This window comes from Astatotilapia calliptera, chromosome 18, assembly GCF_964374335.1.
Source record: "Astatotilapia calliptera chromosome 18, fAstCal68.1, whole genome shotgun sequence".
Taxonomy (NCBI): Eukaryota; Metazoa; Chordata; class Actinopteri; order Cichliformes; family Cichlidae; genus Astatotilapia; species Astatotilapia calliptera.
The window spans coordinates 1,655,745-1,773,635 of record NC_137439.1 but is presented as its reverse complement, the minus strand read 5'-3'; the positions used below and the strand labels follow the sequence as shown (position 1 = coordinate 1,773,635).

Below are 117,891 nucleotides of genomic sequence, written 5' to 3'. Positions count from 1 at the left end.
CAATCCAGATCCAGACTTTGTGTAAGCTGAGCTCAACAAAGCCTAAACCCCACTCAGAGAAGTTAATCCAGACTTCCTGCTTCAGGCTCTGAGCGAGCTCCAATAAAAGGTCGTTTTTGACTCTTCTGCATGTTTCTGGATGTTTGAGGTGATGTCTAACGCAGTCACAGTCATCACCACAGAAACAGAAACACAGAGAGCTTCTCCCAGCTGCTGTGGCACATTTCCACAGCAGACCCTCTCAGGGACCTGCGCCCCGTCCTTGTCTCAGACAGGACCTTTTGCACATTTAGTTCACGTGTTCAGCACAGAGCCACGTCTAAAGGAAAACCACCGAACCTTAAACTGCGACTTGTATCAGTGGAGTTGGTGCAGCATGACTGGCACTCTGAGATTAGAGGAACTTTGAGATTTGCGTTAAATCCTCAGAAAAATACAGAGTCTGGTTTGTGGGGTTTTCTCTGAGGCGCCTTCAGACTCTCTTGACTTGAAAATGTAAATTTTTTTCTTGAGCTTCTCCTGCAGAGAATCCACGACAGCAGCTCTGCAGGACTCGGCTGTTTTCACTCACAGCACATTCAAAATGATCGTTAACTGAGTAAAACACAGAGGACACAGATAAACACCAGCCCAGAAAATAAGATAAAGAAAAACATGTTAAATTAATATATTTAAAAAAAAAATGAATAAGTAAGAAAGTAAGTAAAGTTCATTTAGCGCTTTTCACAGACAGTCACAAAGATTAAAATAAACAGTACAATCAATGGACATTATACACAATGTAAAAGGTTTAGATGTAAATTAAAAATGTGAAGAATATAAAACACGTAGATCAGCAAAAGGCTTGTTTAAACAGAAACGTTTTAACTGCTTTTTCAAAGAATCCACGGAGTCAACCAAACGTAGAGTGATGGTAAACTGTTCCACAGCCGTGGTGCACAGACTGAAAGGCTCTGCCCGCTTCGCTCGTGTTCGAGGAACAACCAACAGACTCTGCGTCTGTGCGCGTGGACGACGAGCAGCGTATTTTGTAAGAAGCTCGGATGAATAATCTGGGGCCGTTTAGTGCTCTGCATGTTAAAAGAAGAATTTTAAAACGAATTCTAGAATCTATTGGGAGCCAAAGTAAAGAATATAAGACGGGAGCTAGAACGAGTTCGTGGGCTGGCTGCTGCGTTTTGTATCACCTGGAGGCGAGACAGAGATGACTGATCCAAGCTGGTGAACAGGGAATTACAGGAATCTAAATGCACGAATGAGTTTTTCCAGTTCAGCTGCAGAGACCATAAGTCATACAACACACAACACTTGTGTGTTGTTCAAACAGCGCTGTGTTTACTGCAGTCTGTGGTGTCATAATCATTTGTGGATTATTCTACATAAAAAATGTGGAATTTTCTGAAAGTTTAATCCTGGATTTTTTAAACTATCCTGGGATGAATATTTTCTAATGAACATTTTTATTGGTGGTCCTGATATGACGTCATAGTGCCAGTAAATTCATAAATAAAGCAGAAAAAATGAAAATATATATACAGGTGAAATAAACTGACTAAAGACAAATATATAAATTATTTGCCAAAAATAAAGTCGCTGGCCACTTTATTAGGCACACCTGCAGATATCTAATCAGCCAATCACGTGGCAGCTCAGTGCATTTAGGCACGTAGAGACCTTCTGAAGCACAAACCGAGCATCTGGATGGGAAGACAAAGCTGCAGCAGCTGCGTGATGATGTCATGATTACGTCATATCAGACCAGAATCAGAGGAATGTTTGCAGCTCCACGTTGAGTCAGAGCCGTGAAGACTCTGAAGGTAAACGAGGTCCAATCAGGCAACAGCAGGGTGGCGTTAGTAAACCGCCCGTGAGTGAACGAATTTATTTATACATTTAATTTTAATCAGCATTTATTTTACCTCAACATCTGTCCCCATGCCTCTCGCTCTTTTTTAAAACTCTCTTTTTTTGGTCCAAGTATATAAAAACCCAGACGATGTAAGTGAGACAGCGCCCTCTGCTGGTGATTCATGCGACTCAACAGATTAAAAAACACTCCGTTCAAACATTTCCAACATTTTTCTCACTTGTCCAAATCTGCTGAACCTGTCAGTTTTCTGTATTAAGCTGTGAAGTTACCTTTTCAAACTATTCATTTGTGCTTAGCTTTCAAGGCACCAACACGCTGCGTGATTTCCAGTATTGGTCAAGTTACTTGAAAAAAGTAATCAGTAACTAATTACTGATTACTTCCCCAACAAAGTAATCCCGTTACTTTACTGATTACTTATTTTCAAAAGTAATTAATTACTTAGTTACTTTTTAAAAACACGATTTACAACCTGAACAGGTGATAAAGTGATAGATCTTTCAGCCCAATTCTACTTTTTCTACATAATCATCATACAAAATGTAATCAAATGGAAAAGTCTCTTTTTAAAACTTGTTTATTAGTTTTAATCTTTTAACTTTATGCATCAAGTAAACATTTAATTATATGCAACATTCTCTGACTGGAAGAAATTAGTTTAACATTGAAACCTATTTTCTGCACATTCCAGCACATAAAATAAAATATTTTGTGTTTACACTCAGTCTTTCAAATAGATGCAAGTAAAACACAGCAGAAAATAAATAAAGTCAAACACTAGCGGTCCTGTTGCTCTATTTTCACCTGTAAAAGCATGAGTGGGGTAGGCGGAGGTTTACCCTGGTGCAGGTTGCCGCGGTCAGTGGAAGAATCCGCGAGTTTCTCTGTGAGTTTCCCATTACGTCGTAGCTACTCGGTGCTTGTTGGAAGTTTAGGGGTTTTTTTCGCTGTAAAAAGAAGTTTTCTTCCCACACACAGCGGACACTAATGTTTTTGTCACTTTTTATGGAATCAAACTCAAAGTAAGGTCAGTACAGTGGGGCAAAAAAGTATTTAGTCAGCCACCGATTGTGCAAGTTCCCCCACTTAAAATGATGACAGAGGTCAGTAATTTGCACCAGAGGTACACTTCAACTGTGAGAGACAGAATGTGAAAAAAAAAAATCCATGAATCCACATGGTAGGATTTGTAAAGAATTTATTCGTAAATCAGGGTGGAAAATAAGTATTTGGTCACCTCAAACAAGGAAAATCTCTGGCTCTCACAGACCTGTAACGTCTTCTGTAAAAAGCTTTTCTGTCCCCCACTCGTTACCTGTATGAATGGCACCTGTTTGAACTCATCATCTGTATAAAAGACACCTGTCCACAGCCTCAAACAGTCAGACTCCAAACTCCGCCATGGCCAAGACCAAAGAGCTTTCGAAGGACACCAGGAAAAGTATTGTAGACCTGCACCAGACTGGGAAGAGTGAATCTACAATAGGCAAGCAGCTTGGTGTGAAAAAATCAACTGTGGGAGCAATCATCAGAAAATGGAAGACATACAAGACCACTGATAATCTCCCTCGATCTGGGGCTCCACGCAAGATCTCATCCCGTGGGGTCAAAATGATCATGAGAACGGTGAGCAAAGATCCCAGAACCACACGGGGGGACCTGGTGAATGACCTGCAGAGAGCTGGGACCAAAGTAACAAAGGTCACCATCAGTAACACACTACAACGGCAGGGAATCAAATCCCGCAGTGCCAGACGTGTTCCGCTGCTGAAGCCAGTGCATGTCCAGGCCCGTCTGAAGTTTGCCAGAGAGCACATGGATGATACAGCAGAGGATTGGGAGAATGTCATGTGGTCAGATGAAACCAAAGTAGAACTTTTTGGTATAAACTCAACTCGTCGTGTTTGGAGGAAGAAGAATACTGAGTTGCATCCCAAGAACACCATACCTACTGTGAAGCATGGGGGTGGAAACATCATGCTATGGGGCTGTTTTTCTGCCAAGGGGACAGGACGACTGATCCGTGTTAAGGACAGAATGAATGGGGCCATGTATCGTGAGATTTTGAGCCAAAACCTCCTTCCATCAGTGAGAACTTTGAAGATGAAACGAGGCTGGGTCTTCCAACATGACAATGATCCAAAACACACCGCCCGGGCAACAAAGGAGTGGCTCCGTAAGAAGCATTTGAAAGTCCTGGAGTGGCCTAGCCAGTCTCCAGACCTCAACCCCATAGAAAATCTGTGGCGTGAGTTGAAAGTCCGTGTTGCTTGGCGACAGCCCCAAAACATCACTGCTCTCGAGAAGATCTGCATGGAGGAATGGGCCAAAATACCAGCTACTGTGTGTGCAAACCTGGTAAAGACCTATAGTAAACGTTTGACCTCTGTTATTGCCACCAAAGGTTATGTTACAAAGCATTGAGTTGTATTTTTGTTATTGACCAAATACTTATTTTCCACCCTGATTTACCAATAAATTCTTTACAAATCCTACCATGTGGATTCATGGATTTTTTTTTCACATTCTGTCTCTCACAGTTGAAGTGTACCTCTGGTGCAAATTACTGACCTCTGTCATCATTTTAGGTGGGGGAACTTGCACAATCGGTGGCTGGCTAAATACTTTTTTGCCCCACTGTAGGTTCCTCTTCGCTGCCACAACAGTGCCTCTTCACGACCGCCATTCCTCCCCAGGTGAGTGAGCTACTCAAACATGTAGAGAAGTTATGGCAGGTAGATGTTGTCCCGGTGCCAGAAGGCAAGGTGGTTACCCTTTCAAGAGAAGACAACTATGCAGTTAGCCTGCTAGAGCAGAAGACAGTTCGTGTAGAAGTCGAGGGCATCCAACGTTATGCCACCCCCCTCCTTCGCCGCCAGAACATGCCACACCTTAAAGCTAGCCCTAACACTGTCGTTCCCAGTTTGACAAGTGTGGAGAGAAGGCTCCAGAAAGATCCAGAACGAGTTAAGATCTACCGGGCGGAGATAGAGAAGTTGGTCGACTTCAAGGTCTTCGTCGGTACCCACGTGGCTGAGATCCACGAAGTAACTCACTCGCACACCTGGTGTTATGTGGATTCAGCCCAGAACCCTGCGGATGATATAACCCGTGGGAAGTCCCTTCCCGAGCTGACCAGACCCAACAGATGGAGTCAAGGGCCTCCTTTCCTGCTCCTAGGTCCAGAACAGTGGCCTCCAGAGCCAAGTGGCACCCTGGCTGAGCCTCCAGGCCCATCTGAGCTCCGTAAAGAGACCTTTCGTGGAGTTTCTACCACCTTTGACCCCACCACCTCGAACTTCAGCAAATATGACACCTGGACACAGCTGCTGGAAGCTGCTATTACGCAGTTGCATGGGGCGGCCAAAGGCGGTGGAACTTCATCGGCTTATGACTATATTCGAGCAGAGATGCACATCCTGAGAGAAGCTCAACAGGAGAGCTTCCCTGAGAATTATCGACTCCTTAAGCAGGGGAAATCTATCAGTCGCAGCAGTCGTTTCCTTGCACTATCCCCTGAGTTCGACCACGAGAATGAGGTCATCCGTGTAGGTGGACGTCTTCGCCGCTCTGAAGATCTCGCCTTTACCAGCTCCCATCCTTTAGTTTGGGATCCAACACATCCAGTCACCCGCCTGTTCATCCAGGACGTCGACAGTCGCCTGCGTCATCCAGGGCCAGAGAACTCCAAGCAGCTTTTGCAGCCATGACCTCTGACCTGCAGAAGCTCCTGGCTCCCCATAAGATTGTCTTCCACTTCAATCCACCAGCGGCTCCTCATTTCGGGGGAGTGTGGGAGCGGGAGATTAGGTCTGTCAAGACGGCACTCTACACTACAGTAGGATCCCAACCCCTTCTGGAAGAGGTCCTCCGCACGGTCCTTGTGGAGGTGGAGGGCATCTTGAACTCCAAACCACTAGGTTATGTCCCGTCTGACATCAGTGATCCTGATCCAGTGACCCCCAACTGCTTTCTGATGGGGCGGCCTGATGGAGCACTTCCTCAAGTGGCTTGCCCCAAAGAAGAGCTCCTGAGTCGCCGGAGGTGGAAGCACTCCCAGGTGCTGGCTGACCACTTCTGGTCTCGATTCATCCGGCTGTACCTTCCAAACCTGCAGCTTCAGCAGAAATGGCGGTCATCCCCCGCAGATGTCACAGAAGGTTTGGTGGTGATGATCGTAGATCCTCAGCTGCCTCGCGCTTCCTGGCTCGTGGGTCGCATCTCCAAAGTCCACCCCAGTCCCGAAGGGCACATCACGTCTGCTGACATCAAGGTGAAGGACTGGACCTTCACCCGACCTGTGGCGAGGCTGGTGGTACTGCCTGCCCTCCCGGACGAAGACAAAGGACAATCACCGCAGGGGCGGATCTAGAGAAATTTTCTTAGGGTGGCAAAGAAATCAAATGGGGTGGCAAAATCGAAGCCCTTTTTTTCTTACACATATGCAGGTGGTTATATATGGTTAAAATAATCCAAATACAGTAAGCATACACGTCATATAACTTAATTATTGTCTGTAGCCCACATAATTAAACACTTTAGTTACATAAAACATGTGAGTTTTGATGCTACGTACTGTACAGCCTGTATAATAAATAAATATGTAGCCCAATAAGTATAAAATCCAGAAAGCTACACAACATGGGGCGGTTCATTTACAAATGCAAGTCTGTTTTTTGTCAGAAAACAGTCACATTGTTACAGCTTAAATTACACAAAATGTCAGAAATCTGCACTGTCATGAACAAAAATTTAAACCTAATTTTTTCATGATTTGTTGGATCAACCCACTGAGGTCTGAAATACAACCGGCCATTTTTGACTCCTTTTGAGTTTACGTTTGTATTTCACCCTCAAATTGTTAAATTTCCCCCCCCGTTGCCTTGTTTGGTATCTTTTCAGCTCAACTGAATTTAGTTGTTTTGACTGACATACTGCATTAGTATTACTGATCTGAAATCACACAAAGAACTTAAAATCCTAGTAGTATCTTTTTTTACTCTAAACAAAAACCCACAGACATGTTGAGCAAATGTTTATAACTTGAAATGCAAATATAAAATGTACATTTTGTAAACATATACAGCTATTTATCTAAAAATGCAGCCAATACACCTGCCGTTTTTTTTTTCATTTTGTATAAGAATTTAAAAATATTACTAAAACTAAAGTGAGAGAACAATCAGGTTTCGCAATAAGATGCCCCACAAATGATGTGTGCCTGTAAAACAAGCTTGTCCACCAAAAGACAGAACAGCTCAGGGATAAACCTGCAGGCCTGACAACAGCAGCTGTATCACTCCGCTGGTTTTCTACTCAGTGACAGTGTTTATATTGCAAATGTGCCTTTGTGACACAAAACAAAACAACGACTACACAACACAACACACTAAGTATACACTCCACACTAAACGTCACAAATCTGCCACATCTAAACTCTCTCTCTCTCGCTCGCTCTGTCTCGCTGCCGTTACCGTCACCCCCAAAAGTTTTCCCTCTTCCTAAACAACCAAATCCCACATGTTGACTTTTGTTTTTTAAATTGGGCGACATGGTGCATTTTTCCACCGATAGGAAAGAGGGTTTTCGCGCTGTCCTTAGAAAACGCTTAAAACACAAACACACACACAAACGTGACGACAGTATTTAGAACGAAGCGTGGCTTCTATATATGATCATAACTCTGGATTTACTGGCCTGTAATTAAAATTTAAAAACTTTGAAGTCCGAACTTTCAATGTGGCTGAAACAGAGACTCAGCGTGGCTGCAGCTTGTTGCTGTGTCAGCTTACATCAGTCATGTGATCTGGAGGTGCAGCGTGTCCGTGGACCACAGAGGGTTAATAACACTCACCTTCCTTCCATTTCCAGAGTGTAACATCCACCCACCTGTGTAAAAAGCGAAATTCCCATGGTGTTGTTCAGAATGTGCTCTGGCACGATCATAAGCATCGCTTGCTACTGAAAACAAGAAAAAAGCCGGTCCTGCTATGGGCTGAACCATTTGTTACTGGTGCAGGGGGGGGACACTATGCAATATATTCAGTTTTAGCATTTATATTCACTGCTGACTGTAACTACACTCAAAATGTTAATGCTGTCTTATTTTAATAAACAACACTGTCATATGCAAAACTGGGGTGGCAAGGGATCATTTTAGGGTGGCACTTGCCACCCCATGCCACCCTTCTAGATCCGCCCCTGTGCAGCTCTACTTCAATATATCAAATATTTGTGTCATTCTCAAAACTTTTGGCCATGACTGTACTGAGAAGCTACGAGAGGTGGCCAAAGAAAAGGACGGGTCTTATCCATCAGAGAAAAACCCAACATACACCCACCCCTGCCCAGCTCCTCTCAGGAGACTGAGATGAGTATGAAGATGTCTAGCACATATCAACAGCCGAGGGTCCCTGCCCACGGGGAGCTGAGGGTCCCTGCCCACGGGGAGGTGATGCCACCCCATCCAGGTCAGTCCTCCTGCAGGTGGATGGGTCTGTGGTGGGGTGATTTAATTGTGGTCAATTTTAATCTATCCTCATGTTTATTTAACAAAAAAGTATTTTTAAAATCTGTATTTTACTTTTGTACCTTCATGTATTTAAAAAAACAGAAGTATTTAGAAAAAAGAAAGCGTGAGACAGCGCCTCCTGCTGGGCCCTCACAGCCAGAACCTTTTTAAGTTAACCTGCATTATTTAAAATAGTTTCTGCTTTTATTTTGTGGACACTCTTTAAGCAATAACTTCTGTTTGACACGAGTCCAAACTTGTGGGATTTTTAATTTTAAGTTTAAACTCAAACTAATCCTGATGAGTTGGATCTTCAGACTTTCAATGTGTGAAGAGGAAGAATGAGCCAACGCGATGAAGGAACAGGACAGATTTATTGAGACGTTTTCATTCACAGACCATAAAAACCAACATCAGCAGGTTCCAGTCAAACATCATTTTAACTGCGGCGCTCGATTTCACATTAATCGTTTACAAAATAAACGAAAGAAGAAGACGAGGCGACTGATTTTTAAGGTTAGTATCCTCCTCTGTACCCGCCGCCGCCTCTGTATCCTCCACCTCCTCCTCTGTAACCACCTCCTCCTCCACCTCCGCCTCCCCTATAACCACCTCCTCCTCCACCATAACCACCGCCTCCTCTGTATCCTCCATATCCTCCACCACCCCTGTATCCTCCTCCTCCTCCATATCCTCCACCTCCTCTGTATCCCCCTCCTCCTCCTCCATATCCTCCCCTGTAGCCTCCTCCTCCTTGGTAACCTCTGCCGCCGCCGCCTCCTCCATCAAAACGCGGCATCTTCGGAGGTCGTGGACCGTCTCCCATCCTGCACAGACACACAAACAGAGGAGATGAGATGTTTGAAGGTCTAAAGTTTGTTTTCAGAGGCGATGTGAGTAATAACAGGATGAAGCAGAGACCCAAAGAAGATCAAAACATCAAAGTTTCATCATAGAGGGAGAAAAATCTGCGATTTGAAAGGATGAACTAAAACGTTCCTTCATTCATGTGGAAAAAGGAAACAGGCAGGCTGCGTTTCCTGTCTGAGGACGTCCGTTACCTCTGGTTGGTGGCCATCATGTTGAGCCCGGCCGCCGACGGTTTGGAGACGTGTCTGATGACGTTCAGGAGCCGCTCGTTGGTTTGGTCCATCTGTCTGATGTACTCCGGGTCTTTGGTCACCTCCACCACCACCGCCTCCAGGGCGGCCCGCAGAGCCAGGATGTTCCCCGCCACCTCGTGAGCAATCGTCAGTTTGATCCTGCCATCATTAAAGTGAAAGGTCACTGAGAGGAGAGCGAATCGCAGTGCCTCAGAGGAAACAGGAAGTGAGTGAGAGTGCTGACGAGCTGCAGGTCGGTCGGTCACTCACCAGTCGTCGAGCTCCACGATCTCTCCGTTAGAGGTCACCTTCTTGCAGGCGAACAGCAGCAGCTGCAGAGGACTGACCAGAGTCATCCCTTTAGCCGAGATCGCTCTGGTTCGGATCTGAAAACAGAAACGTCCCCACCCGAGAGAAATGTTGGCTGTGATGCTGCGAGGGCCGTAAATTCATCTAAAAATTTATTTAGTGAGAAAACCTACAGAAAAAACCACCTGCTGTTGTTAATTTACACAAAAGCAATAATATTCATGTTAAAAGGTGAACGTGGCAGTTTTGGGTTTCACCTTCTCGCCGAAGACGAAGAACGGCGACGGGTAGATCATGTCGTGGCTGCTGAAGGGACAGTTGACGGAGGATTTGTGGATGAGGGCGTTGCGCCCCTCGGTGGTCAGGATCTTCCTCTTCTCTTTGTGGTAGCAGACGTTGGGGTACGAGCCGAAGGTCAGCAGAGAGACCACCACGTCCAGGTTGTTGTCCGGCCCCACCGTGTTGAACATCTGCGTCATGAGACACTCTGAGGGAAACGAAAGTGCAGGTGAGCTCCCGGCCGGTTCAATCAGCTTTGTGTGTCAGGATGGTGCGTTCGGGTACCTTCAGGAAATCCAGAGTTCACCAGGATCTCCTTCAGCTGGACTTTGGCCTCCCAGGTCATCCTCAGAGTCGACATGTTGAGACGTTTGTGGTCACAGAAGCGACTCTCCGCCTCCTCTCCGTTAATCCTGAGCAGAACAACAAGTGTTCACAAACGAGACGTTTCAGGGAGAAAACGACACCTCCTGTCACTCGTGTTGCAGAGGTCTTTTGTAACTTTACCGCTCTACATGTGAAGTTTACCATTTTTCTGATTTAGCTATTCATTTGTAAGAGCACGCGGCACAGACCTGACGTCGTCCCAGGCCTGGAACACGGACAGCAGCGCCACGTGATCCGAGAAACGACTGCCAGCAAAGTTTCTGTGCACGAAGCCGAGACGCTTCCCCTCGTTGATGAAAGGCTCTGGGAAACAGGAGGCGGCCGAGATGGTGCACATCGCATCGCCGACGCTGGAGGGAAACACGAAAATGAGAATTTCATTTAAAGACGGGACGCTGAGAGAATCAGAAAATCAGCAGAGAGACGAAAAACTGACTGGAAGATGCAGCCCATGATCATCATCTTCCCCAGCCGAGGTTCGATCGGCAGCCGAGCCAGAATCCGCCCCAGAGGGGTCAGCTCGTCGTTGGAGTCCAGAGCGTCCAGCTCTGCAACAAACACGGAGATTACAGTGAAAATAATTCATGTGGAAACTGACGGCAAAAAAAGGATCTTCAAAAACAAAACATAACATGTCAACTTTATGAAGTACAGACAAGAATCAGACCAAAGGGCATAGAACCCCAACACAGGCATAAAAACAGGCCACAGCAGGGCTGATCATTTAAAATCTATAAATCAGAGCGTCAGATCTGTGAGAGGACAAACCAAGACACACAGAACTAAGTTCCCAGCAGCCCCGATAGTCCGTTTCCCTTCAGACCAGGCCTTTCGTACCTTTCAAGGTGTGTTCGGCCTCAATGACGGCGTCCAGTGGCGGTGGCTCGATAGCCTTAGACAGGAAGTGGCCGATGCCTCCGAGTCTCAGCAGTTTGATGCTCAGGGCGATTTCATGCAGCGGAGTTCTGAAGATCTCTGGAGTCATGTGAGTCTCCAACCTGCACAGCCACACAGAGACATGTTAACACCCAAACGCTGCAGCCCGCGGCGTGCCGGAGGATCAACGCGCCTTACTTGTCGAATCGAGCGCGGCTGCAGAGGTGGAAGCAGAACCCCGGTCGGACTCTGCCGGCTCGACCTTTCCTCTGCTCCAGGTTGGTCTTGGAGGCCCAGACGGTGGCGTAGTTGGTCATATTGTTGTGGGAGGTGAACAGCTTCACTTTCTGCCTGTTAGCACAGCAAACAGTGCGACCTTTAACCCCTAACCCGCTCAGACGCTGACCTCAGGAAGAGAAACTACACCTGTGAGCGCAGCGACACTTACTTGCAGGAGTCGATGACGTAGACGACATCGTTGATGGTGATGCTCGTCTCGGCGATGTTGGTGGACAGGATGACCTGAAACGTCAGCGTGTGGTTCAGACATGCTCAGTGCATGTAGCACATATCAGACACACTTCATCTCATCCACGTCGGTCATCGTTGAAACGGTTTGAATTCCACAAGTTAAATTTAGGATGAAGCTTTTATGTATTCCTGTCACTGACCTTTCTGATGTCATCAGGAACCGGTTCAAACACCCTCCTCTGCTCCTCTCGAGGTATCTGAGAGTGCAGCGGCAGGATTCGGTACCGGTTGCTTCCTGAAAAGCACAGCATACCAGATTTTTCACAGTGCTCTCGCACGATGAGCAACAACGCTACACAACACCAGCTAAAAACCAAGATCCAAGAAGTCTCTTGCTTTCCACTGCAGTGTCAGGGGGAGTGTTTCGGTCAACAGTCCCCACAGCAGTGACTCTCCACTTAAGGCGTTATTGGTGTTGTGTGGTGTGACGCGTACCGAAGTGTGGGTTGCTCTCCAGGTGTCTCTGCATGGAGTAGATGAGGTTCCAGCCGGGCAGGAAGACGAGCACGGCGCCGGCCACCTGCAGCGTCTCGATGTACTTCAGAAGCGCCTCCACCAGCTCGAAGGACGTTTCCTTCTCATTGATCTGAGACATCGAATGCTTCGTCTCCGGCGTATACTCCGGCCCGCAGATCACATTACAGTTAGTCTGGGGAGAAACGTTTTACAATCACATGTAATTCTGACGTTCGTCACAGTGCAGAAGAATTTTAAAAACGTTTCTCACGTCGTCGTCTCCTCCCTCCTCGTCTTTGTCTTTCTTCTTTCGGTCCATCGGTGGAGGCACAAACTTTGTCATCTGGATGGAGTCCTCCAGGAAATACTCTGAAAACAAGGAAGAGGTTTTTTCAAACCCGCTGATATAACAATAACTGTTTACTACACTGATTATTGGCTTAAACAGTTTAGGGCAGGGGACCTCCAGGCCTCGAGGGCCGGTGTCCTGCAGGTTTAAGATGTCCTTCATCCAACACAGCTGATTTAAATGGCTAAATGACCTCCTCAACATGTCCTGAAGTTCTCTAGAGGCCTGGTCATCAACTCATCATTTGATTCAGGTGTGTTGACCCAGGGTGAGATCTAAAACCTGCAGGACGCACCACGCTCACCATTACACCCAAACCTCCCGGCTAACGGGTCACCAAACACTTGTATGAGTGCTTATCCTCAGTTTATATTACAGGAAAGTCCACAGACAATCATCATTTTAATGTTTCCACACACAGGTGAGGTCGGTGAGTCGGAGGTACCTTGGACAGGGAAGGTGCGTCCAAACACCTCAATGACGGGGCAGCTGAAGAAGTACTCTCTGAACATGGTGGTGTCGATGGTGGCCGACATGAGGATGATGCGCACGTCCGGGTATGCCTGGACCACGTCTCTGAGGACCACCATGAGGAAGTCCGTCTGCACGGACACACAGAGGGTCAGACACATGGACAGAAGCCCCCGGGGTGTTTTTGGCTCAGTGAGTCCCTAAAAATCAGCGAACAAACAAACTCACGTTGATGTCTCTCTCGTGGATCTCATCGACGATGACGTGACTGATGCCTCTGATTCCTGCTTCCAGCTTCCGCAGAAGAACACCTGAAACACAGAAAACACTCAGATCTACACGGCCGGACCGCCAAATCGCTTCCCCCGCCCAGCGAAGTAACCACGGCTTCGCTGCTTAGTTGCTGAGGCAGCAGCACAGTGGTTTCCATACCGACGGTGCAGAAGAGGATGCTGGCGTGGGGTCGAGGCAGGACGGACTCAAATCGGACACTGTAGCCACAGCTTTTCCCAAGATCCTCTGCTCTCTCAAAGGCGACCCTCTCAGCCACGGACACGGCGCTGATCCTTCTGGGCTGCAGAGAAGAAGAAGGTCAGGGCTGCTGTGCGGAGGTTTACGGAGCACACGGAGCTCAAACACGGATCAGACCTCAAACTGCAATGAAGTGAGCTTAAAGCCGCTTAATGTTTGCTTGATCAACAATACAGAAGACAGGCTGTAAGCTCTCAGGTAAACGAGGCGGGTGAAAGGACGCCTCGGCGTTACCTGCGTGACCACGATGTTGCAGTCCGATGCTCGGCCCCCCTTGATGAAGCGGTCCAGGATGTACTGAGGGACCTGAGTGGTTTTACCGCAGCCCGTCGCTCCTCTGATGATCACCACAGGGCTTTTGTCGATGGCCGCCATGATCTCTTCCTCAAACTGTTTGACGGGCAGCTGCTCGCGCTCCATCAGGATCTGAACGACAGCATCGTTAAGTCTCACGGCACGCTTTCATCAACGCAGACGTAAAGGTAAAGGAGACTGACCTTCTGCAGGTTTTCATCATGCTCCAGCTGGTACTGCAGCTCGTCGTGCAGGTCGCCGCTGATCTGCTCCGGAGGGCACTGAAGGGGTTAGAACGGGGTCTTTACGGAAGGCTTTCACCACGACTCGCTCCGATTTAGAAATCAGAGTTTTGTCAGGAAAACAAAGCACAGAGGGAAGAGCTGCACGACTCTGATGACTGTAAGACACCGAGTGTCTGCACAGCCTGTGGGACTCGAATTAATAACATGATTTCTGAATACCTGCTAATAAAGATCAACGAGCCACAAACTGATCCTACTTTAGGGTTTCAGGGTTCGTGAGACTCACGTAGGCCAGCGGCCCCTCGTCGATGTTGCTGCTGGTCCAGGGGTTCCAGTTGACCTGAGGCGGCGACCAGGGGACGACTCCGGCTCCGGTCTGCCTCTGTGACGGCTCGAAGTACGCCAGCTTCCCCTGAACCAGAGACACCGGGCTGCTGGGGTCTGCAGGCTGGAACATAAAAACCTTCATGTTACTGAATCGAATGTAAACGCTCCGTTTATTCTGACGATGACAGTTTGCTTTGAAGAGCATCACCACATCACATCTGCAGTCCGGTGCACTGAAGAGTGTTTCACTGGTTTCATGCGTACGTCCACGAACATCAGCGCGACAGACTTCAGATTCGTCACAGCACACTGCTTTATTTGCTACGTGCTGCCTTTGAAGGGTGGGTTCGATTGACAGACACTGAACAGCAAGTGCGAACGCTTTCATGCGACTCACCGGTGGGGGGACGCTGACTCCGAGCTCCTGGACCACACAGGCCAGCTGCTGCTGTAGGTCTGGGGACACGTTGACCTCAAACGCCTCCAACTGTGCCAAAATAACAAAATCCTGTTTTAAAAACGAGCTGCGTGATGTGTCGTTCAGTCTCTGCCTGTTTTTAAACGTACAGTTTCTCCCTCCTTCTTCTTGGTGACCCCGGAGTACGCCTCGATGACTCCCAGGTGATACAGCTGTCGCACCAGAGACAGAGCGCACGATTGAGCCGCCAGCTTCTTGTTGGAGCCGTGCTCTCGAGCAGTGATCCCTGCAGAGCAAACCCGGCAACGTTTGACTCACACGAACAACAGAAAGCAACTGGTGTTTCATGGTTTCTGATCACATTTATCACAATTTCTGTAACTTTTCCATCCAGTGTTAATCCGAGAACAGACTAATAAAAATCGAATTCTTCTCGGGCACGCTCGCACAGAGTCCGGTGTGGTTGCCATTTTGGTTTGTAGCGCTCTCTCTGCGTCCTGTTCTGACCTCTTTCACTGCTGATCATCTAAAACAACTTCAGCATTTAATAGGAAATGTTCTGGAGTCTTACTTCTGCCGAGCTGCTTCACAAAAAGCTGCATCTCTGCTATGAAGCTCCTGCAGACACAAAGACAAACGTCACGGCTTCACTCCTTGTTTCTAGAACAAAAGCATCAAACTGCACGTAGACTTAGGAGCTGAACTCACCTGCAGCACTCTCAGGAGGAAGCCTGCATGTTTTTCTGCCAGACTTTGGGATTTTTAAAGACCAATCAACAGCTTTGATTCTCCTGGCTGCGCTCTGCCCTGCGGTGAACAGCGACACCAGAAATCACAACCAGACTCCACCAAGCCCTGAGCTGCACCCATGGGACAGCTTTAGTGCACCTAAACACTGTCCCATGTCTTCCTTTGGTGTGGTTGTGAGTTCTGGCATCACCTCGGTGTTCTTTGATGGAGCAGGAAACTCACTCCAGCCTCTGAAAGTAACCTCCTGCCCAATTCACCAGCTGACATTTATCACAGCTCATTTCTCACATTACAACAATTCATCAACTCAAACCAGTCTGGGTTTGTCGGGCTCAGGTTCTAGTTATTCTAGTTGTTCTTGTTTCAGTGCGAGTTAGCTGGTGTCTGCGCTCAGTTCGAACAGTGAGAGCTCTCTGGTGTAGCCGACACACTCTGGAGGTCTCTGGGTTTACAGCAAGTCCAGCAGAAAAACACACAGGAACGTCCTGAACATCAACCACCAACCAACACACGTCAGCTCTGCAGCGCGACACACACCAGCTGGGTCGTATTCAGGCTACTGTCACACATTTATGTGCACGAGGACAAAGAAGACGTGTTTACAGGTGTCTGGGAATACGATGACGGCTGAGCTGAGACCCAGCTGGTGCGTGCTGAAAGAGAATATAACCTTTAAGAATTTCATTCAACAAGGAAAATAACAGGAGAACTGAGACGGCAGCAGGAATAAAGAGAAAGATGTAAAAAGATCAAAAGGAAGCAGGAGATGAAAACAAGAGGAAACAGCAGGAGAAGAAGGGGAGGACATAAAATCAACACGTCCTGTAAAACCCTCGCGCTGCTCTTTGGAGGAAATTATTTTAGAATAATCAGAAATTCCAAGTCTCGTTTTACATAAACTGGCAATTTTTTTATTTTTTTACAAAGAAGATTCAATTAAATTTTATTTATAAAGCGCCAAATGACAACAACAGTCGGCTCAAGGCGCTTCTGAGCGTTACCACCCGTCACTTCAAGGACAGCGCTCGCTCTCCGGGCGGAGCTTCGATTATTTGTGCCGAAGCCCCGCCCCCACCCTGTTGATCAACACTTTCAGCTTACACCCTCACACGTCTCCTGCACATGCACAAAGTTCCACAACAGCTCAGTCTAGAGATGCCACCATCTCTGACTCCTCCCACAACACTGAAGAAACGCCATGTTAAGTTCATTCGTCGCCATCTTTACTGAGAAAACAACTAAAGCTGTTGTAAAGCTTTGCTGTAGCTCAGGCCAAAAATATGATTAGTTCGTGTTTCCCAGTCTGGTTGCCGAGCGGCTCTTTGGGGGCGGGGCCAATCTTTGCCATTATTGTATTTTCCAATGGATTTGATACATTTATGTAGAATCTGTGAGCTGAATGACTAAAATAAGCAGCGTTTATCAGAACGTATCAGTACAATCAGAAACTGAATGTCTGAACATGCAAGATAAAACAGGTGTGTGGCTGAAGGTCGGCTGTGAACTCCAAACCAAATCCAAACTGAAGGGAAACAAAAGACAAACACTTCCAGCAGAGATTCAATCAATTCTCTTCAAATGGAGAAATCAAGTCCTTTGGTCAAAATCACAGTTGCTTTTAGGAAATACTTCTGATTTTTCTTCAGCTAAAGAGAATTATTAAGCAGCTGAAGCTCATTAAAATCACAGTCACACCATCAGCGTTTGTTTCGGCTCCAGCTGTGACCCCTCAGACTGGATCTGGTTTAGAATTTCCAGCCGGTCTAAAAAGCTCTGAGATTCCAGACCTGTTGTGGTCCGGTCCCACTTGGCTGTATTTATACTCAGCACTGGTTTTCTCCTTCTGGAAGAACTGGTTCAGACGGGCCTTGGCATTCTCCAGAGTCCAGTTTCCGTGAAGGTTAGCGTTCAGATCCACTTCCTCCGACTCCAGAGTCTGCAAACAAAAACACAGGCGGGAGTTTGTTTAGCGAGGGAGAGAAATCAAACCTGAAGAACAAATAAGGGAACTCATTCTGGTTCTAATGATGCATCTGCATATTATTAATGGCCAAAGTTTAAAAATAAAAGTAGAAACGTATTCCCCGAGTGCCAGTTTTCTTCATGAAAGCAGAGTCCTCGGAGTGTAAACTTGGCTGGTTGTTCCAAGTTTAGTAAATCTGTCCAAGGTTCTGGTTCAGATTTGAGCTTTAGGGGGACGACTGTAACTTAGGAGCAGCTTACTTCCTGTTAAGGAGCTTAATGTTAACATCACCAATGCTTTTCACTGCACTGTAATTTGGAATTATCTTGTACCGCCTGCGCTTCCTGTTCGTCTCTCTTGGCGTAATACTCCTTCAGGTTGGCTCCTCGGTCCCACTGAGCTCCTCCGTCACTTCCTCCTCTGCCCCAACCCGAGTTTCCTGCTCCTGCGTAACCCAGTCCGGTCACTCCTGGAACCGGCCCACTGACGCTGCTGTCCCCTGAGAACAATAAAGAAGGAGAAGCAGAAAGAAGCCGGCTGAATATCTGAACCCGTTTAATCCGACCCGCCTCACCACATTAAAGTAAGAACTTGTGATGTTTGGAGTCGTTAAAGCCACCATGCTGCCGGTACCTTGCTCAGCTTTCACTACCAGGTGAGGTGGTAGAGGACCGCTAGAAGGGAGGTTTCCAAAGCCAGCATCTGCAGCTGCATCAGGTTGATCTGCGATGGGAGCGCTCGCCTGATGGCAGAAAACGTACTTACTCATTTAAAAAAAGACAAAGTGAGAGAAACAATCAGTTTTTATCTCTACAGAAAAAAACAGAAGGAAAAACAGGAACGGCTTCCTGACCCCGAGGGCCGGGACCTCTGCTGCGTTCATCTCTCCGATTCGGACCAGATAGTTGACAAAATCGCGGGCGGCGTTGGTCTGCGCGTCCTTCTTATTGGTGGAGTTTCCCATCCCAATGTAGTTGAAGCTATCGACTCGGACCTGCAGGGAGTACGGTGTAAGGTTAACAAAAACCTCACCGAGTGAAACCCCCTGATGTCAGAATGAACGCTCACCTCACACATAAACTTCTGCCTGTTTTTGTTGCCCGCTGCTCGGATGTCGTAGTTTGGAGTCAGCTTCTTTTTCCCACACCAGGCGTACAGGAAGTTCTTGATGTCTGCCATGGTGGACTGACAGGAGGGTCCTTCTCTTCCGTGGACCAGTTAATCTGAGAAACAAACTGCTGTCAAACTCCTTGATATTTAGCTTAGATCTGGCACTTACTGTGAATCATTTGGTTTGGAGTCACAGAGGGATGAAAGTCAGTAAATGTTGCTGAACTGAGGACGGATAATATTACATCTAAGAAATTACTGCAATAACTAACTGGCCAAACTCTGGTAGAAGCCTTGCTGCTGTCTGCTTACCACCTTTTAAGATGAACTTTGGTCTTGCCTGAACACAAACGGATCTTTGATAGTGACTCACTTATGTAAACATGGCTGTACGGATCACTTTACTCAACATAAATATGCAAATTAAATGAAGTAACTCAAACCCAGTCTTGATGGATGCATTTACTGCCCACCGCTAGGATAAATCCCGCTGTCTGCGGTGATTCTGGATACAAACGATAACAGCGTCATTAGCACAGCGGATTGTTTTTACTGTGGGCTGGATTTCATAAAACACTGTTAGCATTCATTAGATTCAACTCTGTAATGTTTGGCTAGCATTTAACATTAGCCTCAAAGTGTAAAATTAAATTGATGACTTATAATCACGAATTTAAGTCACTTATCTTTAAACTTTCAGTACAATTTATATAAAAAATTGTTTCTGATAAATGCGTGACTGCAGGCTAACGTTAGGCCCCTGCTAGCTACTTATCACCGGAAGTTCAACTCACATCGCGTCGCAAAAAAATATGATTAAATTAAGAAGAAATGCGGGGGAAAATAATCCGAAGTATTTGTACTTACAGCCAGGGCAGAAAATTGCAAAAGCTGCTCCACACTTCAGCAGCTAAGCGCCGGCAGACTATCAGCGTTGGCTTCCTCCGGTTACGCTTCACTTTCGGTTAAAAATAAACGTAACTCCCGGTGCTTCAGCGCCCCCTCAGGCCGGAGGGAGAATCGGCCTCCATCAAGTTCTGTTTCTTCTTCTTCTTTTTTTACTATCTTTTTTTGCCTTTATTGTTCTAACACAGTGGAGAGAATACATGAAAGCTGTGCTCCATGTTCCTCTTTTCATGAACACTTTGGTCAGTCATCTTTACACCAGCAAAACAGATTTGAGCTCCATAGTTATAAATGCCTGTTAAGTATAAATGATCAAAACAGTGAAAGTTTTAAAGCCAGGCCATTATAAACCTTTAGTTTATATTTAGTATAAGTATTAGAAAAGTATAAAAGAACAGAATAGAATAAAAAATAGAACAGAATAGATAAAATATACCGAATTGATATTTTTTTGTATTCAGGCATTAACTCCCGTGAAACCAGCTGATCTGGAGTGTTTTAAAGATGATGTTTCTCGTACATGACAGACTTTAAATAAAACTTCTGTCACCCATCAGTCTGTGTTAACCTGAGCTCCTCTCCTGAAGGCACCAGATATTTAACCTGAAGCACCTGAAGGACCGAGCTCAATAAGATTTATAGATCACCTGAAAACAATAGTAGAAAATGATCTAACAGCCCTACCTGCATCTCTTAGAGTGTTTTATGTTCTTTTTTTGAGGAAACAAATGGATTTTCAGTGGGAACTTGATTTAATTTAGGGCATCTGAGGCAGAAAAAGAGGAAACTAAAATAGTATTTTCACATCGTAAAGACAAAACTGAGTCATTTGGTTCAGGACATTGAAACTTTCTGCATTTAACTACAGAAATTGTAGCTGTTCAAACATTAACAGCAAAGCAACAAACTGCGTGATCACATCTGATGATTAATTTGTTCCAACAGAAGAGACTTCACAGTTTATAATAATAATATTTAGAGTATTTGCTTTAAACCAGGAGATTCTTTAACTGAGTTCAGCTTCTTGTTTAGATTTTTTAACCAGCGCTGAAATCAAACCAGAAAGTTTTGCAATTTCTTCACAAACTTGGCGATAAAATCTGCACTGAAGATTTATTATGACTCAATAAACTAAATGTGTGTGTGTGTTAAGGTGTGTTGGTACGGCAACACAGTCAAACTGGGTGCGACTCTGTGTGTAAGCAGGCAGGGTGTGTGTGATGGATCATAATGTGTGTGTGTGAGTAAGTGTGTGTCTGAGGCTCAGGGTGTGTCTGCTGGCTCACCTGCAGCCTCAGGACACATCTTACACATGGAAACTACCTGAGCAGCAGGAGGAGGAGAAAACGTGCCTGCAGGCGAGAGTCAGGGCTCCACAACACAAAACACAAACACTGTGTTTGCTCCAAACTCAGCAGGAGGTGAAATGTGCTTTCATCTGTGGCGACTGCAAATAAACGTCTGTGGCTGTCTTTGGTTTTTGAATAAAACTCTAACCCCGAGCACATCCTGAACCTTTTATATCTCCCTGAACGCACCACGGCGATAATAACTACAGTAAACAGTTTAATTAAAAGGAAAGAACAAAAAATATTTTTCCTCTTGGAAAAATCTCGATTCCTCATCAGAACTATTCCACAACTTTGATAGATGACCTCATATTTACTGTTTCAAACATACTTTAAACAGTAAATATTTAATATTAGTACTCAGATTTTCTTTAATGTGATATCTTTCATATATTATATAGAATTAATTTCATACATATTTGTATGTGCTTTATGTAAGCTTCCCACATGGTTTAACATGAATTATCACATTTAAGTTATGCTAAGCTTTAACATAAACTTTGTTAAGTTGTATTAAAAATATTCAAATTCCTTATATAATCCCAACTAGTCTTTTAACTAACTGATCACAATGATTATAGTAATAAAGAGATGTTACAAACTGGATCTGCTGGATCCACTCGACTGCACCGAGTGCTCCGATTACCACGGGGACCACCCTTACCTTCACCCTCCACATCCTCTCGAGCTCTTCTCTGAGCCCTTGGTATTTCTCCAGCTTCTCGTGTTCCTTCTTCCTGATATTGCTGTCATTCGGAACTGCTACATCGATCACTACGGCCGTCTTCTTCTGTTTGTCTACCACCACTATGTCCGGTTGGTTAGCCACCACCATTTTGTCCGTCTGTATCTGGAAGTCCCACAGGATCTTAGCTCGGTCATTCTCCACCACCCTTGGGGGCGTCTCCCATTTTGACCTCGGGACTTCCAGGTTATACTCGCCACAGATGTTCCTGTACACTATGCCGGCCACTTGGTTATGGCGTTCCATGTATGCCTTGCCTGCTAGCATCTTGCACCCTGCTGTTATGTGCTGGATAGTCTCTGGGGCATCTTTACACAGCCTGCACCTGGGGTCTTGCCTGGTGTGATAGACCCCAGCCTCTATGGATCTGTGCTCAGAGCTTGTTCTTGTGCTGCCATGATTAGTGCCTCTGTGCTGTCTTTCAGTCCAGCTTTGTCCAGCCACTGGTAGGATTTCTGGATATCAGCCACCTCCGCTACATACCGTAAAACGCGCATTAATCCAAGCACAATGGAACGATTTATTTTAAGTTCAGAAACTAAAGGTCAAAATTCAATAAATGATCCTTGAAATAAATAAAAGAAAGTCCAGAGAGGAATCAACCAAAATAAGAAACACTGGTCAAAGCTGGTGTCTGCGTTTCACTCCCTGGTTATTTAAAAGTTAATAATAATAATTATAGGATCGATGTAATAATGCAGTGTTAAATGTAATGATAACAGGAATATTGCTGACTGGTGAAATCAAAAACATAAACCGGGCCTAAAACTGAGCCGTGGGGGACGCCACCTGTCTATTTTCTTCTGCTTCTGCCAGTCAGGGTCCATCCCAGCCGCAGTAGGCCGAGGTGGGGCACACCTGGACAGGTCAGTCACAGGGCTTTGTGTTTTCTCTAAGGTCCACACATTAGATTGTAAAACCCTCTGACATGACTGCTGCTGTGAATGGTCAGCCTCTGCACTGTTGCTGGTTTAATCTGAACTCTCAGCAGCTGCATGCAGAGTTCACGTTCAGGAAACATCTGTCATGTTTTCCACATCTGGAACAGAGCGCAGATTCACTTCATTCACAGAAATCTGATTTTTAATTCTCCGTCCTGTGAGACGTCTTTGTGTTGTACAAATGCAAATGTGAAGCTCCAGGACAACGGCTCACACTGTTACAACACACACACACACACACACACACACACACACACACACACACACACACACACACACACTGGAGCCGTCATATCCTCTGACTGACGGTGTGTGTTTTGTGAATCACACGTGAATAAGTGTGGCCTGTACGTGCAGCGTGTACGGACCTGCAGCAGGAGAGGAGTTAAAAAGCGTCACTCTGAGGAGCTGTGCAGGAGTTTTTCCATCAGCTGCAGCTTTCGGATCTGATTTCAGGATTCACACAACATGAGGAACGGATGGATTTCACTCTGCGGGCTTCTGTTTGTTGTCTGCGCCGTCCGGGCGACCTACAGATACTACTGTAAGTGGCTCGGCTTCTTCTGTTACTGCTATCAGCAAGATGCTGAAAGACATTAAGATCCTTTAACTCTCTTCTTTAAACTCTAACCAACATACCTGAGCTCAGCCTGCTAATAGCTGTGGTAATGTTTAGGAGAGGCAACAACAACGTCATGAAATCAAGACGACAAACATAGGTCGGTAAGATGGGACGTTAAAAAACGACGTATTGATCCTCATTTTATAATAACAATAATCATTAAATACTGATTTCAGAGGTAGTACAGTATTTATTGCTGTGGATTTAATATGTTTGTTTTAAAGGCTCAGTCTGGTGATTTTGTTAATTATTGAAAAATGTGTTCAGCGCACAAACAAAGGAATCAAAGAAAATCACAGAGGGGAGGCAGCTGTGATATTAATGAAGTGTGTGAAGATAATATGAGATAAGACTGTGAGTTATTCATATTCATGTCACTCGTGTCTGAAAGTCTGCCGGTGCAGACACGAAGCTGCTGGGACAGCTGCAGATCAGATAAAGCTTCAGCGATGAGTCAGAGGAAACACAGCAGAGCCCAGAAGTACGATTCCTGAATCATTTTAAGTAAACTGCTCCTCAGATTTGATTAACAATAAGACACAAACAGCTGAATTAAGAAATCTCACTAAAGAAGTTTAAATAGACACGAAGGCTGATCCTTAAATTACGAGAAAGCTGGGACTATAAAGCTGTGACTATAAAGCTGTGACTTCAGGACAAAATAAAACGTTTAAAGAAAGTAAAAGAACAACAACATGCAGCTTAACAAACCCGTTCACACAGACGAGTCAGAACAGGAAGGCTTTCTATAACTTTTCATTAGGATCATTTCATTTTTCAAATTTGTCTTAAAAGATAACAAAGACTAGCTGGTGGAAAAAGGGAGACACCCATGGGTGAGGCTCACGAGAACCTGAGCTGTCAGAGGAGAACCGCCTGCCCCTCAGGGAGAGAAATTATTATCTGCTGAACTTTTACTGATGTGCTGAAGAAAAGAATCCAGCCTCATACGCTGAGACGATAGATAGATAGATAGATAGATAGATAGATAGATAGATAGATAGATAGATAGATAGATAGATAGATAGATAGATAGATAGATAGATAGATAGATAGATAGATAGATAGATAGATAGATAGATAGATAGATAGATAGATAGATAGATAGATAGATAGATAAAGTAGCCGGGTTAAGGAAACATGGAAATATCTCAGTTTTACCGGCTTTGCTGTAAAAATACTGCGTTTTGTGGCGTTTTATTTACCCAAAATGAGAGAAATGTAAAAACTGCATTGTTCATCAAGATACATGCAGCTCTTTATTTTCTGATTTATTGATAAGCAGTGATTATTTTTATTATATTGGGCTGTTTGGCCTTTACTGCTGCTGAGTCAGTGCTCAATACAGGACAGACTGCGAGTGACTGTCAAATCATGAAGGTGATGAAAACCACGTCATCACCCGCAGGAGCAAAAACGCAGTTAAATTATTCCCCAAAAAACAACTTAAAGGTGGGAGGCAGTGCACTTTTCTACAAACTGGTTCAAAGCTTAAAAAAGCATCACCAAGTGCAGACGTTTGACATGTGCAGTGTTTTATCAGCTGAATCATGACATGAGTCAGTGCTCACAGCACAGACGGTGCTTTAGTCTTTTATTTGTTAAAGCATTAACCTCAGATTAAAGATGAAACCAGATTCGGAGTTGACACTGTGATGTAAGAAGAACCGTCTCTAGGTGTGTCTTTGTTGTTTTTCATTCCTCCGGGGAAAAGAAAGCAGAGTTATGAAACAGTGAACACGTTCCCTTTGGAGAGAAAATGTTTCTTTAGGCTGAATATTTAGAGGCGCACAAGTTGGAAACTGTCCGATGAGAGACACAACACCTAAGCTCACCGCTGCCGGAGGCAATCAGGTGAACAATAAGTGTTATAAGAGAGTGAGTCAGTGTGATGCACTCTGAACTGTAGAGAACGAGCAGTTCACGTCTGCTGAATCTGACAGTCAGACAAACACACCTCAGCCTCCCTCTGAGCGCTTACATCAAAGAAGAAATTGATTACAGTCACTGTCGAGGTATTCAGATTCATACGGGGAGAAAAAACATCACAGTGAGGTTAAAATGTTCCTGCCAGGACAGGACGTGTTCAAGAAAACCCCCAAAGTCAGACACACCCTATGAGCAGCACTTGGTGACGCTGGGAAGGAACAAGAGGAGACGTCCAACAGAACCTGGGAGGGGGCAGCCCTCTGCCACCGATCGCTGGGGGATATTTTCTCAACACACTTTCAAAAAACCCCAAAACCCTGTTTAAAATGAGTTTTTCCTCATCAGCTGTGTGAGGTTCACGTTGAGCTCAGGACAGTAACACAGGGACATGAAACATTTCCTCTGCCTCCAAACTTCATGCTGATTAAGTCCAGCGGCTCGAGATGTTTGTGACTGAGGTCACCTCACCTGAGTAAACAGCTGGTGCCACAGTTGCATCAGCTCGGATTCTCCTGGCAGAACAACAGAGAGAAGCGTGGCTTATTGACGCTGACACACGGGAGATAGTCTGCGAGTCCGAGTTGAAGTTTGAGGGAAATCTCTGGCCTTCATGGTCACTTGGTAAACCTGGTTTCTGTAACTTGATCCCAGCTGTCGGTCAGACTCCCGATCGCCCTGATGTCGGTCAGGGGCGAACGTTCGCACGTGTGTTGTGCAAATATTGATGCAATAATGCTTCAGTGGCACAGCTTAACACACAAACACCAAACAGACCCAAAACACACAGAAAAAGATCTGCGGCAGCTTATTAGCTGCAGTGACATCATATCCTGTGGCTGCAGTGACATCATATCCTCCTGGATGAGAACAGTTTGGTGGTCGTCCCCTTTCTGCTGCATTGCCAGGATGGTCACTGCAAAGGGTGCAATAATAAAATCATGAAATGTTTCTCTGTACCAGGCTGCCCCTGCAGGCTGCAGGCTGCCTTGTGATTCACTTTTTTCATCATTGCTCTGGTTTACCACAAACTGCTGTTGCTGCATTCACTGCGGGGGAGATCGGCCCTCTCTGCCAACAGCAGGAACAAGCAGCAGCCTGTTGAAACTCTCCCTCAGTTTCAATCAAAGCTTTAAAGGAGCGGGTGCAAGTCTTTTCAGGGCTGCTTTTCTGAGCCGTGATCCCGGTGAGCTCGCTGCACACAGAAGGGGCTGAGGTGCTGGCTTTTTGGGCGGGGCTGGTCAGATTGTGATGATTTGTGTGCAGGCTCTTGCTGGGATTTCAGAACAAACCACAAACCATATGAAACGCTTCACACTCTGTAAACATCTCTAATGCTGCTGTTTGTTAGATTAAAGCTCAGGAAGCTTGTGGATGTGCCTTCTTTTCTTTCACCATCACAATACGAACAAAACAAGTAATTCACATGCAAGCTGGAGGGAAAGTGGAGAACAGAAGAAAGTGCACAACTGAAATGTAAACAGCCAGCTTCCTCCCACAGTCCTCACAATAATGCAAGCACTTCCTGTGGTCAGACTGGAAAAGCACCAGTCCAACACCTGTGAAGCCACAAAAATACATGGAAGTGCATCTACAAACAGTTATTGTACAAAAAATCATTTAAAAGAAATCAAAATAAACTTGACCTTTGACCTCTTACTTTCTCATGCAGCGATAATGCGTTGTGAGTGCAATGGGAGATCTCAGTACTGCCTGCACGACGCGTTGGGTTTGCACTGCGTCGACTGTCAGGGAAACACGGAAGGCCGCAACTGCGAGCGCTGCAAGGATGGCTTCTACCTGCAGGGGGCGGGACAGAGCTGCTCGCCCTGCCGCTGCAACCCTACAGGTGAGTGCAAGTCTCACAAAACCCTTATGTGTGGAAAATGTTAGACGTACAAACCAGAGAGCAGAGGTGGGAGGATCAATTCAAATATCCATAGTATCAGTACCAACGCTGGCACCAGATCAGATCGATACAATCCTCCACATATCCTGTAAGTTCATTATGTTTTTATTGGAAACGAAAACTACACCTCAAACATGCCTCATCAAAACTGTCTGAACCTTTCTGTGTTCCTGGCATGTCTTTAGAGGCGACACATTTACTTTCCCGGTCTCATAAAACAGTTTCCAAACATGAGAGGCTGAACGTTTTTGCTTCAATGTGTTAACTCATTGCTGTGGAAAAATGAAGCTGCAGTTCCTTTAATAGCCACTTGGGGCTGACGACGAACCGATGTCATCGTTTACTTGAGTTGTTCTGCCCGGGCTTGTTTTTCCTCAGGTTCTGTCAGCAAGTCATGTGACAGCACGGGGCGCTGCAGCTGTAAAGAAGGCGTCACAGGAGACAAATGTGACCGCTGCCCCAGCGGACCAATCGGAGCTGACGGCTGCCCCCAAAGGTGAGAGACAAATGTTACCTCATATGCTTCAATTCTCAACACCTTCAGTGCACTTTAATGCATGTCATTGCTTACATTTGGTGTCTTTTATTTGATGAATGGTTTTGTAACTGCAGTTAAAAAATGTTTACATTGAATTCTGTCTTCAGTCACTTTACAGTTTTCAGTCCTTAACTTCAGCCCACAGCTCTTTTCTATTGATTTCAGTGCTTGCCTTCCATCTTTCCATTACAGGTTTTTAAGTAGCTTTAAGTACTTTATGTGCTTCAGATGAATACAAACACATCTGAGCAGTTTTAAACAGCCCACTTCTTCCACAGCCTTCTTTGCATTATTTTTCAGTTTTTAGTTCACAGAAATATTCTCCTGTCTTATTTTGATAGTACATGGCTCACTTCCTGTTGTTTCTTGCGTTTTCAGCCGTCAGCCCAGGCAGGAATCTGAGAGTCTGACTCTGCCGTGTTTCTGTTACGGCCACAGCAGCCGATGTTCAGCACGATCCGGTTACTCGGTCCACAAAATCACCTCCACCTTCACCACCGGTAAACCTTTCTCCTTCGTTACCTTCATAATAAAAGAACCCTAACATTTCCTACATTTCAAAGTAAAAGTGCACAATAAGTGAGGTGACAGACTCTGGTGTGCTTCAGGTGTGGAGGACTGGAAGGTGGGGACGATGCAAGGTGAGACTCCAGCCGATACTCACTTCCGCTGGTCACCGAAACACCAGGACGTGGAGGTGATCTCCAAAAACAGCCTGCCGGTTTACCTGTATGCCCCAGGTGAGTCAAGCCCCACCTCTTCTAACAGCATAGCCCCACCCACACTTCTTTGTCTTTCTTTTCATTCCTGTCATGACTGATGTTCTCCTTTCTCACAGACTCTTACCTCGGGAACCAGCTGCTGAGTTACGGCCAGAACCTCTCCTTCTCGCTGCGTTTGGACCGCGGCGTCCGATACCCGTCCGTCAACGACGTGATCCTGGAAGGTGGCGGCTTAAGAGTCGCTGCCTCTCTGGGTGACCTGCGATCTGTGGTCCCCTGTGGTCAGAAGATCACCTACAGCTTCAGGTCAGAAAATCCACGGTGTGAAGTCGCTGAAAGTTTGATGGTTTTGTCTGAAGCGCTAAACATGACGTGGAGAACAGATTTGATTGGTCGGGTGTTATTATTGGTCAGATAATTGGAGTAAAAAGGCTCAGAGGTCCAGCTAGCAGCTACAGCCACCTGTGTCACCATCCACCTGTCAGTCAAAGAGGCCACGCCCACAATAATGCAAACTTTAAAACTTAAGTCTTAACTCCCACGGGAGTCTGTGGGAGCCCTGCGACCTGTCCAGGGTGTACCCCGCCTCTCGCCCTATGACAGCTGGGATAGGCTCCAGCACCCCCAGCGACTCTGAAAAGGATCAGCGGAAGCGAATGGATGGATGGGAGTCTGTGGGGACTCACTGCTGGAGCCCCTGGTGGGCATTAGTGGGACTGTCACTGCTGCTTTCTCCTCAGTTTCTGCTATAAATGAATGTTAGTGAAAGTCATTGAACTTTAATGCATTGTTCCAGCCGCCTGCAGCAGCTCTGCAGTTTGAGAACACTGGCCTGAAATATCAGGTGTCGTGTTTTGATGAGGCAGAATAGCTCCCACTTACACTGTGACTGGCATCTCTGTGTGACATCATTTGTCCAGCTGGAATGTGAAAACGTTTCCAGCCCAGCTATCAAAGGTTCAGACAGCCAGGCTTCTCTGAGGCGTGAACATTCCTGAGGCGAGGCTGTTAATCACAACAAGTAGAGACGCAGCAAGAATCTCAGGCACTCCGTTAGTACCTGGCTGTGTTTACGAGGGATTTACTGCATGAGCGATGTGGAGAAAGTGGGTGGAACAACACTGCTCCAATAAACGTGGAGTCTGACCTGCAGATGTTCTTCATGCCTCTCTCCTCATGCACACGTGGGTGAAACTATGATGGACCTTCGGAGCTGAATGCAATGAGCCGAATCAGAATTTCTCTCAGACTCTGATACATTTAATGAGATTTAATGTCATCGTGATACCAAATTCTTTCTTGTTTGCACATCTGGCTACACATCTGGATTGATTTAGTCAAGAAGTCACTTGCAGTCCAAATATTAGCAAAGCAATAAGAAGAAACACATCAAAATGATTCCTGTTTTCTCGGAGGTTCATGAGGTTCCATGTTGAAGGACAGTGCAGGGAGAAGACGTCGTCTTCCTGAAACATTGTTTGAACTTCTGTCTTTTTCTGAACAGACTGGACGAGCGGCCCGGCAGCAAGTGGAGGCCTCAGCTCTCCGCCCTGCAGTTCCAGACGCTCCTGCAGAACCTCACAGCCATCAAGATCCGAGCCACGTTTGGAGACACCGGTGAGCCCTTTTCCTTCTCTTCCACAGAGAAGAAAGAGATAAAATCCAAGAAAAGAACAACAAAGAGTGAAGGATGAGCGGCTCTCGCACACAGTTTCATGAGCTGTTGTTTCTTTTTTCAGGACGTGGCTACCTCGATAGCGTGCAGCTGGTGACTGCGCAACGTGGAGACGGCGTCCCGGCCCGCTGGGTGCACACCTGCAGCTGCCCGCCGGGTCATGAGGGCGAGTTCTGTCAGCGGTGTGCGCCCGGTTTCAAACGCAGAGACCCCGCAGATGGAGCCTTCAGCCCCTGTGAGCCCTGCAGCTGCAGAGGAGGCAGCTGTGACCCGCAAACTGGAGACTGTTACTCTGCCGATGAGACGCCCGCGGATCAGAGCTGTTCCCAGGGCTTCTACAGAGACCCGAGGCGGCCGGAGACCTGCGTGAGGTGTCCCTGCGCGGATGGCGTGTCCTGCTCACTGGGTCCTGGTTCTCTGGAGCCTCGCTGTGAGAGGTGCCCATCAGGAACCTCTGGTGAGACGACATCAACAACATGATGTTTAGTTGATGTTTTGTTTCAGCTCTTAAACGTCTTTAGTTGAATTTGAATAATTCTAGAATATTCTAACCTGACTGTGTGTCTCTGTCCTCAGGTCCTCGCTGTGACGTTTGTCAGGAAGGTTATTATGGCGACCCCCTGGGTACCGGAGGTGTGCAGCGTCCCTGCATACCCTGCCACTGTAATGGTCACATTGACGTCAGAGTGCTGGGAAGCTGCGACCGCAACAGCGGCGAATGCCTGAAGTGCGTGAACAACACGAAGGGACGGCACTGTGAGGACTGTGTGAGAGGTTTCTACCACAGGCAGCCCACCGACGCCTGCAAACGTAAGAACGACGCACAGTCAGAGGAGTTTCTGATGTAGACCTCTGGGTTTCATCTGCAGGGAAATCTTTGTGTTCTTTACTGTAAAATTGAATCTTAGATGTCAGAAAGCAGTAAAACAGTTTTTTACAAACAGAACTGACATGTTTCAGTTTCATGAGCTGCTCAGAGAGAAGCTGTTTAATAATCTTTTAAGCTCACAGCAAAGAAAATCATCAGAATTGTGGTTTTTGATGGTGGTGTTGGGTTGCAAAGCAGCATGCAGCTGCCCAGCAACTGTGTGCAGCTAAAACAGCTTAAACATGGCTGCGGTTACCTCGATGTGTTAAAGTGTATCAGCTGATCAACGCTAAGCTCAATCTTGTTTTTCTTTGGTGCTGTATTGATCATTTACTTAATGAATATGCAGAATAAGCATCAGTTACAGAAAACAGTGAAGTGAAAATTGAATTTAAATTTGAACCAAGTTTAAAAAACAACATGATCATTAATTTGAGCAAAGCTAGTTTATATTAAAGTTTCAAAGACCTTTAAAGCACAAAACATTGGCCCACATCTGGAAACTTCTCAACACCCCCACAGGTGGAATGCTGCCCCCTGCTGGTGCACCTTTTAATTACACTTTTTGTGCTGTGACGGTTTTCCCAGATGTGATCCAGCAGTAACATCTTTTCCTGTTTTCCCGTCAGCGTGTAACTGTGACGTCCAGCGCTCGGAGTCCGATCAATGCGATGCTTCCGGGCAGTGTCGGTACAGACCGGGCTTCGAGGGTCTGAGGTGCCAACGATCCAGCTGCCCCGCCTGTTTCACCCCCATCAAAGCAAAGGTGGGGTACCTGTAACAGGCGCCTGCTGTCATACACAGAAAGTGTTACGTTTATTTTACAGAGCGCCCCCTGCTGTGTGGATGCTATATTTTCCATATCATACCACCTGAGGCTTTGAGATATTACATTTGCAGTTTATGATCATCATAATAAAACAATATTATCACAATATCACCCTATAGAAACTCTGAAGTTTCATCTGCTTATTAAGACACTGTGGCATCTAAACGTATTCCTTTTGGCTCAGATGGCTGCTTATGCTGCCAAACTGAGGGACCTGGAGTCTTTGTTCTCTGACACGGACGGAGGATTGAAACCAGCTAATAACAAGGAGATAGAGGCCGCTCTGACAGATGCTATGGAGCAGGTGGACGACATGATGGAAGACGCCAAGCAACTCACAAGTAAGACAGCATGTTATCTGTGCCATCACCGGAAGGCTTTTAGGACCCAGTACCAATTTGCCAAACACTAAACTAAACCTGTGACTGCTGAACATGTTGTGACTTCTTGTATGTTAAAAGTAAAATATGTGAGTATAATGGGAAAATGTACTAATTCCTATGTTTATAAGTGATCAGTCAGCTGCTGTTTGTTACAGTTACAGTTGGTAAAAATAAAAATCCACATTGTAGAAGCTTTAATAAGAAATTTTTACTCAATAACTTGGTTAAGTGAACTTGCAGTTTTTAGAAGAACTTAGTAGACCTGCAGCCGAATGGTTTCGCTCAGGTTTCCATAGCAGATGTACTGGAGAAGGTTTCATTGGTTAAAATAAAGTCGATTTCTTATTGTTTGTCTGTAACAGAAGTGGAGAAGAGGCTGCAGGACCGCCTGTCGTTCATCAGCAAGCAGCAGCTGGACGAGGAGGAGAATCTCCTAAACATCAAGGACGCAGCCGCTGACATCAAACTGCAGCAACAGACGTACAAGACGAAGGTGGGGGAGGTCCAGAAGCTGATCGAGGAGATGAAAGTCCAGCTGGAGAAGGCCAAATCTGACCTCGAGTTCGCTGTAAGGCTCCACGCTGACAGACGCAGAGATGAACACGTCGTGTTTGACAGAATCATTATTTTATTTTAGAGGGGTTGTGTTGTATTTGGGTGTGCGTGTATTTAGAGGCAACAGGCAAAGGTTTAGAGAAGACAAGAAATTTTGGGAAAACAGAAGCTGACAAATTGGCAACGATGTTTTCTTGTCTAACCTCTGTTTATTTTTCAGGATGTACCTCAGAGCGACTCTCCGCTGGGTTCAAACGACCTGTCTTCGCTGGTGACGACGGCTACCAACCTGGCTAACAAGTAAGTGCTGATTTCACAAATTAGTAAGACGTTTTTTGGCTACCACGCAGACCGGTCCACGTTACCCACCGTCTCTAACGCCGACGCCTTTGCCTTCCAGTCATCAGACGTTCGCAGACGCTGTGGAAAGAAACGCTAACAAGGCTCTGAGTGACTCGCAGCAGAGTCTGACTCTGGTCAGAAACCTCATGAACAGAGAGAACAAAGTGAAAGAGCTGATTGGAGACCTGAAAACCATGTAAGTATCTCCTCTGAGCTTCAGAGACAAAGACTCTTTTAGACTCTGAATCAACCACTTTGTTGATTTACGTGCACTTTGCATGTAAACGCTTCAGATTTGTTAATGACAGCAGAATCTAAACCCGGTGCCTAAAGACTAAACTGGAGCCACCTGTGTGTGTCCAGGTATGAACAGACTTCAGCTCAGGTGAAGGGTTTTGAGAACCAAGCCAAACGTCTAAGCAGCGATGCCATAGAGGAGAGCAAAATGGCGGACGGCATGTTGAAAGACATCGCCAACATGGAGCAAAACCTCCCCCCATCTCTGCAGGTAATGGCTGGAGAGGACAGATTCTTCTTTTTATTATCATCTACTTGTTCAGTGTCTCTAACCTCCTTTGTTCTCCCATGATGCACAGGGGGCGACTGATGCGATGCGTTCCAGGGTGGATGGAGTGACAGAGGCGATGGATGAGAACCTCGCAGGCATTGATGCGCTGCAGCAAGACATACTGAGAGACAAGGCTGTCGCTGAGGACCTGCTGGCCAACGGCAAAGCTGCCCAGCAGGTACGAAAGTGTCACAGATTCACCTCTGGTGAGCAGGAGATGTCCAGTTAAAGGAGGAAATGGCTAAATGACCAAAATCGTTTGAGTATCAGTAAACATGTTTATTTCTGCTGTAACGTTGGACGTTTTAACAATCAACACCTCTGTTCTCAATCCCTCGCTGCAGGAGTACAACGGCCTCGTGGACAGAGTCAATGTTGCCAAAGCTGACACCGAAGGAGCCATCAAACTCATCAACAGCAAAAGTGATGAGCTAGAAGATGCCCTGAAAACCCTGAAAGGTAGGCTCACCGAGCGATGGGGCGGCACTCACCGAGCGATGGGGCGGCACTCACCACCATAACTCTAGCGGCAGGCTGATGCCACTCTTCTTTCTTCTCAGGCTTCGACCAGCAGATCGCAGGCAGCAAAACAAAGGCAGACGCTGCCATCAAGCGTCTGCCTGACATCAAGACCACCATCCAGCAGGCTGCTGGCAATAATAATGCAACGCTGTCCATCCTGGGAGATGTTCAGGACAGTTATGATAACGCCCTGGAAAACATCAACAAGCTCGGGGACGTGGTCACTGGTCTGGAGGTAGCATGAATACTGTGGCGTTACTTTATGACGCATTCTTTATGTTGGAAATGATAAAACAGGCGAGACGTCAGGGACAAGTTTACGTTTGTTGAAGAAAGCAGCTGTAGAATTGACTCTGTGAAATTTCTTTAAACAAATGTGTTTGATTGGTTATTTTTTAAGTTGAACGGAGACTTTTGTCTTTACCCTTCAGGGAGAATTTGCATCTTTGCCGGCTCATGACAATATACTGGAAGAAGCTACCAAACTGAACAGAGAGGCGACTAACCTGAAAACAACGGCGGGAGGCGTTGTTGGAGATCTGGCCTCCGAGCTGGAGAAAGCTGAAAACCTGCATGCTGACGCCCAGGAGGTAAACTGACCACACTGAAGTAACCTGTCACAGATGCACAGACGCACTCGTATAAAACGATGGACACGGGGTTAAAGATGTAAATGTTTCCCCTGCAGGCGTCTTTGGGAGCGGGTGGAGCTTACAACAACGCCAGGCTGGTCAGCGAGGAAGTGCAGAAAACTCTGCGAGAGGTCCAGGGTCTGCTGGCTAAAACCAGTACGTACACTTTTATCTGACTCACACTTTGGGAGTTTAACCTGAAGTCCTGTTTTATTTATGAAGTTGCAACGCGTTGCTTTTTATCTCCAAAAGTTGATTCTGTTCATCTGGACGTAGCGTTTGTGGGAAACAGAATCAACTGTTGGAGATTTCTTTTCCTGGAGACGTTGCTTTTTAACGGGGTCAGCTTCACAATCTCCAGAAAGGCCTGAGTGCCCTTCTGAGGCAGCACGAGCTGCTTCCTCACCGCGTCTACTCTCTTTTCTCAGACCAGTCCAGTGCTGTGGATTTAAAGAAGGTGAAGCAGCTGGAGGACTCATTGGCTGGTGCTAAGAAGGCTGTGGAGGGCAATCTGAGCCCCCGACTCAGAAACATGGAGGAGCAGGAGGCCGCGCACATGCGCCAGCTCAACTCGATCAACCGCGACATCGACACCATCCTGGCAGACATCGCTAACCTCAGGGAGATCCTGGCATCCATCCCCAACGGCTGCTACAACAGCCCACCCATCGAGGAGGCCTAAAGCGTGACCTGACTTACTGCCATCACTTTGTGTTTTTGCACTTTTCAACTACTGACAACCTTCTTTTTGTCTGTAATACATAAAAATATTGAATTATTTAGAATCCGTATCTAACGTGCTAACTCGTTTCTAAACCTCTGAGTTTGAATCTTGCTTTTTAAAATTTAAAGACAAATCACCTCCGATGTTTTCATTCATTTGTCCCTAAATCTAAACTGTACGACACCTTAAACTCATCACGTAGGCATAAGACATGTGCTCCTTACACATTATTTTTCTCTATTGAATGATTTTGTCTAAATCATTCAGTTTTTAGTAAAAGGATCTTTTGGAGCAGATTAATGCACTGCTGTTTCCTTCTACGCTCAGCGGGGAGTATCTGCTGTTTTTATAAAAATATATTCTGTGTGTTTGCATTCTGTGAATATATGTTAGAGTATTTATAACTGTACATACACCATCGTTTTTAAACCTTCATGCATTCAGTGTTTTTGTTCTACCGAGTCTGACCACCAAGAATATTTATATGAAAATAAAAGATAAAAGTTCTGACATTTAAACCATGTTTCACTTCATTATTCATCACTTCTTAGATTCATGTAACTGGTATTTCTGTGTGTGGGTCAAACATCCGACGCAACAGACCGGACGCTGAAGACGAGCAGGATGAAATGAGCCCATCTGAGTCAGAGAGGCTGAGGTGCTTTAGTCAAAGAAATATTTTATTTTGGCAGCAGCGAGGTGTGAATGTAACCACAGCTTCAAATGAGTTCAGAAGCAGAGCGGTGACGTGGACACGAACACAGCGAAACAAACAAACAGCTGAAAACGGTCAAACTCACGTTTCCTTACATCCTCTTTGGAGAGTGACACTGATGACTGTAATTAAACCTCTGTCCTGATCTGTAAACACACATTTGTGCTCATAAATCACACACACACACCTAAAATGCCATCACAGATTACATGTAGAAGAAGTGAGTGCAACAGAAAAGGCAGATTAATTAAAAAAATACAAATTTTCAGCTACATGATACAAAAAAAGTGACTGAAAGCAACGAATCCTTTAAACACACACACACACACACACACACACACACACACACACACACACACACACACACACACACACACACACACACACACACACACACACACACACACACACACACACACACACACACGCCTGACCGCGTGTAGAAATCGTACGTGTCCCGGGGATGCCTTCTGTACAGAGCGAATAGAAATGGCCGGACGTGGGAGACGATGATCCCCGCTGCAGCGATGTTTTATTTTTTTCATATAGATATTTGATCTTTTTTTAACTTCTTTCTTTTGTTTTTCTTTTTTTGCAAACACGTTCACAACAGATTATAATCTACCAAGTGATAAACACTCATGCCAGAACCAAACTGTCTAAGCATGCAGTCTAAGAACGGGAGCAAACGAGGAGGAAGGATGCTGAACACTGCTGCCGCCGAGGACATCATCTTCATCACTGCAGAGCTTAAGCTTGGCTACAGCCTGATGGTTACCTGCAGTATGTGCCGAGCTCTGGTTCCTGGTGCATCTACGTGTGGAAGAGAGAGCCGGATTATGTGGCAGCAGCGTCGCGGTGTTACATTTTTGCAGAAGAGCTGCAGGAAACGACGGGCCTCATGCAAGAACGCCACAGACTGTAAATAAAGATGGACACAATGAAGCATAACGCCACCTGCTGGTGCTGCTGAGTCATCACGCTCGGACACTTGGTGTGAGCTCTTTCTAACTTTAGTTTTGAATGACGACTGAAGCTTCTAGACCCTTTCGCCCTGCGCTGCTCCGACCCTGGAGCTCCTTCCTCGGACACCGTGCGAGTGTGACGCCTGGGAAAAGCCTGGGAAGGATTTGGGGTTGGTGTTTCACAGCTTACTGGAAACACGGGTCAGTGTTAGCTACTGTAGCTGCACCGTGCACAGACTGAGCCTGGTGCTCTGGGTCCTTAAAGTATTTCTGGTGTGTGTGGAGAAAAGCAGTTTAGAGCCGGAGGTGGTGGCGAGACTTCCTGCACGCCATCATTACACATTTAGGTCATCCAACAAGAAGGTTTTGAACTGGAGTCAGCAACTAGTGGCCGTTACATGGTACTGCAACCTGAGTGACCCACGCACTGATCCAGCCTAGAGGTTTTGACTGGTCCACGTGGTCTAAGGAAATAAGGAGTGTCGATTCAGGGAGGCTCTGATCTTACCGCTGCAGCTCTCCGTCATCTTCAGTCAGCCGGAGGCGCTTCTTGGTTGAAGTGTGGTTAAAGGTGGAACCTGGTGGAACATCAGGTGTTTGGTGACGGGGTTAATTGTGCCGAAATCTTTAACAGCTCAAACAAATTCATGGGGATCATCCTGCTCTGCTGCAGCTGTCTGTCTCTTTCAGTGGACCATATTTCAGATTGGGACTAAGCATCTGTGGATGTGTAAGCCGGGCCGGCATCCTGAGCTCATGAATGGTTCTTGCATGAAGCCCCGCCCAGCACGATCCTGCGCACACTGAGCATGCCCGACTGTGTCATGCATTCGCAGACCTTAATAAAGAACGAGAAAGAGAAAACACCGCCGTCGCCGCCACAGCCCTGAGGAGTTACCTCTGTGCATCGTCCCCAAGACCTCCCAAAATACCCCCCTCCCCCTCCCCTGATGTAAAGTCACATGACACAGACAGAAGGAGGAGCACTAACGCTCCTGTTGGAAAGCAACAGCTCAAAGAAGAGTATATGTTTGACACAGAAGACAGACAAGTTTTCGATTGAGGAGGAGGAGGGCTCGTGTTTTAAATAGATGATGGTAGTAGGTAGGACCCCCCCTCCCCCTCCTCCTCCAGTCTCCCTGTTTTCATGCGGGCAGGTTGTTGTCGTCTCTATCCCGAGGCGTTGATGTACAGCTGACTCTGCAGGATGTAGTCGATGACGGGCTGACTCAGGTAGTCCACAACATGGCCGTCGCCATGCTGCAGCGCCAGTCTGTGGGCGGAGAAACAGACGGCGTAAAGGTCACGCTTTCAACAGTTTGGATCCAGAGTGAATTCATTTTAATGAACCTCTTTGAATGTTAAAACTTTGAAAACCATGAAACTGAAACGTGGACGCTGGTGCGAAAGCGTTTTCTAAATATCTGAGTTCCCACCTGCTCTTGGTGGAGCTGACGATGGCCATCGCGTGGCTTATCGCGTCCTTCACCACGATGATGTTGTCCTGAAACAGAACAGAAATGAGCTGAGACGCTGGAGGATGTTTCTCTGGGTCAAAGGTCATGTGATCTGGAGGTGAGCTCTGACCTTGAACTTGCGCAGAACGGAGGAGTGATTAATGATCCTCTCTGTGTCGGCGCCATCACGAGGAACCACCACGATCCCAAAATCTCCCACAATCACCTCCATCTGAAAGCAGAGGAAGACGAGCTTCAGGCTGAGATCGGTTTGAACGACGGGACGACGACTTCAGCTTCATCAGAGCAAAAGAAAAGCTGACTGAGCTGCTCTCTTTATGTCCTGTTCTGATGGCTGATGCTCATCTCCAGTTAACATGAATCTAAATCCTGTGAGCTGCTCTAAACTCTCCGTTTTGTTCCACTGTTGGCTACGTATGATGTCACAGAGAGGGTTTGTCCTTACATGGTCACCTCAGGCACACAGACTTGAAACCTTCTGTTTGTGAGGGATTAGCCAACCAGAAGAAGGATGGCTCAAAGGGGGAGGAGCTTAAAAAGCACATTTCAGACAGAGCATGAACTGAGGGGCTGCGTTGAGGCCCAGTATAAGACACAGTAGGATTATTTTAAACTGTAAATCATGTAAAGCTGCTCTAGAAGAATCCAAGAATAACACGTTAATGTGATGGAATCACCTGAATGATCTGATAAAATAAGACATTTCTGTCAGTTTAAGCGTTCACATGAGGAAGGTTACCGTTTCCTCGCCGCTTCAATCACAGCTGATGACTTCGCTTCAGCAGTTCTGGTCTCTCCGGTGGACGATCAAGTCACATTACTTCAGATTTATTTGATTTTTGGCGTTTCCATCGCGTTTTTATCTCAGACTGAAAATGTGAGTAAAAACAGGTGGATGGAAACACACCTGCAGTCAAATAAATTCCTCCTAGCTCTGACACACACACCAGGTGAGTGAACCACTGACGCTTTCTTTGACAAGCGGTCGATCGATCGCCTCCTGTTCACTTCACCTCGGTTGTTGACGCAGGAAAGTTTGCTGCAACTTTTCAGTCCTCGCGAGTTTATAACGAACGTTAAAACTGGATCACAGCGTTTATGAGTCTTCATTTAGTGAGACTCATTTCTCCATGAAAACACAGAAAGTGACGTTTCTGCAAAACCTGAAGCTGCCTTTAGTGATGTCAGCAGCAGCACTCTCACCCCACCGGCATCATAAATCAGCCGTCTGTGCAGCTCAGGCCCGTCACGCCTTGAAACACTGCTATCAGGAAAACTGCAGCCAATCAGAACGGGACCATTCTGTGTCCTCCAGTTCGAAAGACTTCAAAATAAAAGTAACTAGCCTCATGTGTGAAGTGTTACGGTTTCACTGAAGTCGTACAAACAGACCGACACGAGGTGTCCCCGTTTATCTTCCATAGAAACGTTTCTTAAAGTCTTTCTGTTTCTCCAAATAAACATTCGACAGGAAGTGAGAAATCTGGATTTCTTGTTATTGCTCAGGCTGTTTAGTAACTTTACATCTTCTAATGCAGCCGAAGGCTGAAGAGACAGCGCGGACACTTCCAGCCGGCCTCTAAAAACACCTCGCTGCGTTTCTGGTGAATTTCACTGCATAAATCTCATTTATGGATCGTCTGCTCTGCGTGCAGTGCCGCTTTGGAGAGAATAATGCTGGAAAATTTTCCCTTGTCAACAACATTCATCGTTACAGCCGAGTCCTGGGATTAAACTGTATATTGAAAATGGACATAGCCCCTGAAGTCCACTTTTGAAGCCTTGAGTTAAGCTTCTGAGAGCTTTAGCTGTGAAAGCTGCTCTCCGGGTTACTGCCTGCATTACTTTGATGGAGACATTATTTCCAAAATGAACATCAAATAGTTTTCGAGGCACCGGCTTCACTTCGCACACCCAAAAGCTACGTCCATCTTTTATATCCAGCCTACAGTTTGGGAAAAGAGCTGAGGAGCTGGGCTACATGTGAGTGGGGCGGGGCTACATGTAAGTGGGAGGGGCTATGGTATGCTTACATCACTGTCCTTCCACAGGCCAGGGATGCAGAAGGACTCCAGGAGATCACTGCCACACAGGAGCAAGATGCGCAACTCTACAGACGGCAAACAGGCAGGAGGAAAGAGACACGCCCTCAGTAAACATCATGTTTACCGGATCCAAACAAACAAACACAGCAGGAAGGAAAACTGGAGGACACGACACACGAGTCCGCTCAGGTCCACACACTGAAGACCCCACTCACCGATCTCCTCGTATCTCATCGCAGTCCCCAGGTTGGCGTTTTCATCTGACACAGAGAGACAAACACATGTGATTACACGGCGGTGAAGCAAAACACGGGCACACGCAGGCTCCTCGTGATAGTGCCGCCTTGTCTTCAGACAGCTCTTACTGACACACTGAGCTGTGAAGTGGAACCAAATGTTTTGTGACGCCGCTCATACAAAAACCCCAATTTGAATTTAGCTGATTGACACTTTAAGGGCCTCTCGTTCTGCACCTCTGGACTTCTGCCACACCTGCTAGTTCTGACCAATCAGGCATCACCTTCTGTTCCACTGATCATCACAGGTGAGAAGAGCTGAGTCTGCAGATCTCACCATGCAGCACGCTCATCAGGTATCAGGTCAGGAGCATCAGGAGGAGCATGTTTCATCCTTTACTTCTTCTTCTTCTTTCAGGCGCTCCCTCCAGGGCTCACTACAGTGGATCTCCTCACATCCTCCTCGGTCACACAGACCTTCTCTACCTTCATCAATCTTATTTGAGGTCTTCCTCTTTTTCCTCCAGCCTGGCAGCTCCATCTATGTCCCCGCTCTGCACATGTCAATGTTTGGTTTCTCCCCCCACTAGAAAACGTGCAGGCTTAATGCAGTCACATGAGCAGACTGCGCCGCGGCACGCTTGAAGAGGTGAGGGTGGCACCTGTGCTGTGAGCTTATCTACACCCGAGCACAAACTCCAAGGCTTCCTCAATTTGAAAATCGCTTTGTTAAGTAATTAGCACAAAGTTCACATCACCATTTCCAAAAAAATCCCCCAACTGAGGTTCAAACACTAAAAACAGCAGCTGTGCTGGAGGAAGTCCAGAGCAGCACGAGGAGGGAATCGTCCAGATCAGCTGTGTTTTTGTTGCTTTTATAGAGAAATAGCAAAACTTTATGTTAGACAGTAATGAGAAAGAAAGAAAGAATGAACAGCACAGAAGAACATATTCATGTATCCACATAAAAACACTTGTTTATTGGTTATTTTCATTATGTGTGAATGTTGTGGTCGTGTGTGTAAAGTCAAGACATCAAATTCTGATTGCTTCTCCATCTCGTCCTCGATCCGAACTGGCATTTATAAGGGATCGAGCTTTTATTTTGTAACTTCAGCTTTTATTTTGTAATGTTCTTATTTGTAAATTCTTACCAACGAAGGTGAAGCGTTCGATGTGCGGGCGCGCGCAGCAGATTTTGCCCAAACTCTCGCTGATCTTCCCCCACAGCTTGACTGAGAGGCAGAGAGGACGTTTAGAGCCCAGCACCACACATCAGCTCATTAACACTCATTAAGAACCTGAAATATGACTCACTGGCTGTGGGCGTGTGGTTCATGTTGTTGTTGTTCTGGTAGATGGGCGTGGTCTGGTTCTGTGGCTGACCAATCACAGGAGTGGTTGACGGCGTGTTGACGTTGGATAGAATGCAGCCGGTGACTCTCTGAGGACGCAAACATCGTTAGAAACTCTTCTGTAACTTCATCTCGGAGTTGTTACAGGTGCTTTCTGTAACTCTTTCCCCAGCAGGGGGCAGCATTTCACTAGTGGGAATGTTTGTTGCTGTTGAGCCTCATTTCAGTGACGGGTGTAGAGCAGTTTAGAGCAGTTTTTTGTCACCTTCTGATGATGCTTTTTCATTTTGGAAGGTTTGAAATAATATTGAATACAGAAATTTAAAATACGCGTCTTTAAACTTTGAATTGATCCTGAGACCTTTAGCAGCTCAACCAGTTAAAGTGAGACCAAAGAAGAGTCATGGAAATGAGTCAACAAAGGGCTCGACGATGTCTTTCCAGCCGCTGTTACTACAATGACCGATTCTAATGGAAATGAAAAGACTGAGGGGCGTTGCAGATACACAGAGTCAGAAACGCCCACCTTCATCAGGTCGCGGTGATGCTCCAGCACGCTGCAGGTGGTCTGCCAGGTGTCCTGGTAACACTCCCAGGGGTCCACCCTTCACCAAACAAACAGGTAAAGAATGATGAGGACACAAATGCTAGTTTCAGTCTCAGCTGCCAATAAAACGTCCTGCAGATGTTTCACATTAAGAGCCTGCGGGGAACGACGGGGTTCTTTACAATCGTCTGGTTTTGACCAGTGTTTCACGGCTTCTCTCTGGACACGAATCACCTGTGGCTTCACTCAAATTCAGCAACCTGAACCTAGTGTCCTGTTCTCAGTTTCAGCCACCCAAACCCCAAACCTCGTGGGCGTTACTTGTTGTTACAGTGACCTCACAGCAGCCATATTATCGTTCAGATAAATGCATTAAAAAGGCTCCAACAGCACAAACACGGTTATGTGGACATTACAGGAGCACTTCATGTTCCGGCTCTGGCCACTGAGCACCAGCACAGCTGCTTTGTCTCTCTGAGGGGACATTTGTTCACTTCTTCTGTGGTTTTATTTGACGTTGGCTGTTTTTTCAACAAAAACGTGAAAACCACCGAGCTGATGACAGCATATAATAAACAATAAACACAAAGTGTTGATATCAGGGTTATTTCTATTAAATAATAATAATAACTCTCATGTTTCTACCTGCATGACGTCCACAACTCTGCAACTTATCTACCAAAAGTTTTGCTGCTTTTATGATTTACGGCCCCAAAATAAACAAATAAACAACGAGCCACATACTGGCATTTCAGAGCTTTTAATGTGAAACTCCTTGCAGGAAGTCCTGTCTCTAACATGGCTCAAACGTGTTTATTTCCAGAGTAAAAGCCTCTAAAGGGGGTAGAGTCTCACCTGATCCAGTCAGAGCTCTGCACGGCCAGCTGACACATGGTGAGGCGATGTCTGCTGGACACGAGACCCTGCAGACACAGAGCAGCGCCGTCAGCCACGTTTAAAAAACATGAAAAACAAGCATGAAAGGAAACTCATCCTAAACTCACTGAGAAGATGTTAAAAGTGAGCTTTTCCTTCCTGTTGCCAAAGCTCCTGCTCACAGTGGCCCATCTGCTTGTTGGGCTTTTCTGAGATTCCTCTGTGTTACTGTGGGATCTTTACCTGACAGTGTAAACTGTTGTGATTTGGCGCTGTATAAATCAAACTAAATTGAATTAAACAGAGTCCTGTAGTTCATGTGCACTATTCACATCTTTAACCAGCAAATTAGGTTGAATTTAAGTCCTTCTCTTCTTCTTCATGTCCTCCTTCACTACATCCATGAAGCTCCTCTGCGGTCTTCCTCTTTTCCTGCTGCCTGGCAGCTTTGTCTGATATATCCACCCTCCCTCCTGCACGTGTGCAAACCAGGCTCTGTGACTCTGATCCCGCCCATGCTGCTGACTCCCAGTGAACATCTGAACCATTCAGCTCGGCCTCCACAGTCTCCAAACCATCACAGCAGGTCTCACTGCCATCTTGTAAACATTCCCTTTCACCCCTGACACTCGTCCTCCACCCACTCCACCCTGCCTCGGACGGTTCAGCTCAGGTGTTTAATTAAACTCAGAACTAATATCCAGGTAACAGAAAGATGAGTTTTCCAACCAAAATAAGATCTAGATCAAAACAAATCTTCAGCTCTGACTGATTATCCTCGTTAGATTTGAGATTCATCCATCGATCAGGCTCTTATCTTTTCTTAAGCCACAGTTTTCTGTGTCGTCTCATGTGTTTCACCCCTGCGAGGTCCTCCTCCCACCAAAAGGATTAAAAAACTTCAAAGTAATTAAGAGTCTTTCTGGTAGCTCATTAAAGAAAATGTGTGCCGTTCAGAGGGGATGGTGGGAAATCCAGATCAATGAAATATGAAAGCAGGAGTCGTTTGGATAAAACAGACGGAGAGCAGGTGGGAAATGTTCTGCTTTCACGGTGGCTCTAAAGCCGGCCACGTCGCGTTTTCCACCTGTGAATAAAGCCTGACGCACTGCTTTCTGAGGACAGAGAGGTTTGTGAGTCATCGGGCCTGACACACTAATAAGATGAGCGATGTGAATAATCTCCATCGTTAACAATCCATCATTGGGATCGTTCAGCTGCAGGTGACGATGCTGGAAAACAAACATAACTGGAACGAACAGCAAAGTGGATGAAACTGGATTTCTGTAGCATCTATTATTCATGTTGTGTGTTTCTGTAGAGGCAGAGCAAAAGTAGGACGAGACCTTCATTAATTCCTGCAGGAAGCAGAGTGGAAAGCTGCAGCTGCAGACAGCGTGATCTGTGCTCGACTCTAACATACGAAACACAGTCTGCACTCTGCAGGAGGATGAAGCCGCATGTTAAAGGCATCTGTCCGCAATACTAACAATAACCAAGATGTAACATCTGTTTTTCAACCTTATTACCATTCGTGCGGAGCAGAAATTGTTTGGTTCTAACTGGATGATTTATATTTCTGCGCATGCCTGGCTGGCCTCATTCCAATCTGGTCCTCCTGGCGTTCTGTTTCACAGCACTGCGTACGTGTTACCGTCATTTTCAACGTGCAGTTTTATTTACTGAGGTTGGTTGCACTTCTGGGAAAAACTGTACCTAGATTTCAAGATTTAAATTATTTATTGCAGAAAAGTCCAATGATCACAAACTGTATATAAATGATGGAAGTAGCCACGTCACAAGGACATTTTCTTGTTTGTTGGTTTTTAAGCTTCACGTCAACATTTTGGCCATTTATGTTGTTTTTATGGTGCCAGCAGTGACGGGTTATTAGCTAATGCTAGTTAGCAAGCTACATCCAAGCACAGGATTTCACTGTGCACCCAAACTGCAGCTTAGCCGTCTTGATAGGTCTGTGAGTACAACAACCTCACAGCAGCCAACGGCACAAACGCCGTCCAGAGCGCCATTTCAGAGGCTACAGTTGGCTCAGATGAAGCCTAGCATAGCCTAGCAGCAGCTACAGCCGCCCGTGTCACCATCCACCTGTTAGTCAAAGAGGCCACGCCCCTAACAATGCAAACATGTGTTTTTGGTTAATTCTAGCTGAAGGAGCTATACGGGTTTTATCCTGAACAGGGCTGAACTCTCACGATGTTGACTTGAATCATTTTTGTCACTTTTCAGAAAAACTCCTCCTCATCATCAGCGACCTTCATCAACTAATAACGCCAGCCTATAAGGAAAACACAGCTCTGCACTGAAGCTACCACACAACACTGCAACAACAACGTGAACAGACAAGTCCTGCATCATTGTATCTGGTTTATGCATAGAAACAATGAGGCATGAGGTCAAACTGAGAATTACAAAATGATCCTTTATCATCTTCATGAAGGAAAGTTTAGAAAAACAGAACGAACTGCCACCGACCCCATGAAACGATTCAAGGCTCACTCACAGCTTTCCCGTAGGAGTCGTGCACCGGTGAGATGATCCCTCCGATCACAATGAAGCGTCCCGTTTTGTGCAGATATTCTCTGGCTTTTTCTGCAAACAAAGGAACAAACATAAAAAGATTTTTTTTAATGTTTTATTGTCCAAGATTTTGTCAGCCATGGTTCAATGTTTGCAGCAGGTTGGTTTACTTACAAACAAATACCAAATCTATGGCAAAGTTACGCTGAGCTAAGCCTAAAAACAGGGATGGAGAAACATTCAAGTTAAATAAAAACTACAAAAAATGAAGTGAATTGAAGTTGGTGGTTTGATGAGATCTTTACATGACGTGAGTTCAGTGTCCGTGCTGTAATACCAGCGCTGAATCCCTTCATCATAATTAGCTCCAAAGTTATAAAACACTAAACCTAGCTTAATCTAATTGAACCTAGCCTAGCGCCCTCTGTGCTTCCTGCTTCTACCTGGGTGAAGCAGTGAGTGGCTGCACCTGAAGGGTGGATGTGGTGAAGAGTATAAAGCCGGCTCTCTCAGGCCGTTCAGCCTCTCTGGGCAGCTTCCACTGGTCTGTTGGGTTATTTAGGTTTTTGCACACTTTTTAACACACTGCATACATTAAACAGCATCCATCACTGACACTTTCACACTGCTACACGCTTCGCTACATAAACAGAGGGACTGGATTCAGTTTGTCTGTTGCCAGTTTGAGTCACAGTCAAAGCAATAAAAATGAAAGTGAAACAAAAGAAGTCACTCTGGAAAACACCTGAGACTAAACTGAAATGAAAACAAGAAAACAAAAATGAATCGAATAAACAAACAAACTAAAATAAAACACAAAAACTAGAAAAACTCTTTAACGACGGTCAGCGGGGGCACAGCTGGGTTTAGTTCCTTTGCTTGTTACATTCAAGCCCCAAGTCCAAATCATTTTTTCCTGTTTTTCTGTCCCACTTTAGGTTCTTGAAATATTTTGGCTGTGGTCTCTGCAGCGACTCACGGCCGTATCAAACTGAACACACAGGCGTCTCCACTGGAGCTCCAAGCTAACAAAAGAAAAAGGTGGATAATATAATGAGAGATGGAGGACAGAAGAGCCTACATCTTCACCGAGTGTAGAAGGAGCCTCGTTTATCCTCTAAGAACATCATTTTTTCACAGAGAGCTGCTTCCATGTTTGAACCCACACATCAAGAAAGATGTGCAGTCGCAGGCCGAGAGCAGAGACGATGGCACGACGTTTCTCAGCCCAGTCGTGAAGCCTTTAACTTTTATTTACTTGAAGCGTCTTCAGGATCAAAGATCATTAACTTCCTTTTGTTTAATCAATGAGGATAAAACCTTTAGAAAGCTCAACAGTAAAGACTCATCGCTTTCTATCCAGCTGTATTTGCTCCACACTGTCAAAAGCTTACATTTGTATTTGTATCTGATTAAAACAAAGGCGTGGGAACCACGTTAGAGTTTATGTGACCCTCTGATCCAGAACTCGTCGCCTGTCCCATCAGGGGGTGACAGCTGTTAATGAAGAATCAGCCTCAACAAGCAAACTGTGAGCGGATGAAAAAGAAGCTCTGACCACATGAAGGCAGAAAACTTCAGATTAAAGAGTTTCAGAGTTCAGACATTCAGCGGGAGGAAGAACAACAAGCAGGACGTGGAGAAGAGTTCAGCAAGAAAACAGGAAGTCCACGAAACAAGGAGAGAGAAGCAAAGCCAGGCGCTGAAGAACAGGAAACAGGAAACAGAAGCAACAGGAACAGAAGAAAATCTTTTCTCATTTTAATGTTTTATTGTTTAAAGTTTGAACATTTTAACAGTGTGATCGTGAATATGCCTCAAACTCAGTGTGCAGTAACACAAACTAACAGCCTTCTTATAGATTTATATTTTAAATGTCATTTTGTGGGACGTAGTTGTGTGTAAATGGTGGGTGTCATATTTAAAGATCTCTTCGGTTCACAGTGATACAGAAACGTTCGCATCACATTTGCAGGACATCGTTTCAGGTTTTTTCCACATTTAGTTTTAATTCGGTGCCACAAACCTGGTTTTAGGTGACCTACATACACAGGGACACAAGTTCACCAGCAGGGAACTGCGTTTGGAGAAGAGCTGAGTTCACAATGACTTGATGTTTGTTTTAATGGATAAATTGCAGTTCAGAAGGATTTAAAGGACAAACAGCGATGACTCTTATCGATCTTTGCACTTCAAAGAGATCGTTGCTCGTTGAAAGGTCACGTGACACAGCCCAGTGAATGACATCAGCTGAACGTTAAACTCTGTTACGTTTTTCCATCTCTGTGAATTATTCATCTTCCAGAAATGAATCACGAGAATGTCTCCAGCTGAGAACAGACCGTTTCTGTTTGTGCCTCCTGATATTACAGTAAACCTGTTTATTAATTTGACTGTATTCGTGACGCGGTTCTTCGTGGGAGACTGATCGCTGACCGTCGTGTTTTCCGCTGTGACGCGATGAAAGGCCTCTGAACGTCCAGCAGAACAGTCACACTAACAGTCGCATCATTGATCCTGCAGTCGTTTTGATTCTATGATGAAAACATGTTCTGACCACACTCCGACCTGTAACCTCCGCTAACGCGCAGGGAAAGGCGGCCGAGCAAGGCACTAACACCCCCGGTCTGCTCCCCGCACGCTGACGGCCTCCTTACACCAGTGTGCGTGTTTTTGTCACGGTTTGGCTCGGAGGGTTGAGGGGCAGCTCCGTGTTTTTCCTGAACGTGGGCCCGGGCTGCTCCGTACTGCGTTTGTTTGAGTCGTCGGGATTTTACCGGAGCCGTCGCCCGTTTCAGCACCACCCTCCCGGACAGCGGCCGGAGTCCGGCTCGGAGCTTTAGCGCGGATATTCAGCACCGGGGTTCCGGTGATCTTTATCCCCAAACACACCCAGACCTGCCACCACCCCATCCCCCACCTCCTTACCGAACATATGGATGTGTCCTTTGGTGATGGGGTTGAAGCTGCCGCAGGACAGCAGGATGACGTGGGTCTTCGTGCTCTCCGTCATGGTTCTCCTCGCTCTTCTTTAGTCCCGGTCCCGGTCTTGGTCCCGGTCCTGTCGGTTCTGTGGAGCTCGCCTATAGAGGAGCAGCCGCAGCAGAGAGAGAGGGAGGGGGAGAGGAGGAGAGGGGGGGAGGGAGGGATGGGGAGATAGAGAGAGGGAGGGAGGGGGAGAAAAGGGAGGGAGGGAGGGAGGGAGAGAGAGAGAGACGGGGCGGGGGGGGGGGGGGGGGGGCTGCGGCAGCGTCAGTGCGTTACAGACACCGCACCGCGTTCAGGGCACGCGCGCGGCGCGCGGGCTCAGTCGTTCCCTTAACGACCAGCAGCGCATCAGTCTGACCGGAGCCCTGACCGTCTACTGCGCATGCTCAGGAAGGGTCAAATTCCTTTGTCCTTGTTATCGTCCCACGTTCAGGATCTTTGGTCCAAACCAGCGACGGACAAACGAAGCTTTGAATCGTAATTAAAAACAGTTCATTGCTATTTTAAACACAGGCCTCTGGTGACACCTGGTGGACAAACATATGAAGAGCAGCTTGAATCTGCCTCAGTGTGACTCTGTTCTCTCTGCCCACTGTTATGTCTATTTTTGTAATAAATCATTTTGATGATTAAACCTTCCTTCGTTAAACGTGTGTCATGGTTCTCCTTTCGCTGGTGACTTCTTGTTACTACTAACACCAGGCTGGGAGTATGTCTGTGCTGTGAGGTCCCTGCTTCCACGTCATTATGCAATTAACCAGCGGACACATATGTTTATATAAAATACACTAAAACTTCTATAACTGTGCATTTCTTTTGTGCATTTTACACCTGGGAGCAGAATTGCTGATGAACTGGTTTTTATTTAGGAACAGGCAGAGCGTCTGGCTCCATGTCTCTGATCACTGATTCACTATCTCTCGCACAGAATCACCAAAACACAGCAAAACCCCACCAATGACTCACTTCCTTACAAACCATTAAATCAGGCACTGAAGCAGCCACGTGCTGAATGTCACTGATCACGTGACTCTGTTCAGATGAACCACGCCTCGGCCATGTTTCTGAAGCAGCGCTTTGATGTTTTTAAACTTCAGCTTCAAACATTTATTTATCAACACGTTCAGTTCCAAATATTAAAAACATTGTTTTTAACACTCAGAGTTCAGACCTGAATGGGCTGAAACAAAAGTTTTTCCACAGCAGTCCAGAAAATTCTGAATACCTCAGCTGGAAATCCCAGAAATGCTTCCCATCAGGAGAGGACCAGAACATCTGTGCTGGGAGGAAGTGTCTGTGAGGCAGCTCTTTATTTTAAGCCCCTCAGGTGACATGTTCTCTGGATGAGAAGCCTGTGTGTCTGTGTGTGTGTGTGTGTGTGTGTGGGCTGAGGCCAAACCTGTTTGTGGAACTGTGTCCACATCTGAGAGAAAATCCACCCACGGACTCATCAGGTGTTTGCTCCTCCTTCCACTCCTGGTTTTTCTTGGACTGTCATAACATAGTGCATTATGGGACATAAAGTGGTCGCCATGGTGGCCTGCTGCATTATAAACTGTCACAACCGCACACTTGACCAGAAGGGGACCCTCAGGGAAATGACGTCAGGTTTTTCCAGTTTCCCATGTGGAAGCAGCAACAGGGACCCGAGATCTCTGAGCTCACGAGGAGGTGGCGTACGGCCTGGGTGGAGCTGTGAGGTGGAGAAGCCTCACCTTCAGAGACATCTTCATAAACACGTTGGTGCGCTCGCAGCACTTTCACGCCGGTGAGGCAGATTAAAATTAGTCTAGAATCTAGTAATCATCCGGGCCGCAGCCCGCCTATTGGTGACCTCAGCTAAAATGCATTTACGACTCCCTGATAGGTCAGCAGGCGATATCCTTCACTTCCATTGGTAGTTATTTGCTTTACTCACCTGAGACTTGAGAGCGGTTTAACTCTGCACTCGTACACCTGCTGCTGCTTCAGTCATGAATTTGACCAACGGTCTGTAGTCGTTGCGTGGCTTCAGATCGCAGCTCTGGGATGACTGATGGATGCCTCATGGTCCTCGCACTTCTCACCTGATGCGCTCCCTTTGGAAACTCTTCATCTGAAAACTGGGTGGTAGCCCGAGACCCGACCATCATCAGCTCTCATCGCTGGATGAGCCACTGCAGGAAGTTTAGCTGGTCTGATGACACCCATATTACCCCCCCCCCACACACACACACACACACACACACACACTCTAAGGAGCAGTGAAAGAAATGTTATCAGGTTTCTTTGACAAAAGGAATTTTATTTCTACAGGTTCATTTACAGCCGTGAGTGAAACAGTGAAAAGACTGTAATCATAAAATAGACGAAAATATAAACTAAGCAAAAGAAAATTCTACTAAAACTGACCAAACTCAGGAAGTGTTTTCATGGAGAAACACTGATGTAAAAAAAAAAAAAAAAGACTCTTTGGAAACATATACTTAAAATAATGAGAAAACTATTGTAATATTAGACACTACACTAATGGTGCGGGAGCTGGAACACTTCCTGTAAATCCAGCCGCACAAAGAAAGAGAAACGTGACGCATAAACATGCAAACAAAGACAAAGTAAGATGGAACCTCTGCTCAGCTCAAGCCAGTTTTATCAATAGAGCAAGTTCCAGTGTTGGGGAGTAATGGAAGACATTTAAAATACAAAAATGTGAGTAACTGTATTCTGTTACAGTTACCGTTTAAAAAGGTGATAATTACATACGATACATACATATGTTTCATATGTTCGGCTGTCCCCTCTCTAATTTTTAAACGCATTGTCAGAAACCCAAACAAACACACAATAAAGGCTCTGAAGCAAGCGTCCTGTTAATGTTGGTGGCATCAGTTACACAATGGACCTGGAGCCAGCACAACAGAACCAACAGTGCACAGGTAGGAATACATTTATTACTTGGAATTTCCAACAATACTTCATATTTAAAGAAGAAAGGGATGAAAACTGTTTGTCAGCAACCAAGCTGCTCTCAGCGTCAAAAGACTCCAACGTAAAGAAACATCTGGAAGTAAGCTCTTTTTTAAAACTAACATTAGCCGACTGCAGCTACCTTGTTTTAGTTGTGGTAGCTACCTGGGTTATGTGCCACTTCAGTATCTTCGATTTTACTACTGCTGTGTGATTTATTACTATTAGAGTGCAGACTGCTAAACTTGGTGGAAAGCATTAACAGCCTGCTAGGTGCAAATAATCATGTGCAGTTCCTAAAGCAGTCTATGAACTAACCTCAGCTAACGCCAGCTAACAATATTAGCTCAGTGGCAAGTAGCCTTCAGTAATAGTAACAAATCACACAGTACATCCATGTAGTTGTAAAAACCATGACAATATATCAAGTAATCTAAAGTATTCAGAACATGTTACTGACATTAAGTAATTTAATGAAATATGTTACAAACTACATTTTGGGACATGTATTATGTAATCTGTAGTGGAATACATTCTAAAAGTAACCTTCCAACACTGCCAAGTTCACAAGAACAGTCATCTCAAAGAGCTTTATGGGTAAGGTTCACATCCCAGAATGAGGTCTGCAGATTTTTGCTTTCAATGATGAAAAAAATTATTAGGATTAAACCACTTTTTATTTTAACTATAAGGGTTGTGTGTGTGTGTATACAGTCAGTAAAAAGACATTTTAAGTTCAATAACTGGCCAATAATGATCTAAGTAATTGTGACTATGATTATCTCTATAACAGTAGCCTTAACTACACTCTTGAAGAGAACCAATCAGACACATGGAGCACTGTGGGGAGGAAGAACTCCCTTCTAACAGGAAGAAACCTCCAACAGGACCAGGCCCAGCGAGGGGTAGCCTGCACAACTGCCATGGGGGGGTGACGAGAAAAAGAAGAGAGATAAGAAAAAGTAAAAGCCTTAACATGTTGTAACATTAACTTTTTTTTCTCATGTTTACATCATGAGAACAGCACAAAAGTGAACAAAACAGGAGACGAAAGGCAGCATTTTTCAAAATATGCAACGTGTTTCTGTAAAAATCAAAACTTACAGACCGGACAAATCTGACAGCCTCACTGTCGGCTCTGAAAGATCAAATCATGATTCATTTGATCCATCGAGTACTTTGTCACATGCAATAAACTACAGAGCTCTGAGATCTGAAAGTTCCTCTGTTAACCTCTTATTTTCCTAAGCGTCACTTGAAGATAATCCCACAGAGATGTTTCAGGACGACGATGTCTCGCCTGTGTGAGTTCGCATGTGGCGCCACAAATGACTGCTTTGAACAAAGCTTTTCTCACACATTTGGCAAGAATACCGCTTCTCACCTGTGTGAGATCTCATGTGGGAAGTCAAATGATGCCTTTGACTGAAAGTTTTGTCACATGTTTTACACGAGTATGGCTTCTCACCCGTGTGAGTTCTTACGTGTACAGTCAAGTGACCACTGCGACTGAATGTTTTCCCACATATTTCACAGGAATACGGTTTCTCACCTGTATGAACCGAGGTGTGACTTTTAAAGGTCGATAAGACAGAAAATGCTTTCCCACAGATGTTACAAACATACGGTTTTTCACCTGTGTGAGTTCTCATGTGACACTTCAACGTTGACGCGTCAATAAATCTTTTCTCACATACCTCGCAGGGATAAGGTTTCTCACCTGTGTGAATTCTCACGTGGGTGGTTAAGTGCACTTTTCGAATGAAACGCTTCCCACATGTTTCACAAGAATAGGGTTTCTTACCGGTGTGAATTATCATGTGAAATTTGAGCCTTGATGCATTTATAAATGTTTTCCCACACGTGTAACAGGGATAAGGTTTCTCACCTGTGTGCGTTTTCAGGTGGGCATTAAAGTGGCCCCTTCTATTGAAACCTTTCCCGCAGGTTTCACAAGAAAACATCTTCTTACTTGCATGAGTTCTCATGTGGGCATTAAAATTACCAACTCGATTGAAACTTTTCCCACATGTTTCACATGTGTATGGTTTCTCTCCTGTGTGAATTCTCACGTGGTCCACCAAATTGCATCGATGATTAAAACCTTTCCCACACGTTTCACAAGCATAGGGCTTCTTACCCGTGTGGTTTCTCATGTGGGCATTAAAATTACCAACTCTGTTGAAACTTTTCCCGCATGTTTCACATGTGTATGGCTTTTCACCAGTGTGAATTCTCATGTGGTCCACCAAATTACACCTGTGAGCGAAACCTTTCCCACATATTTTGCAACAGTATCTTTTGTCAACTGTCTGAATTCTTTCAAGATATTTCATTGTGTAAATACGATAGTACTTCTTCCCATTCTCAGTGTCAGGAGGGCTCAGAGGAGAGAGCAGAACATTGTTTGGTCCTGCTTCACTGCAGCCATCTTCCTCGTGAACAGGAGTCACCGTAAAGGTATCAGTCTCCTCCTTCAGCACGACCTGCTCTCCATCCTGACTGGTGCAGGGTTCCTTCCCTTCTTCTTTAATCTGTGAAGATTCTGGGTCCTCTGGACTGGTGCTAACTTCTTCCTCCTCCTCTTTTATCTGTGGAGGTTGGGGGTTCTCCTGACTGGTGCAGAGTTCCTCCTGTTCCTCTTTAATCCGTGGTTGCTGTGGTTCATCCTGGTCCACACCTGAGGGTCTCTCCTGGTCAGTAAGAATCTCCTCCTCTCCATTTTCACGTTGCTGTGGGAGGTCTGGAGGAACAAAGGCAATACGTTACTACACAAATGAAATCTGAAGTGTGCCAAATAATTTGGGCGACACATTTTCAGTCAGAGCAGACCTCAAAGCGGCTAACGGCAGATCAAACGTTAGCTCACTTCCTAACTTCATTACAGAGCATAAACCATCAGAGAGGAGTGTTTTATCTCGCTGATCTTTTGGAGAGAAAAAGGCTGAAGCAGCATGAGTCTGTTACACTGCCATAAATTCAACGTGCAGTTAGTCATCACTATTGCTTACAGGCAAACACTCTGTCACTTTACTCATAGATGCCCGTTTGTTTCCTGTCATTTTTGTCCATAGGACAAACAACAATGTATTTTAAGCATCAGTAAGCGAAACCTTTGTGGTGGTGAGAATAAGGAACGGCGGGACCACGGAATATCATTTTGAGCCATTTTTATTCACACTCACCACAACAACAACCACACACACCTGAGTCCCCGTGTTTTAACCCGGCGGGCGTGATTATGGGTGCCGTGCAGGTGCGTCTGCCCTCCCTGCACGGCACCGCAGACCACGTCCCACCACACCTTATTTTACCAAACTGTGCAACAATGTTTTTATCAGAAATCTGGTGAGTTTTCTTCGGTGGAAGGCCAAAACCAGCATTTCTGAAGTTCTCCCTTACAGTGAGACGTCCTCTCTAATAAAACCATCATCTCACAGTGACATATCAATTCCAGATCCGAATCTCCAAGTTAATTAATTGTGCTGATGCAACAGCTCACTTCTAAATTTTGAAGCAAAACGCCTCGCAGCCTGTTATATTATTGTGTGAGGCTTGATGGGGAATAGTGTGCTATGACTTTCGGTGGTGATTCGTCACATGATTTTCACAAAATCCAAAAAACAGAATTTTTCCCGATTCATTTGAATTTGAGAGTGTCTGAAAAAAAAAAGGGGCACCAATTTTTATCTAGAATTTGACTTTTCAAGGAATTTTGTTGCCACTGGATGATGTCATCACCTGCTCTAAAAACTGAGTCTGGAGAACAAAGTGGAAGAAATGTCTTTCTCTTTATTTCACGCCCAAAACTTTTGCCCTACACGGACCATATGTGCAGGTCCTTCTCAAAAAATTAGCATATTGTGATAAAGTTCATTATTTTTTGTAATGTACTGATAAACATTAGACTTTCATATATTTTAGATTCATTACACACAACTGAAGTAGTTCAAGCCTTTCATCATTTTAATATTGATGATTCTGGTATACAGCTCATGAAAACCCAAAATTCCTATCTCAAAAAATGAGCATATCATGAAAAGGTTCTCTAAACGAGCTATTAACCTAATCACCTGAATCAACAAAAACTCTAAACACCTGCAAAAGATCCCTGAGGCTTTTAAAAACTCCCAGCCTGGTTCATTACTCAAAACCGCAATCATGGGTAAGACTGCCGACCTGACTGCTGTCCAGAAGGCCATCATTGACACCCTCAAGCAAGAGGGTAAGACACAGAAAGAAATTGCTGTTCCTAGAGTGCTGTATCAAGGCACCTCAGTGGGAAGTCTGTGGGAAGGAAAAAGTGTGGCAGAAAAGGCTGCACAACGAGAAGAGGTGACCCTGAGGAAGATTGTGGAGAAGGACCGATTCCAGCAAGTCCCGACACTCTGGATGAGCTTAAGGCCGCTATCGAAGCATCCTGGGCCTCCATAACACCTCAGCAGTGCCACAGGCTGGTTGCCTCCATGCCACGCCGCGCCGCATTGAAGCAGTCATCTCTGCAAAAGGATTCCCGACCAAGTATTGAGTGTATAACTGAACATAATTATTTGAAGGTTGACTTTTTTTGTATTAAAAACACTTTTCTTTTATTGGTCGGGTGAAATATGCTAATTTTTTGAGATAGGACTTTTGGGTTTTCATGAGCTGTATGCCAAAACCATCAATATTAAAACAATGAAAGGCTTGAACTACTTCAGTTGTGTGTAATGAATCTAAAATATATGAAAGTCTAATGTTTATCAGTACATTACAGAAAATAAGGAACTTTATCACAATATGCTAATTTTTTGAGAAGGACCTGTACATCACAGGATAGCCACTGTATTCCTCTTTCAAGTCATTCTCATTGAGATGGGAAGTTGCTGCTGCTCACAGTGAAAATATTTTTCCAATAAAATTTGTTGCAGAGCCACATTTCTGTTTGCCAGGCTCATTCTAGGTCTGACGCTGAGGTACAGCTGTGTGTGTCTTATGTTCTAGGTTTAGTCATATAACTCATATCAATATCAGCACCTTTGATGTTTTTAAGTAGCTACATATAAAGAGACTTTGTGTTAATTACAGATGTTCAGAGGATCCGTTTGCCATCAACCAAGACAGGAAACTTCTTAGGAAAATTAAAATTGAACTTGCTTATTATTTAAATGATTATTTATGTTTTGTTTGTTTTTATAAATAATGAATAAATACGAATTTTTGCCTGGGGGCCCAACAGACTCTACAATCACCACTGGAGGTTTTTGGTTTTAAATAACTACTCTCGCCACAAGGGGGCAGTGATGCAAAATTCCTTTTACTTTTAAAGCCCTTCAGGCCCTCAGAATAACAAATATTAACCTGGAAATTAGCATTTTAATACCTGGGGGAATTTTTCCTGTCACTGCTAGGGCTGAACGATTATGGAAAATAATCTAATTGCGATTTTTTGCCCCAATATTGCGATTGCGATGCGATATGCGATTATTTTTTAAGGTCTTTGTTTTCTGTATTATTAAACAAAGACAAGCAATACATCATATAGTATGGCCAATACTATATTACATTAATTTTAAACTGTTCTTTCCTGGAAGACAGACCTCTGTTATGATGACATGAGGTGATGCATGAATTGATGACTGACATTTTTATTTAACTTCTTCAATCACAACAGTATATTTGAACATACACAATAGTTTATTTTTAGCTTACAAACATCTGAGCATAAAGTGCTGACAAGGAACCCTGGTGTAAACATTAAAATGAAAGTCAGTACAATGTGCAGATTGCAGAAATATACATAAACAAAATCAGTGGCTTTACCACACTCAGTTTTTCGACATCTGTGAACTACTAGACAGTCATTCAATTAAAAAATAATATTAAATAAATAAAACTAATAAATAAAAAATACACACATCTTACTGATCTCTGCAGTCAGTAACATTACACATAAAGTGCAAACATAATAGCAATTATATAAACACACACACAAACACGCCTTTAAAGTTTAAAGGCGTGAAATTGGACGGTCTAGTTCTGATTAGCGTCACCGCTGTCTCGGTGGAGTTTAATAAACTCGGCCGTCTGCTTCTTGCTATCTAAAATATAACCAGACACTGGTGTAAATTCTCGACTGTCTCATACTTCTGTTTAATAAGTTTTCTGTTTGACGTTTAGTCAGCTGTGTGAAAACCAAGGAGGAACCCACCCGGGGGATTAATAAAGTTTTATTTTATCTAATCTAATAACTTTAATCTCAGCCAAACCGATTTACTCACGAACAAACAAAACACTGAAAAAAGCCCAACAATAACATTTTTAGGTTGTCTAAGTGACTTATATATTACGTTTAACCCGAGCAGCGAAACTCCGCGGTGATCTGAAAATGATGTGCCGGGAGTTGTGCCGTTCTCGGCCGCATCAGTAACCCTCGAGCTCCCGGCTAGCTGTCGAGCTGGTGGGTAGCAGACGCCTCTGAAAACGTCGAAGCACTTTTGCAAATATGGGATATCTTGATAAACCGAGCAGATATTTGATGTTTACACAACTACTTTCTCGCCTGAAAATATGTTAAAAGTTTATTTTGTGACCCTGAAAGATTAGTATGAGTAATTTTAAAACTTAGTAGCGGCCGCCATTGCTGGAAACTGGAGTTTGGCTGGGCCGCGCTATGAATTCTGGGATATGGTAGTAATTTGGACAGCCTTCGGCGCGTCGCTGTGACGTAATCGGTCTACAAATGCGGCCTCAGGAGGATGCAGCCCATGAATTGTATAATATAATCGCAGTATAATCGCAGCCTTTGCGGTTAGAAAATTGCACTTGATCATGTCGCGATATTATCGCAAATGCGATATATCGTTCAGCCCTAGTCACTGCTTACAGATCTCTACTGAAACTCAAACACCTATTACTGGTTCCACCTATTTCCTGACCAGGCTCCGGATCACGGGGGCCTCCCTCTTCCCAGCCAGCTTCTCCAACTCATTCCAAGCCATCTGAGACGTAATCTCTCCAGTGTGCCCCAAGTCTGCCCTGGAGGCTTCTCCTGGTAGGACATGCCTGGAACACCTCACCCAGGAGCCATCCTGGCCAGATGCCCGAATATCTCAACTTGCTCCTTGAGGAGCTCTGAGACGCTCCTGAATAACCAAGCTCCTCACCCTCCCTCTGACGCAGAGTCCAGACACCGTTTGGACGACGCTTGTTTTCTCCGCCTTCATCTGTGATCTCACTCACTCAGTTTCTGCCCACAGCTCATGAATATCAAACAATAAGAGATGTACCAAGCTGTGGTCTACACTCACTCATTAACACTAATCTCTAATCAGCCAATGACATGGCAGCAGCTCAGTGTATTTATGCATGTAGAGATGGTGACGACAATCAGCCGGGGGTCAAACTGAGCATCAGAAAATTGAGGAAGAAAAGTGATTTAAGAAACTTTTAGTGTCCTATTTCAGAAACTGCTGATTGGCTGGTTTTTCCCACACAGACATCTCAGAGTTTACAAAGAAGTAGAGCAGGGCGATATGACCAAAAATACTTACAACGATGTACATTTGAAAATTTGCGATAACGATATAACGGACGATATAATTGATGCGAGACAAAATACTGTACAACTCCACAACTTTACTAGTGCAAAAAAACCCCATGAATGTATTTTCACGTAAACAAGCAGCTGTTTTTATGTGTATATATAACATTTTAACAGTTCAAATGCAAATTCCTTGCTGACAGTTTAACCAAAAGGCAAATGGGCTGACATATGCTGAGCATAACCATGTATAATAACCACCAAAGGTAAAAAGAGGAGCTTTGAAACATGGAAGTGCAGTAAAAAACAGTCAGATACGTCTAACTTGACTCAACTCATTCTTCACTTTTGTACCATTGACTCATAATGCTGAATTCTCTCACAGCTGCTCTGTTCCCATGTTCTACTGCATGACCGATAGCCTTGAGTTTAAAATCCGCTTCATGCGCACGTCTCTTAACAGCTGCCATTTTGGGTCCTTATACACAAACAATACGGTAACGTCATGTTGAAGCACGGTACGCATCACTCCGCGAGGCTCAGCCTACGATAGCCGTAATGCTCCGACAGTCCATCAAGCGGTGCAGCTTCGCAGCTTAGCAAAGTCGTACTGAAACATTTTTTGACAGACTTTTGAGTGCCGGACGAAAGCTAAACCAGCTCCACCACTGAAGTTGCAGCATTTTTACAAACCAGTTCTGGTTCATCCATTTCATTCAGAGATCTGCTTTCACTCTTCTCATTCTCCGTCACCGCCATGCTTTTTCTGCCATGTGTTTATGAAAACACTGCAAATGCGCCTTTTCCTCATATTCTATCACAATATTTCATTTTCTTATCATTGCCTAACATTATACCGGTGTTACCGTGAATGGTATGATACGGCCCAGCCCTACAAAGGAGGTCTGAAAAAGAGAAACTATCCGGAGAGCAACAGTTCTCTGAGAGGAAGTACCTTCTTTGTGTCAGAGGAGAACGGCAGAACTCTGAGACAGGACGACAGCAGTAACTAAAATCGCTGCTCGTCACATCCAAAGTGATCAGAAGAGCATCTCTGAATGGGCGGCATGCTAAAGCCTGAAGCAGAAGACCACAGCGGGTACCACCGCTGTCAGAACGGACAAGACACCGAGGCTACAGTTTTCAGTCTCACTAAAACTAAAACACAAGAAGGAAAAACGTTTCCGGGTATGATCAGTCTCGAGGTCAGAGCAACCATGGAAACATGGATCCATCCTGCCGGCATCGGCAGCTCAGCCTGCCGCTGGTGTAACGCTGCTGGGAAATCGTCTCAGGTGACTATTACTGTTCTGCATCTCTGTGTCAGTGAGAGGACGAATAGAAACATTCGCTGACACGAATCAGGAGCAAACATGTGACCTCAAATCGCTTTCTGACTTTAAAGCCACAATTTTAGACAAGTGGAGGCTCCACCAGCTGTTCAGATACCACATCACCGTCATCTTCCATTAGTACCATTCTCACACTGCTTTAATACAAACATGTGATGGCACAGACATGATGCAGCACCGATATCGATCCATGAAACGCAGATAAGGAAACAGAATGATTCCTTTGACTTTTGATTGGCCAACAGTAAATACTTTAACTGGTAGTTTATTAGTTTTATATTTTAAGTAACACATTTCAGGTTCAGGCAGGGAGGAGTGCAGCGTGCTGTCAGCATACTTATCAGAATAAAACAGCAGCATGTTCTAATCTGGTTTATCTTGTTCGACGTGGAAGATGGTTTTCTCCTCTGTAACAGTCACTGCATTACACTGATATGATATCAGAGCGACAATGAGCGAGAACAGCGTCACACAGTTTGGATATAATAGTAACAGGAACAACTTTCAGCTTTAATGTGTGACATCATCCAGCTTTTAGATTCTTAAAGAGCCGGATGTGCCTCGTGTCTGAGACGCTGTTACACCAGGACAGGTCTGGTTTCTACTGACCTCCCAACCTGCTGTCAGACTCGCGACATCCTTCACGAGCTCCGTGTTCAGAGATTTACCCTCAAACTGAAGAATCGAGCTCAGTGAAGCCGTTTACATTTCACAGCTTCGTGGACCCTTAAAGTAAACCACTGACAGCAGGCAAACTTACATCAGTACAGCCAACGCATAGCCCAGAGGCGCAGGTTTGACACCAAAGGGGGGCGAAAGCTGAGGATGACGCCGGAAGTGACCCCGTGACTCTCGGCCATGTTGGCTCAGGCTGTCCGCGCGGACACCCGCGTGCAAGACCGCTGTGGCACAACTCCTCGCTAGCTTTTCGGCACGTGCAGGTTTTACACACCTGTGAGGAGCAGCTTCCGCTGCAGCTGCCGGTGACGGTCGAGCTCCTCCTCGTACTGCACGAAGGTTTTCTCCACCTCGCTGAAGATTTCCTCCGCGGCTGCCGTCAGCCTCCGCTGGATAAAGTCCTTCAGATACTCAAGAGTACACATGACTACTGCAGTAACCCGAGTACTGAGCGGGGGAATACTACACCGTGCTCCGGCTCGGTCCGCGCCTCAGGAGAGCCGCTGCTGCAAACCTGCTTCTTCTACGCATGCGCCCAAAGGGTTCTTCCTCTCCCGGAGTTTCACAATAAAAGCCCTGTACAGACGAAAAGCAACTTAGTGAAATGTCACAGAGACACAGAAGAAAATCGAAAAAAGGAAAAATGAGGATTTCTGCACAAAATAATAATAAATAAAGAACCATATTTTCATGTTTGTTCTTGTGTATTTCTTTTATTTGTAGGTCACCACAAGAAAGAGGAAGGATGTACCCGACTGGAGTCTCAACACACATTAAATACATAAAAGTTTAATATAAGTGTAGTGTCCATTTGAACTCCTTACAGTTCTCATGTTATTTATATTTAAAAGGAGCGCACCCAGGACACAAGAGTCAAACCACTTTGTTCACTCCTTTATTTTCCACACAAACCTTCACAATAAATTTCATGAAATAATCACAAATAAATTATTCTCAAATATCAAAATTCAGAATATGTATTAAAGTATGTCACCTCAGTAAAAATGTGACTGTAAAGGACACTTACAGGAGTATAAAGTTACAGATGTGTAAAGTTGTCTGGAGCTCGCTCTTCTTCACAGCGTCGTGTCACTCGTTCCACTTCCACCACAGCTCTTCTGCTGGGTTCAGCTGTGGACTCGGCCTGTGCCGTCGCAGACCTGAGTTGTGCTGCGTGCTCTTTCTATAGAGAGGAGGCTTTCTCCTGCAATTGTGATGTCATGAACTTTAACCTTTGACATGCTAACTGAAGCCTGTAGAGACTGAGATGGAGCTTTTGTTCCAGTTTCTCTGAGAGCTGGATGGATTGAATCTGCTGGGATTCTCCAGCAGAGAAGGACTGGGTGAGAGAGGGAGGTCGGGGTGAGAGAGGGAGGTCGAAGTGAGAGAGGGAGGTCGGGGTGAGAGAGGGAGGTCTGGGGGAGAGGTGGGCTCCTTTAGGTTAAGGGAAGAGAAACTTGAGCTTTTTAAAAACACCTCAGTGTTTCTGCTGGATTCTAATGTTGTTATTTACACACAGACCAAGAAAACGTCCAAACACATGAGCCGCTCGCACTGCTCAGTCTTTACACTCATTTATTTCCCAGAACACTAACTCTAACTCAGTGACAGATGTCGGTGATCCCGCTCGGAGAACTAAAGAGAAACAAACAGGCTAAAAGACGGGGCTCACACCGAGCCACCGAGACTTCATGAAAACATGAAAGATTCACGTTTTTCTGCCTTGAACTGTTGGTGCTGTTTCCCTCAGACTGAAAACAGATAGTAACAGACTCGTTTCACACGAGGCTGCTGCTGCAGCGCGGTCCAGTCGATGTGTCCACACGTTTTCTGCCCATCGGTGCTTCAGGACGACCACGTCTCAGCTGCGTGGTTCTCACGTGGATTTTAAGGACATGCTGTAACTTTTCTTCCACATATTGCAGCTCTGTGCAAAATGTGCTTTGTGCCTTTTAAGTGATGAGAACTCAGAGAACCTGGTCCCACAGCTCTTGCAAACATAAGGCTTCTCCCCTGTGTGAGACCTCATGTGGCGTAACAGATTACTGCCTCGATTGAAAGACTTCCCGCACGTTTCGCAGGAATAGGGCTTCTCACTCGTGTGGATTTTTGTGTGGGATAATAAATTACTGCGCCGATTGAAAGACTTGCCGCACGTTGGGCAACAAAACTGCTTCCTTCCTTCCTCACTTTCCTCATATGTAGCAGTCACCATGAAGGCATCAGGCCCCCGAGAGAAGAGCTGCTCCATGTCTGGTTCACTGTGCTCTCCTTCCTCAGCAACAGTCACCATGAAGGTATCCGTCTCCTCCTTCAGTCCCAGCTGCTCTCCCTCCTGACTGCTGCACAGTTCCTCCTCTTCCTCTTTAATCTGTGGAGCTTCTGGTTCCTCCTGCTCCACACTGGAGCTCCTCTCCTGGTTCCAGAGCTGCTGCTCAGGGAGAACCTCCTCCTCCTTACCTACAGGCTGCTGTGGGACATCTAAACAAAGTTGCACAAGAAATAAGTTAACAGTATGATGATAGTAAAACCCACAGAGATCCTGGTGAGGGTTAGTGAACTCTGTGGTTCACTCACACACACACAAAGGTCAGGAGCATCAGATTTAACATCCAGTTTTTAAATATGAGACATAAAAAAAGAAAGAATGGCTTCAAGAGGTTCATAACTAAAAACAAAGATTTCCTGTTGGGGAGAAGTTTCAGCTTTATAGGTGTATAACAAATCCAGCCATCCATTAAGTTCCTCTGACTCATCCAAGCCTGGGTCAGAGGGGTCTCAGCAGACGTGCCCTCCCTGCAGAAGGTGAGGAGGAAACAAAGGCTGATGATCTGACAGCTCTGTCTCCCAGCAGGCCGTGGACAGAGTTTCATTCCTGCTTATTGGATTCTACAACTAACTTCTCATAACTGGAGGAGTCGGTTTTGTTGTGTGGAGGCAAAAACAAAGTGATGTTATGTGGTGTGTATATTATGTTAGAAATATGTTCGTTATCATTATGACTGCAGATTATATCAACAAGGACGCTGATTGAATATTGACCGATAACTGTGGTGAAGGGGCGGGACATGCGCACTTCTTCCCACTCCTTTCCTTGTATGTTATTTTGTAAAGCTGTTTGTTTGTCTTTGCTAAATGAACTTCGGTATATTGTTTACATGTTTGGAATAAAGCGGATCCAGCCAACCACCGATCGGCTCCAGAGCTCGTGCATCAGCCAGGTGTGTTCAGGTGAGCTGATGCGCAGCCTCCCTGTTGTTGCTGAGCTCAGCTCATCAGACAGTTTCTGGCACCTGTGCAGCACATTCATGGGTGGAGCAGGTCAGTGGCTGTATCCCAATCCAGGGTCTGCAGCCTTAAAGGCCGCATTTTAAGGCCGATTACGTCACAGCGGCGCGCCGAAGGCTGTCCCAATTCAAAGGCTGCTCGAAATGCGGCCCTCAAATGCGTCCTTCATTTCCCTGAATTTTAAGGATGTGGCGGTGTAGACTTCGTGGCCCAACATATCCCAGAATGCATAGCGCGGCGGTGGGGGTGGATAATTTTGCCGAAAAAAAAGAAGAGTAAACTTTAAGTAGTGAATATTATGTCACTTATTTATGTGCAAATATTTAATAACGAAGAACATTAAACATTGCTGTTGGCCACATGTCGGCAAAGTCATGTGACATCAGTGACGTTTGTACTAACTTGGTTTTAAAGCCTTTACTTTGAAATATACGCCGTCCAATAGCTGAGCTTAATCTCACAGAGAATGATCAAAGCTCATGTAGAAACAAACAAATGCACAAAAGATTTTCTCCTTCATTTCTGTCAAACACAGCTGTATGACACGTTTCCAGCTGTTAGTATCATGGTTGCTAGGCAACCTGGGCAGCGCGACGGAGGCTAGACCGTCCCACCTCACAAGCCTCGCACTTCCGGCCTTAGCGGCCTTTGAGCACGCGGCCCTTGAGGATCGTTGAGGCTGCAGACCCTGAATTGGGACACAGCCAGTGAGTCACGGGTACACAGCTGTGCTGCACACATTCCAAGTTTTACCACAGTTTACGTTCACTGCCGCCATCTTGGATGTGGGCTCGTTGGCTACGTTTCATAATAAAATTCCGACTCCCAGTTTGACCTCGAACGCAGCACCGCTGGCTGGATTTCCGGCACGTGCAGGTTTTACACACCTGTGAGGAGCAGCTTCCGCTGCAGCTGCCGGTGACGGTCGAGCTCCTCCTCGTACTGCACGAAGGTTTTCTCCACCTCGCTGAAGATTTCCTCCGCGGCTGCCGTCAGCCTCCGCTGGATAAAGTCCTTCAGATACTCAAGAGTACACATGACTACTGCAGTAACCCGAGTACTGAGCGGGGGAATACTACACCGTGCTCCGGCTCGGTCCGCGCCTCAGGAGAGCCGCTGCTGCAAACCTGCTTCTTCTACGCATGCGCCCAAAGGGCTTACTCGTGTTCCAGAGTTTCATAATAAAAGCCCTGTACAGACGAAAAGCAAATGTAAAATGTCTAAAATGGAGAGATTTGTGGCAGGTTGCAGGATTAAGATGAAAAACTTGCTTCATGAGTCAGAATCATCCAAAGTTTTAAAGCTAAACCAAATAAACCCGCAGAAGAAATCATTTTTGTTTTTCCGAGTTATTTAATAAAAGCTTTACACTTCACACTTTACTCATCAGATAAGCTTTGTTTTTATAAAGTACATCCATCCACGAAGCAAAGAAATTATTTGAAAAATGCATTATTGCACAAAGTAGCAGTAAAAACAACAAAGACACATTTTCATATTTGTTCTTTATTCTCTTCATCTGTAGGGTACCATGCTGAAAAACACCTGATATTTATACACCTGATGAAAATGCGTTTAATCTTTCTGCCGTCTGGTTTAAACCCTGTGTGGTCTGGAGCTGTCGAGTCCAATAACACAGCATCCGCCCCATGATTCAGCTGAGAACACTTGCATATCCACTCCACGGACGAGCAGGTGGATAGAGAGAGAGAGGTCTGTAAGTGGGAGAAAACTGATGGGCTACAAATGAGCTCGTGGCACAGCCACACTAAAGTTCAGGAGCACGTGAGCCACAGCGACGAATGTAAGGGTGAAAAGGTTCGTCGGACTCTGGAAGGAAAGAGAACTTATAGAAGCTGCTTGTTGAAAACTTCAGACTCCCAGTAGCTTCCCCTCCACTTCCCCACTGTTGTGACAAAATTCCACAGAGGCTGTTGTGGAAATTGACATTACCACAGTGAGCACATACAGGTACACAGACTGAATAACCAAGATTTTCTCAAAACATATCTTTAGACTCAAAAACACACGCCCACTCCCACTGCTAGTGCCACTCGATTAATTCAGTGGCGGATGTCATGGTGCACAGCAAGAGGACGTCTCCGCTGCGTGGTGCAGTAACGCTGATACAGTCACGGCCTCTCAGCTGTGTGGTTTCTCAGGAGGATTTTAAAGAAGCTTTTCTTCCACATTCAGCAGCTCCTCCTCTGTGCCTTTTAAGTGACGACGAGTCAGCGAACCTGGTCCCACAGCTCTTACAAACATAAGGCTTCTCCCCTGTGTGAGACCTCATGTGGCGTAACAGATTACTGCCTCGATTGAAAGACTTCCCGCACGTTTCGCAGGAATAGGGCTTCTCACTCGTGTGGATTTTTGTGTGGGATAATAAATTACTGCGCCGATTGAAAGACTTGCCACACGTTGGGCAACAAAACGGTTTCTCACCTCTGTGAATTCTGCTGTGGACGTACAAATCAGTTCTTCGATTAAAACCTTTCCCACATGTTTGGCAAGAATACGGCTTTTCATCTGCGTGGATAAACATGTGCATGTTAAACGTTGACAATTTAAAAAATCTCTTCCCACAGATGTTGCACAGATAGGGCTTCTCGCCGGTGTGCACTCTCGTGTGGACCAGCAAAATGGACTTTTGAGCAAAACCTTTCCCACACGTTTTGCAGGAATAGGGCTTCTGGCACGTGTGGACCGCGGCGTGCCGGGTAAGGGTCGATGAGGTCAAGCATCTTTTCCCACAGGTGTTACAAACATAGGGCTTATCACCTGTGTGTGTTCTCATGTGCACAGTCAGAGCATCCTTCTGAGAAAAACCTTTCCCACACATCTCACAGGGATACGGCTTCTCGCCTGTGTGGATTCTCTGATGTCTTTGCATCCGGGATCTGTACTTGAAGCCTTTTCCACAAACGTCACATGTTACAGATTTGCTGGCCGTGTCAGAGCGACGCTGGCTCGGAGCGTCGTCTGCACCGAGACGTCTGCGATTTCTCATTTTTGGCTTTAAACCGAAACTCACAGTTAATCCTGAGTCAGCATTCTTGCTTCCTTTCTCACTTTCTTCCACCATGAAGGTCTCAGTCTCCTGGCTCACCTCCTGACAGAACTCCTCCTGTTCCTCTTTAATCTGTGGAGCTTCTGGTTCCTCCTGGTCCACACTGGAGCTCCTCTCCTGGTTCCAGAGCTGCTGCTCAGTGAGAACCTCCTCCTCCTCCTCACAGACATGCTGCTGTGGGACGTCTAAACAAAGGTGCACAAGAAATAAGTTATTATTTCCACTTTTGCATAGAAGAAATAAAAATGACCGATTAGTGAAGCTGAGAAGGAGATGAAGGTAAACTAATATTCTGTTGGTATGTTTGCATTTAGTCCTATTAAGTCTGGTACAAACACCGGGGGATAAATTAGGCTCAGAACATTAATGGGATGACTTGTGCCCGGTGGCTCCACTGACAGAGATCACAGGTTTGAGACCAGGAGGAGACACAGGCCTGTCTGTGCTTCCCAATGATCCCAAGCCTGGATAAATGTGCGGGCAGCATCAGGAGGAACAGCTGGTAACATGTCACTGAATGAAAACGTGGACTCTTCTGCTGAGACTGAATCCTGACTCAGATCCACAGGAGTCACACTCGGCTGTGGTTCACTGAAATGGTTTCATGCTACACACCTGTCCTTTGTGTCTTCATCTGTGGGCTGCAGGTGACGTCCTCGTGTTCCTGCTGAGGACTGCTCTCGTTCCAGATGATGACGTCTACACTCTCCTCCTTCACTACATGCTGCTCTCCCTCCTGTTCCTTTTTAATCTGTGGAGGTTCTGGATCCTCTTGGCCACAGAGCTGCTGCTCGGGGAGAACCTCCTCCTCCCTGCTGACATGTTGCTGTGGGTCGTCTGCACATGTTTAAAGCACAAGGCGAGCAAAGGTCGAGTGCTTTATTGAAAACACCACATTAAAACATACGACTACTGCTGATTATTTTTATTTGGCCAAAGCTTCAGAGATCCATGAAGAAACCGTGGATCCGACTTGACTCTTTAAACGTGAACATTTAAAACGTGAACATTTAAAATAAGCTGACAAAGAAATGCTCATTTTTTCTCACTTTAAACGATTTGTTTTCTGTTCTTTTGTGAATACAGTCCAGATTTATGAGATCAGCGCATCACTGGATTCATTTTCATGTGTCTGTATTTCACACAGCATCCAGTCTCTACTGCAACTACCAGGACGGACACGTGACAGAAACACCGGAAGTACTGAATGAACATTAAAAGTAAAAAACGTTCTCATGAAATCAGAGAAAAAATGTGCGCGTGCCCTGTCCACCGTGACCTCCCCACAGGCTGATTCTGTTCACCGGGACAAACTTCTCATCATCATCAGGTGACTTCCTCAGTCTCAGCTGACTGCAGGTTTCCAAACAAACAGCACGTGTGCACGATGACTGAAACCGTGACGTCACTTTATGATCACTAATATGCAAATTATCACGACCATCGATCAACAACCACTGATCAAAAACGTGACGTCAGTAATCTGTTAACGCCGTTTGCGTTCGCTGCTGTGTAGCGTGACGCGTTTCTTCTGCTGGTTCTTTTACCCTCAGTGTTTCTGTCACGAAGCCCGTGGAAATGATTCTAGCTTTCCCACAGAGCTCCACGTCACAGACTCACCTGTCCTGTGCAGCTTGATTTGGGGTTTCCAGGTGATATCCAGCAGTCTGCGCTGACGGTCGATCTCTTCCTCGTACTGGACGATCGTTTTTTCAAACTCCAAGAATATTTGTTCAGCAGCAGCAGTTAGTCGCTCGTTGATGAACTCTCTCAGATACTGAACTGAAGGCATCGTTGCTGCCGCAGCTCACACACTCAGCTCACACACTCAGCTCACACAACAACAACAGTTTTCATTGATTACTTCCGCCGAATTTCTTCTTCGTCTGATGAATTTCCAGCAGCTTGCGGACTGTGAAATGTCGTGCTGCCCTCTACAGACAGGAGTCTGTTGGACAGCCGGACTCGATCACAGCCGATCTGCGATCTGCTTAGACGTTTGAGACTGAAGATTAAAATAAATAATAAGTAAAAATGAAGAAATTCAAAGAAAACTTTCACCAGTTTACAACAAAACAAACTAAGAAGCAAGAAAAATTAACAAAAAAGGGCAAGAAGCACAACAACAAACTGCAAAAACAAAAAATAACAACAATAACAATAATAATAATACATTTTAATTTAAAAATGACCACTAATGGTACATTTCTGGTAGTTTAACAGTATAAAGGTTTTGGAGAAAATTGCAAAATAACAAGAAGGCAAATTTTAAATATTTGGAAAAATTATGAGAAAATGTTTGTACATGTACAAGAAAAATGGCGTCGAGTGGGCGTATTTAGGAAAAAACCCCAAAAAACAAAACGTTTTCCAAATTTGTTTCTAATTTTAATTTTGAGTTAATGTTGAGTTTGTTGATTTTTACACTGTTTCCATGATTATCTCAGTGTTTTTGGTTCTGTGTAAATGGACTGATTCTTATATAGAGCTTTTCTACTCTCCCGGCGTGCTCAGAGTGCTGTTACAACATGGCACATTCACCCAATCACACAAGCACTGACTCTAAACTGAGTGCTTTTCTAACGACGTTCACACACATTCACACTCCGATGGATGCACCAGAGAGCAACTTGGGGTTAGTATCTTGCCCAAGGGTACTTGGCATGCAGACACACACACACTTTCTCGTGCAGCCTGCATTATCTGAATGTAACCGTGCTTCTTCTTTTAGTGGTTGTGAGCTTCAGCTGCTTCAGGTCTGCCTGGTTGTTGGTTCAGGTCTTTGTCTTTGTGCTGCTGATCGTCCTCCTTCTGTCTCGGGCTGTTTTTATGTCTCGGTCGCTCTGCGTTCATGTTAGGTTTAGTCTCCTCTGATTATTTCCTGTTTGACTTTGAAGTTTGATTTTCTTTCATGCAGTGTGCTGGTTTGACTTCCTGCCCTGTGATTTTCCTGATTGTTTCCACCTGTAGTTTAATAAGCTGTGTTTGAACAGCTCAGTCTTCAGTTGGCCTCTGTGCTGCCAGTTAAGCTCCACGTGTGGTGCTCATGTTTTAGATGATCATGTCTGCAGTTATAAAATGTCTGCAATATAAACACACATTTCAATTATAAAGGGCAGTTTGTTTGAACAGGAGATTTATGTGACTGCAGCTGAAGAATAAGGAAAACCTTGTGAAGCTTTAACAGGTATTTTTACTGGACTCAGGCAGCTGAGGCCCTTTTGAGGTCAACTTTAAGCCCTTTGAATAAGCAGATGTGCTCTGGAGTGAACTTAATGTGAATTAATTTGCTTTCATGTCATGTTGTTCACAAACAAATCATTTGAGGTCATGTGATACATGCGATCTGTAACTGGACAGTAAGTAAAATGTTGCAGATTAGACTCTGAAGTCTGCACCGTGGGGATGTTTTACCTTTACTGTAACTGACTTTACTTCTGTATCTGTGCTCGTTTCTTCCCCCTGCAGTGAAATAATCAAAGACATCGAAAACTGTGGGAAGAAATGATCCTGTGATCATCTCCCTTTGTTCTGCTTCCTGCTGATTAGTAAACAAAAGCTTCTTGGAAACACACAGATGAAACTCCTCCTCATGGTTACTGCAGTGTTGCTGTTAAACTCTGATGGTTCTGGGTTTGTTGTGCTTCTCGTTGCCGTCCTGGGTCCCTCTTCCTGTTTTATTTGAGCGATTGCTTCTCCTCACATGCCTGCCCTGTCTTCCCTTCCCCTCTTTGTCTTCCCTCCTGTGTGATTGCCGCCCCGCCTTGATTGTCTGCAGCTGTGCTCGGTTCCCAGCTGCGTCTCGTTGTGTAATCGGTCCCGTGTGGTCTCGTCTTTCCCTTTGTGGAGAGATGTTTTTGCTCCGTGTGCTTGTTTGTGCATTCCTCTCTGCTCCATCTTTCTCTGGGTTTCAGTCTCCTGCTCCCTTAACAAATGTATTAACTACTCAAAGTTAGCATTTAGTTTGGATCTTGATTGTTTTATTTTAATGGATTTGTTTGAAAATCTGATCACTGTCCAGACTTTATTACAAGGCTGAAACTGTTTTGTGACTCGTGATGGTTTTAGCGCAGCATATTCTGTCTTTGACAGTGTTAGAGGAATCTGGATGAATGGTTCCCAAAAAACAAATTCCCTCCTGTTTCTTGTCCTCGATGGAAAACATTAAGGTGAAGGAAAGATGCGACTGTTCTGATGCAGCGTGCCTAATGCTGTGTCGGTGGATGTTGTTGATGTGGGTCCATTGTAATGAAACTACAACATCCTGAGGACCAGATGAGATCCTCCGAGCTCACCTGTGTGCTGTTACAGGCTTTATCAGTTTACTGCTGGCAGCTCAGCCATGCAGGGCGTGTTTCTGGGCGTGTCTTCATGCAGGCTGTATTAACACATCAAGATTATTCAGATTTACTTGATGTCAAAAACAGCCCATAAAGGGAAATCAGATGTTTCTCACATTCTGGTTAATTGCACTTCCTGTCCGCTCATCTCCTGCTGCAGAGACCCAGCACAACCTCAGGAAGGACTTCAGCCACGATGAGCCTGAATGCCGGTGAACCCTAAACCCACAGATACTTTTATACAGCTCAATCTTAACAAATTAAGATTAAATTAAATCACACAACTTTACAAGAAGCAGATTTTATTTGTATCACAATATGATGATCATACTTCAGCTGAGGGTTCATCACAGCCTGTAAGGGTCAAATGAATCAGAATAAAATGGAAAACACAGGATTAACATTTTCATGATCTGAGCCGCGTCGCTTGGTTCGATCGCTCGTTTCCCGAAACGGGACGGCATCGTCTCGTTTTCCTAAAGCAGGGGTGTCGACCTCCAGGCCTCGCGGGCCGGTGTCCTGCAGGTTTTAGATCTCACCCTGGGTCAGGGTTAGTTAGGGCTAGAGGTTGATTAGTTAATTACCAGCCCTCATGTTAATGAGATAATTCAGCCATTTAAATCAGCTGTGTTGGATCAAGGACACGTCTAAAACCTGCAGGACAGCGGCTCTCGAGGCCTGGAGTTCGAAGGATCCTCTGCTGAAGGACGTAGTGAAGGAAGCACTGTATGACCTTTCCTTAGTATCCGGAGAATTCAGCCACCTCCGCTGATGCTGCAGAAACTTCAATGGCACTTAATGCGCAACAGGTCTGTATCACCACGCCATTTCTGGGGCCGTCCTTGCACTGGGAGCACTTTCATACTTCAGATATTCTGACCACACCTTCACGCAGACTCTGACCTTTTGCTTACAGCTCAGATATCCTCATGCGGCTGCAGACGAAAGCAAACATAATCCGGACAGAGGAAGATAAAGTTTGTACCCACGGTCAGCAACGCCTCGTAATTCTAAAACGATTCAAAGTTGACGCAGTCACAGAACACCCAGGAAGACAAAATGTGTCCAAACAGCCCACATGTAGCAGAGGTAGAGAGCTATGACGTGACACACGTGATGTGTTTTACTTGTACAAAGATGAAACCGTTTTCCCTTTCAGTCCTGAACACTTCGGGACTTCTCACTTGTGCCTCTTTTTGTGAAAATTCATCGTCGAGGCGTCCCGAAATCTTTTCCCGCATATGTCGCAGGGAACGGGCTTCTCGGCGGCGTGAGTCCTCGTGTGGCGCAACAAGTCGTTACTTTGGCAGAAACTTTTGCCGCAAATTTTACAGGAATGAGGTCTCTCGCCGGTGTGGATCCTCATGTGGGACGCCAAATTATCCTTCCGACCGAACCGCCTCCCGCAGAAGCCGCAGATAAACGGCCTCTCGCCCGTGTGGGTCCTCATGTGCAGGATCACGCTGTCCTTCCGAGTGAAACCTTTCCCGCACACGTTACACGAGAACGGCTTCTCGCCCGTGTGAGCCCTCATGTGGATCTCCAGATTAAAGCGTTTACGAAAGTGTTTCCCGCATATTTTGCAGGGATACGGCTTCTCGTCCGGGTCGCTTATGTCTTGTTGCATCATCAGAGGTTCATTCCTAAAGCCTTGCATGTAAACAGGGCCGCTAAATATCAGGCCGTTGTCCACGTTGTTGTACATCGCTTGCACAGCCGATCCCGAGTCCACGTGGTTGCCTCTGTCCTGACGTCGGCTCTCGGCCACGGGAGAGCTGTGAGAGGGGAGCTGCTCCCGCTCCGGTTCTGGGTCGCTGTCGTCACTTTCCCCGTACGTAACGGTCACCATGATGGTGTCGCCGTCCTCGTCCAGAACGAGCAGCTCTCCCTCCTGACTGATGCTGAGCTCCTCCTCCTCCTCTTTGATCCGTCGAGCTGCTGGTTCCTCCTGGTTCAGGCTGGAGTCCCTCTCCTGGTTCACGAGAACCTCCTCATCCTCGGAGAGGTGTCGCGGTCGGAGGTCTGGAGGGACAGAATGACACGAATGTGATGACAGAAAAACACCGGAGAAATATTTCACTTATAATTATTAGAGCTCTGCGGGGTAACGTATGTGCAAATGATCAAATAAGATAATAGCTCAGGACTCAGAGAGCAGCTTCTGTCTCCATAATTCGGTGGAGAAACGAGCTTTAGGGCGACGCCGCCGTCTGCACTCAGCTTTGTGTTTGCACAACAAGACTGACATCACGTCTCTGCCAGCTTGTTCAGCCTGATGACCAGAAGCTGCTTCAGAAATCCGCCTTCAGCTTCCACCAGGAAACAAAGTGACTGTAAAACCAGTGACGTGTAACATCCAGGCATCCGCGAGGAGGCTTTTCAAAGTTTATTTAGCCAGCTGACGTCTAAAGATCTGTTAGGATTAACTTTGCTATGACTGCAGACATAACAAGCACACAAGCTGGGAGTGGAGCTGGGAGATCAGCCTGGGGAAAATCTTCCACTGCGGCTGCTGGAGCAGGACTACCAGCCGACTTTGAGGCCACTCAGGCGGGGGAAGCGGTTCTCAGCCCACACTCCTGACGTCAGCTGGAGAGGAAGGAATGCTTGGATGATCTCCTGAATCCCACTTTCTAGTTTTTCTTCCACTCCTCAGGAGCAGCTGCAGGGACTCTGAAATGAACCTGTTTGCATGATCGCCGACAGAAATCAAACCTCAAAGACAGCGTCTGCTCCAAACTGGCTGCTCGTGGGTTAAAAAACACCAGTGACCGCAGGGATTGGATCTGCATGTTTATTCTGTGGAAGAGTGGCACACACAGTAACAGAACACTGGCAGAGCATGTGGGACTCAGCGCCCTTACACAATCCTCCACAAAAGTACAGAGAAGACGACAACGCAACACGACAACCGTGAGAGCAGCAGAAGAGAGAACAGACACACAGCCCGGCTCGCTCTGATTTCACAACCACGTTAGACCCAGACACGCGTCAGTAACGAGCCCGCTCTCTGTTTTTACGCAGTTTAAAATACAGATGTGAATATTAAAGTTTCAGATGAGCCAAAGGAGAGAGAGCGACAGCTAATCTGACGCTACGAACAGAACCAGCTCGTCTGTGCGACGATCTTAACGAGCTGCTTATTAAAAAAGATCCTAAATATCCTCAGTTTGTTTGGTAAAAACGTATCGGCGTGTGTCTGATGAGGCGCCGATGAAAGTCTGGAGATCTGCAGCACTGAGGCTACGTCCACAGCTCTTTCTCTGCGTTTGGCCTTTCATCCACCCTCCAAACGCCGTTTGGAGCACTGAAGACTGAGACTTAAACTCCTCCCAGGGTGGAGATTTTCAAAAACTCAGTTTTTGTGTTTACGTGTGGACGAGAGATTCAGTCTTGCAGCGCCTTTTGTTTACATGATGGATTTCTACAGTGGTGCAGACAAACTGTTGGTGTTAGTCGTGCTGCCTGCAGTATTTACACGCTTACACACTTTCTTGTTTTTTGCTGTTTCCAGTGTGATGTTGAGGAATAATGTCTGTCCACACGTACGACTCGTTTCTTTGTTTACTCTTTCCCTCCCGGCCTGCAAGACTTCTGATTGGCCAACATTTCTGCATGGTTAGGATTTGGCATGTTCTCGACAGCGTTTGACTTCATTTTTTCCGTTTACATGTGGACGGAGATCTCAAACATGCACGTGTGGATTTTATACTTTTTTTGTTATTGAAAATGGAAAATCTCCATTTAGAAAAATACTTGTGTACGTGTGGATGTAGCCTGAGAATCGCCGCTTTTAAAAGGTTATTCTTTCTAATACCTGTACTGATGTTCAGTCTTGCCTCTGACACCCTCCGTACAACAATAACGGGCAGCCAATCAAAAAAAAGTCAGCTTAAAGGGAGGCAGGACGATCTCGGACGCTGCATCACAGCTCGCTGTCAGGTGAAGATCGCTTTGAGCAGAGAATCATGCAAAGCCACTGTAACAGCGTCACACAGGGAACGCACTCGGCCGTCGGTGCACCGTCGCTGAATGTTTAAGATTTCAGAGGCGGCGACCCGGGTCAGCGTCGGACACTTTACCAAATACTAGAACAAAAGCGATACTGTGAAAGCTACAAATGCAGTGCTGTTCGGGCCAGAGCCAGCTTTTATGACTCCGCCCTGCACGGTGCCGGAGCTCGTCCGAACGCTCTGCTTATTGCCCGGGAGGGGGCGTTTTCACCCCGGCCCCCTGCTGAGATTTCAGGACGACTTCTCGTCTGTGTGAGTCCTCGTGTGGCGCAACAAGTGACTGCTCTGAGTAAAGTTCTTCTCACAAATTTTACAAGAGTAGCGCTTCTCGCCCGTGTGCGTCCTCATGTGGATCAGCAGCGTCCCGCTCTGACAGAAACGCTTCCCGCACGCTTTGCAGGAGTACAGCTTCTCGCCCGTGTGCGTCCTCATGTGGACGGTCAGGCTGCCCCTCTGAGTGAAGCTCTTCCCGCAGGTTTTGCAGGAATGCGGCCTCTCGCCCGTGTGGATCCTCGTGTGGCTCTTCAGGTTTGACGTGCAGATGAATCTCTTCCCGCACGTTTTACACCCGTACGGCTTCTCGCCCGTGTGGATTCTCATGTGGACCAACAGACTGTCGCTACACCTGAACTTTTTCGCACATATTTTGCAGGAGTACGGCTTCTCGCCCGTGTGAGTCCTTTCGTGATATTTCAGTAAGTATATCTGATAGAACTTCTTCCCGCAGGTGCTGCACACGAACGGCTTCTCGCCCGTGTGGATCCTGACGTGTCTTTTTATTTGGGACTTATCCTTAAAAACTTTCTCACAAACGTAACATTTCAAAGGCTTTTTACCTGCGTCCGTATTACCCTGACTCTCTGACATGGGAGCGCGCTCTGCACTGTCACTTCTGCTTTTAGCGAGTCTCTTCGTTGGCTTTGGCTCTGCGTCTGCGCCCGATCCCGAGGCTGCGTTCGTGCTCCCTTCCTGATCTCGGCTCTCGGCTGCAGGCGGGCTGTGAGACAGGAGCTGCTCGCTGATTGGCTCTGTTTCACTGTCACTTTCCCCGTAAGTAAGAGTCACCATTAAGGTATCGTCCTCCTCCTTCACTATAAGGTGCTCTGCCTGGTAGGCGGTGCAGAGCTCCTCCTGCTCCTCTTTAATCTGCAGAGGCGCTGCTTCCACCCGGCTGGTGTGGAGTTCTTCCAGTTCCTCTTTAACCTGCAGAGGTTCCTGCTCCAGCCTGGAGTTCCCCTCCTGCTCAGGAAGAACCCGTTCCTTATTACAGTCATGTTGCTGAGGAGGATCCAGCTTCAGGCTGGAGGTCTCCTGTTCAGAAGGAGCCTCGTCCTTATTACGATCATGTTGTGACTCCTGCTCCAGGCTGGAGAGCTTCTCCTGCTCCAGGCTGGAGAGCTTCTCCTGCTCTGTAGGAAGTTTCTCCCTGTTGGAGTCATGGTGCTGTGGGAGGCCTGGAGGGACAGAGAGAGAAAAGGAAGGTCACCGGTGCGATGACAGAGAAACATCTGCTCATACACACAACTGGAATTTAACGATAATCAACAGATAATCGGCTTCATGTGTGTCATTTGCAAAGCTCAGAGTACAAAATACTTTTAGCTGCACGTCCCCGTTTTTGACCCACAAACTTTACCTCCTGTCAGGTGTGTTTTATCCTTTTAAACTTTATTGATCAATAATTCTGTTTGAGATCAGTCTTTTCTGAGAGAGTCCCAGGAGCACAACGACCACACAGCAGCAGAGTGTGTGCACATCGATGGCTGAATGTAGTTCATGACTGGAAAGAGTCAGACAGCATTAACGTTTCATGCACCAACTTCAGCTCTGAATGCAAGTCTGTGATCAAGTCAAAATCCCAGGCATTAGTAACTGCAGGCTGCTGTATGCAGCACATGTAGTTTTCTGCATTTAAACGAGTCCTTGAACGCATCACCAGCAGACCGTAGAGGAGTGCAGATCTGAGCCGGAAAGGCTCAAAGATATTTCAAATTACTGGGTCAGCAAAAAGGCAGCGATTACAGTTCTGATAAGGAGTAATTATAGGATTCATGTACCAATAAAGATGGACGTGTGTCTCTGTGAGATCCAACCGTGACTGAGCTGAGGGCGAAACCATCAGCAGGGTTCAAATTTCAGGGATCTCAGGCTTTTCAACCACAGACTGCTTGTTTGGTTGACGTGGCTCAGCGTCTGCTGTCAGTAAAAGGAAAGTAAATACTGGAACAGAAAAACCAGGTATGAGTGTGGTCTGCATGTCACGGATGTTCTTCCTCAGCTGAATCACACGTGTCAGTCGGATGTACTGACTGACTGGTGTTTTTAAAGAAACTGGTACCGCTTTGATTCTTCATTTAGCTTTACTTCCTCTTATCTGGGCTCACAGAGCTGCTCAATAATAAAAACAGGAAGGTGACCACGAGCAGAGCTGCTGCTGCTAACAGTGTCAAGCCCGTTTCCTCATTCGGCTTCTCATTAATCTCCAGACACTGATTCTCCGGCCTCTCCATTCAACGCTTTCATTCACGACACATTAACGACGACGTGTTTGTCACAGGTCGCAGAGTAATGCCTTCAAATGTGATTCTTTCCTCTCTTGCTGCTATTTATAGGCACTGCTCTGTCTTCAAGCAGGAAGTGGAAAATAAACAAACTCCCTGGTGTCTCTTTTTGTCTCCTTCCTCTTTCCTGAGCTGCAGCTGCACTCTCCTCTCTGAGCCACCAAACAATCAGCAATCAGCGCTACAGCGGGTGGCTCGCACTATTAATCATGCACGACATCAAATGACATCAAACCCCCGTCGCAGCTGCAGGAACCAACAACACGAGCGACTCTTCAAACAGAGGGATTCTTGGACTAACGCTTTGATCATGTGTTTGTTTGCATTTTCATGGACATCTGTACAAAACCATCCGTTCCATCTGTTACAGATGCGCCTCCTACATGCTTAGTGTTTCCTTCCATTACTGACAGCACGTTGGTCACATGAGACCTCCCACAGTCCCCTGTGACAATCCCACAGGTGAGGCTCTATTGAGAAAGACATAGGAGTGTTTCATAGATGTATATTTGAAAAATGAGAGCAAAGACCGTCACAGATTTTGGATACGTTATGAACAGAAACGTGGTCTTTCTAAAACAGCTGGTTTTGGTACACGGTGTCATAACTGGGGAATATCACACAGGCTGGATGAAAGTGTTTCCATATTCAGGCTTTAATAAAGAAGACATGCGGCCGACTGTTTAAAAGAATATTTTGCGCCTTGTGTATAAAAGTTACTTTTTTTTGCTTCCCTCTTATTGCTTTGCACAGCAGGAAGCTCCACAGGTCTGATTTACAGACTTTACACTGATTCTTGGTGCAACCCTGAAGGGATTCGGGTGTCATGCCTGGGAGGACGTGTACATGTCTGTGCCATCCGGGTCATTGTGAAGCACATTTTCACACACGACTCATGTAACGTCCCTCAGGACTGTCTCACAGGGGACAACCCCCACTAAGGGTTACATGCCTCCACCGTTTGCTGTAGAACAAAAACTGGAGGGGTTCATTCATAGAAGCAGCTATGTACCCTGAACCCTGTGAAGGACCGAGCTCAGGGCCGTTATAGATGCTGGAATCTTACACAGCCTCCCTCCAACCCTTCAAGGATGTTTGAGAGCACCAATGGCAGCAGGGCCCTGACACTTTGCAGACAGTCAGAGGTCGAACTTTCACCGGGAATTGTTTTCAGGTGAGAGGTATTTAATGACGTGACCCTCTGCCCACTCTGGCCCCAGCACTCCTGCTTCATCAATCACCCCGCGCGTAAAAGCAGAGCTGAACGCGGATCGCCACCTCGCTGTCCGCTGACAGCGGCTCTAGCCCGGCCCAGCTCTGCGTGCTGCTGGGCCCACGGACTGTGTGCCGATCACAGCCATGTTAGTTCGGCCTCACTCGTTTCTTCCCGCAACAATCCAAACCCCGCAGGAAATACACGGCCTACTGTCCCGCAGCTCGTGTTCAGCTCCTGGCTGAGTAAATGTGCCGTGGAGCTCCGGTTAGGATCCTCCGTGAAGTGTTTTTCTCGCTGAGCGTGGACTCACCTATTCTGTGCAGCTTTATCTGAGGCTTCCAGGTGATCTCCAGCAGTCTGCGCTGACGGTCGATCACTTCCTCGTACTGGACGATCGTTTTTTCAAACTCCAGGAATATTTCTTCGGCGGCAGCAGTTAGTCGGCCGTTAATAAACCGTCTCAGGTCCCGATGTAAGGTCATCATTACTGCACCTGCGGAAACACGGGCCTGAAACAGGGTAAGAAAGAAAACCCCACCGCCTTCCACTCCAGCCCTCAGAGGAGTTAAGCTAACAATAAACCTTGAGTGGGTTTTCTTCTTCTCCTGGCAGACTAAACTCAGCGCAGGCGCACCGCTGCCCCCTGCAGGTCATTTGTAGACATACACTGCGTGTGTCACCCCGCATCACAGACGCATTTGGGCGACTTGTTGCACTTCTGGCTCAGTTACGTTTGGCCTGAGTGAAAACTGCATTAGGCCAGTTTCTCCTGTCACCCAGTCTTAGTCTAGTTTCCACTGAACCGGCCCACTGAGAACCTGCTTTCACTTCCCTCCCTCCACTCTTGAAGCATCAAAAGCTGCAGTTAACTAGTAATAACAGAGCATCCAGGTAGTCCTGCTGAATGACATTCTAGGATTTTATGTGGATGTTAGTGAGCACTGATTATCAAGTATTTGTGTGATGTTGTGTGATCACATGGTGTGTGATCCCATGCAGGCCAGGGATGCAGCTTAGTGCATTATTTATTAATGATCTGGGTGAACAGAGCGATAATACTCAGATGGTGCACTGTTAAAAAATGTGAGCCAGCTTAAACTCTGAGTTGAGTCCCTGATCTGTTCTCTGGCCCCTTTTCTCCGTGACTAAACTAATGGTGTGCAAATCTGCTGGAGGCCAGGATGTAACCTCCAGCTGCGGAAGACGCTGCTTGTGATGAACGAGCAGTGTTGGGGAGTAACGGAATACATGTACCGCCGTTACGTATTTAGAATACAAAATATGAGTAACTGTATTCCGTTACAGTTACCGTTTAAAAAGGTGGTATTCAGAATACAGTTACTTTGTTGAAATAAATGGATTACACTGCGGTACTTTCCTGTTTCATGTTGTCGCGGGTCAGGACTGTTTGGGTTTGTTTGACAGCTACGTTCTGTTGTTCCAGGCGGCAGCGTTACGGTTGCCATGGTTACAGGGCGACGCTCTCTCTCTCTCTCTGCGACTGTGTGTTTCCTGGGTGAGAGAGCGCCTTTTCGTTGTTGTTGTTGTGCTAAGCTAACAGGCTGAATGCTACAAGCATAGCTCTAAAGAATGTAGCATCATGGGCAGTGTAGTCCGTGCTGCAGGGAGAATGGACTGCCATACACGTTATGTGTCTGTGAGCGCGAGGAGGGAGAAAAAGGGGAGTGGAAAGGTACGAGTTGTCGTCGAGGAAAAACGGGAGCTGGAAACATGTAAATATAATAATAACCACTTCAGCCAAGAAGAGAGCCTGACGAGCCCAGTTGTAAGTAAGCTATTAAGACTCGACTGTACACCGTGAGAGTAACGTAACGGAATACGTTACAGAATACATTTTGGGGCATGTATTCTGTAACGGAATACATTTTAAAAGTAACCTTCCCAACACTGTGAACGAGTCAGTGTCTGTGTCCTGAAAAGGTGGATAATGAGGGAACAATGTATGGACTCATGAATGTTTTCCTGAAAATCTGCCTGATATCGTACGCTTTCCAATCCCAGCCGATGTCACGCAGCCCTGTCTGTCTGAAAGATGACTCATTCTAGACATGCTTAGTTGATCAAAATCCTTTGAATTTAATCCAGATGTAATTTAATATATCCTCACATCATGAGCCATTTAACAACAAACAGTCTTTAACATTGTTATTGCACATACTTCCTGTTCCTCCAGGATCTGTTGTACAGATGTGGCTCCAGGGTAGCAGATAGTGTGGGGGTTTACATTTAACAAGTGAAAAATCCCTGGTTTGACCCCAAGAGCAGACACAAATCCTTCAGGGACACATCAGGAAGGACATCTGGAGTAAAAAGTACCAAAGCTAACATGTGGAGCTACCCGGTGTGAATAAAGGAGCAGCTGAAAGCAGTTTCATCTACACTGCATCCAGGCTTTGTGGTGACTCAAGAGACAACGATCGGGAAGTAACAGACTCCCATTATTAGATCTGAAAAACGGACAACAGGAATGTTCTAGAGTTTGTAACTTTTAAGCATCAAAAATGTTCTGATGGGTTAAAAATAAAATTCAAATCTCCACGAAGATGATTTTATATTTGACTTTCCTTCTTCACACCCGTTAGTTTTCAGTGTTTACCTTTTATCACGTGGACGCTTCGTTTGTGTAGGCGGAACGAAAGTTAGACGCCGATGCGCTGTCGGAACCTCTCACTGTGACACACAGAGGAAGTAAACAGATAGTAGTTTTATTTCTGTTGAGCGGAGACTGTGCTGCAGCAACGATGCCTTCAGTTCAGTATCTGAGAGAGTTCATCAACGAGCGACTAACTGCTGCTGCTGAACAAATATTCTTGGAGTTTGAAAAAACGATCGTCCAGTACGAGGAAGAGATCGACCGTCAGCGCAGACTGCTGGATATCACCTGGAAACCCCAAATCAAGCTGCACAGGACAGGTGAGTGTCCCTCTGAGGGAGGATCCTGATCACAGCTCTGCGGGACGTTTATTCAGCTGCGAGCGAACAGGCCGTGGGTTTCCTGCACAGCCTGAGTGTGAGCTAGTGTGGATCACAGGGTCTCAGGTTTGACGCACTGATGGACGTAGAAGGTGTTTTTGAGGTCAGCCACGAAATTAGCGCTCACGTTTACAACTGCAAACACAGAAAACATGTCAAAAGTCAACATCTTAGTGCAGTAAAAAAAAGAGGGAGACAGGGGAAGCTGAAGGGGGCAGCAGTAGATGAGTTTAAATAACTCGGGTCAATCATCGAAACAGGCAGGCAGGGTGGAGAGTGTCACGGGTGATCTGTGACAAAAGGACAGCAGCGTAAGTGAAAGGAGTGAAAGGGAAAGTTTAAAGCTGGCAGTGAGACCTGCTGGGATGGATGTTTGGAGACGGTGGCTCTGACACGAAGACATGAGGCCGAGCTGAAGATGATCACATGTTCAGCGAGCAGCATGGATCAGAGATGAGTCCATCAGAGAGGAGAGGCTGAGAGGGTTTGGACACGTGCAGAGGAGGGAGGGTGGATATATCAGACAAAGGAGGATGAAGATGGAGCTGCCAGGCAGGAGGGAAAGAGGAAGACCTCAGAGGAGGTTCATGGGTGTAATGAAGGAGGACAGAGGAGGATGCTGGGGTAGGAGGAGATGGAGGGTTATCAGCTGCGACGCACTGCCAAAGAGAGCAGAGGTGCATGTGTGAAAACAGGAGAACTCAAGACAACCGGTGTACATTTGAGACCTTTTAGTTTTTCCCAGTTTTCCTGAAATCGTTTGGAACTGTGGATTCACTCTGTGCTGGCCTCAAACCTTCACCAGTTTAACCTGATGGAAAAACAAAAGCCTGCTCCGACACTCCTGCCGGGCGGCCCCGTTTCTCAGTTCCTCTAACCTGTTTAGGTCGAGGAGCTCCCGTCTGCAGCTCGTCATAACGCAAACATGGGCTGAAAGCAGGAAGCTGCTTCCTGAGTGGTGACCAAATGTTCCCTACATGAGTGAAACCTCTCGTGGAAGCAGCCACAAAGAGCCGCAGATGCAGACTTTAAGTTTCACTTCCCTGTGCTGGCTTGGTTCATTTCAGGATAGATCAGACGTTACTTCCAGCTTTGAAGTTTTATGAACTGTTAAAGTTGCAGAGCCGCTACATTTTAAAAGATCAGTTCCTTCTTGTCCATTATGTTTTCCATGATAATCATCTTAATATTGACTCAGCAGCCCTGATTTCAAGCATGTAGATCAGCTGTGATCTTTTTTTCTTTTTGTGACATTATCAACCCTTTATCCCTCCAGACGTCCCACAGCAGCAGGTCTGTGAGGAGGAGAGGAGCTCCCTGAGCAGCAGCTCTGTGACCAGGAGAGGAGCTCCAGTGTGGACCAGGAGGAACCAGAAGCTCCACAGATCGAAGGGAAGCAGGAGGAGCAGCTGGTAGTCGGGCAGCAGAGCGATCCCTTCATGGTCACTATACTTACACAGCACGCATAAACTGTGTGAACGACTCTCACATGTTAGAGCGCCACTGTGTGACAGACGCGGGAAGAAGAGGGTGAAATGTGATGTTTGTGGAAAAGCCTTTCAGCACAGGTCCCGGATGATACATCGCAGGATCCACACGGGCGTGAAGCTGTACGCCTGCGACACCTGCGGAAAAGGCTTCGTGAGGAGCGATAAGCTGGCGCTCCACATGAGGACGCATACGGGAGAGAGCGCGTACACCTGTGGCACCTGCGGGGAACGGTTCATTCAGTCCGCGATGTTAAAAACTCACATGAGAAGTCACACAGGTGAGACGCTGGACTGCAAAACCTGCGGCAGATGTTTCAGTCAGAAGAGCCACTTGTTGCGCCGCATGAAGATCCACACGCGAAAGACCAAGCCGGCCTGAAACGCCTGAGGGAGGGGGAGGGGCTTCAGGTATCAAGGTGATTTTCAAATCTGAGGTTTGACTATTTTTAAACTGAGATTATTTTTATTCGATTTAACCTTTGGGCCGTTGGTGAGGTCGTCCACCTCGATGGACGGGTGCTGGTCTTCGATGAGTCCTAAAAAAAATGTATGTTTCACTGATACAACACATTTCTAACATCAAAGTCACAGATTTGCTTCTCTGCTTTTCTAAATGATGTGTAAAGATTATTTATGTATCTGCATGTTTTATATGTAATTCAGTTCATCACAACAACCGTCACCTCGAGGCACTTTGTGTTGCAGGTAAACAGCTTCAGTATTCGATACATGTGTGCTGTTTGTCATCAGGTGACTTTATCACTGCTGTGATTTTACTGACTGACTGAGTTGAGTTTCCATGGTAACGCCAGCTGTTTCAGGCATACCTGAGAAAGTTACCGAGGTTAACGTTTTCTGTTTTGGGTTGTTGTGCAATCAAGTCTCCATTTTCAAGACGTTTTCATACTGAAAGCAGAGATGGAACATATCTGGGTCCCACTCATGAAGCTGGGTCGGTATCGGGGCACAGTGGGGCGATCTCAGCTTTCTTCCACGTGCTCTGCAGGCCACAGCTGCAGTTAGATGATGTGTACTGTTTGGGGGATCATTCTCAGCTGTGTGCTGGGCCAGATTTGGTCCTCAGGCTGTGAGGTTGACACATGAATCCTAAACCTAACAGGTCAAAGTAAATAAATATATGTGCTGCTGAGAGGTCGAGGCACAAGGCAATGTGATGAACATTTACTGCAGCAGGTTTCAGCAAATAAAAACATGCCTTTATTGTGTCGTCATCATCTGCTATCATTTTCCTGTCGTTTCACGTTGGAGCTGAATGTCAAACGGGTTTAAAGTGTCTGATATGCCAGTAAAAAGAAATCTGTATGTGTACGCTGAATAAAAAGACTTTAAAAAAGACGTTTCCAGTGTTTGGTCACTCACATTTATTTAACTTCAAAGAGTCGAGCTGTGGCATAAAAATAAAAGGGTGGCGTCTTTGTTTAGGTTCAAGCATGAAGCTCACATTCAAGGACAAACTGATGAATGTCACCATTTTTCATCAGGATCAAAGTGAAAATGTTGCATCTACATGTCGACTCTGAGTTTTCCAGATAACTTACAAACTACATAATTATGAAACATCAAAAGTGATGGAATCGTGCAAAAAACCAAAGCTTTCTGTTGACATAATGTTCGGTTGTGATGCAGGTTTGAGTCTGAACCCTGAAAAATAGTTTTCAGAGTTAAAATTAGAGGTAAAGATTGAACATCTATTTAGCTCTTTAGGCAGAGGTTAAACAGCAGCTGCGAGGAATGAGGGTAATATTCTTATATTATCCATAGATGTCATTCACACCCAGAGTGTCTCTCCTTCATGTTGCTCTGTCTGCTGATGATCACTTCCTGTCCTCATCTTCTGCCCCCGGTGTTTTCATCTGTAGGAAACTTCTTTCAGTTTGAAATCATAACCGGCTGCGGGGCTTTTCCACTTCTGGTGTCGCAGAAAAATGAAGAACTTCAGTTTGTGTACAGTATTGTTTACCCAGACTCTAACCTGACAACGACAACATCTGCAGCTGACTTCAGGTTTTTATTTATGATTTTTTTATTAAATATATTTTGTTATGCGTATTACTAAAATGCTTCGCCTGGTTTGATATAACATTATCACACATTTATATATATTTTTAATTATTGGTTAATTATTAACAGCAGCCCCCCCTCCTCCACCTCAGCGGCCCTGTGTGGGTCAGACAGGAACAATATGGCGCCGGGAGGAACGTTAGCATCGGGACCAGTCGTTGTCTGAGAGACTGGTGATCCGGCAGGATGAACCTCTGCGCCCAGTACCTCCGGTAAGTTCACCGCGGAGCGCTCTGTCCGTCGCTCGGTGGCCCAGGAGCGGTCAGAACCGGACGTTTTGACCCGACAGGAGGCTTGTTTGGCTCAGCTTTTAGTATGTCAGGAGCTAGCTGCTCCAGGGACCACCCCCTTAGCTAATGTTAGCTGTTAGCTTCATACATCAACAAACAATCGGCGCCTCTGCATGTCGCCGCCTCACGCTCCTTTAGTCTGAGATGTGGATTATTTATTTAAATCACATTCAGCTGCGCACAGGTGTGATGTTTGGTGTGCTAATTTAAGGCCAGATGAGCGTTTACCCGCCATACGTTTCCCACTGTGTTGTTGCTAGCTTTAGCCCGCTAGCTAGCTTCCACCTGCGTATGTCATGTTAGCATTTCCTTTCTGAGGTTGTCACATATGAACTCTGGGCATCTATTCACACACCCGCCTCCTTCAGCTTTACTTCATCAGCATGTTTAAGTGTTTGTGCCGATGGTTTACGTGCACAGGTGTTAATAAACAGCGCGTGGTCGTTAATCAGCGGGCGGGTTTGTAACGAAAATCTATTTGTATTGCTAAGTTTTTGTATCCAGGAAGTAGGCTGAGCCCGATATCTGTTCCGTGCCGTGCTGACGACGTTTAATCTGAGCTGTTAGTGCTTTAATGAAGCGATAACGGGCGGAGCAGCCTCCGTAGTATCTGTGGATCGTCAGTAATAAGGAAGTGCTGTATGAGGCTTTGTTATGACTGGAGACAGGTGCTGTCAGGTTGTCATGCTCTGTGTGTGTTTGTGTGTGTTCGCGCCTCTAACCTCCTGTTCTCTGTTTACATCCGAGCAGACAGGCAGAGGCCCTGAAAGCTGACATGACAGGTAAGTCCCCACCGCTGCTTACTCACACACCTGTTCATCCTTCACCTGCTCATCTCTGGAGGCCTGCAGTTCAGGCAGGTTCAGCAGTCTGAGGATAACTTTTCTTAATGTGGCTTCATTGAACCTGAGATCATCAGTTAGGTTGAGAGGTGGTTAAAAGCTTGATAAGTCAGCCTGGGTCAGTCCTTCATCGTTCAGACAAACGAGTCAGAGCATCTGACCAATCAGAAACATGGAGAGATCTGCTGGGAGCAGAGCGATGGAAAGGGAAAACGAAACTATGAGATGCACATACGATATTAAACACATTTCACTCTGAAGGCATCAGAATGAGCATATGTGTGAAAGGAAACCTCTGTAGGATTGTAAGTTTTGTGGACTTGGCTTTTAAGATGTTAATAAAGTTTAGTTTATTTGAAGCCAGGAAAGAGAACCTGCAAAAGTGTCGACTGTGCAAGTTAACAGACATGAAGACACGGGAGGATCGGATTACAGCTGCTCCACAAAGTGAATGTTTAGATGTGTGTGAGACAGGTTTATTGTTTCCTTTGCAGTGCTGGTTGTGTTTAATGCTCTGAGAGGAAAATGAAACAGAATTCAAACATAGACTCAGTCTGCTTACAAATCTGATACGAGGTAATAAAGTGTAAATGGTTCCCCGTTTATAGCCAGTTTTTTTTTTTTTTTTTTAATAATAAATGTCAACAAGCTTCTTCTGAGAATTTGAACTTTAGACTTCCTTAAAGTTTCCGCTCCTCCTCCTGTTTGCACACTGAGCTCTGAGGAATGGTAAAGTTGTTTTCATGGATCTGAATGGTCAGTATGCAAGGATTTTAAACCACTTGGTTTCTTATCTCAGACATGATCTACTCCAGAGCAGGTCAGGTCTGCAGCATAAGTTGCCATGGTGATGTATCCTGGTAAGATGTGAACCTCCTTCATAACAAAACTCAGGGTTAAACCTGCAGGTACCTCAGTAAGCTCCAAACCCGCCTCGCAATACAGGCATCAGGTCAGACACCCACTGGGTAACTCGTGTGTTTAAAAGGCATTAAGTGTAGTAAGAATAATAATGTTGATGATACATTTTATTTATAGATGCTTTTTAAGACACTCAGTGTGCATAAACAGCTGGAAGGCAACACAATTAAAAGGTCATTTATGCAGAAGTCTTGATGTGAATCTTTGTTTTAGAAGGTGAGTTATGAAGGTATTTAGACCGTACGCTGTGAAAAGAGAAGATGTAACAAGCTGAAACTTCAGCCTTCAGCTTTTCTCTCAGTAATTTGTGCTCTCTCCAGTTATGTCAAGTCTTTGTTATTTATTTGTTTTTCTTGGCATTTGTGTGGGCTAATAAATAAATAAATAGAAGTTTTCTTAAATCATCTTTGAAAAATACTAAAAGTTGGAAAGCAGAATTAAAAAAGTTGGTAAATTCCTGTTACAGCAGAAACCTCCAGAAACTACAAAAATTGTTGCTTATTCAGGTTTTTTTTATTGAACTATATATATATTTATTTATATCTGACATTAACTTTGAAAGCGTCCCGCTGTGACGTGTAGCTTGCTGAGACGAGCGGCTCTGCACTTTCTTTTTGTCATCAATGAAATGGAAAAATGCAAATTGGATGAAAATTGTTGGTTAAAGTGCTGCTGATGTGTGTGAGGCACCTGCTTTAAAACCAAGGTGAAGGGAAGCAGACGGACTTCCAGCAGTTTTGACTCGCCGGCCTGTATCGAGCGGGTCGACGTGGACGCTGACAGATAGCCCTTCGTCACTTCTTTCCTTTCACTTCTCTGTAAACGACGACGCCAGGGTTTATTTAATTCACACTTATTTAGTTTACTTTAGATGAACGATAGTTAAAACTCAAAGATTGATTCAAAGTGATGATTTCTGTTTAAGAGACCTATGTGCATCACAAAGCTGTGAGGTATGTAAGCTGAAACAGAGACGCGAGCTTTAAATGAAAGCGTGAGCGCAGGTGAACGTTTCTTTGAAGAGCCTCAGGGAGAACAAACCCTGCTGGTTCCTTATTTTGCTGATGTGATGAAATGTTTCAGTTCTTTGGACCAGCTCAGCTGATGGTGTGACTGAGCTCCTGTCGCTCTGCAGTTATTATTACGCGGAGCCTGCACACACATTGGGAATCTGCTGTTATTGGGGGGACTTGGAGGTCTGGGGCTCACTTGCAGGCTTCATGCTAAAAAGAACTAAATCAGTGTTTTAGCAACGTAAAGCTATAGCTCAGCTAAATATTACGAGTTAGAGAAAACAGACAAATACAGATGCAGCTCCTGGTTAATAAGCATTTGATCCACAAGTAAAACAGAAAAATGTCTAGAATGTGCTGTTTTTTGGCACCAGGTGATTTCTAGTTTGTGGTTCAGTCAGGGTTGAGCAGGCTTTGGTTGCCGGCAGGTACACAGTCCGTGTGGTCAGGACATTATCCGACAAAACCAGTCAACCAATTAGTATTCTCCCTTCATAGCACAGGTCATCACAGCCGGGCTTGAAGCTGGCTTTTTGAATGATTGCACATAACTACGCCTCTGTAGCTTCAGTTCCCTCTGTGAGTGTGTAACCACAGAGCTACACAAACACAAATCCGACATTAGCTTTCAGAGAGTCATCTGTAATTGTAAAAAACGATCATCAGAAGGAAGGAGGAGAAGGTCTTGGCTCAGACACCAGGAAAATCATCTGTTACCAGACCACAGCTGTAATCAACACAGACGACGTGTTACTTCCAGTTTGGTTGAAGCTGAAGTCGTTGTTTGGTCTTACAGCAGACCAGTGAATCCATTAGACCTGCTGCCTCAGCCTGATTTTAAAGCAGAGCAGCGGCTTCTCACGATGACTGGAAACCTTCCAGTTTGTCTAGCTGAGCTGCCTCCAGTGAGCCCGAGCTCGGTTATGATGGTTCATTTGCATGTTTTTATCTGGAGGCATGTCGGTATCTCTTTGTTGTCAGTCGGCGCAGGAACACGGAGATGCTGGACGCCATCACGGTTGGAGTTTATTAACATTTCAGACTCTTGGATTGATGCTGTTTTTGTCATAAAGGCTTCAAACTGTGTGTCTGCTGTCATCAAGGTGACTTTTGCCAGAATTTAGTATAAACAATTAGCTCTTGGGTGCAGATAATGTAAATAGTCATTAATACTCATCTCTGTTACACTTTAGATCAGATTGGTTGTGTTGTGTTTTCTACTCCACCAATCATATACATCCATGTACACGTCCTCCACCGGGCAGCTACAGGGAGGGGCGTGTCCAACAGAGATGCATATGTCATGCATGACAAAAATTAAACAGAAGAATTCAAATAAATAAAAATGTGAAGAAGAAAAACAATGAAGAATCAGGCAGACGTTCACTGTGTGTAAATCAGGTGACATATGATGCTTTGCTCTCCTGCAGGTGCATAAAATCCCAAAAACGTGACGCTGTCAAATTCTAAAGTGAGAAAACTTTAAATGAGCTCATTTTGAATTTGAGGGCAGCAGCAGGTGTAATTAAAGTTGGGACAGGGCCATGTTTCCACTGCGTAGCATCCCTCTGCTTTTAACTACAGTCTATAAACGGCTGGAAACCGAGGAGAGCAGCTGCTGGATGTTTGGGAAAGGAATGTTGTCCCATTGTTGCCTCATAGAGGATCTGAACTGCTCCACACATCTTCTTTGTTGTATTTTTGGATTCTTGGCTTCCAGTTGGTCACAGTCTTTCCAAAGTGGTTTGTCCCGATTGGACCGTTTGGTGGGATGGTTCTGGTCCCAAGGCCATATGTTTGACAGCTTGCCCTCTCGTGCTTGTAGCATCTCCTTTGTGTGGTCACGTACAAAAGCACGTGCTGCTAGTTGTTGTTTCTGAGATGTTATCGACTAACCGGGCTGCGGCCCCAACCGCAGCACGGCTCCCCCGTCTGCCCGTGACAGGAAGTTTAAAGTTGCACAAATGTCATCAGCACTCGCAAGAAGGTTCTGCTCGGTTTCGAAAATAAGCTCCTGTGTCTCAGAGACAGTGTATCAAGTATTTATAGGGACTTTCAGCTGCTCCCTTGTCACAGGGGCTCTCCCAGGGGGTAGCTTGTGTTTGATTTGGCAGTGTGAGGTCGCATGCCCTTCCTGACCCAACGTAAAGTGGATTCGTGTCTCTGGCTGGAATCAAACCAGCACCCCTTTCTCCCCAAGCAAACGTATAAACCACCACATTTGAACTGAAGCAGTTTCCTGTGTTTTCACTGTTAAAGTCTCAGATTAGTCTTTTACATTTCCATCAGAACCACTTTGCTTTGGTGCTGTCCTTAAACCGTGTGTGTGTGTGTGTGTGTGTGTGTGTGTGTGTAGATTCAAAGCTGGGGGCAGCAGAGGTGTGGACGTCCCGGCAGGCCCTGCAGGACCTTTACCAGAAGATGCTGGTGACAGACCTGGAGTATGCTCTGGACAAGAAGGTGGAGCAGGACCTGTAAGCCGCCCCTCCTCCGCTCTGCATCACACAACATAATTTTCTCCAACAATTTCAGTTCAATTAATTTAGACCAGTTTGGATTTTTTCTGTGTTGCTGTAACTGCAGAGAAAAAGGACACGAGTGAAGGGAAATAACGAGCAATAATCTACAGGTATCAGTAAAAAAACTACAAGAAAGTCTTTCTAGAATAACCTGGTTCAAAAAGTGTGAACGGGAGTCGCTCACTATTAGTGTTTCGTAGCAGGCAGGTTCAGAGTCGCTGGTGAAGCTGATGGAGCTGATGGAGACCAAATCAGCTGCAGTGCTCCGTTTCTAACATCCTTTAACATTAATGCAACATTTGGTGGCTAAATGGTGATAATAAATGTGTGACTGAAGACAAACTGAGCTCAGCTTTTGGACCGCATGGTGTCACCATGGTTACAGCATGATGACAGAGGAGGTCCGACATCCATGAATCTGCAGAGTCCACTTTGTTCCCTCTGTGTTGATGTATTCAGCGCGCAGTCAGTGTGTGAAGCTTTGACTCATGTATCGCAGCTACAGGTCACGTCTCCGCCTGCAGCTGTGGGTGGATCATCAGTCGTAATAATGGACAGATGTGTCGATTGTGTTTCGTGCTAAACTGTCATTTCCTGCCCCCAGTTCAGCTCCACCAATAAAACACATCGTCACAGCTTCCAGACACACACAGATGTCTGATATATGAGAACCTGGAGACTGTTTTTAATATTTGGGGTCTGTGAAGTAAGTTGTTGAAAGCCTGTCGCTCCTTGTTGGTTACTGCAGAAATTCTCACGAAGCCAAAAGTTTGTCGGAATATTTAGAATTTTTGATGTGTTGACACCAAAGATCAGTTTCACATAAAAAGGCAGTAATATAGCCCTCGACTCAGTTTGTGGGCTTTTCCATCAGGCAGAAGGAGCTGGTACTTTTTAGGATGTATTTGTTCGAAGCGCTGTGAGCTGATCCGAAAATGTGACGTCAACCGACTACGTGCTGCTGATTGGCCAGTCAGGATCCCTTTACCAATCATCTGGGTCCTGATGTGGGTTTCTCTCTGCCTGCAGGTGGAATCATGCTTTCAAGAACCAGATCACCACGCTTCAGAGCCAGGCCAAGAACCGAGCCAACCCCAACCGCAGCGAGGTCCAGGCCAACCTGTCGCTGTTTCTGGAAGCTGCCAGTGGCTTCTACACACAGGTAGGCTCACCTTGTGTTTGTGAAGTTATGAAAAAATGTCCAGTTTTGCTCTAAAGAAATAATCCCTGCAGTCATTTCTAAGCTGGTCTAGGCTCCGCCTCTGGGAGGATTTTTGTTTGGAGTAATCCTGCTAACACACAGACAAAGTGAATGGAGTTAAAGCCCCACATCACCACCGATAGAAACCATTCAAACGACGTCTCACTGTGTCTGCCGTGTTCCAGTTACTGCAGGAGCTGTGCACCGTGTTCAACGTGGACCTGCCCTGCCGCGTGAAGTCGTCTCAGCTCGGCATCATCAGCAATAAGCAGAGCAACACCAGCGCCATCGTCACCCCTCAGCCCAGCTCCTGCTCCTACATCTGCCAGCACTGCCTCGTCCATCTCGGAGACATCGGTGAGAAAAGCTTCCCGTTCGTGAGCGGCGAACGGGAAGCTCATTTGAAAAACCAGCCCTGATGTTGGTTTTTCAGAGCTTATTTTCTTTGTCTTTGTCTTTCAGCTCGATATCGTAACCAGACCAGCCAGGCCGAGTCCTACTACCGGCACGCAGCTCAGCTGGTTCCATCTAACGGTGAGTCCCCGCACGTTTTCTTTAACTGGCTTTTAGATTTTGCTGTTTTTGGAAATCTGTCCCTTTATCAGCTGAGCTCTAAACACATTCAAACACTGAGTCGTTTCATCTGAATGTCATACGCGCGTAATTCTTGCAGCTTTCAAGTACTGAGAAAGAAATGTGGTTGAATTATGCTGGGGTTGCTATAGTTACCACTCTGCCTCTTGTAAATAGTGTCACATGTGAGGGACAGCTGATGTTAAAGATGAATTACTGACATTTAAAAGCTCTGCTGTAAAACACTGATACTGAATAATATAATCTAAAGAAATGATATGTGTGTTCTGGTGTTTGGTATTCATAATGACGAGAAGCAGCCATGTTTGTAGTTCTTCCCTGCTCATGTGCTGCCTCTCCGTGTCTCCTGCAGGTCAGCCCTACAACCAGCTGGCCATCCTGGCCTCCTCTAAAGGAGACCACCTCACCACCATCTTCTATTACTGCCGCAGCATTGCAGTCAAGTTCCCCTTCCCAGCAGCCTCCACCAACCTGCAGAAGGCGCTGTCCAAGGCTCTGGAGAGGTACTAGCTCACAGCACAAACACTATTTCACCCGCTGTAGAGTCAAAGGAAATGATCTAAGATTTCATCTGAAAAGGGAAAACCAAACTCTTTAAACTGTCTCGAAGTGTGACGATGTCTCATTTCCGCTCTGTTAAATCCTCCTTCTGTGGTCCTGCAGTCGCGATGAAGTGAAAACCAAGTGGAGCGTGTCCGATTTCATCAAGGCCTTCATCAAGTTTCACGGTCACGTCTACCTGAGTAAGAGTCTGGACAAGCTGGACGGCCTGAGAGAGAAACTGGAGGAGCAGTTTCAGGTACAACTAAACGCTGTTTGATGCACCGCGACGTGCAAATCTGTGCGAGTCCGTTTGTATGACACGGGTGTTGCTGTGTGTTTGCGTGTGCAGAGGCTGATCCTGCAGAAAGCCTTCAGCTCTCAGCAGCTCGTCCACATCACCGTCATTAACCTGTTTGAGCTGCACCACCTCAGAGACCTGACGGCTGACGGCAGCGAGCAGAGCTACAGCAGCGAGCAGCAGATCAGCTGGTTCCAGCTCCTCGGCCTTTTCAGTAAGAACTGAAAACTGTTAATGGCCGATTACATGGATGGAGTCGTGGACGGCTCCTGCTTTGTTTGAATGATACTCATGTCAGATTTATATGGTGGCTTTTACGTTTATTAGAAGTACAGCGACTCATACGTGTAACCTGCAACAACTCAAAACTGTCTCCTCAGTGTCCTTCCTGGGCGTCATGTGCAGCCGCGTGCTGCTCAACAAGAACCGCGGGGAGGAGATCATGGGCGAGTGCCCGCTGCCGGCCATCAAGGTGTCGCTGGACTGGCTCAAACTGAGGCCCAGCGTCTTCCACGAGGCCGCTCTTGTTAAACGGCAGTAGTAAGTCCTGCCCACTTTCTCTCTCTTAATCAGCAGAGTTTTGTACTGAAGCTGTAACTCTGCATCCTCTTCCTCTCTCTCAGCGTTTGGCCCTGGCTCGTGTCCATTCTCAACAGTTTCCAGCCCAAAGAGGACGACCTGTCCTGCTCCTCAGGTGGGACATTGCTCCTAATTTCCTGGAAACTACTTTGTAACTTTAGGTTACGTTTTGATTCTTACACACAGCAGACGAGCTCAGACTGTTCTGTTATTCCTGTTCACACCGACCGCTGTAAAATACGCAAACGTCGCCTTAGTAAGTGACAGATCACTGAGAAAGCAGGAAAACTGCTGCTAGCGTGCTTTCATCTCACTACAGTTTCATTCTCCAGGTTAAAGTTGACAAAAGGCTGTGTTCACAGAATAAATCCTCTTATAATGACTCCATGACTGCTACTCTGTACGTTTCTTGGAGTAATTATTTTGAATCTGGAATCTTTCCTCAAATTTTAGGGAAGTATTAGGAAACATCAAAGATCCACAAGCCGCTTTACAGCATCCTCCAGATGTGCTGCTTCCAGACGGCATCACCTTCAGCCATCAAAACCAGCAAACGGGCGCCATCATGGGACGGCGTCCTGTTCTAAATCTTTAGTCGGCGTGCATTAGCAGAATGCTGGCGTTTTATGGGCGAATGGGGGGGGGGGGTGTCCTTTGCTTGTGAACAGTGAGCTAGTTCACAGGCGCCCCCTGTTGTGCATCTGCTGCATTTTCAGCCAGTTTTGATACAAAGAGGTTCACAGGAAGTGAAGTCCCTTCGGTCACTGTTAGCACTGCAGCAGTTTAACCTGCGACCCTCACAGTTTAAATCCTGTCTGAATAAACCAAAACATTTGTTTTTTAACTTTTAATCGAACTCGTTGGTTAATTTTTTTACAAAGTTCATTCTTGATTCTAGGATGTTTGTTTTCTCCACAGTCACACCCCTGCCTGAGGAGTTTGAGCTGCAGGGTTTCTTGGCTCTCCGTCCTGCTCTGAGGTGACGACTCGCCTCCCTCTCTTGGTGATTGTTTAAAGTGTTTGGTCAGCGCAGATGTTCTGATGTGTGTTTGTGTTTCAGGTGTCTGGACTTCACCAAAGGACATCAGGGCATCCTGGTGGACCGGGACGGCCTGCCGGTGCATGCCCGACACCAGCGACTCATCAGCCTGGGCAAATGGGTGGCTGACAGCCAGCCGGGGTGAGTGTTACTCCGCTCTGTGACGTCGTGCTGTGTACGGACTGGTGTGTCATGGCTGTTTCCCCTTTGCAGACTGATCCAGTGCAGAGTGAGCGAGGATGGCCTCCTCATCTTCATGACTGACATTCCAGAAGAGGCCATTGAGGAGCCGCAGGAAAAGGAGGTACCCGTGCTGCAGGAGTCGTTGAATGGCGAGCAGACGGCCAACGACGGCGGGAATTCCGGCCTGAAGTCCGTGCTTTCGGTGGGGAAGACTCAGAGCTCGTGGCCCGACAGCAGCGACCGTCCAGTGGTCACCTTCAAAGAGAACATCAAACCCAGAGAGCAGAGCCGTGACCCCACAAGGAACCACCATCAGAAAGATGGTGGCAAGGAGCGCCGAGACTTCTCCAAAGGCAACGGGGCCGCTGGGAAAACAGAGCTGAAGAGGGACGGTAAGAGGAAGAGCGAGCTGAAGAAGAGCGTCCATGAGAAAACGGCCGATGCTGGAAAACAGGTAGAGACGCTGAAATATTTTCACTGACGAAGCTGCAGGTTTGAGCCGGCGTGATGATGCGTTTCCTTTCGCTCAGGTGAAGGCACAGACAGAGCTGAGGAAGACTCCGGTGTCTGAGGCTAAGAAGACTCCTGTCACTCAGACTCAAACCACCTGCTCATCCCAGTTCATCCCAATCCATCATCCAGGAGCCTTCCCGCCTCTGCCCAGCAGACCCGGTACGTTTGGACCTTTTTCTTTAAATTTAAACTTTAAATTTGAACTGGTCCCAGAGGCACCATTAGGGCGATTTTTGCATGTTCAATGGTGGGAAAGACCAGAGCTTCTGTCTAAAACGTGCACAGCCACATGCAGAATCTGCAGACTTCACACAGAGGGGCTCAGCCTGGGTTTGAACCACTGAGCTCGTCCAAACTTTTTTTGTTGTTGAACTTCAGACCAAACTGGGTCTGCTGACCTCATCTTAAACGAATACGCCTCTCCGTGAGCTTCATCTCTGTTGTCTCTGTGGCTCCAAACTCTGATCCCGATCGCTTCCTCTGCAGGTTTCCCTCCCTCAGCCTATGTGATCCCTTCTCCCGTGGCCTTCCCTGGACTCCAGGTGAATCCGGGCTTCACCTTCTCCACCGGTGTGTCCGTCCCAGGGCCTTTCCTCCAGCAGCCTGTCCACACCCAGGCGGGCACCCAGGTCCAAGCTGGGAAGCAGTCTCACATTCCCTACAGTCAGCAGAGGCCCTCGGGCCCGGGGCCCGGTCAGGGGCCGGGATCCTCGGGACACGGCCCGTCCCAGGCTCAGCAGGGCCAGACTCAGACTCCCTCCCAGCAGGCCTTGCAGCAGTCAGTCCAGCTGACGATGAGTCAGCAGCAGTCACCCACCAAACCAGTCCAGCAGGTTGGGATGGGAAAGAGTCCACCTCACCACCCAGGACTGCAGCAGGTCAGGTCACATGACTGTCACTACCTTCATACAGTCATCAGCTGAAAGAGCGATTAACTCGGCTCCTAAACTGATTCCTGTTTGAAAGACTCGCGGCTGAAACACTTCTTTTTCCATTTTTTTAGTGAAATGTGATGTTTATGCTCAGAGTGCCTCTTTCCTGCTCACAGCTTTTATAGTGAGCATCGCTAATGAACTTGAGCACAACCAGCGTGCCTCGTTTCTCCTCTGTCTCTGTGCTGACCCCTCCCAGGCTCTCACACTGAGGCAGCTCATTGTTTACCTCAGCGTGTTTTACTCTCTTTACATCCATTAAATGTAACTTGGTTTCAGGTCTCAAAATATCAAAAACATGGAAATCTGAGTGTGAGCGCCTCAGATTTGAACTGTCCACTGATGTTTCCTTCTCGTTGTGTTCCCGCCCTGAGCAGTACATGCAGGTCCAGGAGCAGTCGAGTCACATGTGGAACCAGGCCCAGGCGGCCCTGCAGAAGGTGTCTCCCATGCAGATGCCCATCAAGCAGCCGCAGCAGCAGAAGCAGCAGCAGCAGGCCTTCTACATGGCAGCTCAGGATCCTCTGAAGATGTACGAGCACCAGCTGCAGTCGTCGGCTCAGGTCTCCAGCATGGACAAGAAGATGAAGTACCCCGACGTGAAGTTACAGGACTTCTACTGGGACTCGTCTTACAGGATCGGGGACAGCCTGGCTGTGCTGGCCGACAGAATGAAGAGGCCATCGCCGGGGGGTATCTGCTCAGAGCAGGATGGGCCCCGGGGACCCCCGTTTGAGGTGAGCTGCTGTCAGCAGACGCAGAGGGAGGAGTTTGTTTTGCTGCTTTTTGCTTTTTCTGCTTCTTTTTCTTTATTTTCCTGCTTTTTTTTTTTTTTTTTTTTTTTTCTTTCTTTTAACTTTGGTTTTTTATTTATTTATTTTTTAGATGAACTAAAATCTAAATCTAAACTTGGGTGTAACTGTTGTTGCAGTAATCGTTTCTCCTGATTCAGGCTGTTAAAATTTGCCAAAAGTCACGTTTGTACTATTTAAATATTATTTATATATCGCACATAATATTTAAGTATCGCATTAATTCCTCAGGAAGGAAAAGAGAGGCGTGATTACTTGTGTCGGTGTGTTTCAATAAAACATGCCTTCTCCATAGCTACACATTACAAAGTAAATGGAGAAATTTGATTGGCTTATATGTACATCTAGGGCTGGGCCATATTATACCGTTCACGGTAATACTGGTACAACGCTAGGCAACGATAAGAAAATGACATATCGAGATAGAATATGGGTAAAACGCGCATGCGCAGTGCCGAAAAAGCACGGAGAACGCACGGTAACGGAGAATGTGAACGGGGAAAGTAGATTGTTGAGTGAAACGGATGAGCCAGGATTGTTTTGTAAAAATGGTGCAACTTAACTGGTTTGGTGTTTGTCCGTCAGATACACAACAAAGCACTTTTTTTCTTTGTACAACATGCAAGCGGCCGTCGTTATTGCCGTATTTGTTGGACCAAGGTGCTTGTAAATCTGGGAGTAATCTGGGTCCTAAACTCCATCCTTTAAAGTCCCGAAGTCAAACGAACATCACTGAGAGTTTAAAATTGTCTAAATTCTTTCATCTTTAATAAAACGATCAGCATTGCTGCTTTACCAGGTGTAACTATGACGTTTAACTTCCAGGCATCCATGAAAACAAAAGTTATTACATTTAACGGAGTTAGAAGTTAGCAGGAAGCTAGCGGAAGTTAGCTCGCTAGTTTCGCTAGTTACCTAAGCATGATACAGCATGTTCTGACTGAGAGATTTCTGAAAACATTCAAACGTACAGCTCTGCTATCACTTCCAACATAAATGAAGACAGGAAACTAAACAGCAGTGACGTTTGTAGGGTTACTGAAGTTGGGCTAGCTGGTATATAATGATGTGCTACGTGGTGGCTAGCGACACAGCTATGTTAGCATAACATAAACAGTGAAGCTGGAGGATGAACACTAACACTTTCCCACTTATAAAAGTTAACGTGAAGGTTCCTCATGGTTAGAGACAAATGCAATCGCATGGCAGGATGCTGTAAACGGACCAAACTTCAGTCAGGAGAACAACTGAGATAATCCATCCATAATACCAGGTTAGTCATTAATATACTGCAACAACATGGGAATAGAGCAGCTGTGATAGAATACAGCATTAATGAATCAATGGTACAGAAGTGGAGGAAACAAGAAGAATGAGTTTGATAAAGTTTGATTTATCTGACTGCTTTGTTTCCTTTAATGTGCCTTATAATCCTGTGCACCTTATGGTCCGAAAAATACGTACTGCACACTGCAGTTTAATGTTGCAAAGCACCTCTTTTTAACTTCAGTGGATATTATACATGGTTATGCTCAGGATACGTCAGCCCATTTCTACTGGAAATGCCTTTTGGTTAAACTTTCAGCAAGGAATTTGCATTTGCACTGTTAAATTTTTATAAAGCTTTAATGTACATAAAAACCAGCTTCTTGTTTAAGTAAAAGGAATGGATGGTTTTTTTTGCACTAGTAAAGTTGTGGAGTTGCATTTTGTCTCGCAGACATTATATCGTTATATCGTTATCACAAATTTTCAAATATATATCGTGATATATATTTTTGGCCATATCGCCCTGCCCTATGTACATCAGTCATTTTCCAGGTAATCTGGGTTTAAATGAGATTAAATTAGATTTTTAAAGAATTTCCTGCCAGTATAAAAATGTTTTTAGAAAAGTTTAATGGACCCACACTTCTTCTTTTCCTCTGCCTCTCACAGAAGGTTGATGAATTTGAAGCTCACTCTATACTGATACCAGAAACTCTGTGGTAGTTTTCCGCATGTGTAAAGAAACCTGGTCATGAGCAGACGCTCGGACTTGTTTAGTGATGATTTTTCTTTTTTCTCTGTCAGCTTGCAAGCTTTGGTAGCCTTCAGCGTAACTTCCCTTTTCTCCACCTCGGTCTTACTGGCTTGCCTTCTTTCGTTTTCTGTTCTTTACATTTCCCCCTCTCATTTTCTTTCTTCTTTCTGTTCTTCCTCTTCTTGCTTCATCTCTCACTAGGACAACAAGAGCTCGCCTCTTCTACCTCCTGACCTGTTAAAAACTCTAGCAGATTTTGAGGAGGAGGAGGAGCTCGTCTTTACTAAGCCTCCTGATTTCTTCCAGGCCTTGGCTGGCCCTCTTAGCACTGCTCCTGGACCAAATATATTTGTATGTAGCCCTGTCTTCCTCACCCAGCACTCTTCCCCATCCTTAAACCCTGACTTCCCTGCATCTAGTCTGAAGCCACCCTCTGCTCACCAGAGCTGCTCACATTTCCAGATGTTAGAGTTATTGTCACAATCTGCAGAATCCTCACATTTAGAGGGACAAAGGAGTTCATCCCAGCATGCAAGCATCATCCTTTGATAGACCTTACCTGATATGAATTTGGCTGATCTCCCAGCAGAGGTCACCCTCTCAGGTGTATCTAGACACCTTCCAGCTCAGCTGCTATGTTTAGATCGCTCCCAGGAAGTCGTGTTTTAATCACAGACTCACCCTCTTCTTGCTTATAAAAGCTTCAACTAAAAAAAACTACAGCCGAACTGTTTTTAGCCGCAAAGTCCAGCCGTGTTCATCCTTTGACTTTTATGGGGTTGTGCACCTTGAAGTCGTCTTCCACGGTGCCAGTTTTTACTTGTAGTTTAATGTCAGAGCTATCTGAGGGAACCAAGGGTCAAACTGACGCCTGCGGCTCAGAGTGCAGGGTTAACTCCGCCCTTCTCAAAATGAAAATCAAGTTTAAGGATGGTGTTGTCGGAGCTGTAGCGCTCCTCACTGAAGCTCAGATACACCAGGACAGAACTTCCTCCCAAAGCCGTAAAACTCATCCAAGCTGAAAACTGCTCTGAGGTGCACGACGGTGATCTACAACGAGAGATCAGCCAAGTTTATGTTGGGATTGGACTTTAGAGGTCAAACTGAAACATGCCTCATAGTCTCATTGATTTACTTCTAAGATGTTCAATGTTTTGAAGCACAGCTTGAATTTATTAATTAAAAGTATTCTCAGTCTTTGTTACGCTGACCTGGCCTTGTTTGTGACAGAAGTAGAGAGCTAACAGTGGAGGGGATTTTTCTGGGATGAGGCGGCTTCAGTAATCGCATGCTGTATGTTTTCAAACTTTAAGAGAAACACGGGGAAACAGCTGGAGACTGAAATATTATGGATCCTTTTTTCGGAAACAAATCAATTGAAACTGATTTGGGTTTCCAAATGTGAGGCTTGAGTTAGGAGAGCTGTGTTTAAGATTTGAGTGATTGATTACCGACGCATTTAAATTCCTGCAATGACTTTCAAGGATCCAGTTTGGAAACCTCAGAAACCACCAGCTGCACATCACAAAGATTTACTTGATGTGTGATGCAGCTGCTTCACAATAAAACTCCTCCCCGGGGCTTTTACTGTGGAACAGCTTCATGACTCACTCCTGCACTGATCTGAGGTCAGTCATCATCTTCTCTCTCTCCAGCTGCCAAACCAGACCCGAGTGGACAGCGGCCCCGAGGTCATCAGCCAGTCGTCCTCTCTGCTGCCCATACCCGGCTTCCCCATGCAGGTCAGAGCCTTGGCCTCGGTCCTGCTGACCTCTCCAGCTCTACTTAATGCAAACACACACCATCACACATTCTTGTGAGACTCGATATTTGCGCAGAGTTTAGTTTTTAAGACCATCAGCCTGAGAGGAATGATGATGTTGACTGCGTGACTTTGCTTTAGTGAATAGGATGGATTAATAGTCAAATGAAATAAGTGAGAGTGGCAGGTACGACCACAGTGAGGAACAAACACAAAGAGTTTGCAGGCAATAAATGACAGCATCGGTTCACGGATGGTAAATGTGAACATTTGAATACTCGTGGTTTGCTCAGCTTGTTAGCAATAGATGATGTCACTGAAGTCTTCCTTCATAATAATGATAAATACGAGGCTGACGGCAGCTTGTGTTTGTGTGCAGGAGTACAACCAGAACAGCATTTTCAGTCAGGCCTACGGTAAAAACCTGCCGCCCAGCTCCAAGCCCGACGCTCCCATGGTGCACCAGGAGACGTCCCTCTACACGCTGTTTGAGGGCACCCCGTGGTCCCCTTCTCTCCCCGCCAGCTCAGGTACGTCACAGAGATGTGATTAATATTCATTCGTGCTGGGCGGAACGTGCGGCTAATGGAAACTGTGCTCTGATTGGCAGATCACTCTACGCCAGCCAGCCAGTCTCCTCACTCGTCCAATCCCAGCAGCCTGCCGTCTTCCCCTCCAACCCACAACCACGGAGCCATGCCTTTCTCCAACTTTGGGCCCATCGGGACTCCGGACAACCGGGACCGCAGGGGAATGGACTGCTGGAAGGCCAGCAAGAGTGGTGAGCCTGGAAAATGCTCTTGCTAACGGAGCCGTTTGATGTCTGTGATCCTTTAGATTTTGACCATGTTTGGTTTAGTTTAACTTTTTCAAAACAAAAGTCTACGGTTTAACATTTTTATCAGAGGAGCAGCTGATCAAGAAGCGAACACTGTGGGCCAATAAACAGCCAGTAAAGGTCACGTGACAGAAGGGCCTCACGTGTGCTCATTGTGTTTCAGGAGCAGTCGGCGGATTCGGTCTGGACTACCTGCCAACCACGGCCTCCTCTGCATCAGACAGCAGCTGGCACCAGGCTGGATCGACGGGCAGCTCCTGGACCAATCAGGACTCTCCAATGGAGGAGTCGTCCTCCACCGTGCTGCTTGACAGCCTCAAGGTAACACCAGGCCCACAAGTTCAGACGCCTGAGAAGAAATGAGTCGTGTTTATCGTCTGACTCGCTGATGTTTTCTCCCTTGTGCGACCTCTGCTGGATTTAGCCTCACGCTAACCCTCTGCCTTCCCCCACAGTCCATCTGGTCGAGCTCCATGATGCAGCCGGGCCCTTCGGCGCTGGAGCAGCTCCTCCTGCAGCAGAAGCAGAAGCAGCAGCGAGGTCACGGTGCCATGAACCCGCCTCACTGAACGGCAGCGCGAGGCGGCGCTTTGTGTCCGGACGTCAACAAACCACCACCAGGAGAAACGGAGGGGAAAAAAACCACAGATGTTTGACGAAAACAAGCTCCAACTCAAATTAAACCGGCGAGAAACGGTGGAGGCTGGGGAGGCAACACGACCCCCCGACGAGGCTGAATCACCACCCCCACCCCCCTCGGCTGTCAAGGAGCGGTGACGCCCCTCCTGGATCGGAGGGCGCGGGATCTCTTCGACCGCGGTGCCACGCACCACGCCACCGCCGGGTTTCATTCAACCGGTGGAAATCTGAACATTGAGGAACCACCCCCCCTTCACATCACTGCCCCCCCGTTATGGACAGACGCCACATCTCCACGAACTCGTCATCTGGAAGAACTTCTTCTTCTTTCTTTGGAAAAAGATTAAAAAAAAAATTAAAACGGAAAAAAGAACGACCTCCTGGACGTCTGCTCGGTCCCGATGGAGAGCCGGTTTTTAGCATCTCCGCCGCCGCTGTAGACTGAAGCGGGGCCGTTCGAGAGCCAGAATGATGTGGTTGTCGGGTTTGGGGGGAGGCCAGGTGATGCACGGGGGGGTCAAAACAAGACTGGACTTTCTGATCTCCATTCATTTTCATTACTGAGGAGGGAGGAAGGAAGAAAGGAAGGAAGGAAAGTTTTCAGCTATATAAATATATACGTGAATATATATTGCCATAGTTGGACTTGTGTCTTAGCCGTGAGAATCAGGACTGGACGTTGTGAAGCCGGGTGTAACGCCTCCCGGGCTGAGCGCCCGCTTGTGTCGGTGCCCGACGACGGGGTGGCTTCACGATGAACATCGCAGGAAAGACTGAGGAAAGATCATAAACACCCTGTCGACCGTAGGGATAGTGTCACTGTTAGCTTCAAGAGATTGCAGTTATTAACAAAAAAACACAAAAAATAGAAAATGTACTTTGTGATTTGTTCGTAGCCGTTTTAGCTTTGCGCCCTCCGGGTGATACAGGTATGTCTATTAGCTTCCTGCTTGGATATTTTCGGGGTTCTCTTCCTCTCTGACCTCTTCTTCCTGTTATTTCTTTACGTAATGAAGAAAAAATGGAAATATGTAACCCTGCTTGCTTACCTGCATTTACTGTTTGTTTTTGTTGCCGTTCTTCTTCACTGGTTTTATGCAGCTCGCCCAGAACGTTTTCTATTATCCTTTCTTGGAGAAGCACGACTGCAGCTCGAGGCTGTGCAGCAAATTTGTTTTTTTTATTATTATTATGGAACGGAGCGTCTGGAGACCCTGTAGCTCTGCTTTTATTGAACCTGTGAGTGAAGCCCCGCCCCCTTCAGTGTAAAGCCACCCTAACCAGACTCAAAAGCTACCAAGAAATAACAGCTAAAAAAGTGTATTTGATTACTGGTTAATCTGCAGGTTCCAGTAGGCCAAAAATATTTCCCGGTTTGCTGTAAAATACAGAAATATTTAGTTTAATGACATAAAAGTAAAAACATGCAGAAGGTGGTGAGGAGGTGAGGACACGCTGAGTAACTCGCTCAGCACAGGCAGAGTGAAATATGAAGCAATTAAGAAATTATTTTAATGAAGAATCTATTTTCTTTATTTAATCAGTGAATCATTTGTGACGACTAAAAATTCCTTCAGTGTTTCGTTTCCTGCTGCTTCTAACCAATCCTGTAAGAGCGGCTCAGCTTCCTGTGACTGACAGAAAAAGGGCGGCGCTCTCATGGTCCTTCGCCGTTGCTGCTCTCCTTTCGTTCTTTAAGGGTTTAAAGATTCATTTGATTTTTTTCTAACAAACCTGCAACGTCGTTCAGAAAAAATGTAAAACGTCTAACTCGCTGATGAACGGACTTCTTGTTGCTTTCGCTTCATTTGAAAGAAGAAGGTTCACCTGCAGCCCAGTTTGATCTCACGCCAGTAAAACCAGAGCAGATATCTTTTTAAAATAGTTTTCGCTTCAGTGGAAAGAAGTACTGAAACCTTGCGAAAGCAAATCTTTGAATAATTGAGAGCAGATCACGAGCAGCTCTGCAGGGAAACAAAGTCTGCTTTAAACACTTTAGCTCCAAACACCAACGTCAGTATTTCACTTGTCTATTAATCAGCAGTGCAGTTTATTGAAAACATGTAATTATTAAGGTCTTTACTGCAGGTTTCACTTTTCAGAGGAGTGCGTGGGGGCGGGTCGGACCTGTGGAAAAGAAAAACCATCACAGAGTCCGCGTGAAACTTTGGATCTGCAGTCTGTGTGCTTTGTTTCATAACCTAAGGATTTAGCCCCAAATAGGTTTCACCGTTTTGTTTAGTTTATCCAAAAAGTCACGAGGTTCCAAACTGACGGGGAAAACAGGATAGCTCATTAACTGTCCTCTGAAACATCGTTCAGGCCGCCAGTGACCAGGTTTCAGGGCTGCGCGTAAACGTGAAAATGTTCTTTCAAATGAAGTCTCGTACGCCACCTTTGACGTCACGGTTTTCTGTGCTCGGACGACGGGAATGTTTATGTGTGAGCAGCAGGATCCTAAACAGATTTAACGTTGCCATGACACCAAACAGTTTCTCCTCATGAATACTGAAACGTTTTTCTGTCCTGTGACCTCTGAGCTACAGTGAAGTTGAACCATTGAGCTCAAGCTGCCCTCAAGAATCGGCTGGCCTGTGTTTGCTTCGACTTTGTGATCACGTTGTGGGAAAACTCAGGATCTGATGTAAACGCATCACGTTAGGAGCTGAACAAAGTTCACGGCTCAGTTTTTATCAGCCACTAACAATAAAGTGTTCAGTGTGGTATCATCAGCACACTTGTGTTTCTATATATGCCGTTTAAAAAGATAAATACTAATTTCCAAACTGAGGCACTGAACTCAAACCCTTCCCCCGGCCCGGGTAATGATGACCTGCTGGATGTTATTCGCTTCGTTACTGTGGCTCGCCCTTCATTAAATGACGCAGGCAGAGGTTAGACTGCAGGTGTCTTGTTTTTATATTTTTGCCGTCGTATTTAACCGCTTTAAAACAACAAGCCAAACTCGATCCTCGTCCATCTTTAAGTAGATTTTTAGGTCTAAACGAGTTCCCGGGAAGGTTCATGCGGTGGGAACGGCTGATGCTGGATCTGGGGGCATCTGTGGCGTCACGCTGTCATTATTTTAGAGCGACAGCTGGCTAATCAGGATGCCAGGCTTGAGCAGGATTTGACAGTTTGAACCGACAGGAAACAGTTTTCCATGTTTAGAAAATAAAGTTCTGAGGAGGAAGAAATGAAAGCCTGTTTTTATTTTCCTGGTGGGGCATTTTACGAAAGCGGACTTCAGAGAGACGTGTCTGTTCTCTGTGTGATTGTGCTTTTCATGTTGCATTTACAAAGTGTATTTGAACAATAATAAAGATAAAATATTCCTGAACGTGAGGGCGAATTCGACCAGAAGTGTCAAGGAGAAGATCCTCTTTGTTTTCGTGTCAGAAGCTCACCACGTAGATCTCTGCTGACTCTCATATGAGTTACTTGATGTACTTGGATCGTCGATGACATTCCACTCGGAGATGTTTGGGAGGCTTCAGGGCGGCGGGTCCTCGTCGGTTTGTGCTCTGACAGCAGATTTGTAGTCACGTTTGAGATCTGAGCTTTACTTTAAGGCTTTTTGTGTTTCTGTCTCTCTGTAGACTTTCAGAAAAGATTGAATCAGACTTTAAATAAAAACCAACTATGTTCTCCTTTAATGCTGGGTCCAGTTTTCTGTGTGTTGACCACCAACCTTTAAATCAGGCCGTTAGCGTCGTTTCAGTCCAGAATCGGTTCAGGAGCTGGGTGTGGAGACGGGGTCAACCCTCGTGTTCAAATTTGACAGATTTAAACATTTTATCTCTAAAAGAAATGTCGCATGAGCATCAAGACGTCTAAAGAATGTCTGTTTAAATTGATCTGAGCTTCCATGTCTTTGTCCACAAAGAGGACTTCAACACACAAAATGTTTTAGTCTACATACAATTTTGTGTGTTTTTATCCAACATTCGTACACTCTTGGTGTTCCTAGTCAAAGATGACCGGTCATTACAAATGAATGGAGCAGACACCAGTTGGTGTAAATGAGTTCAGGTACATCCCCGTTTCTCAGATGGACATAGCAACACACATCGTTTGGGTTTCCTGGCAACCACCATAGGAACATTTGGCAATAGAGCCTCTTTTGCTTGGGAACAACTGTGTTGGTCGTTCTCACAGACAGCTGTGACAGATGTTTTTGAGGCCTTGCTCACAGATCACTGTGTGGCAGCACCGTGGCTGGTCGAGTGAGTGGTGAGGAGGCGAGAGGCCAGGAAATACAAAGTGAGGAAGTGTTAGAAGCTGAAAATGGCACGAAATATCATCCAGACCAAGAAATGATGAGGAGAAATTCAGTGAGAAGAGAACGACCACGGTGATGGTGCTGTCACAGAGTGGGAACTTCTCCCCACTTAAAAGTTAAGCTTTCAGCTGAAAGTCTCATCAGAATGACCACAGACAAAAGTATCAAGGATGTGGGACACGTAAAAACCAGCTTGAAGGGAAAGCAGATTTACAGAGACAACTGCAACGAGATAAGCCTGAAAGAAACCAAAGCACATGTGAGTCTTTTGATTTTTGGTGTTGTGCACAGAAAGTCATTCACCAACAGTTTACGGGATACAGAGTAAAGTCGGAGGTAAAGACCAGGCTGTCGACAACAAGGTAAGCTGGCAGTGATCAGAGAGGTTTGGAGCCTATATCAAAAACGTCACAGTGGACGAGAATCGGGTGGCTTTAGGAGATGCTGCCCCTTCAAACAGTGTAATTATTCATACTCCTGGCAAATTTTGACTTAGTTACTTTTATTCAACCTGCAAGTTTTGTTTTGTTTTTCGTGACACAGGCATCTCCCAAAAGATAAGATGACGTACAAGAGGCATCACTGTGGGAAAAAATATTTCTCAGCTTTTATTTACATTTGAGCAGAAAGTGTCATGTCCAGAATTATTCATACCCTTCTCACTATTCTATAGAAAAGCCTTTATTGGCTATTACAGCAATCAAACGCTTCCTATAATTGCCGACCAGCTTGTCTCCACAGGTGTTTTTGCCCGTTCATCTTTAGCAATGAGCTCCAAATCTTTCAGGCTGGAGCGTCTTGTTGCCATCACCCTGATCTTTAGCTCCCTCCACAGATTCTCAGCTGGATTCAAGTCAGGACTCTGGCTGGGCCACTCCAAAGCATTAATGTTTTTGTCTGCTAACCATTTCTTCACCACGTTTGCTGTGTGTTTTGGGTCAGTGTTGTGCTGTTTCTCTGCAGACTGCCTGATGTTGTTGAGAATCTTCATGTATTGCTCTTTTTTTTCATGGTGCCGTTTACTGTGATTAGGTTCCCTGGTCCATTTTCTGAATAGCACCTCCATAGCATCAGGTTCCCACCACCATGTTTGACAGTGGGGATGGTGTTCTTTGGGATGAAAGCTTCTCCTTTCTTTGTCCAGACGCCTTATCTGAATCGTGTGTCGTATCTGAAGAAGTGGCGTCCTCCTTGATCTGCATCCTTGGAACCCAGCAGTGTGCAGTGTCTGTTGGACTGTCTGCTTCGAGACATTGGCTGTGTCCCAATTCAGCGACCGCACGCTTTGTAGTACGCATTTGTAGACCGATTACGTCACAGCGACGCGACGAAGGGTGTCCCAATTCGAAGTGTACTCCAAATGCGGTCGACAAATGTGCAGTTCATTTCCCCAAATTTGAAGTGTGGGCTGTATCCCAATTCAGGGTCTGCAGCCTTAAAAGACACCATGCTGAGAACTGGCTTTGGACTTTCAAGTACAACATTATACCAACAACTTCAGATGAGACATCCTTACTGGTGTAACATTTTCTCAGCAAATGTTTGCTTTTCCCGTTACATGGTGGTGGTAATACACAGCACTTTTATGTTTTTATTCTGAGTGGTGGGTGTGAAGATATCTTGCCAGTTGCCCGGCAGCTCCCTTCGAAGTGAAGAGGGGATGTTATGCGTCAGGTTCTGGGGGACGCGTTTTGGGGGGAAGGGCTGGGGTATGTTTTCATTTCCTCCTTGGGATGATGAATCCTGCTATGTTTGGAAGGAGAAGGGCTGAATCAAATTCAAAGATCTTTATATAGATGGAAAATTTACATCATTTAATCAGCTTAAGCAAAAGTTCAATTTACCGCCTTCCCATTTTTACCGTTACCTACAAATCAGGCATTTTATGCAATCCAATATGAAGAATTACCAAGATGTTCCACATGAACATTTTTTAATGTGCTCCTGAGCCCTCCTTACTCCAATCGTTTGATTTACACTATTGTACATTTGTTTGATGACAGCATTGAAGTGCAGACTACGAGGATAAGAGACGCTTGGAGGGAGGAATTGGTTATAGAAATATCAGAATCAATGTGGGACAAATGCTTATCAAAGATTCATTCCTGCTCTGTTAACAGCAGACATCAGTTAATACAATTTAAAATTGTCCATCGGCTACATTACTCCAAGGTTCTACACAAAATTTATCCTTCAACTTCCCCATATGTGACAGATGTAAAGTATCAGAGAGCACATTGGCTCACGCTTCCTGGCATTGACCAACTTCTGGTCCTAAATATTTGATTGGTACTCTAAAGCTTACGGGATCTCCATCTCACCCAATCCAGAAATTGCAGTTTTTGACTGTGCACGTTCCAGATTATGGATACTTGTAGTTTCTAATCTCTCTTTTTTTTTGTCCTTCTCTATTGATTATTATTGTGCTATTTCTTGTCCTATTATCTCAGCACTTGAGCTGTATTTGTTTGTTGATGGGTTTCTATGCTGGAAAAATTAAAATAAAATATTGAAAAAAATTGGCAAAAACATTCAAATGTACCTGTTTTAAGATTTCAGTGTTTTTAAAAAAGATAAAGTGAGCTATCAACAGAACGCAAAACAATTTCATGCTGTCACTTAAAAAGAGATTAAGCATCCCCAGGCTTCTACCTTTCTACCTATAAAACCCGGAGAGCAGTCAAATGGTGGAAGTGGAAGCTAAATTGGCTAGTCATTCATATGTATATTAGGCTGTTAAGTAGGAATTCTGGAGGGAGGGGAGTGGGGGTGGGGGAGTGGAGTGTTTCAGTTTGCCATCTTGGGGAGAAATCAACAAACATGGGTGTATGTCCTTTGTTGCTGACATTTATTGATAAAAACAGTACAAAAAACCAACCATTTGTACACATATTTACAAATAATTCAACATTTTCAGCAATCACTCACAATCCTGGCACTGCCATGGTACCTGTAGTCTGCATTTACCACATGTGTATCTGTAGCAGCGAACACATTGCTCAGTGGCATGATTGTTCTTGCATTTGTGTTTGACCTGACACATGGCTCTTTTTCCAGGGCTCGGTGTGGAGGGTTCTGCCCGAAGCAACTGATCTTTTCTTGCCTTCTTCGCAGCTACATGAGAGTGAGCCAACTCTGTTGCAAGCTCCACCAGGAAGTCCACCCGTCTTTCCTTCGTCCCGGTGCATGCTTGATACAGCACATGTGCATTCAGTGCTGCCATGTCAATCATGTTATAAAACACGGCGACTGGCCAGCGCCGTGTTCCTTTGCGGACAGTGTACTCCCGAACCATCTGGTCCATCACATCCACGCCACACTTTGTTTTGTTGTAAAGGGTGACAGTGTTTGGCTTCCTTTTGGTGGTGTTATCAGTCTGAACCACGCCGTGCATGCTGCTAAGAATATAGACTGTCTTCTTCCGTTTGGCCGCATACGCCGTCAGCGTGGCAGCAGAGGTTGAAAACACCTAAGAAATAAGATAAATTGTTATTTTCATAGCACTTTTACACACAATGAAACACATAAACATAGAACCACAAAAGACCTGTAACATACCTGAGTGGTGAATTCATTGCGATCTGTCTGTCTAGTGGATTGAGGAATTTCCCTGCGACTCTTGTTGACTGTGCCGAGGATGGTGGTTTTCCGTCCAAGAAGTTTTTGCGCAAGTGAAAGCGAAGTGAAGAAATTGTCCGTGGTAACATTTCTGCCCTTGTCTAGGAATGGTTCCATCAGCCTCATCACTACATCTTCAGAAAGTCTCTCCTCACTGGGACGATTGGGGTCCTTGCCAAGATATGGGAGGACATTGCAAATGTACTTGGATTTTAGGTCGCAAGCCACCCAAAACTTGATCCCAAACTTGTCAGGTTTACTTGCAATATACTGCAGGAAACAGCAACGAGTCTTTGATGGGAAAAGCTGTTCATCAACGGTGATATGTAGACCAGGGTTGTAGCACGTGATGCAGTTGGTGACAAATGATCCCCACACACTGGAAATTGCAGCGAACTTATCAGTCTTTGCTCGATCACTGCGGGTGAACTTGTCATCAAAGCGTAGGTGTTGCATGATGTCTTGGAAGCGGTTTCGTGCCATAGTTCCAATTATCTGTGGGTTTCCCAGGTTTGCTGACCAGCAGTCATTTAGAGATGGAACCCTGGTAACCCCCCGCAAGATGACAATTGCAATAAATGCCATTAGTTCAGGGAGGTCCATGAACCAATGAACATGCTCCATGCACCACTCAGCAGGCCATTTGTAAATATGTGTACAAATGGTTGGTTTTTTGTACTGTTTTCATCAATAAATCTCAGCAACAAAGGACCTACACCCATGTGTGTTGATTTCTCCCTAAGATGACAAACTGAAACACTCCAAGTTGGTGACTTTTGGAGATTTATTTCCCTGGATGATTGAGAATGCATCAAGATGAAACACAAAAGGAAGCTCACCGCTTTTAGCAGCTCCCCCACCCCCTCAATCACTCACCCCCACTCCCCTCCCTCCAGAATTCCTAGGTAACGACCTAATATACATATGAATGACTCCAGCATTTGACTGACTGCTCTCCGGCTTTTAAAGGTAGAAACGCAAAATGATGACTCCGCGGGGGTCTAAGGTAGAAAACCAAAATGACTGCTCTCCGGGGGTCTAAGACATCAGGCAACACTTTACTATGCAATACCACTTTTCTACCACAAGATGGTGCAGTGACTCTATTTAACCAGGTAATTCATTAAGAGAAAATCTTGTTCACAGTGTCGGAGAAAAGACAAACCCTCCTGAGTAATGCAGATGAAGCTTTCTGGTCACCTGAAGAGACTGGTATCTTTATTTACTCTTTAGAGGTTTTCACAACACAGCATACACGAAATACAAATGACTGTTGTGGAAGCTGCTAATGTCAGTACGGCTTGAAATATCCATGAAAACTATGTGAGTTCCTCATCTTACGCCCGGGAACATGAAGTAGAACAAAAGAACAGCCAGAAGATGCTGACGACCAAAGATGAATGGCTCTTCAGATCTGATCTGCTGCAGTGAGAGTCTGCTGCGACGCCCACAGTGACAGGAAACACCAAAACTGTGTACAAAAACACACTTCTGCACACTGCTCAGCTCCACTGGGGGCGACATCATCCAGTAGGCGGGGCTCTCCTTCTGCACTGTGTTCAACCATTGTGTCAATAATAAGTGCTGCTGTGAAGAGAACAATTCTCAGACTGAATGTTGAACATCAGCTAGTTTCTCCTGTTGATTTAAACCTTGTTGTACAGATGGAACATTGGCTGTGGATTATTCTTGCTGCTCTTTTCTTTGGTGAGATACAAACATCAACATGTTTCCTCTGCTTAAATAAATGTGTGAGTCTGATTAATGGTGAGTTTTTAATCATGTTTATTGATCCATCTCTTCCTCTGCATGTTCTGTTCTTCCTCAGAGTGTAAAGGAGAAGACAAAGTGATCCAGGAACAAGGAGATGTCATTGCTGCTGAAGGAGACACAGTTACACTTGACTGCAAATACGAAACAACTTCTACATATGCGACATATTTGTTCTGGTACAAACAAGATGTGAACAACTTTCCAAAGTATGTTTTAAGGCGAGACAGTACGGGAACTGAAGAGAATGCTCGAGAGTTCCCGAAGGACAGATTTGATGCTGAGCTCAACCAGACATCAGTTTCTCTGAAGATCCAGAAGCTTCAGCTGTCTGACTCTGCTGTGTACTACTGTGCTCTGCGGCCCACAGTGACAGGAAACAGCAAAACTCTGTACAAAAACCTTTGGAGCAAAGACAACAGAATACTCCACAACATCCACTAGAGGGAGCCACACACTGTTAAACCTCTGATTCTTGTGTCATTGGACTGATGACAAAGACAACAGAGAAATGAAGCAGTAAAGATCAGAGACAGAGACAGAGCTGCTGTGGAAGCACAAAACTGTTTGATTGGCTCAGCTATTAAACTGGCCCCGCCCACTGAACCTGAGCTCATCCAATGACATTATTTGTTGGTCATTGTGCTGCAGTGGAAGAACATTGTTCATGTGCTGTCTGTCTGGCTTTAATAACTCCAAAGACATGTTGCTGCACCTCTTTTTGCTTCTATCTCACATTATAGGTGAGTTTAAGAACAGGGATTAAAGTTTAGTTGAAGCTGCTGCATTAAGCAGATATACAGACTGCATTTCACTACTTTTCTTCTTTCTTTTTCCAGGACTAACAGCTGGAGACTCAATCACTCCTCAACAACCTGAAGTCACTGAAACAGAAGGAGAATCTGTCAAACTCACATGTGACTATCAGATAAGTGGCACCCCTGATGTTCACTGGTACAAACATCATTCTGACCTTCAAGCTCCTCAGTTTATACTCTGGAAAAGAGCAAGAGGATCCACAACTCAGTATATTCCTGATAAACGATATAAATCAGAAACATCAGATCGATCAACTACTCTGACCATAACAGCCCTAACCCTGGCAGACACAGCTCTCTACTACTGTGCTCTAGAAACACAGTGATACAAAGTGTAGAAGAGGCTGTACAAAAACCTGAACACAGATATCTGACTACTCTTCAAAGAGGAGGGAAGTGGTATTCAAAGCACAGCTTCATATCAGATGGATTCTGCTAATTCCTGTTTTATCAGAGTCACTGTGGTTACAGCTGCTAATGAAACACTGTGGGAGGATTCACATGAGCAGCAAATCCACATCAACCACAAACCAACACTTTATATCAGCATCAACAGTCAGGAGGAAACATCGTCGCTGTCTGTGGTCCTGAAATTCAAAGCCTCTGAAGTGTAAATGTTGTGAAGCTGAAGGAAAGAGATTCACTTCCTGGTTAAATAAAGGATAACATTAATTCAGTATTTCTTTTCTCAGTGTTTGTTCCAGAGTTGAAATGAAGCCTGATGAAAAATAAAAATGTATTAAAAGTCTTTAATTTTTGTCAACATACTGCAGGAAATGTTGATTCAGGTATTAGAGGATTGGAGGTTGCAGATTATCTTTGAGTTCCTCCAGCAAAGTGGGAATAATCGACACTCTCAGTGTGTTCTGATCTGATCTTCTGCTGGGATTAAAAATAAACGAACACAATCAAATCCTCTCCTCCTTAAACTTTACAGTCTGATATGGAAACTTGTGCAGACGCTTGTGCAACGAGACCAGCTGTAAAAATCACCGTGTGGATTTCTCTAACGTGTCGCTGCAGCTCGCTGGATTGTTTAACACCAACAGATGGTTCACTGCTCCAACAGACCCTGAAAGTTATTTTCTGTGGCTCCACCCCCTGATTTACTCAGCCAATGAGATGGTATCCTTTATGGATTTGACATAAAAAATGTACTGTTGACATTTATAAAGGGAGCTCAGTGAGAAGATTGATGTAAGAGGTGGAAACTCCTGACCTGACCCTCAGTTCTTACCTGTGCATTTCTGGGAGTTGCTTTCTCTAAGCGCACTACACTGGGAGGGGAATATTTAAGTCAAGCACACAAACTGATTTACTATTATTTTCAACACACAGTCTCTTTGTGCAGATATTTTACAAAGACAAGAAACGCGTCTTATACTTTGCGCTCGATATGGCAGAGTTAAAGCTGCACGGAGATTTAAGAGCTCATGCTAGAAGAGTGAATGCCAACAAAGATGTGATAAAAGCTTACAAATAACCAATTCACCCAACTCTAAATGTGCTCACTGTACTCAGCCCCCACTCTGTGTGGTTTATGTCTATGCTCTCCATTATTCTCCCGTTCAGCCACTCATTCATTGAACCCATCTCCTCCACATCTCCACCTCACCCAAATCAGTCAGAGCACCATCCGAGCCTAAATATTCATCTTCACCACCAGCAGCATCTAAAACGCCGGGAGTCCCGTCCTAGATTCTGTCACTGCTGGGACTCCATCAGAGTCCAATCTCCAAATACACTGATTAACTTCTCCATCTCAGAAAATCACGTTCAGTTCTTCCAAGTGATCTCTCCTTATTGAATTAATGTCACGTCTAAAGCACCAAACAAACACAAAACACAGCAAATGAAAAAAAAAATCTACTGGAGACTCGAGCTGGCAGAGCGCACACAATCAACCCTGAACTGAGTCAGAGTGAAAACATGAATTAGAAAGTTCTGAATCAAATACAAATTATAACCTGACATAAAATCACAAAAATATGCTGATGACATATTTTGATGCAGTTTAGTTTAAGACATTTTCTTCTTTGCCAAACAGAAACTTTGGGGCTCTCTTGGGTTCCCACTCTGATAAACACCAAATAGCAGTTTTCAGTGGAGAGTCCACAGTGTCAGAGTTTGAAGAGGAGGCATTAGATCATCTCCACAGTGAGCATGCAAATCTTTGGTTCCTAAAGAACTCAAAGGGTTGTTCGCTATGCATTTATCCCTCAGGGTCAGACTGTCAGCACATTCCACTGTAACGTCCTGCAGCGTCTGAGGGAAACATGCAGCACAAACCACCTGAACCTTGGAGCGTGCCGTCCATACAAGATGTGGGTCAGTTTCAAAAAGACATAGTGGAGAGATTATGAGGCCGTATTCAAACTGTTTTAATTCCCTTTGTCTGCAGTGAGATTATTATTCACAAGTGGAAACCATTTAAGCTGCCAATCATCCCAGGTGAGGAAGTCCCAGCAAATTCATCCCAAGGTCTGATCATGTGATGTTCAGTGAAACTGCAACAAACCCAAGAGCTACAGCTCAGACTCTGCAGGCCTCAGCAGGTTAACACAGGATGTACAAAAACACAAGGTACTGGAAGATTTTTCCACATGGCTCAGCTCCACTAGAGGGCGACATCATCCAGTAGGCGGGGCTCTCCTTCTGCACTGTGTTCAACCATTGTGTCAATAATAAGTGCTGCTGTGAAGAGAACAATTCTCAGACTGAATGTTGAACATCAGCTAGTTTCTCCTGTTGATTTAAACCTTGTTGTACAGATGGAACATTGGCTGTGGATTATTCTTGCTGCTCTTTTCTTTGGTGAGATACAAACATCAACATGTTTCCTCTGCTTAAATAAATGTGTGAGTCTGATTAATGGTGAGTTTTTAATCATGTTTATTGATCCATCTCTTCCTCTGCATGTTCTGTTCTTCCTCAGAGTGTAAAGGAGAAGACAAAGTGATCCAGGAACAAGGAGATGTCATTGCTGCTGAAGGAGACACAGTTACACTTGGATGTACTTTTGCAAGTCAAA

The 117,891-nt window shown here is 45.6% G+C and overlaps 8 protein-coding genes and 1 long non-coding RNA gene across 12 annotated transcripts; 3 read left to right on the top strand and 6 right to left on the bottom strand.

Moving 5' to 3' along the window:
• Nucleotides 1–8,736: 8,736 nt before the first annotated feature.
• Nucleotides 8,737–19,806, bottom strand: dhx9 (DEAH (Asp-Glu-Ala-His) box helicase 9). 2 transcript variants are annotated; one of them, XM_026149138.2, is made up of 28 exons: nt 19,648–19,806; nt 18,739–18,893; nt 18,524–18,664; nt 18,304–18,412; nt 18,003–18,169; nt 17,495–17,643; nt 15,529–15,575; nt 15,107–15,243; nt 14,937–15,026; nt 14,499–14,660; nt 14,171–14,248; nt 13,908–14,099; nt 13,575–13,716; nt 13,371–13,453; nt 13,117–13,273; nt 12,594–12,691; nt 12,302–12,515; nt 12,007–12,101; nt 11,784–11,857; nt 11,534–11,686; nt 11,297–11,457; nt 10,896–11,007; nt 10,648–10,809; nt 10,358–10,485; nt 10,051–10,280; nt 9,755–9,870; nt 9,443–9,643; nt 8,737–9,208 (listed from the first exon to the last, which is right to left on the bottom strand). In XM_026149138.2, the coding sequence occupies exons 2-28, from the start codon at nt 18,847–18,849 to the stop codon at nt 8,899–8,901; spliced, it is 3,819 nt and encodes a 1,272-aa protein (XP_026004923.2). In that variant the 5' UTR covers nt 18,850–18,893; nt 19,648–19,806; the 3' UTR covers nt 8,737–8,898. The 2 variants fall into 2 exon arrangements, with proteins under 2 accessions (XP_026004923.2, XP_080148468.1); XM_080292342.1 differs by lacking the exons at nt 18,003–18,169; nt 18,304–18,412; nt 18,524–18,664; nt 18,739–18,893; nt 19,648–19,806 and adding an exon at nt 15,666–15,764 and having other exon boundaries at nt 17,495–17,511.
• A 3,302-nt stretch (nt 19,807–23,108) lies between these two features.
• On the top strand, nt 23,109–36,054 carry lamc2 (laminin, gamma 2). Its single transcript, XM_026149152.2, has 21 exons — nt 23,109–23,265; nt 26,942–27,118; nt 27,557–27,674; nt 28,095–28,216; nt 28,325–28,456; nt 28,555–28,744; nt 29,943–30,055; nt 30,178–30,570; nt 30,690–30,923; nt 31,611–31,747; nt 31,995–32,151; nt 32,556–32,761; nt 32,969–33,048; nt 33,149–33,286; nt 33,454–33,598; nt 33,687–33,836; nt 34,003–34,117; nt 34,219–34,415; nt 34,612–34,770; nt 34,869–34,968; nt 35,241–36,054. Exons 1-21 carry the CDS (start codon nt 23,190–23,192, stop codon nt 35,492–35,494), a joined length of 3,393 nt encoding a protein of 1,130 aa, XP_026004937.2. The 5' UTR covers nt 23,109–23,189; the 3' UTR covers nt 35,495–36,054.
• Nucleotides 24,924–30,806, bottom strand: LOC145421731 (uncharacterized). Its single transcript, XR_013903094.1, has 2 exons — nt 30,666–30,806; nt 24,924–30,567 (listed from the first exon to the last, which is right to left on the bottom strand). It is a non-coding gene; the product is annotated as an uncharacterized LOC145421731 (long non-coding RNA).
• A 141-nt stretch (nt 36,055–36,195) lies between the features above and the next one.
• Nucleotides 36,196–49,556, bottom strand: nmnat2 (nicotinamide nucleotide adenylyltransferase 2). The gene is made up of 11 exons (XM_026149343.2): nt 49,220–49,556; nt 46,275–46,363; nt 43,733–43,800; nt 42,857–42,935; nt 42,293–42,419; nt 42,130–42,210; nt 40,955–40,999; nt 40,728–40,804; nt 38,804–38,905; nt 38,653–38,720; nt 36,196–38,489 (listed from the first exon to the last, which is right to left on the bottom strand). The coding sequence occupies exons 1-11, from the start codon at nt 49,302–49,304 to the stop codon at nt 38,387–38,389; spliced, it is 924 nt and encodes a 307-aa protein (XP_026005128.2). The 5' UTR covers nt 49,305–49,556; the 3' UTR covers nt 36,196–38,386.
• Nucleotides 49,557–51,542: 1,986 nt separating this feature from the next.
• LOC113010735 (uncharacterized) lies at nt 51,543–72,617 on the bottom strand. Its single transcript, XM_080292934.1, has 8 exons — nt 69,756–72,617; nt 68,751–68,972; nt 67,226–68,320; nt 65,953–66,168; nt 63,658–64,258; nt 63,025–63,116; nt 62,052–62,267; nt 51,543–54,968 (listed from the first exon to the last, which is right to left on the bottom strand). Exons 1-8 carry the CDS (start codon nt 69,925–69,927, stop codon nt 53,506–53,508), a joined length of 4,077 nt encoding a protein of 1,358 aa, XP_080149060.1. The 5' UTR covers nt 69,928–72,617; the 3' UTR covers nt 51,543–53,505.
• A 143-nt stretch (nt 72,618–72,760) lies between these two features.
• Nucleotides 72,761–80,750, bottom strand: LOC113010257 (uncharacterized). The gene is made up of 3 exons (XM_026149253.2): nt 80,576–80,750; nt 77,325–77,942; nt 72,761–74,497 (listed from the first exon to the last, which is right to left on the bottom strand). The coding sequence occupies exons 1-3, from the start codon at nt 80,748–80,750 to the stop codon at nt 73,656–73,658; spliced, it is 1,635 nt and encodes a 544-aa protein (XP_026005038.1). The 3' UTR covers nt 72,761–73,655.
• LOC145421935 (uncharacterized) lies at nt 75,256–77,319 on the bottom strand (the record flags this gene model as incomplete). The annotated part of the gene is made up of 1 exon (XM_080292930.1): nt 75,256–77,319. A coding segment is annotated over one exon (600 nt), but the record flags the coding sequence as incomplete, so codon positions are not given.
• On the top strand, nt 80,646–86,105 carry LOC145421724 (uncharacterized). Of its 2 annotated transcripts, none has more exons than XM_080292425.1 (3): nt 80,646–80,784; nt 82,460–83,199; nt 84,536–86,105. In XM_080292425.1, the coding sequence occupies exons 2-3, from the start codon at nt 83,028–83,030 to the stop codon at nt 84,673–84,675; spliced, it is 312 nt and encodes a 103-aa protein (XP_080148551.1). In that variant the 5' UTR covers nt 80,646–80,784; nt 82,460–83,027; the 3' UTR covers nt 84,676–86,105. The 2 variants fall into 2 exon arrangements, with proteins under 2 accessions (XP_080148551.1, XP_080148550.1); XM_080292424.1 differs by lacking the exon at nt 80,646–80,784 and adding an exon at nt 81,801–82,051.
• An 808-nt stretch (nt 86,106–86,913) lies between these two features.
• Nucleotides 86,914–108,028, top strand: smg7 (SMG7 nonsense mediated mRNA decay factor). 2 transcript variants are annotated; one of them, XM_026149147.2, is made up of 23 exons: nt 86,914–87,043; nt 87,872–87,903; nt 92,254–92,371; nt 93,446–93,578; nt 93,803–93,974; nt 94,080–94,151; nt 94,564–94,714; nt 94,875–95,010; nt 95,104–95,266; nt 95,433–95,592; nt 95,676–95,746; nt 96,550–96,610; nt 96,692–96,811; nt 96,884–97,307; nt 97,384–97,525; nt 97,853–98,244; nt 98,676–99,035; nt 101,335–101,484; nt 102,789–102,875; nt 103,275–103,425; nt 103,506–103,676; nt 103,897–104,054; nt 104,189–108,028. In XM_026149147.2, the coding sequence occupies exons 1-23, from the start codon at nt 87,018–87,020 to the stop codon at nt 104,300–104,302; spliced, it is 3,564 nt and encodes a 1,187-aa protein (XP_026004932.1). In that variant the 5' UTR covers nt 86,914–87,017; the 3' UTR covers nt 104,303–108,028. The 2 variants fall into 2 exon arrangements, with proteins under 2 accessions (XP_026004932.1, XP_026004935.1); XM_026149150.2 differs by lacking the exon at nt 101,335–101,484 and having other exon boundaries at nt 86,915–87,043.
• Nucleotides 108,029–117,891: the final 9,863 nt, after the last annotated feature.

What these genes read in the sequence shown, in the direction of transcription:
- LOC113010257 (XM_026149253.2), bottom strand. Translation starts at nt 80,750, where the DNA reads ATGATGACCTTACATCGGGACCTGAGACGGTTTATTAACGGCCGACTA. An exon ending in GATAAAGCTGCACAGAATAG is followed by an intron (nt 77,943 to 80,575) that starts GTGAGTCCACGC and finishes CTGTCCCTCCAG; the next exon opens with GCCTCCCACAGCACCATGAC. An exon ending in TCAGGGTAATACGGACGCAG is followed by an intron (nt 74,498 to 77,324) that starts GTAAAAAGCCTT and finishes CTGTCCCTCCAG; the next exon opens with ACCTCCGACCGCGACACCTC.
- LOC145421724 (XM_080292425.1), top strand. Translation starts at nt 83,028, where the DNA reads ATGCCTTCAGTTCAGTATCTGAGAGAGTTCATCAACGAGCGACTAACT. An exon ending in AATCAAGCTGCACAGGACAG is followed by an intron (nt 83,200 to 84,535) that starts GTGAGTGTCCCT and finishes TTATCCCTCCAG; the next exon opens with ACGTCCCACAGCAGCAGGTC.
- LOC113010735 (XM_080292934.1), bottom strand. Translation starts at nt 69,927, where the DNA reads ATGCCTTCAGTTCAGTATCTGAGAGAGTTCATCAACGAGCGACTAACT. An exon ending in AATCAAGCTGCACAGGACAG is followed by an intron (nt 68,973 to 69,755) that starts GTGAGTCTGTGA and finishes AAACATGTGCAG; the next exon opens with ACGACCCACAGCAACATGTC. An exon ending in GCGGAAGCTGCTCCTCACAG is followed by an intron (nt 54,969 to 62,051) that starts GTGTGTAAAACC and finishes TTGTTCCTCCAG; the next exon opens with ACCTCCCACAGCAACGTGAA.
- lamc2 (XM_026149152.2), top strand. Translation starts at nt 23,190, where the DNA reads ATGAGGAACGGATGGATTTCACTCTGCGGGCTTCTGTTTGTTGTCTGC. An exon ending in ACCTCCCCCCATCTCTGCAG is followed by an intron (nt 33,599 to 33,686) that starts GTAATGGCTGGA and finishes CATGATGCACAG; the next exon opens with GGGGCGACTGATGCGATGCG. An exon ending in TGCCCTGAAAACCCTGAAAG is followed by an intron (nt 34,118 to 34,218) that starts GTAGGCTCACCG and finishes CTTTCTTCTCAG; the next exon opens with GCTTCGACCAGCAGATCGCA.
- smg7 (XM_026149147.2), top strand. Translation starts at nt 87,018, where the DNA reads ATGAACCTCTGCGCCCAGTACCTCCG. An exon ending in CCTGAAAGCTGACATGACAG is followed by an intron (nt 87,904 to 92,253) that starts GTAAGTCCCCAC and finishes GTGTGTGTGTAG; the next exon opens with ATTCAAAGCTGGGGGCAGCA. An exon ending in AAGAAGGTGGAGCAGGACCT is followed by an intron (nt 92,372 to 93,445) that starts GTAAGCCGCCCC and finishes CTCTGCCTGCAG; the next exon opens with GTGGAATCATGCTTTCAAGA.
- nmnat2 (XM_026149343.2), bottom strand. Translation starts at nt 49,304, where the DNA reads ATGACGGAGAGCACGAAGACCCACGTCATCCTGCTGTCCTGCGGCAGC. An exon ending in ACGACTCCTACGGGAAAGCT is followed by an intron (nt 43,801 to 46,274) that starts GTGAGTGAGCCT and finishes CTGTGTCTGCAG; the next exon opens with GGTCTCGTGTCCAGCAGACA. An exon ending in CCGTTCTGCGCAAGTTCAAG is followed by an intron (nt 38,721 to 38,803) that starts GTCAGAGCTCAC and finishes GTTCTGTTTCAG; the next exon opens with GACAACATCATCGTGGTGAA.
- dhx9 (XM_026149138.2), bottom strand. Translation starts at nt 18,849, where the DNA reads ATGGCAGACATCAAGAACTTCCTGTACGCCTGGTGTGGGAAAAAGAAG. An exon ending in GGCAGAAGTTTATGTGTGAG is followed by an intron (nt 18,665 to 18,738) that starts GTGAGCGTTCAT and finishes TACTCCCTGCAG; the next exon opens with GTCCGAGTCGATAGCTTCAA. An exon ending in GAGTCAGCGTCCCCCCACCG is followed by an intron (nt 14,661 to 14,936) that starts GTGAGTCGCATG and finishes TTTATGTTCCAG; the next exon opens with CCTGCAGACCCCAGCAGCCC.